The sequence below is a fragment of the Schistocerca cancellata genome, chromosome 10 (assembly GCF_023864275.1).
Source record: "Schistocerca cancellata isolate TAMUIC-IGC-003103 chromosome 10, iqSchCanc2.1, whole genome shotgun sequence".
Classification (NCBI taxonomy): Eukaryota; Metazoa; Arthropoda; class Insecta; order Orthoptera; family Acrididae; genus Schistocerca; species Schistocerca cancellata.
In genome coordinates, this window is record NC_064635.1 from 227,605,679 (window position 1) to 227,749,857 (window position 144,179).

The window sequence follows — 144,179 nt, forward strand, 5'->3', positions numbered from 1 at the left end:
TTTGTTAATCAAATCTCGCACAGTATCGCGATGTGGGAGTGTTGTCACTGTGAAAACTGAATTAAATGTTTGACGAACTGAAACTGTGTATTTACCGCCAGCTTTGAACAGTTGTTCGACTGAAAACACACGTTCTTCAATGGTTAGCATTTTAACAGTGACAAAAACGAAACAAACGAACAAAGGAACTAAACTTAAACGTTCACGTCAACACGTAACGATACACACCAACGACACTACTGACGCTGGCTGAGATAAACGAAACAGTGGAATGTTGGGAGAGTCCACTTGAAGGGAAGTAACCCAGGCAGGAGAACAATCATACGGCACGCGCGGCTAACAATCATGCGGCACTGCGGAGACTCTTATCCAACCTTCCAGTGCCCTCGTCCTAAAAGGCAGTGGTCTGTCTGTAGCTCGTTGCCTGTGCCAAAATGTTGTGTTCATAGCCAGCGGTTCATGTGAGCAAAAACAAAACTCACTGGGAGCCAATTACGGGCTGTATTGTCGATAATCAAAGACTTCCCGTCGAAAACGTCTCAGGAGCATTTTCATTTCCCCTGCAGAGTGCGAGCGAGAACTGTCATGAAGAAGAAAACCCATGACAACCACGTTATGTGGGTTGAATAGCTAGGTGGCACTTTTCTCTGGGCCTCTTTACGTGCTCACTGAGCGCTCAAAACTGAAAAGAGCGACTTGCGAGCGACGGGTATACTAGAGACACTAACATCATGTCGATAAGAAATCTTTCGAATGATCTGTGGAACATGTAACTAACTATGCACATTTTACAAAACACTTTATCCAACCTACAACTTACATTGCTCTTTACATCCACAACTCCTGTTACGGCAATTTCCACACCTTGTTTCTTGATGTACTTCATAATTTTGCGACGTAGACGAAAATGCCTGTTTATGATTACACGCATTTCCTTGTCGGAAGTAATAAGCTTCGTATCTTGCAGTCGCTCCACTTTTGAGATAATTTGTTAATGGTGTGTGGCCGGCTCGGTATATTCCAAGTTATCTGTTGTGAAGCCGTCCGTACAGTTTTCAAAACATAGTCAGAAAGCAATCAGCCGACGATACAGGTATCGGAAAGTTACTGACAGAAACTACACGACGGAGTCGGTTGCGTTCTTTAACCAACGTTCCCCGTCGTGAAGATAACGTTTGTCAGCGCATTTCAGTTTAGTACAAAGCCGGTTTTTTTTTATATATAGTGGTGCCGAAAGCGGCACTCGAACGTTATTAGCTGTGTGACCACTGGTCAGCTGCGCATTGTACGACGAAGAGCAGAAAATTGCAAAAAATAGAGAAACCCGATATATGTACGTTTCATTTCTTCCGTTGTCAGCACTGCTACAGAAGACGCGGAGATTACAGACTCATTGTTTCTGTCTGCTACGCTCGACGAGTGCCGAAGGAAAAGTTACTACTCTAGATTTGTCTTTAAGAGTGGTAAGTAGCTTGCGCAAGTTATTATTCGCGCTCTTTGTTTAATTTATTATTATCTCATAAGCTTACATAGCTAATCGAACATCGTAAATGGGAAATGATTCGACACTTAATACGAGTGTCATTTGATGAAAATTTCGTCCCAGTAAGCCAAACTTTCGAGTTACAGAACAGAAAGAAGTCACTTTGGGCCAAGTCTAGTGAATGGAGTCGATGAGGAACCAATTCAAAACCCATTCCATGCTCTTTCGCCATTGTTATCGCCGATGTGTGGGATGTTGCATTATCCTGGTGAAAGAGCACTTTTTTGCCAGCGAACCTTGGTCTTTTTCAGCCAGACCAAGTCTCAAAAATTCCAACAATGAAGAGTAATAGGATCTAGTTATGATCTTCTCATTATCTAAGTAATGTATAAGGATTATTCCTTGGGTATCCCAAAAACAGTGGTCGAATGTTACAAATGGCTTTAAGCACTATGGGACTTAACATGTGAGGTCATCAGTCCCCTAGACTTAGAACTACCTAAACCTAACTAACCTAAGGGCGTCACACACATCCATGCCCGAGGCAGAATTCGAACCTGCGACCGTAGCAGGAGCGCAGTTAACAGTGGTCACCATCTCAACAGTTGACAAAATGGTCTTTCTCTTCTTCGGTGCACTTTCACCAGTCTTTGTCCACTGATTTGACTCTGATGTGTAGTGCTGAGTCCAGCTTTCATCAACATTCACAGATCTGCGCTAAAGGTCTTGCACACTATAATTAAACTTCGCCAGACATTGTGTTGAAACGCTTTTGGTCGACTGAGGGCAATCGCGTCACTTTTCTCGCACACAGCTTTCTCACACCGAATTCTCTGTACAGGATATTATGCAGTCACTCAGTTGCGATGCCTGTTTTTATTCGGCGGTCTTGCATTACGTCGGCACGTACTTTGTTAGTGGTTTCCTTTGGGTGACCTTAACTGGGCGACGTGAGCGTGCTTCGTCTTCGATGCTTGTCCGTCCTCGCCTAAATTCGTTGAATTCAAAAGTATATGGTCTTCAGTGACGGTGCAGAGTCCGCGTTGACTTCGTCCAGTTCTGTTTTGATTTATGTGGCAGTCCAGCCCTTCAAATAAATAAGTGTGATAACAACACGAAACTCGGTCTTCCGTTTTCAATCACAGTCGATACGCCGACCAGGTGAGACTGCTGTCAAGAAGGAATTGCATGCTGTACGTTGTTGAAATTCTTTATACGATCCATGGAATAATAGAGCATACCAACCATCAAGGGCAACAAAAACGTTCCATTCTTTCATGGAAATTTAGTAGATTTGTCAAACCAACCTCGTACAAGAAACTTCCTGGCAGATTAAAACTGTGTGCCGGACCGAGACTCGAACTCGGGAACTTTGCCTCTCGCGGCCGAGTGCTCTACCAACTGAGCTACCCAAGCACGACTCACGGCCCGCCCTCACAGCTCCACTTCTGTCAGTACCTCGTTTCCTACCTTTCAAACTTCACAGAAGCTCTCCTGCGAACTTTGCAGAACTAGCACTCCTGAAAGAAAGGATATTGCGGAGACATGGATTAGCCACCGCCTGGGGGATGTATCTAGAATGAAATATTCACTCTACAGCGGAGTGTGCGCTGATATGAAGCTGTGAGGACGGGCCGTGACTCGTTTTGGGTAGCTCAGTTGGTAGAGCACTTGCCCGCGAAAGGCAAAGGTCCCGAGTTCGAGTCTCGGTCCGGCACACAGTTTTAATCTGCCAGGAAGTTTCATATCAGCGCACACTCCGCTGTAGAGTGAAAATTTCGTTCTACACCCTCGTACACTTTACTGGGAGGCCTCTTTACACTAGCTGTTGTTGCGTCTTGATTTTGATAGGAGCCCTTCTATTTGCTGTTGTTAAACAGTTTTTTGGCCTGTCAGTTTGCCGATATTCACAACAATTCTTTTGAACGCTGTAATTAAAAAGTCCACTAAAATTTCTTGATATTTTCGTGTTTTCCGTATCTTCTCATGTTGGTTCCATAGACAAATTAAAAACTGTAATTTCTCGTGTGTCGTAGGTGGTGGATGGAGTGCTCTGCGTGGTCGACCATACACGTGAAGGCAAATCTCTTGCAGGCAGGGAACAGTTTGAAGTCTGGTGTGACTGTTTTTGCGGCAGAGCAGTGTGGCGTGGTTCTCTTTATCACACTGTTAGTTCATTGATTTTTTCAAACGTCTGCGACCGTTGGACACAGGAACCTGCGCTACAGAACGTCTACACCCCTGTGTACGACGAAGACGTCTGTCCTGATGAGGTGTGTGCCCCGCTACTTTTTCATAGGTTAGCATCGTCCTTGTATCACGTGCTGCGCTCTTCTGATGATAAAACAAACGCGCCGAGACATTTTGCCATACCACGATCTCCCGCTTAAGCGAGACTCTTCAGTCAGTGTCATTCCTGAGTGGAGTGCCTCAGAATGCGTTTTGTATTTGCTTTGCGCTCTTCTATCTGAGACTGAGGGCGCTTTTTTGTGGTCATCAGTCTTCTGACTGGTTTGATCAGGCCCGCCACGAATTTCATTGCTGTGACAATCTTTTCATCTCAGGGTAGTTGAACCGTGATCTATTTTCAAAGAATATTCTTTAAAATTTATTTTATTTCCTAGCGATTCATAAAGAACATTAACACATTTAATCACACATGTAGGCATGGAAGTAGTTATCAAAGAGTAACTGATGTAATTATAACCAAATTCCTTTTAACAAATGGGAATTTGATTCACTTTAATAGTGCCTAAAAGCATTTTTAAAAGAAACAGATTTAAAATTATGATCGGAAAGCACCCTCTAAATATCAAGTTACAATTTATTCAGAGGCAGAAAGAAACAAGTTTTGACTGAATGAGCTCTCGGGCAGAGAACCTTGCCGCTCCCTTTTGACACGGCCATAGTTACGACCGCTCACAACAGCCTCTGAAAGACTACACTGGTGCAAATCTGCAACACACCAGATTACTTTAAAAGTTTTAACAATTTACACAAGCACACCAACTATGCACCCCCGTGGGAGGGATGGAAATGGCACAAAAGATTAAAAATTAAAATATTAACTTTGCCACCGAAGGTGCAACTTGATTTTAACTTCTAAGAAAAGTCTTACGGTGAAAGGGTGGCAGCTTTATATACTAAAATGATCATTTAAATAAAAGCTCATAAAATTCTACAAGGTTGGCCAAACAATAGTTAAGATACTCTACAGTACACAGATACCCCCTCTCAAGATCATAGGCAATAATATCATAGTTTCCAAAGATCAAAACATATTTCTGGTATTAGGCCGTTACACTCCAAGCAATACATTCGTTAACACACCAAATCCGACAAACATGACAGAGATTACCGAACAAACCGAACCGCAGGTTGCTCTAACCCGCCCCTACTCCACAACGGAAAAACGGACCACCCAATTTAGAAACAACCACCTTCCCGCGGATGGGCAAACGGAGAAGAATGGTGGGACGACCCCAAAGCAAAACGGCTGGTGACCTCACCAAGAAAACAAGTAAAATTTAACGAGAGTAAATCAAACAAGATATCACGAATCACTTAACTTCTAATAAACTGCGATTTCTCGAGAAGACCTGGCGCAGCACCCCCAAATCGATCTCCCGAACCGTCCGCTGCCAGCCGCTTCAACGGACGCAGGAAGGCGCGCCGAGCTCCCGTCTCACGGCGTCGCAGCTCGCCCCGGCCAGACCGATGTTGTGGGTTGACTCCTGTTACTCTCGTGTCGACCGCGAAGTCACTACCCCTCACTATACGCCGCGGCCCACTGGACTCACATGCGCCGACGCTCAAGAGGGACAAGTCGTCTTGTGTCTCAGTGGAGCCACCGACCTACCTATCGATCCAACCGCCAGTGACCAATGCCTGAGCAAACTGGCGGCCTAACGCGCAGACTCAGATGCAGGAACGAAGACCCGACCGGGCGACCACTCGCTGAGTTCTCTTAACTGGCGGAGTGGCAAGACTCTCATTCTGCCGGCTTTAAAGGTTGATCCGAACGAAAGACATACTAGCACTCCGAACGGCAGACAGACACTAACTGCCCCACAAATCCGGACGGGAGACAGACTAGCAAGCTGGGGACGAGAGACTGACCCAGACCGACTCGTTGGCGAGCTCATAGCGCACCTAAAATGCACGGGAACAAGCTACCTTTCCCCTTTCCCACCAGAGGGGAGACACCAAAGCTGCGATTGCCACAGCGGCGCCACCGCCAGAAACGGAGGGCGACTGCTTCACACTACGCGCTTCGGCGCGCTCTTCAAAACAGCAATTTTTACCATGGCTCAATAGTAACTGCAGCGTCCTCACTTACTTTCTGGATGTATTCCAATCTCTGTCTTCCCCTACAGTTTTTATCCTCTACAACTCCCTCTAGTACCGTGAAAGATATCCCCTGATGGCATAACAGATGTCCTATAATTCTGTCCCTTCGTCTTGGCGGTGTTTTTCCACGTATTATTTTCCTCGCCGATTCTACGGAAGACCACCTCATTCATTACCTCATCAGTCAACCTTATTTTCAAGATTCTTCTGTAGCCCCACATCACAAAGGCTTCGATTCTTTTCTGTTCTGGTTTCACACGCTCCCAAAAAGTGCTGTGTCCGTAACGTACATTCTCAGAACTTTCTTCCTTACGTTAAGACCAGTAGACTTCCCTTCGCCGGGAACCTCTTTTTCGTCCGTTGCTAAAGTCCGGTCCACGAACGATGGCGGTTCGCGCATGTACAGGCGCGGAGTAGGATTAGATTGTTGACGATTCCAAGCGACAGTTGCGTTACGCACATGAGCTTGCTTTCCGCTTTCAGCTTAAAGAAAGCGTTTATCCCGCGAATTATGTCTCTCCCTTGCTTGTGCGGAATGTATCACTTACCACCATCATCAGCGAAGATAACTCGCAACAAACGGAATAAAAATTCACTGAACAATTCGCCACGATCACGCTTAATGCTCATCTTAGCTACGGCATTCAGAAGACTCCTGAACGTTCATTGGCTGTCAAAGAATGCGTGACATAGGTGCACATAACGAGCCTAAACTGGACCGCCATCGTTCGTGACTCCAGCTATAGTCTGCTTTTTACGTCCTGCTTGTTCCGTCCGTCATTGGTTATTTTGCTGCCTACGTAGCAGAATTCCTTAAGTTCACCAACCGTGATGTTTATCACTGTTCTCATTTTTCCGTCTTTCTTCGATTTATTCTCAATCCATATTCTGTACTCAATAGACTGTTCATGCCGTTCAACACATTCTGCAATCCTTTTTCACTTTCACCCTGATTTATAATCCCATATTATAGACGTTTCTTTAATTTTCGTCATTGTTTCTTCGATGTAGGCCTGTAGATTGAACAGCAGGGGCGAAAGACTACATCCCTGTCGTGCACTCTTTTTAATTCGAGCACTTCGTTCTTCGTCTTCCAGCCTTATTATTCCCTCTTGGTTCTTATACATATTATATATTACCCGTCTTTCTCTATAGCTTACCCCTATTTTTCTCAGAATTTTGAACATCTTGCACCATTTTACACTGTCGAACGCTTTTTCCAGGTCGAAAATCCCATGAACGTATCTTGCATATAGCCGAGTCCAAATGGAATCTTTGTGTGGTCTACGGGTGCTGTTTGGGACTCTGGTCAGTATTTAGGGAGCAAGACCGCTGTCGGACAGGCCAAATTGTTTTCTACAATTTTGGGTGTCCTCTGCTTCAGCAGAGCAGCGCACTTCGACATCAAATCGACTAGGCCGGAATTCCTCCCTCTGGTTTTGGAGTTCATGTTGTGTGTGCAACCTTAAAAATTTGTCCACGCCACAGTAGTCAGGAGACAGCCGATATTATAGTTTGACCCATTCTGTGGACAGGTTTAGAATTGGAGCCATAAACCAAAATTTTGACAGTAAATACCGGGTGATCAAAAAGTCAGTATGAATTTGAAAACTGAATAAATCACGGAATAATGTAGATAGAGAGGTACAAATTGACACACATGCTTGGAATGGCATGGGGTTTTATTAGAACCAAAAAATACAAAAGTTCAAAGAATATCCGACAGATGGCGCTTCATCTGATCAGAATAGCAATAATTAGCATAACAAAGTAAGACAAAGCAAAGATGATGTTCTTTACAGGAAATGCTCAATATGTCCACCATCATTCCTCAACAATAGCTGTAGTCGAGAAATAATGTTGTGAACAGCACTGTAAAGCATGTCCGGAGTTACGGTGTGGCATTGGCGTCGGATGTTGTCTTTAGCATCCCTACAGATGTCGATTGATCACGATACACTTGCGACTTCAGGTAACCCCAAAGCCAATAATCGCACGGACTGAGGTCTGGGGACCTGGGAGGCCAAGCATGACGAAAGTGGCGGCTGAGCACACGATCATCACCAAAAGACGCGCGCAAGAGATCTTTCATGCGTCTAGCAATATGGGGTGGAGCGCCATCCTGCATAAACATCGTACGTTCCAGCAGGTGTTTATCAGCCAGGCTGGGGATGATGCGATTCTGTAACATGTCGGCGTACCTCTCACCCGTCACGGTGGAAGTTACAAAACCAGAATCAAGCATTTCCTCGAAGAAGAAAGGTCCGATAACGGTAGATGTGGTAAATCCAACCCATACCGTGACTTTCTCGTCGTGCAATGGAGTTTCCACAACAGTTCCAGGATTTTCGGTAGCCCAAATTCTGCAGTTGTGGGCGTTGACAGACCCTCGGAGCGTGAAATGAGCTTCGTCGGTCCACAACACGTTACTCAAACAATCGTCATCTTTCGCCATCTTTTGAAACGCCCACACCGCAAATGCGCTCCGCTTTACTAAATCGCCGGGTAACAGTTCATGATGCCGATGGATTTTGTACGGATAGCATCGGAGGGTACACCTAACAAGGGAACATCCCCATCGCACCCCCCTCAGATTTAGCTATAAGTTGGCACAGTGGATAGGCCTTGAAAAACTGAACACAGATCAATCGAGAAAACCGGAAGAAGTTGTGTGGAACTAAGAAAAAAAAAGCAAAATATACAAACTGAGTAGTCCATGTGCAACATAAGCAATACAAGGACAAGACTAGATTAGGAATGCCGTGGTCTCGTGGTTAGCGTGAACAGCTGCGGAACGAGAGGTCCTTGGTTCAAGTCTTCCCTCAAGTGAAAATTTTATTTTCTTTATTTTCGCAAAGTTATGATCTGTCCGTTCGTTCATTGACGTCTCTGTTCACTGTAATAAGTTTAGTGTCTGTGTTTTTCGACCGCACCGCAAAACCGTGCGATTACTAGACGAAAGGACGTGCCTCTCCAATGGGAACCGAAAACATTTGATCGCAAGGTCATAGGTCAACCGATTCCTCCACAGGAAAACACGTCTGATATATTATATACGACACTGGTGACGGCATGTGCGTCACATGACAGGAATATGTTGTCGACCCACCTAACTTGTACACTTGGGAAATGGGTAAAAAGATTCTTCTACCTTGCCCGATTTAGGTTTTCTTGTGGATGTGATAATCACTCCCAAAAAAGTGATCGCATCGGACGGACGGACGGACAGATAATAATTGTCTGAAAATAAAAAATTAAAACTTTTCACTCGAGGGAAGACTTGAACCAAGGACGTTTCGTTCTGCAGCTGCTCACGCTAACCACAGAACCACGGCGCTCCTAAGCTCACATTGTCCTTGATGTTGCCTATCTTCTCATGGACTACTCAGTTTGTATATTTTGCTTATTTTTTTCATAGTTCCATACAACTTCTTCCTGTTTTCTCGATTGATCTGTGTTCAGTTTTTCAAGGCCTATCCACTGTGCCAACTTATTACTAAATCTGAGGGGGGTGCGATGGGGAGGTTCCGTTGTAAGTGCCAACCAAACAGTAGTGTACGGAATGCCGATGCAACGTGCGACTGCTCGAGCGCTGACTTCCCCGTGCATAGACGAACCTGCTACGGTCTCCATTTCTTCCTGAACTGTCTCAGCAGCATTACGCCTTGTGCTCGGTCGGCGACTACGGGGTCTATCGTCTAATAAACAAACGGCTTCGAACTTCGAAATCATTCTCGCCACAGCTGCATTTGTCAACGGACATTTAGCCGTTCGAATCCCCTTCCTATGGCGATAGGATCATAACGCTGAACTAGCACATTCCCCTTTCTGATAATACAGCTTCACTAAAAGCACCTTTTCAGGTAACGTCAATATGCTGCGATTGCTGGCGCATCTGATTCTCTCTCTCATTACAGCTCCTTTTATACACGATTGTCATGCGCAGTCACTGACGTTTTGCTGTCCAGCGCCAGCTGTCAGACATTTTGTGGTGCTCTGATAGTATTGTTCACCAGTTGCAAGATGTTAGTTTCTGAATACTAGTTTGGATATGCACTCTGAGGATTTTATGAGGGGCTTTTGATAAGTAAAGCAATACATTTTTTATTCTGAAAGCAGAGTGGTTTTATTCAGGATTCAAAAACACGGTGTTACTCCCCACTCTTTTGGCTACAAAATCCTATTTTTCAACAAAATCTTCGTTGAGTCCAGCGGCCTTACACCCTACTGGGAGGGCCTGCACGGTCGCACGTTCCGGCTTTGATGCCCATCGTCGGAACCAACGTCTTGCTGCATCACTAACCTCCCCATCATTCACGTACTGCTTCCCGCAGAGTGTATCCTTCGTTGGGGCAGACAGATAGAAGGCGGAAGGTGCGAGATCCGGGCTGCAAGGTGGATGAAGGAGAAGAGTCCGGTGAACTTCTGTGAGCTCCTCTCAAGTGCACAGGCTTGTTTGAGGCTTTACCTTGCCGTGGGCAACGACACCCCGAGACTGGCTAAGTTTCACGGAAGCTCGAAATTTAGTGTGGACGTCAATGCGAGATGTTTTTAATAGTTTCCACAATGAAACATTGTCTCAAAATATGGTAGAAAACCCAAAGAGATACTGGTCCTATGTAAAGTACACCAGTGGCAAAAAGCAGTCAATACCGTCACTGCACGATAGCGATGGATATGTTACCGATGATGGTGCCACTAAAGCGGAGTTACCAAATACAGTTTTCCGTAATTCCTTCACGAAAGGAGATGAAGTAAATATTTCAGAATTCGAAACCAGAACAGCTGTTAGCATGATTGCCATGAATGTATTTATCTTAGTTGTTGCGAAACAACTCAAATCACTTAAGAAATGCAAGTCTTCCGGTCCAGATGGTATACCAGTCAGATTCCTTCCAGAGTATGCAGACAGAACAGCGCCTTTCTTCGCTATCGTATACAACCACGCACTTGACGAAAGATCTGTTCCTAAAGACTGGAAAGTAACACACGTCACACCAATATTCAAGATAGGAAATAGGAGTAAGCCATTGAATTACAGACCGATGTCACTGACCTCAATTTGCAGTAGGATTTTGGAGAGTATACTGTACTCGAACATTATGAATCACCTTGAAAAAAATGACTTATTGACACATAATGAACACGGATTCAGAGAATATCGTTCTTGTGGAACGCTCTTTATTCCCATGAAGTAATGAGTTCTGTCGACAAGGGATCTCATATCGATTCCATATTTCTAGATTTCCGAAAGGCTTTAGATACCGTGCCTCACAAGCGCCTATTAATCAAACTGCACGCATATGGAGTATCGTCTCAGTTGTGTGACTGGGTTCGTGATTTCTTCTCAGAGAGATGACAGTTCGTAGTGATGGACTGTAAATCATCGAGTAGAACGGAGGTGATATCTGGTGTTCCGCGAGGTAGTGTCATAGGCCCTCTGCTAATGCTGATTTACATAAATGGTCTACGTGATAATCTGAGCAGCCCCCTTAGATTGTTTGCAGATGACGCTGTAATTTACCGTCTCGTAAAATTATCAGACGATCAATTCCAATTACAAAATGGTCAAAAGAGAATTTCTGTATGGTGCGAAAAGTGGCAATTGAAAAGTGCGAGGTCGTCAACATGGGTACTAAAAGAAATCCGATAAATTTTGGGTATACGATAAATCGCACGATTCTAAGGGCTGTCAATTTGACTGAATACCTAGGAATTACAGTTACGAGCAACTTAAATTGGAGAGACCACATAGATAATATTGTGCGGAAGGCGAAATAAAGACTGCGCTTTGTTGGCAGAACACTTATAAGAAGATGCGACAAGCCCACTAAACAGATAGCCTACATTACACTTGTCCGTCCTCTGCTGGAATATTGCTGCGCGGTGTGGGATCCTTACCAGGTAGGATTGACGGAGGACATCGAAAAAGTGCAAAGAAGGGCAGCTCGTTTCGTGTTACCGCGCAACAGGGGTAAGAGTGTTACTGATATGATACGCGAGTTGGAGTGGCAGTCACTGAAACAAAGGCGGTTTTCTTTGCGGCGAGATCTATTTACGAAATTTCAGTCACCAACGTTTTCTTCCGAATGCGAAATTATTTTGGTGACACCCACCTACTTAGGGAGAAATGATCATCATAATAAAATAAGAGAAATCAGAGCTCGAACGGAAAGATTTAGGTGTTCCTTTTTCCCACGCGCCATTCGAGAGTGGAATGTGTGAAGACATCGTTATTTTGCGATAGATATATATTTATCTTGTTTTTTTCCGTCTGTTCATATATCTTTGATGTTGTAGCGCATTTTTCTTTTGTCCTGTAATATAGAAATATAGAGATAAAAGTTGTTTTCTAGATGTAATATGTAACTGGAAATTATTTCTTTTTTTTGTAAGTAGATAAATATGTTTAGAGTTTATTGATTGTGGAAAGCTTCAATTTTTTTTGTTTATCGTTTACTGTAATAAGTTTGGTAGAAAATAGTTGTGTAAAGATATATGTAGTTTACTTTGATGTTGTATAAACTGTGGGCGAGAGTATTGAGAGAGAGCAATATCGATAGTCGATCCAACAAAGCGGGCGTGTGTTGTTGGGTAGCTAGAGAGACGGACACATGTTTTACTGTGGGAGTCGTGACTTTTACGAGCTGGTGAAGATTGAGTTTAGTGGCAAGCGATGTACGTTTTTAATGACTGTTTTATACCAGGACGTGATATGATAATAGTGAGTGTAGAAACTGGACGAAGTAAATACTGAGACAGTGCCGTGAGACGAAGTAAATATGACAATGCAACCGAGAATGGACGGTATTGTAGCTCTGTGTCTGTGAAATGAACTGCGCTTGTATTTTGACTGTGTTTTCGTACACTCAGGTACTGTGAACGTACGTATTTATTCGCGTTTCGATGAACGACCGCACGCCTATAATCAGTAACAGTTGTTCTGAACTTCCGCGACCTGTCTATTGTGTGTGAGTGCATTCCCGCCCAAGACACTTTTTCGCGATCGCGGCTCTCATAATACGAATTGACTTTCTACAGAATTCGCGGTCGGCAAGTTTTATGAACTGTGTGTGGCATAAGTAAACTTAAATTATGTGCGCCAGAAACATTAGAACTGTGCACATACGAACATCTGTAACAACAATTACATCGACCAGCCTGTGGCCTGTAAAACGCCTCTGTAATCAGATTTATAGCTTAATGAATATCACCGCCCGCCCGATTACGAGGGAAAAAAAGGTCAGCTGCAATCACACGACCGTGGGAGCAGATCTCAGCGTTTCACCAGGACCAGCCAGCTGCCGTCGATATCGCGACCATCGTCACAACACACGAGATAAGATTTAAAAGCAGCGCTCTCCTCTCAAAGACTCAAAATTATTGCAAACAATTTTAATTTGTAATTTCTTTTCCTTTTGGCTGACATTCACATAACATTTGTCTACTTTAGAATATAAGTGTTCTCCGCGAAGTGGTGTGTTCTATGAAGACATTGTTGACTTTCATTAGCAGTAGCCATTTCCCTTTTAATTATTTCCATTTTTTTACATTTTAAATCCGCTGCCGCTGCATGTCTATTTTTTTATAACTTTTGGAAGAAATGTGTCTAAATTACAGTGCCGTAACATTTACCAGAAGTATTGTAATGCTTTGCTACTTGGACAAGGGCGTCCGCCATTAATTTCTTAAACGTCGACCAATGACAATGAAGCTCGCTTGCTATTGGTGCTAACATTCTATAGTGGGTAATTCAAAGGTTGTGATTACTTTGGATGAGAGTCGTGTAAAATTGTGGGTTCATCACTCAACTTTGGTATTCTTTTGTTTATTGATGTTAGAAGCAAATTTTTTTGTCAGTGTCCTTGAATCTTATTTAATATGGTTATTCTATGCTAAAATGGGATAAATGCACGGCCAGGATTGTGTTGGGAGGTAAAATCTGGAGAAACGTCTATTTAGATACGACTTGATTTTGACTGCATTAGTTAACACGGTATTTTCGGGTATTTTGGCGATACTTAGTGACAGGGTAGAATCGCAGTCGTCACAAATGGTAGAGTAGTAGTATGAAAATGACTCGATGAACCCTCTTCCAGGCACTTAAGTGTGAATTTTAGAGTAACCATGTAGATGTGGCATTTTTGTGGTGACGAACACGCGGAAGTCGTTCTCCAACTTCAGAGTTTATAGTTGCACCACGAGGGATGGCACGAAACAGAATAACCCTTTCAGCGACCCAGAAGAGCATCGTCATGACTTTACCCTCTGAGGGTACGGCTTTGAACTGTGTGGCAGCACTCCATGGATTGCCGTTTTGTTTCTGGTTCGAAGTGATGAACTCATATTTCATTGCCTGTGACGGTATTCGATAGAAATTGTAACGATTAGCCTCTTCGACGAGTAATCCAGCAGACACACACTTTTAAATACCCCAACTGTTGCACGAGTGTGTCAGCACTAGGCGACAGAGACATCCACTTGAGCAGTGCGGAGCTTGACTGTGATTCGTCGATCACCTTGGATGAGAGTGTCCGCACGTTCCAACATTTCAGGAGTCACAGCTGTGTGGGACCGGCCGGCACGCGGGAGGTTGGACAGGTTTGCGCAACCTCGTTGCGATAATGACACACGCCTAACACAACGAGTTTTCTTCAGCGCTAAGTCTCTGTAGGCATTCCACAAGCGCCTATGAATATCTTTGACGCTCTGGTTTTCCGCCAAAAGAAACTCAGTGACAGCTCTCTGCCTGGAACGTGAAACTTCATGGGCTGAAGCGAAGATATTCTACCATGTCCCACAACAAATTGCGCGCTTTTGCAATCGAAATAGGCAGAGAAAAAAAATGTTGTCCTCGTCACATATACCACTGAATATAGGTGCAAAATTATATCTTTGTACGACAAATAGTTCAGGATATATATATATATATATATATATATATATATATATATATATATATATTCCTGAAAATTGAAATAAGAACACTGTGAATTCATTGTCCCAGGAAGGGGAAACTTTATTGACACATGCCTGGGGTCAGATACATCACATGATCACACTGACAGAACCACAGGCACATAGACACAGGCAACAGAGCATGCACAATGCCAGCACTAGTACAGTGTATATCCACCTTTTGCAGCAATGCAGGCTGCTATTCTCCCATGGAGACGATCGTAGAGATGCTGGATGTAGTCCTGTGGAACGGCTTGCCATGCCATTTCCACCTGGCGCCTCAGTTGGACCAGCGTTTGTGCTGGACGTGCAGACCGCGTGAGACGACGCTTCATCCAGTCCCAAACATGCTCAATGGGGGACACATCCGGAGATCTTGCTGGCCAGGGTAGTTGACTTACACCTTCTAGAGCACGTTGGGTGGCACGGGATACATGCGGACGTGCATTGTCCTGTTGGAACAGCAAGTTCCCTTGCCGGTCTAGGAATGGTAGAACGATGGGTTCGATGACGGTTTGGATGTACCGTGCACTATTCAGTGTCCCCTCGACGATCACCAGTGGTGTACGGCCAGTGTAGGAGATCGCTCCCCACACCATGATGCCGGGTGTTGGCCCTGTGTGCCTCGGTCGTATGCAGTCCTGATTGTGGCGCTCACCTGCACGGCGCCAAACACGCATACGACCATCATTGGCACCAAGGCAGAAGCAACTCTCATCGCTGAAGACGACACGTCTCCATTCGTCCCTCCATTCACGCCTGTCGCAACACCACTGGAAGCGGGCTGCACGATGTTGGGTCTGTGAGCGGAAGACGGCCTAACGGTGTGCGGGACCGTAGCCCAGCTTCATGGAGACGGTTGCGAATGGTCCTCGCCGATACCCCAGGAGCAACAGTGTCCCTAATTAGCTGGGAAGTGGCGGTGCGGTCCCCTACGGCACTGCGTAGGATCCTACGGTCTTGGCGTGCATCCGTGCGTCGCTGCGGTCCGGTCCCAGGTCGACGGGCACGTGCACCTTCCGCCGACCACTGGCGACAACATCGATGTACTGTGGAGACCTCACGCCCCACGTGTTGAGCAATTCGGCGGTACGTCCACCCGGCCTCCCGCATGCCCACTATACGCCCTCGCTCAAAGTCCGTCAACTGCACATACGGTTCACGTCCACGCTGTCGCGGCATGCTACCAGTGTTAAAGACTGCGATGGAGCTCCGTATGCCACGGCAAACTGGCTGACACAGACGGCGGCGGTGCACAAATGCTGCGCAACTAGCGCCATTCGACGGCCAACACCGCGCTTCCTGGTGTGTCCGCTGTGCCGTGCGTGTGATCATTGCTTGTACAGCCCTCTTGCAGTGTCCGGAGCAAGTATGGTGGGTCTGACACACCGGTGTCAGTGTGTTCTTTTTTCCATTTCCAGGAGTGTATATATATATATATATATATATATATATATATATATATATATGACGTCATGGACACTGATATACGTAAAAACTGCTGCATCTTGCATGATGTTTAACTTTATTTTTAGTGACTCGTTGTACCGATTTAGATGAAATGTGGCAAGGAGATAGCTTGAACCCTGAAGAAGAACATGACCTACAGTACGAATTGTGTAATGCAAGATGCTTATTGATCTCTACATCTTTCTCGGGACAGTTTACTTCAATCTGCTAGTTCCATTCCTTCAGTATCTCTGTGACACACTGTCATGGATGATACAAACCTGTGACCGTACGTTCTGCCCTTCTCTGTGTAAGTTCATTATCCCCCTTTAGTCCTATTTGGTACGGGTTCCACACACTTGATTAATATTCTAGAACCGGTCACACAGGCGATTTGTAAACAATGTCCTTTGTAGACTGATTGCATTCCCCTAGCGTTCTAGCAATAAACTGAAGTCTACCCACGAATAAACCTATGTGGTCATTCCATTTCATATCCCTACAAAGTGTTACACACCGGTATTTGTATGAGTTGGCCAGTTCCATTGACAGAATTTTTTTTCGTTTTGTGAAGCTCGCAATTTTACATTTCTGTAAATTTAAAGCATGTTGTTAATCTCTGCACCACTTTGAAATCGTATCAAGATCTAACAGAACATTCATGCAGCTTCTTTTCAGAGTATTTCATCACATGTAACTGCATCATCATTATAAAGCCTGATATTACTATTAATATTTTCTACAAGGTTCTTAATATACAACATAAACAGGGAGAGTCCAAGATACTTGCCTGGGGCTCACCCAGTTACTCCTACATCTGACGATGACTCTCCATCCAAGATAACATGTTGTGTCTCCCCTACCAAAAATTCCCCAGTTCAGTCGCAAATTTCACCTGATATCCCTTATGAGCGTACTTTTATCAATAAGCGTAGGTGTGGTACTGACTCAAATGCTTTTCGTAAATCAAGAAATCTACCTGATTGCGTTGATCCAATGCTTTCAGTATGTCATGTGAGAAAAGTGCGAGCTGGGTTTCATATAATCAAAGTTTTGGAATCCATGGTCACTGGCATTGAGGAGGTCATTCTGTTTCAGATACCTCTACATGACTGAGCTCAGAATATGTTCTAAGTTTCAACAATAAATCGATGTCAAGGATATTGGACGGTAGTTTTGTGGATCACTTCTATTACTCTTCTTGTAGACAGGTGTGACCTAGGCTTTTCTCCAAGAACTAGGCGTGTATTTTTTGTTTGTTTTTTGTTTTTGAGGGATCTACCACAGATTATAGTCGAAAGAGGGACTAATTCAGCCGCAAATTCAGTATATAACCAGACAACGATTTCATCGGACGTTGGAACTTCGTTTAATTTTATCGAATTCCGCTGTTTCTCAAGAAGACTATTACGCGTAATAAGGGAAAACATTTGTCCTTTAGTAGTTACTTTCTTGAGTTACGATAAACCAGAATATCATCATCATCATTAGTTTTCTGCTATATTAGCAGGTCCTTTGCATTTTCTGCGATCTATTGCTTCCTTCTTAAGGCTGCTGTATGTTGTACCGTCCATCACGTCATCCAGTATCTGAAATCTCTTCCTTCCTCGCTTCCTTTTCCCATCTAAATAACCGTCTAAAACGATTTTTATCAGTCCTTCATTCATTCTTAATATATGCCCAATCCAATTTCTTTTTCTTTTCATTACATGTAGTAACTGTCTTTTCTTTCCCACTCTTCTCAGTACCTCTTCATTTTTTACTGCCCATACAACTTATTCTTTCCATCCTTCGCTATGTCCACATCTTACAAGCCTCCAGCCTTTCTCTCTTCCTCGAAGTCCAAGTTTCAGCGTCATACAGAACACTCCATACAAGACATTTTATGAATCTTTTCCGGAGTTCTCTGTCCAGACTGCTGCAGAAAATTCTCCTTTTCTTATAAAATGCGCCTTTATCCATAGCTATCCCTGTTTTAATTTCTGTGCTGCATTTCCAGTCGGTGCCTATTCTGATGTCAAGATACTTAAAATTTTGCACCTGTTCTAATATTTCTACATTCAGCATAATTTTTATTTCTTTAGTTCCTCCTAGAGCCAATAATTTTGTTTTCTTTGTGTTAATTTTCATTACATAATTTTTCCCTTTAGCTTCGATGGTGTCCACTAAATCCTGTAATTCTTTTCCCCCGTTACTAGAAGGACCATGCCATCAGCAAACCTCAAACACTCTACTCTTCTTCCCCCAATTTCTGCTCCTTTCTCATCTAGTGTGCATTGGTCAATCATATTTTCCAAGTAGAGATTGAAAAGGGTAGGTGATAGACAGCATCCCTGCCTTACTCCTTTTCCAGTTTGTACTTTCTCCTCTCACTTTAACTGGGGCTTTTTGATTAAGATATAATGAGTTTACAAGGCTTTTTGATTAAGATATAATGTAGGAGACGAGGTACTGGCAGAAGTAAAGCTGTGGGGACGGGACGTGAGTCGTGCTTGGGTAGCTCAGTTGGTAGAGCACTTGCCCGCAAAAGGCAAAGGTCCCGAGTTCGAGTCTCGGTCCGGCACACAGTTTTAATCTGCCGGGAAGTTTCAAGATATAATGAGGTTAGAAGTCTTCTGGATTTCCAGTCTACTATCTTTTTCCTCATTATAGTCGCCAGCTTGTCCCAAACCACGTTGTCAAGTGCCTTTTCTAGATCGATGAAGCACATATATAGGTCTCTTCCTCTTTCGATAAACCTTTCTCCCAAGATTCGGAGGAGCCCTACTGCATCTCTAGTGCCCGTATTCCGTCTAAAGCCAAACTGCTCCTCGCCAAGATTCGCCTCCATTACTTTTTCCACCAGAATAACCAGACATGAAATAATTTAGTATGCTACAGTACTTTATTTGCTACATTAGCAACCAAGGAATGAACAACAACTACTGTTCATCAAACACACAAGTTCTCTGACACTATAACGCACTAGTCCCACGTCTTTGACTGCTGTTTTGCGGCGAAATACCAACGTCGCCATACCAGCCGCATCCTCCTTTTTTTAAAGCCCGATACCCCGGGAATGTTGCTCGATTTGTCGTCTGGCCCTCGTGACAACGGCCTTCGGAGATTCTAGTGGGTTTGTAAATTATGGTAATATTCCGTATATAATTTACAAGCCCACCAGGAAGATACAGGAATACCTTAGGCCTGCCAAGGACGCTCGCAAACCATTGGAAAAATCTGGAGTGTATAGGATCCCATGCAGCTGTGGTGATGTTTATGTGGGTACCACTAAAAGAACTGTTTCTAAACGTTTGGAAGAGCACAAGGGAAATTGTAGAAGAGGAGAAACGGAACGTGTGCGTGCGCGCGCTCGCGCGCGCGTGTGTGTGTGTGTGTGTGTGTGTGAGGGTGAAACTTCAGTTTTATACACTCTAAGACAAAATAGGACGCACCACGAAAGAGTTATACAGACAGAAATCGATAGCTGTGATGTACACATACAGACAGACAAATGATTACAATTTCAGAAAAATTCGATGATTTATTCAAAAGAAAGAGCTTCACAAATAACGCATTGCTCCACCTTTGACCCTTATGCAAGCAGTTATTCAGCTCAGCATTGATTGATAGAGTTGATGGATGTCCTACAGAGAGATATCATGCCTAATTCTATCCAACTGGCGTGTCAGATCTTCAAAATCCCGAGCTTGTTGGAGAGTTCTGACCATAACTGTCCATACGTTCTCTACTACGGAGAGATCTGGCGATCTTTCTGGCCGAAGCAGGGTTTGGTAAGCATGAGGGCAAGCATTAGAAAGTCTCGCCATGTGTGTTCGGGCATTATCGTGCTGAAACGTAAGACCAGGATGGCTTGCCATGAAGGGCAACAAACCTGGACATAGAATATCATAGATGTACTGCTGTGCTCTTAGAGTGCGGTGGATGACAACCAAAGGGACCCTACTATGAAATAAAATGGTTCCCCAGACCATCACTCCTGATTGTCCACCCAGATGGCGAGTGACAGCCAGGTTGGTGTCCCACCGCTGTCTGGGGCATCTCCATACACATCTTCGTTGGTCATCAGGGTTCAGTTCGAAGCGTGTCTCATCACTGAAGACAATTTTACTCCAGTCATTGAGATTCCAGGCTGAAGATTGAGTATTGCTCATCAGTGTGGGATCCGTACCAGATCGGGTTGACGGAGGAGATAGAGAAGATTCAAAGAAGAGCGGCGCGTTTCGTCACAGGGTTATTTGGTAACCGTGATAGCGTTACGGAGATGTTTAACAAACTCAAGTGGCGGACTCTGCAAGAGAGGCGCTCTGCTTCGCGGTGTAGCTTGCTCGCCAGGTTTCGAGAGGGTGCGTTTCTGGATGAGGTATCGAATATATTGCTTCCCCCTACTTATACCTCCCGAGGAGATCACGAATGTAAAATTAGAGAGATTAGAGCGCGCACAGAGGCTTTCAGACAGTCGTTGTTCCCGCGAACCATACGCGACTGGAACAGGAAAGGGAGGTAATGACAGTGGCACGTAAAGTGCCCTCCGCCACACACCGTTGGGTGGCTTGCGGAGTATAAATGTAGATGTAGAAGATTTGTCTGGAGATGCCGTGGACAGCAGTGGGAGACCAACGTGGCTGTCGCCCAGCAAACGGCCCGACAGCGACGAGTGGTGGTCTGAGGTGCCATTTCGTTTCATAACAGGGCCCCTTTGGTGGGTCATCTGTGGCACAGCGCTACGTTCACGATACTCTATGCCCAGTTTTGATGCCCTTCATGGAAAGCCACCCCAGTATTACATTTCAGCACGATAGCATCCACCTCCACTCGGCAAGAGTTTCTACACCTTGTTTTTATGCTTGCTGAAACCTATCTAGGCAAGCTATGTTGTAAGATCATCTCCCTAGATGAGAATGTTTGGATCATTGTGGCCAGGGCCCTCCAACTCTTTAGAGATTTTGATGATCAAACGCTGCACTTGGACAGAATTAGGCACTGTGCCCATCAGGAGGACAGTCAATGGCAAGGTTAATAACTTCTTGGGTAGGGGCCAGAAGTGAACCAACACACAATGTTGAACAAATAATCCACCTTTTCTGAAACTGTAATCATTTGTTTGGCTGTAAATGCACATCATATCTACCCATTTCCATCTTATTCGGATGGCTCCTTACTGGTGCGTCATTTTCGTATTTTTTTTATTTTCGTCAGTGTATTTTATTAAACTCCTGACCGAGTTCCATCACATTCAACACAGAATGTTTTTGGAGTTACCTCCATTTTTACAGCTTTTTCCTCTATGTACAGGTAGCTCGCAGCACTACCTGCAACATGCCCTCGGTGCCCTACGCCATCCGGCAGCTGACGGTTAGGGACAGCCCACAGGTGGTGGACTTCCTGCGTCAGTTCTTCCTGAGGGACGAGCCGCTCAACGCAGCCATGGGTATCATGGCCAACGGGCGACAGTCCTGCCCAGAGCAAGAGCGCTTCCTTCTCGAGCCTCTGTCCCAAGGTACAGTGCAGCATATCAGTCCGTTTTACTCCATAACAGTTCAAATAAGTGTGAATCTGTAGGGCTGAGGTCATCGGTCCCTAGATGTACACACTAATTGAACTAACTTATGCTAAGACCAAGACACACACCCATGCCCAAGGGAGGACTCGAACATCCAGGGGGAGGGGCCGCGCAGTCCACGGCATGGCGCCTCCAACCACCTGGCCACTCCACCAGCTGTAACGGTGAATCAGCCCATATGGTTTCAGAGAAGCCGCCATACACAGGTGTTTGTTTTCCCTTGAGACAACTAAATACCCCGAAAACGACGCATCACACGAAAAAAATATTGTTCTAAGTAAAAAGCTGCCCACGCGACCGCTACCGTCGCAGGTTCGAATCCTGCCTCGGGCATGGATGTGTGTGATGTCCTTAGGTTAGTTAGGTTTAAGAAGTTCTACGTTCTGGGGGAATGATGGCCTCAGAAGTTAAATCCCATAGTGCTCAGAGCCATTTGAACCAAAAAGCTGACACTGGCTACCTCCAAACCATGCCTCGTGCATGGAGGGTCAACTTTGTATTTTAAAATGGGAACTCTCCACACATTTTATTTTACTGCATTCCACAAATATCAAGTGTGCCTGAATTCACAATTAATAACAGATACATTTGATCCTACATTTCATTTATGATGTCAATGTATACTTTTGTGTTCTAACAGTTCATGTTGTGCTGTTTAACTTGAGCTTATTAGCTCACCATGTATGTTGACAATTATAATCTCATACAATTTATATGACTTCCTTATGAAGAAGACGTCCTTAGTGGTATCGAAACCTGATCATGGTATTTACATTGAACTTATGTATCCTGTTGGGTGCATATCTTATATATTGAGTTCATATTTGTGTTCTAAATTTACTTTAGTCTTGCACATTTGACGTTATAGTACAATATGGTTACATGTTTCAATGACTTGTTAGAAATTATGTTTAGCATGATCCAGGAACAACAATGTAGATGTAACAGTTTCTTGTGGCCATCAGGATACTTGATACTGGTCAGTCCCCTTGCCTTTCACCATTTGCATGCTTGGTTTCAGTGAGTCCCCTAGCCTCTCACCACTGGGTGCTTGATTTTGGTGAGTCCCCTTGCCTGTCACCATTACGATGCTTGATTTTGGTGAGTCCCCTTGCCTCTCACCACTGGGGTACTTGATTTTGGTGAGTCCCCTTGTCTCTCTGCTTGCAGCCTTGCCATAAATTAAAATTATTTCATTCTTCTCTGCATCGGATGCAACATCAATTACGTAGCTTGCTAGAACAGCTTCCAGATAGGAGTAGTGCCAAGAAGTTCGCTGTTCATGCTTATAAACCCCCCAGCGCTGCAGTGGCATATCATGTGGTGGGGCACCGCGCATTGAGGTGAGAGTGTTTAGACAATATGTGTTGTGAGATGTCGTAGTGTGCTGACCTTCATTGCTTACATATTCCGCCCACACAATCATATTCCGCACATCAAGACGCTTCATTCGACCCAAACTCGATAAGATAAAGTCAATGTTGTATGAATTCATGTAAACGATATGCAAATAACAAATAAATCGCAAGTGCGCACCGAGGTTGAAATACTTGAGGCTGGGGTACAAACACACATTCAAGACACAACGGTCACAAAAGCTTTTAGTTCGGGAGAGGATGAGTCAACCTATCTATGTCGGCCGGCGACCACCCATAGAGCAGACAGCATTTGCCCAAGTGAAAGGGAGAACGACCCCGTGTTCAGCTTAAAAGCAAATTCCACTACATTGTGTGGGAGCACCCAGCCTATGCATTCCTTACAAACATAGCATGCAGTTTCGGATGTTTTCACAGGGAGACAGCAAACGCCGATGCTACAGATTTCCGGATTTGTTACCTGAAACGAAACTCCATTCTCCCGGTTTAGGAGAACAATGCTGATTGGCAGACGATATTCCTGGCGCCTTGAGCTGAAGGAGTAATGGAAGAGACCAAAAGATATACCCCTTCACATCTGGCATGGAGAGGGGCCATTCCGTTGTTGCTCTTGGACCGAGAACACGTAACGAGAGCGTGTGCGCTCGTACATGTACTCAAAGAGCGAGGAACAAGTCTCTCCTCAGTACTTCACTGGGAGAGCACCTCTGTCGAGAGCGAATCGGAGTGCGACTCTATATTGAGTCCTTGTGATTAAGCATTGTTCACTGTGTTGGCCGCCACACTTATTGTGCAGTGTGAACAGACGTAGTTATAGTTAAACGCCTGTGAGCGAATTTTTGAGTGCCATCGCAGTGGACTGGTTATCCGACCGGTGTACCACGCCAGTAGTTAGACTAGGGGCGAATAGGAGTCCTTGAATTCATCAAGGTGTAGAGAGAGTTTGATTGGCGAAGGGCAATCCAGATAGAACCAGAGTTATCTTATTTGTCAGCAGCGAGCGGCGCAGACAGCAGTCATCGCAGCTTATGGTATTGTGCGCTACAGCTCTTGCGAGCCCCATATTTCGTCCACAACAGTACACTTCACTGCATTGCACAAGTGACAACCTCGAGCGTACCTAGCAACATTCTAATGGATAATTATTCAAGTTGAATAGGCGCGGCTCTCAGCCATTTTGCCACGTCAATAACAATCTTAAACTTTATATAGAAATTTCATTAGTGAATCCTATCCTTAAGAGGTAGCTTCACATTCCGAAAATAACCTGGAAATATCTTTTTCAGTTCATAACTAAAAGTGCCATTGTGATTTCTCAGAATTTTTTCAAAAAAAAAAATAATTTTCGTCAGTTTCATGTTTTTTTTACACTAACTAGCACGACTCCAGTACTCTAGTATCCCACTAATTACGTAAGAAATTTTGTGAATTTTTCTGTCATTTCCTTACAGCGGACGACTCCAGAAGGTATTTATTGCTGAAAGTTTTTCAGTCATTTCTCTTTAGAACGTTAGAAGCGTCTGTCTGACTTCTGTAGTAGTGTGGGGGTGGAAATTGCATCTTGCAGGAGCCAAAGGGTAAAGGGTACATCTCAGATTAATCCGTTGCGCAGAATGACAGAATAGCACCCACACTTCGCTCACAGTGTGTTTCCACGGTGGGTGCGCCATCGCTATCGTTTATGGTTGTGGATTGCATTCCACCAGTGCGATGGTTACGGTGGTTGGATGGAGACAAACAGCGAACTTAGTGAACCTGATGGTGGATTCGAGGGTGGCTACCAAAATCAATCATTCTGATGATTTGGGGACTCACCACAATCAACCCTGTAGAGAACAGAAAACTGCGTTACCATACATTGTAAATGTAATGTAGAATCAAATACGTCGGTTGAAACACGAAAACAGGCACACTTGATATTTTTCGATTACAGCGCCATATAGTATGAATGGGCAGTGATGCTTTGAGTGAACTATACACATTTTTTGGCATAGAATCCTAATACGCAATACAAATGGGAGATCCCATATTAAATTACAAAGTTGACCTCGCCCACGCAGGAGGGGCTGGTTAGGAAGTGGCCACTTGCAGCACAGACAGATGTCCTCTTTACTGATGCTAACGCTTCACATACAACGATTTTCTGTATGGAGCATAATTTTTGAGATATTTAGTTATCTAAAGTTAAAACAAACACCCTATATATTACTAAACAGTTAAATCAGTCACACAGTCACTGATGAATCTTCCTGGTTGTATGGCCACGAGCACTGAAACCTTTCCGATTCTAACGTTTCGTCCACATCTGCGCTCGACATCTTCAGAGCTTCTCGTGGTCCCGCAGAGTCTTACCAACTGATGGTTCGCGTGCATGTTCAGCTATCTGCTCTTCCTGGGGATGAAGGACGCAAGGAAGTGTTTACCCTGGGGCATTTACTGCAACAGCAACGTGTACAACTTTCATTTATTACTTCCACGTGTTAGCGAGTCGTTTAGTCAGCGATAGTGACATGAATTGCAGGGCTGTAATAAGCTGGCCTCACTATCAGTCAAATAAGGCCACTGGCCGCCAAAATTGTTCTCTGTCGCAATTTAATCGGTCGAGTTGGTGGATGAGCCGCGAGGGGGTTCCCTTGTCTTTTTGTGCGTCCTGCAGGCATAAGGATCTCCATTACTTGAGCTGGGTCGTGCAACGGTTGTGCCAGAAACCACCGAGGTACATGAAATATGCTGCACGGTGTGACGTTCAACGTCTGCTGTAGGTAGCACTGGCGGTAGTTGGCCGCAGAGCCCCATGCCTCACACACACACAAGCATAGTCCATGATGGGCCCCACACGAGCCCAGAAGAGTGGGAGGCCACGGTCGACCGGCAGGGTGGATCCTTCATGCAGGAGCGGGCAGTGTGCGCCAAGTCGTTGCTGCACCTTGCGATCAACACTGTGTATGTGCCTTTGCCAGGTGAGCGTAGGGTCAAAGGTGACATAAAGGTATTTGGCATCATCGGTCCATGGCATAGTGTTGCAGAAGAGCTGCAGTTGTGGCTTCACTGGATGGTGGTGGTGGTGGTTAGTGTTTAACGTCCCGTCGACAACGAGGTCATTAGAGACGGAGCGCAAGCTCGGGTTAAGGGAAGGATTGGGAAGGAAATCGGCCGTGCCCTTTCAAAGGAACCATCCCGGCATTTGCCTGAAACGATTTAGGGAAATCACGGAAAACCTAAATCAGGATGGCCGGAGACAGGATTGAACCGTCGTCCTCCCGAATGCGAGTCCAGTGTGCTAACCACTGCGCCACCTCGCTCGGTTTTCATTGGACAATGTCTCTTGGCTAATAATATTGCTTGGCTCTTAGTCGCTTTGAAGCCTATCCACAGAGGCACACCGACAATCTTTCTTTCCACGAACAATAAGAGGCTGGAATAGAAGGGAGAACCGATAGAGATACTCAAGGTACCCTCCGCCACACACCGTCAGATGGCTTGCGGAGTATGGATGTAGATGTAGATGTAGATCCGATGGAGCCAGACGTTGTGCGTAAAGATATTGATAAAGGTGACGAGCAGCTCTTCCACTACCGTGAGCTTCGCCATACAGAAGAATCGGATCGGTGCGTTCTGCAAATGTGAGCTCAACCATGTTGCTCTGACATAGACACGTGAATGTCGCTCAAACGAGGTCAGAGGTAGGATGCAAGTCAAATGACTTCAGCCAATCAGACGTAAGCACTCCCCACCACGATTACCCTGTTGCAAACATACCTAGCAAACATGTTTTAAAACGGCTGTACGTTTCCAGTCATGGGTTACTATTCAAAATACAGGGTGTATCAAAGAGAATCATCCTATTTTTAAAAAATCAATTATTAGGTTATTTGAGATATGTGGGTGAACAAATTGCTATTGGAAAGAGCAAACTGTCGAGTTTTACATGCTTCCCGCTGGCTAGCAGCAGTGTGCGCCTGCTTCAGTTCTAGGTAAAATTGTGTCGGGACAACAGTGATAACTGTTCAACGTGATTTTCGTGCTAGGTACTGGATCCTCCTATTAGCACAGAGCATTAGACGATATCATGAACAATTCCGAACAGGTCGTTTGTGTAAAGGCAAATCACCAGGCCATCCCCGAGTGTCTGACACACGTCGAATGCACCCGCTGTAGTTTCACAAGGAGTGTGCAGAAATCCAGTTGTCGAGCAGCTCAACGTGCCCTCGATGTCCGTCTGGCGTGTGTTGCGTCGACGTTTACACATGAAATCGTACAAAATTCAGTTACTGCAAGCTTTAAATCAAAGGATTACTGGACGATGGATCGGTCGCACTGGAGCAAACGATTCAGCCTTACACTACTGGCCTCCAAGGTCACCGGACCTGACTGTATGTGATTATTTCTTCTAGGGGTTTATAAAAGACTCTATTCATGTGCTCCATTACGAAAAATAGTGAATTAACTGAGACATCGTTTAACAGCAGCTGTGGAAGCTGCAACTCAAGACATGCTCACTGCACTGTGGGAACAATTTGAATATTGCATTGACATATTGAATACCTATGAAAAGGTTTGAAAAAAACTTAGAGTTTCCCGTTCACCAAAAAATAAATTCATTGTATATGTTTATTAGTTTCAGAAATATAGACGTGCCAAATCGGATGATTCTTTTTGATATGCCTTGTACACAAAAGAAAAAGTTTTGTTTCACTCCGGTTCCTAGAACTCCTGGAGATAGACGTTGACTGTGGGTGTTGTATCACAGACACAGTCCCTTTGACTGTTCAGTGAGCTGGCTGGAGTGGCCGAACGGTTCTAGGCGCTACAGTCTGGAACCGCGCGACCGCTACGGTCGCAGGTTCGAATCCTGCCTCGGGCATGGATGTGTGTGATGTCCTTAGGGTAGTTAGGTTTAAATAGTTCTAAGTTCTAGTGGACTGATGACCACAGCAGTTAAGTCCCATAGTGCTCAGAGCCATTTTGAACTGTTCAGTGATGTAACTAAACCCACCCGAAGATGTAAACAACCATTCATGAGCAGTGCCTATTAGACGGAGGGTGTCAGACAGTCGATCAGTTCCAGTCATTCCACCAGGAAGGAGGTGCACGGCTCGTGTTGCCTGTAGTTCAACCGCGCCTAGACAGTCAATACCGCGGTTCGATCGCATCTGCATTGTTACTTTGTGCCAGGAAGAGCTCTTAACAATGGAAATGTCCAGGCGTCTCGGAGTGAACCAAAGCAATGTTGTTCGGACATGGAGGAGATGCAGCAACTGTCGATGGCATGCCTCGTTCAGGCCTCTCAAGGCCACTACTACTGCAGTGGATGACCGCTACCTGTGGATTATGACTCGGAGAAACCCTGACAGCAACGCCACCATGTTGAATAATGCTTTTCGTGCAGGTCATGATGCGCAACTTCACTGCCAACGTCCATGGCGAGGTCCATCTTTGCAACCACGACACCATGCAGTGCAGTACAGATGGGCCCAACAACATGCTGAATGGCCTGCTCAGGATTGGCATCAAGTTCTCCTCACCGATGAGTGTCACATATGCCTTCAACCAGACAATCGTCAGAGATGTGTTTGGAGGCAATCCGGTCTGGCTGAACACCTTAGACACACTGTCCAGCGAGTGCAGCAAGGGAGGTTTCCTGGTGTTTTGGGGTGGCATTATATGAGGCCGACATATACCGATGGTGGTCATGGAAGGCGCCATAATGGCTGAATGATACATGAATGCCATCCTCCGACCGATAGTGCAACCATATCGGCAGAATATTGGCGAAGCATTCGTCTTCATGGGCGACAATTTGCGCCCCCATCACGCCACATCTTGTGAATAACTTCCTTCAGCATAACGCCATCGCTCGACTAGAGTGGCCAGCATGTTCTCCAGACATGAACCCTATCTAACATACCTGGGATGTTTATGGACGATGTGACCGACCAACCACTCTGGGGGATCTACGCCAAATCGCCATTGAGGAGTGGAACAATCCTGACTGACAGTGCCTTGATGAACTTGTGGATAGTATGCCTCGACGAATACAGGCATGAATCAATGCAAGAGGACGTGCTACTGCGTATTAGAGGTACCGGTGTGTACAGGAATCTGGACCACCACCTCTCAAGCTCTTGCTGTATGGTGGTACAACATGAAATGTGTGATTTTCATGAGCAATAAAAAGCGCGGAATGATGTTTATGTTGACCTCTATTCTGCTTTTCTGTCCAGGTTCCGGAACTCTCGGAACCGAAGTGATACAAAACATTTTTTGATGTATGCGTTATGCACTCACTCCCCTTTACAAGTTGTAGGGTGTTTGCAATGGGAATTTCCGAACACCCTGCACAGATTAACATCCTTATATTCGGCAAAATCGGAAATACCATAGACCCCAGAATCCACTAGAACACAGGTTATGTTCTCCAGTTTTGTATTTTTTTGGATCATCTCTGTCCTTTATATCAGTTTCTAGTAATTTGATGAGGAGCTTCATCTATACAATCTTTTTTTTTGTTCAGATATCAAGCTCCTCATTTGTTGTACTATTAAATAGCCATAACTAGGACATTCGTCCACGGTTTTGACGTACACTTTTCGTAAATTCTTCTTCTCTGTTTCCGTACGTCGACACCATTTCTTTACAGTGATATTATCAGAAACCGTACTGGGTCCTATTACTTAAGAAGTCTTCGAGCCACTCACATACTTGGGAACCAATCCCATATGCTCGTACCTTAGTTAGGAGTCTGCAGTGCGGCACGGAGTCAAACGCTTTCTGAAAGGCAAGGAATATGGCATCCCTCTGATACAGTTCATCCATGGTTCGCAAGATATGTGAAAAAAGGGCGAGTTGCGTTTCGCAGAATCCTGTAATGTTTGAATACTCCATTAGTAGTGTAGCGCTTGACATAGTCACGTCGATTAAACATTTGGGCGTAACATTACAGAGCGATATGAAGTGGGACAAGCATGTAATGGCAGTTGTGGGGAACGCGGATAGTCGTCTTCGGTTCATTGGTAGAATTTTGGGAAGATTTGGTTCATCTGTAAAGGAGACCGCTTATAAAACGCTAATACGACCTATTCTTGAGTACTGCTCGAGCGTTTGGGATCACTATCAGGTCGGATTGAGGGAGGACATAGAAGCAGTTCAGAGGCGGGCTGCTAGATTTGTTACTGGTAGGTTTGATCATCACGCGAGCGTTACGGAAATGCTTCAGGAACTCGGGTGGGAGTCTCTAGAGGAAAGGAGGCGTTCTTTTCGTGAATCGCTACTGTGGAAATTTAGAGAACCAGCATTCGAGGCTGACTGCAGTACAATTTTACTGCCGCCAACTTACATTTTGCAGAAAGACCACTAAGATAAGAGAGATTAGGGCTCGTACAGAGGCATATAGGCAGTCATTTTTCCCTCGTTCTGTTTGGGAGTGGAACAGGGCTAGAAGATGCTAGTTGTGGTACGAGGTACCATTCGCCACGCACCGTATGGTGGATTGCGGAGTATGTATGTAGATGTAGATGTAATAATTGAGGCTCAGGGCAGCACATCTCAAATTTTTATTGAAATAAGCTTTAAAAGCTGCATTCCATATGCTTTCTCTTTATCTGTAATCGTCTATAAATTTGTTATTGCCCGCAAGTCGCCTTCAGGCGTAACCTCGAGATACCACAGAAGGAAACACAGTTGCGCCCATCTGCTTGTCGTCTTCTAAACAGCGCAAGAGATTTCCACTGAACCCGAGAAGCAGTAAGCTATTACACACGGCATCCATTTCCAGGAAATAACGCGTGCACGTTTGCGTAAGCGCAGTTGCGCTGTTGGGAATGTAAGCACATACGCTAAGTTGAACAGAAAAGAAGGTTCCTGTGGACGAACTACAGACGCCGTACTCGCCGAATGCTAGCGGGGATAGCCCAACTGCGGGAGCCTGCTTCAAAGGCTCACCCAGGGAAACTTGGCAATATCGCGCCGTGTCGAAAGTGACAGAAATATTCCTCTTGTAGCTCTGAAATCTGTAGCAAGAATATTACTACTGCTTACACCCGTGGTCTAGCGGAAGCGTCTTTGAGTGGTAATCAAACAATCCTTGATGACGCGTGCTATATACATCTACTCCATACTCCGCAAGCCACCTAATGGGGTGTGGCGGAGGATACTTTCAGTACGGCTATCTGATCCCTCCAATTCTGTTCCACTCGCGAACAGTGCGTAGGAAGAATGATTGTCGGTAAGCTCTAATTTCTCGAATTTTCTATCTCCTCGTCGGGGGGGAGGGAAGGAAGTAATATGTTTTTAGAATGAAATTTTCATTCTACAGCGGAGTGCGTGCTGATATGAAACTTCCTGGCAGATTAAAACTGTGTGCCGGATCGAGACTCGAACTCGGGACCTTTGCCTTTCACGGGCAAGAGGTCTACCGACTGAGCTACCCAAGCACGACTCACGCCCCGTCTACACAGCTTTAATTCCGCCAGTACCTCGTCTCCTACCTTCCAGACTTCACAGAAGCTCTCCTGCGAAACTTGCAGAACTATCACTCCTGGAAGAAAGGATAAGGCGGAGACATGGCTTAGCCACAGCTTGGACGATGTTTCCAGAATGAGATTTTCACTCTGCAGTGGAGTGTACGCTGATATGAAACTTTCTAGCAGATTTGGAAGGTAGGAGACGAGGTACTGGCGGAATTAAAGCTGTGAAGACGGGGCGTGGGTCGTGCTTGGGTAGCTCAGTCGGTAGAGCACTTGCCCAGAAAGGCAAAGGTCCTGAGTTCGAGTCTGGGTCCGGCACACAGTTTTAATCTGCTAGGAAGTTTCAAGTAATATGTTGTCCAACTCCTCCTGAAAAGTGCTGTCTCGAAATTTCAACAGTAAATCTCTCCGTGATGCACAACGCCTCTCTTGTAACGTCTGCCAGCTGAGTTCGTTTGGCATCTCCGTAACACTTTCGCGCCAGCTAAAAGAGCCCGTGACGAAACGCGCCGCTCTCCGTTGGATCTTCTCTGTCTCCTCTCTCAGTTCTAGCAGATAGGGATCCCAGACAGATGAACAATAGGTACTCAAGAAGTGGGCGAACAAACATCTTATAAGCCAGCTCTTTCGTGGTTGAGTTACATTTCATTAAGAGCCTTTCAATGAATCTGAGTCTTATGTCATCTTTTCCCACTATCTGTTTTATATGGTCATTCCACGTAAGATCGTTCTAGTTACGCCTAGATATTTTACGGCAGACGCTGCCTCCAGCTGTTTGTCATCAATAGTGTAGTTGTACAGTAGTCGATTTCTTTTTCTATGTAAGCGCAATATGTTACATTTACCTACGTTCAGGGTCAACTGCCAGTCTGCACCATTCATCAAATCTCTGCAGGTCGTTCTGCAAATTCTTACTACCTTCTGGCCTTGCTCCTTTGGTACGAACAACTGCATCAACTGCGAATAGCCTTAAAGAGCATCCAACGCGTTATACTAGATCATTTACATATATTGTAAACAGCAACGGTCCTATCACTGGTCCCGGTGGAGGTTCGAGTCCTCCCTCGGGCATGGTTGTGTGTGTTTGTCCTTAGGATAATTTAGGTTAAGTAGTGTGTAAGCTTAGGGACTGATGACCTTAGCAGTTAAGTCCCATAAGATTTCACACACATTTGAAAATTTTGGTCCTATCACACTTCCCTATGGTACTCAAGATATCACCTTTACATCTGTCGATTTTGTTACGCTAAGAGCAAAGTGTGGAGTTTTATCTGCAAGAGTCTTCAATCTAGTCGCAGGTCTGCTCCGATACTCGGTAAGCTCGAATTTTTTCATTAAACAGCAATGGGGGATTGTGTCAAATGTCTGAGTGAAATCAAGGAACACGGCATCAACCTCAGCGCTGTTGTCCACGGCACTGTGGATCTCGTGGAGTAACGGAGTGAGGAACAAATTTTCTCAGGATCTCTGTTTGTGGAATCCATGTAGAGGAAATGTTCCATTTCCGAGAACGTCATAATTCTTGAGCAGAAAACCGCTTAGGTTTCGAACAAAAATAATCAGCAGTGGCAGTCGAAGATTTCCAGCGTAAGAAGTGAGCCCTTATTCAGCCAACGGCCTTGTCAAAGAAGGCGGTGGAGCGGACAGAGGTTCAGGGCATTCTCTAGCCCTTGGGGTGGAAAACTGCCCTTAAAGGCGGAAGAATGAGCAATGATCAACGCCCTGGCACGGTAGCTGAACGTGTTCGGTCAGAGGGTTAGCTGCCCTGTGTAATAAAAAAACTGAGTGAATAGATTAACTATGAACTTCAGCTTCTTATAAGAATTTTTGTTTCTCACTAAAATGTATTACTGTCTGATTGTGAGTTGTAATGTCTGGTAATCAGGTGGTGTGCTGCATTGGAAAAGTAGTAGTTAAATTTATTAGCCACTACTGTGGGGTTGATTATTTTATTGTTGTTTTCATGAAGTTCTATATTGTGTGGGCTAATGATGTAGTACCTGTTTCTCTTTTTATGATACTCCAGGTTGCTTTAGTCTCATTCCTGGAATTTTTTATTTGTTTGTCATTTTCCATTTTCTTTGCTTTTGTTATAACTTGTCTAAGTATTTGGTTATATTGTTTAAAGTAGTTGATAAATACAGGATTTGTGGTTTGCTCTGAGTATTCATATAAGTTCCTTTTATTCTGGCATGATATTATTATTCCTATTGTGATCATTTATTTAGTTTATGTACAGAATTTATAAGTGATGTTTGTTTAGGAAAGCCTATTTCAAAAAAAATTTTTTTTTTTGTACGTGGCCATAAATTTATCAAACTTGTCATCTGTGTCATTTGAACTGTAAACATCACTCCAGATTTCTCTTCTCAAGAGAGAACAAAAGTAGTCTATGCTTGCATTATTAAACTTCCTGACAATAGCTCTAATTTTCTGGGCTTTTGTGTTTCCTCGAATAGCCATTGTTAGTATTAGGGCATTGTGATCACTGAAACCAGTGTTTCCAGTCTATGTGTTGCAGGTATGTTTATCTGTATTTGCAAACACCTGATCTATGGTTCTTGCAGAAGTAGTGGTTATACATGTTGTGTTAGTTATAGTTGGTTTTAGGTTAAAGGACTTCAGTAAATCTTTGATTTCATCTTTAAATTTACTGGGTTTGGAGAAATCAACATTTAAATCTCTACATATGATAATATTTTTTTTGAAGGTGTTGAAATCTTCAAACAGGTCTTCCATATGAGAATAAAAAACTTTATCACCATTTGGTAACCTGTATACACAGATGATTACAGAATTTATAGTTGGCAGTTCTACTATTGAGAGTTTTAGGTGTCTTTCTTTAGACAAGCTGTCAAATTTGGTTATGTTAATGAAGTCTATATCTTCTCAAACATATATGCAGCTATGCCTGAGGTACTTCTTTACAAAATGTGCCAGCTAATGTAAACTGAGGTAGGTGTGCTAGTTCTATCATGTCTTTATTTAGCCAGTGCTTAGTAAAGCATAAAACAGAAATATCACTCATATCATTTAACAAGATTTGAATTTCATTCAGCTTATTGGAAAGAGACTGAACATTCCGATGGAACAATTTAGAGTATGAAACAGGGACTATAAGTGTCTTGCTTGACCACTTACCTCTTTTTTACATCTAGTATTGTTAGCTGTAAAAAGTCCTCCTTGTTTTGAGGTGTGGGTGGTGTCTTCTTGCTAGCTGGTTCCCTGGATTCTGGACCCTGCCTTTCATGTTCTGTAGTGCTTCTTATGGTAATCCACTTGTCCAGTAGCATTTGTTTCATTTTAGGCACATGTATTGCACTGGTTTTCACTTTGTAGACTGGTCGATTCAGAGATAAATGCATCTGGTTTGTATGATTGTTAATTTTAATTAATGAAGACAGTATATTACAATCTTGCTCCTTCCCCTGTCTCTTCAAGTGGAATCCGTGATGTGTCCTGAGTGCAAAACTTACAGCCACAGATATTCGTGCACTTGTCTCAATTCGGGTGTAAAATGGAACAATGGAAACTCCAGGTTGGCATATCAACAATATAGGAAAAGATAGAACCGGCTGGTGTATCAACAATGTAGGGAAAGACAGATCGCTACTTACCATAAAGATGACATGTTATGTTGGAAACAGACACAATTAAAAGACATACACATAAGCTTTCAGCTGTAGCCTTGGTCAGAAAAGGAAAGAGAAACACACACCAGTCCTTAACACAAGCAAGCACATGTCATGCACATATGACCGCCAACTCAGGGAGCTGGCGGTCATGTGTACATTAGGTGTGCTTGCTTATGTGAATGAGTGGTGTGTGTTTCTCTTTCCTTTTCTGACACAGGTTGTGGATGAAACCTTAAGTGTGTCTTTTAATTATGCCTGTCTGCAGCTTAACAAATCATATTTATGATAAACAGCACTCTATCTTTTCCTACTTTGTTGAGTGTAAAATATGCAAGTACATACACAGCGTATGTCACTCATTTTCAGACTCTGGCTTCCACGGAAAATGGCGATACACTTGTCGTAGTCAGTGACAAGCTTTCTGCCCTGAACAAACGAGAAGAAAAACTGCTGCACATAAGTAAACATCACACTTGTAAGGACCCTGTGGCACTGAAGGAACAAAATGACATATTCAACTCTGAACTGTTGGGCTTAATGAATGAGATCTCTACAGCTAGTGAACCTTTGAGGTGTGTTGGCAGACTGGAGAGTCTACACAAGCCATACTGTCCTGTTCTCGATTGTGACGCCGCCATCACAACTGCAGAGTTCACATTCGGTTGCCCTGGCAAGATACCAAAACTAGGATGCCTACCTCTCTTTTTGCCTACACCACGATCACCCAAGTGGGGCTTCCATATGCCAATAATGTGGCCTCCTCCATCTCACATGATCACAGATCGTTAAGGTTCTATTTGCCATCTAAAACTTTTACATGTTTTGTTATGATGCTTGATACCAAACTTGGCCTATTTCATTTTTCCCACTGTCTCTGTCCACGTGTGTGCATAAACTCTGGCGTTTAGTTGCTGCAATTGCATTTACTGTTTACTTCGTTATTTGCAAGAAAACAGTAGATTCTACAGTTTTTGCCAACAAGGTAATTTCATTTTCCACATGTGCACCAACAGCGTGGATCCGGCATTGGTTCATTGTTATGACAGCAGCAGCAGCAGCAGCTTGAACAGCAGTTAGAATTGCTTTGTCAATTGGTTACATTTGCCACAGTCCTTCCGCATCATCCCACATCCCCAGCTTTTCCACCCTGCTGAGTGGCAAAGGAAGAATGGGAATTGTTTGTGTAGTATTTGCAACAGTATTACACAGTGTTTCAAGTAATGGGCCAACTGTGCAAATGTCCTTTTTTGCTAATCGAAACCAAAAAATTTCATTTGCTTCAGAAAGTAGCTCCATTAACAGATCCATGTGACATTGTCATTTTTTCAATGTGTGAGTTATCCAATGCTTACTGTCATAAACAAACCCACATTGTCGCTGCCTGTACTGAACCGAAAATGGGTCAGCCCTGTCGGGTATGGTTAGTCAACCTCCATGTTTTAAGTCAAAATTGAAATTTTACTTGTGATCATTACTACATTTGCATGCAACACATCTTCCAAAAGATGAAAACTGAATTCCGGAAACCATTTTTCACTGTCGTGCTTATATGTTAAGGTTTGAACTCTAAAGAGGATTTACTAGCCCAGTTAAATACGGCGTCTGGGAAACATCTTTTCCAATTTTTTATTTAGTCAGCACCATCGCTGCTGCACTTCACTTTATTGTCACTGGTAGACAGCTTCGTGCTGAGTCTAATATTTCTGCTTCTCCCCAGTAAGTCACTGCATCCATTTTAGCCAAATACTTTGTGAACAAGACATAACCTGCAATGCGAGCACATTTCAAAAATGATTGAATGTTTACATGGATTGTGAGTGTGGAAAACTGGCAGGTGAAACAGATCTCCAGAATCAGATTAGAGTGTTTACATGAACAACCAGAAACATTATTCTGAAATCGGTTTAGGAAATCCAGTTTTGGAAGCCCAATATAAACATAATGATAGTAAACAGTCCTATGCCGACTTTCTAATATGTAACTTCATTGTCCATTCTGCTCTGAACAGAGATGTGTTTTGGGAGGCGCTGCATTTAGAAGATCCCACAGTCGAAGTGCTCTCAGCTGGCACATGGCCGTTTACAGTGTCACAGGCTGCAACTGAACAGTTTGAAGATGTAGCAAATGTCGATCCCTGAAGAAACTAAGGATACCGTACCTAGCAATTGGAACAAAGCACACGCCATTCCCTATTCAAGACGAGCCTCAGGACAGATGCATACAATTGTAGACCTATATCTGTTGTAGAATTATGGAACATGTTTTATGCTCAAGAGTTATGATGTTTTTTGGAGAACAAAAATCTCCTCTATAAAAATCAACATGGATTCCATAAAGAGAGATCCTGTGAAACTCGGTTCACTCTGTTCCTCCTTGAGATCCATGGCTCTGTAGACAATGCTGCTCAGGCTGTTGCCTGGTTCCTTGACTTCAGGAAGCCATTTGACACCATACCGCACTGCCATTTGGTAAAAAAAGAAATCTTACTATCAGAGCAGATTGGAGACTGCATTCAAGACTTCCTTCCAGACTGAACTAAACATGCCATTCTTAATGGAACAAAAGTGACAAATGAAAAGGTAATTTCCAGAGTACCCTGCAAAAGTGTAGTAGTACTGTAATTTTTACAGTGTAGTCCTATATAAATTATCTAGTAGAAAGCATTGAATGCCCTTTAAGACTGTTTGCTGATGATGAGGTTGTCTATAACAAAGTAACAATGCCGTAAGACGGTATCGATTTGCACAATGATCTGCAGAAGATTGATGAATGGTGTAGGCTCAGGCATTTGAATGTAAATGTAAATAAATGCAACATATTGGGCGTACATAGGAAAAAAACTACAACTGTACCATCACACTATTGATGAGAAACTACTGGAAACAGTATCTTCCACAAAATATCTAGGAATAACTGTTGAGAGCGACCTTAAATGGAATCAGACAGAAAACAAATAGTAGGAAAAGTAGATGTCAGAATTAAATTCATAGGAAGAGTCTTAAGGAAATGTAACTCATAAATGAAGGAATTGGTTTATAAGGCATTTGTTCAACTGAGTCTTGAGTACTGTTAATCAATAGTGGACCCTTACCAGGTAGGACTGATAGAACAGGTAGAGAAGATCCAAAGAAGAGTGACATGTTTCATCATTGGCTCGTTTAGTCAGCATGAGAGAGCTGCTAAAGTGCTCAACAAACTGCACTGGCAGACGTTACAAGACAGGTGTTGTGCGTCATGAAGAGGTTTACTGTACATGGTGGCAGACAGTCAAGGAATATTTTATGGGATTGGTTTAAAAAATTTATTTCTAAGGCCCAGTCAAATGCCTCCCCCGAGAGGGAGGGGGAAGGAAGCCTTTTATATTCCAATATATTCTAATATGGCTACGACAGTCGGCATTTCTCTGTTGTCACCACATTCAGCCTTCTGTGCTCCTCTAGCAGCATTCGTTCTGCACCCTGTCTGTCTTTGGGCTATTCACTTATTGTAATCAGAGGTCTAATCAGTATCATGCCCTTAGACTATCCACCCATTGCAATCCCTTGTATGGAAACCTGGCTGTACCGTATATAGTCAGGGATTTGATCAGTGATGATACAACTGCAGCAACCCCCCCCCCCCCCACCTCCCTACTTTTCCTGGTGTGAGGGTTAACCACTTTACAGCACTGCTTCCCTCTACTTTTCCCTGGCATGGGAGTTAAGCAGAGCTGTTTCTCAACCAACAACACAATCATACATTCACACACTAGTAACTCCAGATATTTGCCATTGTCCTCCCACACTAACACGTCCTACTGTCGAGGCTACGTGACTTTCTTAGTCCCGGGCAATGAGATGCCCCACCTTAAAACCAGCTAGTACGAAGTTTGTGACTGATTTTACTAGATGGCTCACAAGCCACCCAAGAGGTTTCTTGAAATTCCACCACCCCTCTTCGTATAATATTAGTACGAGGGCAGTTCAATAAGTAATGCAGCACATTTTTTTTCTCGGCTAATTTTGGTTGAAAAAACCGGAAATTTATTGTGGAATATTTTCAAACATTCCCGCTTCGTCTCGTATAGTTTCATTGACTTCCGACAGGTGGCAGCACTGTACTGAGCTGTTAAAATGGCGTCTGTAACGGATGTGCGTTGCAAACAATGGGCAGTGATCGAGTTTCTTTTGGCGGAAAACCAGGGCATCTCAGATATTCATAGGCGCTTGCAGAATGTCTACGGTGACCTGGCAGTGGACAAAAGCACGGTGAGTCGTTGGGCAAAGCGTGTGTCATCATCGCTGCAAGGTCAAGCAAGACTGTCTGATCTCCCGCGTGCGGGCCGGCCGTGCACAGCTGTGACACTTGCAATGGCGGAGCGTGCGAACACACTCGTTCGAGATGATCGACATATCACCATCAAACAACTCAGTGCTCAACTTGACATCTCTGTTGGTAGTGCTGTCACAATTGTTCACCAGTTGGGATATTCAAAGGTTTGTTCCTGCTGGGTCCCTCGTTGTCTAACCGAACACCATAAAGAGCAAAGGAGAACCATCTGTGCGGAATTGCTTCCTCGTCATGTAGCTGAGGGTGACAATTTCTTGTCAAAGATTGTTACAGGTGATGAAACATGGGTTCATCACTTCGAACCTGAAACAAAACGGCAATCAATGGAGTGGCGCCACACCCACTACCCTACCAAGAAAAAGTTTAAATCCATACCCTCAGCCGGTAAAGTCATGGTTACAGTCTTCTGGGACGCTGAAGGGGTTATTCTGTTCGATGTCCTTCCCCATGGTCAAACGATCAACTCTGAAGTGTATTGTGCTACTCTTCAGAAATTGAAGAAACGACTTCAGTGTTTACATAGGCACAAAAATCTGAACGAACTTCTCCTTCTTCATGACAACGCAAGACCTCACACAAGTCTTCGCACCCGAGAGGAGCTCACAAAACTTCAGTGGACTGTTCTTCCTCATACACCCTACAGCCCCGATCTCGCACCATCGGATTTCCATATGTTTGGCCCAACGAAGGATGCAATCCGTGGGAGGCACTACGCGGGTGATGAAGAAGTTATTGATGCAGTACGACGTTGGCTCCGACATCGACCAGTGGAATGGTACCGTGCAGGCATACAGGCCCTCATTTCAAGGTGGCGTAAGGCTGTAGCATTGAATGAAGATTACGTTGAAAAATAGTGTTGTGTAGCTAAAAGATTGGGGAATAACCTGGTGTATTTCAATGCTGAATAAAACAACCCCTGTTTCAGTAAAAAATGTGTTGCATTACTTATTGAACTGCCCTCGTAATTACCTTTGCCCATCTCTCTTGCTTTAAGGACATCGCACCCCCTCCCCTCCCCAAGGTGCTACAAACTCAATTCACTGCTGGTGAACTAAGACCAGACCTGTAAAGACCGGACGGTAAATTTGGTTTAGTAGAGGTCAAATTTCTTTGACTCTGTTCCTTACTCTCCTGCTAGGCCGGTGGTAGGCAACTGATTCTGCTGTGGAAGTCCGTATGGACAGTACGCCTTACTGCCGTATCATTCGCTGCAGATATTTTTTTGCCCTCCCCATTTCTCTTACCCTACTGCCTCATCAACGTTTCTATTCTGTGTTTTTCCTTTCTGCTGTCAGGGTAGTGATGCTTGGCTATGCCTTCCAGCAGCACCACAAGAACTAATATAACCCTGTATATCAGACACACTCTTCCAGCCATTTCATAGAGATATCGCACGAAGCTACGAGATGACTTCCGGCTGTTAATCCCCAGAGGGCAGTGAGGTTTTGTTGACATGAAGTGATGTATGACGTTGTTTTATTGAGGTTATTGGTGAGCAGTCAAAAGGTCCTGTGTGTGTTGTTTTAAGTGATGTTAAATGGTCTGTTTTATTCTGCCACCCCAGAGGTCAGAGCAGAACCATTAACCATGATTCACTTTATCATACAGTGAGTTTCCAGTTGAGACAGTCTTTTTAGTTGTCTAAATTGTGGCCTATGTTTCCAGTGAAGGCTTGCTATAAGCAGAGACCACATGGCACAAACACGTGGGCTGGCACAGAGGTCGCCTTGCGATAAGCTAGTCACGCCCCTGGACGCTACCATTTCTCTCCCTATTCTCCTCCTTGTCTGCCATAATTGATTCTAATTTTCCTACAATTTATCAGTCATTTATTGCATAAGTTTAGAGTGACAATGTACGCAGAGTATTATATAGAGTATAACTTAGGAATACTTTCGAGCAACCCAGCCCTGCTACTGAACGGTAGCGGTTCACTATTTAATAGCTCTCCATGTAGTATCACTACCCAACTGAGGAAATTATCTTTATTGGTTCATCACTATGAGCAGTGTTTAGAAAAGGACATTTGGCGTGACTTTGGTCATCTCTTCCTGCTGTCCCTAAACAGCAATTTCCTGGAGAATACCATGTTATGTTCTGAAATGCAAGCAAGAGTGTTCCTTGCTGCCCCCATATGATAGTAGTTCAGTAGAAGATAGTAATGAGTAGAAAGGAATAGTAAAAAAGTAAAATACCCCCAAAAGAAAAGGCATGGCCCGCCTTTAGATGTAAGGAACTACGTATGTGTATGAAGCCCCCCCCCCCCCCCGTGATCTATTCATCGCCCCTTCCGGAACCCCCCCACTTATAGCTGCCTGTCACGGTCAGCGACCTCCGCCACTACCACCGCTAACAGCTGATTGGTGCAACCAGTGCTGCCACTCGCAGTGTCCCACACCACCACCGCACCATCTGCCATCTTCCAAATTTTGTCAAGCAAGCAAACATCACCCAATTATTGTCATTTTTTAATACAAATCTAACACAAAAACACAAATAATCAAAATGTATTGTTAAAATTATGTAAGGCCATCCTTCGCAGGAGCCCCTCTAGTAACTGTCAGTTTACCACCCCCTCCCACTCCCCCATGCTTCAATCCTGCGGAGGGGTGAAGGGTGTACAATGGGGGCCATTATTGAATGGATTTATTAGTATAAAAATTTGATTTTTATTTTTCACTTGATGTTCGTCAGTGTCTTCTGCCTGGCAGCTAGTTGCAGCATCTCAGTCACGTTGCCCAGAAACGGACAGACCCACTCTGAAACTCACGTGTTGAACCATCGGCAGCTAAATTCACATGTTGCTGATGAGGTAACGCTATCGAACTGTCCGTCTTACGATCAGGCCAACCAATAGGGAGGCTTGGAGGCAGTCAAGTGGGGGTGGAACCATGGCCAGCTGCTGGGAGTGGACACGCTGTTCGCCCTCTTCTGCCGGCAGGTTCCAAACTGATCAGACTACCACCTCTCCTGCTTTCTTGGGCAGTAGCCCGTTCAGTTCCCGCAGCTTCTCTAGGCCTGCCTGTTTATGGCAATAAACATTCATGCATATAAAAAATGTGTAATTCTTCATGGGTGCCTACAGTTTTCCCCTCCTGGCCAATCCTGACGCATTAACATTACTACATAAATTTCGAGAGTACTTTCCAGGATGAGTCAGACAACATACTACTTCCTCCCACATACATCTCCTGTAATGACCATGAAGAGATAATTTGAGAAATTAGAGCCAATACAGAGGCTTACCAATGATCATTCTTCCCACACTCCATTGTTGTTGTTGTTGTTGTGGTCTTCAGTCCTGAGACTGGTTTGATGCAGCTCTCCATGCTACTCTATCCTGTGCAAGCTGCTAGATCTCCCAGTACCTACTGCAGCCTACATCCTTCTGAATCTGCTTCATGTATTCATCTCTTGGTCTCCCTCTATGATATTTACCCTCCACACTGCCCTCCAATGCTAAATTTGTGATCCCTTGATGCCTCAGAACATGTCCTACCAACCGATCCCTTCTTCTCATCAAGTTGTGCCACAAACACCTCTTCTCCACAATTCTATTCAATACCTCCTCATTAGTTATGTGATCTACCCATCTAATCTTCAGCGTTCTTCTGTAGCACCACATTTCGAAAGCTTCTATTCTCTTCTTGTCCAAACTATTTATCGTCCATGTTTCACTTCCGTACATGGCTACACTTCATACAAATACTTTCAGAAATGACTTCCTGACACTTAAATCTACACTCGATGTTGACAAATTTCTCTTCTTCAGAAACGCTTTTCTTGCCATTGCCAGTTTACATTTTATATCCTCTCTACTTCGACAATCACCAGTTCTTTTGCTTCCCAAATAGCAAAACTCCTTTACTAATTTAAGTGTCTCATTTCCTAATCTAATTCCCTCAACATCACCCAACTTAATTCGACTACATTCCATTATCCTCGTCTTTCTTTTGTTGATTTTCATCTAATATCCTCCTTTCAAGACACTGTCCATTCCATTCAACTGCTCTTCCAAGTCCTTTGCTGTCTCTGACAGAATTACAATGTCATCAGCGAACCTCAAAGTTTTTATTTCTTCTCCATGGATTTTAATACCTACTCCGAATTTTCCTTTTGTTTCCTTTACTGCTTGCTCAATATACAGATTGAATAACATCAGGGAGGGGCTACCACCCTGTCTCACTCCCTTCCCAACCGCTGCTTCTCTTTCATGTCCCTCGACTCTTATAACTGCCATCTGGTTTCTGTACAAATTGTAAATAGCCTTTTGCTCCCTGTAATTTACCCCTGCCACCTTTAGAATTTGAAAGAGAGTATTCCAGTCAACATTGTCAAAAGCTTTCTCTAAGTCTACAAATGCTAGAAACATAGTTTTGCCTTTCCTTAATCTTTCTTCTAAGATAAGTCGTAAGGTGAGTATGGCCTCATGTGTTCCAATATTTCTACGGAATCCAAACTGATCTTCCCCGAGGTTGGCTTCTACTAGGTTTTCCATTCGTCAGTAAAGAATTCGCATTAGTATTTTGCAGCTGTGGCTAATTAAACTGATTGTTCAGTAATTTTCACATCAGTCAACACCTGCTTTCTTTGGGATTTGAATTATTATATCCTTCTTGAAGTCTGAGGGTATTTCGCCTGTCTCATACATCTTGCTCACCAGATGGTAGAGGTTTGTCAGGACTGGCTCTCCCAAGGCCGTCAGTAGTTCTACTGGAATGTTGTCTACTCCCGGGGCCTTATTTCAACTCAGGTCTTTCAGTGCTCTGTCAAACTCTTCACGCAGTATCGTATCTCCCATTTCATCTTCCTCTACATTCTCTTCCATTTCCAGAATATTGTCCTCAAGTACGTCGCCCTTGTATAGACCCTCTATATACTCCTTCCAATTTTCTGCTTTCCCTTCTTTGCTTAGAACTGGGTTTCCATCTGAGCTCTTGATATTCATACAAGTGGTTCTCTTTTCTCCAAAGTGCACTCCATTCACAACTGGAACAGGGTACCACCCAATGCGACCATTCTCAGCGAGTGTGATGGTGGCATGTGGAGAGGTCCCATTCTAGCAATGTTTTGGAGTGGCACTGGTGTTACAGTGTGTGGAGTCACCAGCTACGACTTCATGAAATGGCTGGTAGTGAATGAGGGGATTCTGATGCCAAAACCATATGTCACAGACATCCTGCATTCTCATGTGTTACATCACATGCAACAGTATTGTGGTGCCATTTTTTTGCTAGCATGATGCTCATCCATGCATGGCACGTTTCTCTCTGAACTGCCTGCATGATGTTGAGATACTCTTGTGGCAAGCTAGATTGCTAGGTCTGTCCCTGATAGAACACGTGTGAGACCAGCTTGGACATTAACTCCATCCCGGGTCCAGTATTGAGGATATCGAGGACCAGTTACATCAATTGTGAGCCAACTTCTCTCCGGACACAACAGCTTTATGGCACCCTTCCCAACCAGATCAGTGCATGCATCAAGGCTAGAGGGGGTGTGACAGGATACTGACAAGTTGTTTCATACTGCCAAGTTCTTAGTAAATTTGACTCAATTTTATAATCATTTAAATGACATCATATACCCTCCCAACCCATGAAGTTTCATTCCTTTGCCTTCCTTCCCCCTCCACCTCCTCCTCCCCCATCTGAGTGCTGCACTTTTTCAGTCAGATGATGTACCTCAACTTGACAGACAATTTTAGTGTAGTTATTTGCATGTTCTAGCCAACAGCCTTGCTGCAGTTCAAAAATGGTTCTAATGGCACTGAGCACTGTGGGACTTAACATCTGAGGTCGTCTGTCCCCTAGAACTTAGCTACTTAAACCTAACTAGTCGAAGAACATCACACACATCCATGCGTGAGGCAGGATTCGGACCTGCTACCATAGTAGTCACGCGGTTCCGGACTGAAGTGCCTAGAGCCACTCAGCCACTGTGGCTGGCCTTGCTGAAGTGATAACACCTGTTCCCATTAGATCACCAAAGTTAAGTGCTGTTGGGCTTGGCTAGCACTTGGAGGGGTGACCCCCCCAGTCTGCCAAGTGCTGTTGGCAAGCAGGCAATTTGACTGACAAGGGGGCCTCCCCTTGTTGGGATGTTGGGATCACAGACCTACTTCAAGCTTTAGTAGGCCATTAAAAAAACGTAATGTGAAAGTTGTTAGGTGCACTACTCTGGCAATTCCGAGAAAATCACAAGAGAAGTTTTACATGTCTATTATGTGCTTATGAATCTGTGCATAGGTGCTGGGTGTTAAAAACTGTGGTGGTGAGGTGATTAGTGTTTGAGCTTCATAAGATGAGAGTGTATGACACGACGGTTTGACTCCCACTTGAACTTAATTATTAATCTATTTTTTCATCACTGGTCATATTTTTTAATTTATATGACATTTGAGGGATACTATTATGAAAAGAACATGTGTATTTGCATGAACTTTCAACTTATGTTTTCTATGCCTGTATCACAAATATTATCCCGCAACATGTGATGTCGAGAGCACATCTGACAAGTAGTTGTTCATTACTCTTGTGCTCTAGCACATCGTGACTTACTATATTAATGATTGATAATAACATCATTCACATCATTATTTATCAAGGTTTGATTTGGGCTTTCCAAGTCTGTTCCTCATCCTTGAAAATTTAATTACAAGTAGTAAGTAGTCAAATAATATGGGATTCACTACAACTTCATGAAAATGCCCATGAGGTTTTTTCATTATATTACCTCTCAAATGTAAAATAAATTAAATAATGTGACCAGTGAAGAAAAAATGTAGGTTAACAAGTAAGTGTTACCAGGATTCGAACTGTCTCCTCATCCATGACCCTCATGCAGTGTGCTAAAGCTAACCACTTTTTTTAATCTCATTTTGTTCATTGTTGTTCATTGCATTTGATCAGGGTGGGTGATCCATCATGACACCTGTTCAAGAACATTGTTGATCCATTAACTCAGTTTTTCAATTATAGAAGGCAGCTAACCATCTGACCTAAGCCTCTGAGCTACTGTGCTGGCAACTACTTGACCGCAATGCCTTAGGCTCGGCACCTTCACTCAAATACATGTGTTACACGACAGACATGTAAAACTTCTGTTGCAGAACTGCACCTTATTACTTACACATTATGTTGTTTTGATGGCCTACTGAATGTGCACAAAGTTTGAAGTAAATCTATGATCCCAACGTTGTGGCATCCCCTTGTGAGGAGTAGCAATGGCGGAGAGAGAAGTGAGCTGGCGACATGCCGCTCCATATCCACATCCACAGATGTCTATCAGTTGAGGATATATGGTGGTCGGTCAGTACCGTTAAGCCTTCAGAGGCCTGAAACTTCCTGGCAAATTAAAACTGTGTGTCAGACTGAGACTCGAACTTGGGACCTTTGCCTCAAGTCTTGGTCCAGCACACAGTTTCAATCTGCCAGGAAGTTTCATATCAGTGCGCACACTCCTGCAAACTGAAAATCTCATTCTGGCTTCAGAAGCCTGTTTGGACAGAGTTTGGTTTTAATTTTTAGCTGTGCAACATAGCCCTGGGGTCTAAGGCATCTTGTAATGATTCATGTGGCTCCCCCCATCAGAAGTTCGAGTCCTCACTCGGGCATGGATGTGTGTGTTGTTCTAAGCATAAGTTAAAGTTAGATTAAGTCTTGTGTAAGCCTATTATTTTTATTGTCTGATCTCCCATGATACACAACAGGTCTGTGCTAAAATTATGTATTTTATATCTACATAAGGCAAAATGACCATCATAACAAAATAAGAGAAATCAGATCTTGTATGGGAACATTTAGGTGTTCGTATTTCCCATTTGCTAGTCAAGAGTGGAGTGACTGAAAAATAATCTGAAAGTGGTTCTATGAACCTTCTGCTAAATACTTTAGTGTGGCTTGCAGAATGACCAAGTAGATGCAGAGATGGTGCAGGACTATTTTTGTTGTGACCCAGTAACTAAAGTAAGGTACAATCTTTGTTGTATTTTATGATTTCTCACAAAGGTCAAAGGATATGACCTTTTTGCACATCACTTTACAATTGGGCATTGCATTCACCTGTTTGTGTAGTCCTTTTGTAGGTTAAGTGAGGAGAGAAGTACAGGGGGGCATTAGCATTGAGGCCTCACTAGAAAGACTATAATAGGCTCATTTAGAATTAATCTGATAAAGATGCAGAGAATAAAATCAAGATAGCTTGGCTAGGATTTAAACTGAGGTTCATCTTTTTAGACTCTGAAGAACAGAACTTACAGACTCAGAAAACAACTTATGTTGACAGGTGTTTCTTTGCAAGCAGTCGATACCATGAGTGGCAAGATTATGGGAGTCCTCATAAACCACGTGCACCAATCTGGACATGAAGGGAAGGCTGTTAGAGAGGTTGAGACTTGTCCAGATCCAGCCTTCCGTGAGATCCTGCGGTTCATCACCTCTGTTGATCTCCAGGTGAACCTACCATTTATAAATGTTCTCATATAATGTACTAGTGAACCAAGCAATGATTCACAGATGCTGATTTTCATGGGCTTTGGGTATATGTCCTAATCTCCTTTTCCTCTGTCTTTCTGTCCATCTCTTCTTCCCCCTATCTTTATCCATCTTATCCTCCTCCCCTCATCTCTGTTCATCACCTCCTCCCACCCCTTTCAGTCCATCTTCTCCTACCCCACCCCACTCCCTCTCTATCTATCTCTCTCTCTCTCTCTTCTCTCTCTCTCTATCTGCAGACTCACTGAGAAAGAACATGTAAATAGTAGTAAGGAAAAGTGGGGGAACTGTGCACACTTAAGCAAAAGTTATTATTTTGGCATATTTTTTGTAGATAATCTAATACTAACTGCATGTAAGATTACTGTAATTTCTCTACTTTCAGTACACTAAATCAAGTTAACTGTAAATAGCATAAATATGTGGTTGGTTGGTTGGTTTGGGGAAGGAGACCAGACAGCCTGGTCATTGGTCTCATCGGATTAGGGGAGGATGGGGAAGAAGGAAGTCGGCCATGCCCTTTCAGAGGAACCCTCCCAGCATTTGCCTGGAGTGATTTAGGGAAATCACGGAAAACCTAAATCAGGATGGCCGGATGTGGGATTGAATCGTCATCCTCCCAAATGCGAGTCCAGTGTCTAACCACTGCGCCACCTCGCTCGGTCACAAATATGTGATTATAAACCATTCCCCACACCAAGTGGTAATTTTCTGCTAGGTTGGGAAATTATGCTATTGAGAAGGAAGCTTATATTAACACATACATGAGTGAAAATAATTTCCACTTAATTTATCTGCTAATTTATGTTAAGAAATCAGAGTACTGAAATGTATTTAAACACTAACATGGAATGTGTAAGTACTTTCATTTTTATATTTCAAAACATTTTAGAATATTCATTTCTTGTGCAAGTAGTCATCATACACAGTTTTGGGGCGTTCCTTTTCCAGTAAATGTGGCACAATTCCAAGCAGAGCACACACACCCAGTACCAAGTTCTCCACAGCTGCAAAATAACTCATTCATTAGTTACCACATTTGGATAAGGGGTTCCAAGATCCAGTAAATTGGTTATCGTAGTCGTCATCATCAACATAATCAGAAATGCTGGGAACATCTAATACCTCTGATTACTCTGGTGTTTTCTGCATACTTCAGATTTTCTTTTTCTCCCTTCTAGCTGCTCAGTAAAGCACCCACATACACTTTTCCCATTCTTGTTATTCAAATCAGTCTGTCAATTCCTTTGATTCTTTACTGTCTTCTTCATTTCAGCTTCTTCCAACTTCTTTTTCATGGGATGCACACCTGTTCTCTTTTAGTGCACCATGACACCAGTGTGTCATTATATGGCTAGTTCTGTATGTTAAACCAATGGCACAGCAAGGCTGACTCTCTATGCTAGGAACATTTGGGTTCCATTACTGATGACTTTATTTTCAGAATTTTAGCACTGACTGGCACCAAACCCGATAGCCAAGATGTTCTGGTTACTAGTCAAGAACATTGCATCTTTTTTACTTCAGTTTTTGTTTTTTTACTTTTATTATTTATTTCTAATTTTTTATTTTATTTTATTTTTTATCTTTCAGTTTATTTTTATAATTTTATTTTTATGTTTCTTTTTACTCCTACATCAGATATACCAAGAAACAAAAAACAAATATTTTCATGTAGGATGCATTCAATGCACGTATTTCAAAAATGTATAACTTTTTATCTCTCCTACTTAATCTTGAATATTTTTTGAATCTAGTAGTTTTTTAACATTTAGTCAAATATTAATGTAACACTTTATCCGTTATGGTTATGGAACACTGTAATTGTGTTTCTTACTGAAAACCTTTAAACATTAATGTTATTGAAATGGGACCCTCTTATCATTACTTTTAATACTTCTTCTATGCACAAAATTTCACATCTGTGGCTTCTGTATTGAACTGTTCAGCTTACTGCCTTAAAAATTTAGAGGAAATGGGAGTTACTCCTACAACTCATTCTTCAATCATGCAATCCTGCTGGTATCAATATTTCCTGTACTCTGAATCAGTCATTGTTTGTGGTTTCTGTACTGTGGAGGTCTGTGAATCTGCCACTATTGGGGTAAAATTCTTCAGATCCTACTGATTTTGTGACCCTTTCATCATAAATTGAATGTTCCCTTAACCATCCACACCAAAAAAATAAAAGCAACACTATTATATCTGCCTGAATCAGTCTGCATGAGTCACTTGATGCATTCACTTCATAATGGAAGCTGCAAGTCATTGCCATAAGTGTGAACCTCAGGTGGCTGTAAGCAGCAAAATCTTTAAGCTTTGGCAAGTGAGGCTAAGGTCTATTTGAACCTCATTTCATAAATATGAATTTTTGTGTGAATTTTATGAAACTGTGAAAGACTAAATGGCATTATGTGCCTCATCCATTTTGGTTTCATGAGTTTTTGTGTGCCATGCATATCCACAATCATTGGCAAGCAGAGAATAGCACTTTCCACTTCCAGGTGAGCAAAGCTATCACTGACTAAACTGGCCAATGTATAATGTAGGCAGAAACTATAGTGCTGAGGAAATAATACAAGTTGTATGAGATTTTATTGTTTCGCATTTGTGTAAACAAAAGGAACTATGAATACATGGAATAATCTCTTGTAACTGTGATGGTATATGTGGAATTTTCCCCAGGAAAGCACAAAACAAGTGCCTAATAATGGCACACTTGCAGATAAAATCCTCTTTACTACTTACAGTGGTGCAAACTGATGCATGACTGTACATGCACTAAGCTCTGAGTACACTGCTTTCCTCTCAAGACATTCCACTCACAGCCCTCCTGTGATGATCAGAGAGTCATATCTCCTCATATCACTGGTGAATTCTGCACATGTTTCTGCTGGACACTTTATTACTCAAGAGGTTTTTCACCTGAGGGCAATTGGAATGACAGCAAGCAGAGAACAGACTACAGGTAACTCTTTACAACTATTTTGAGGTTGCCTGTGAAAGCAGTTTATGGGCTCTTGTTGCATAGGCAGACCAAAGCATAGCAGTCACTGTTTGACAATTAGTCTGGACTTTTACTCCACAAAATGAAATAACTGACACATGTTTTGTACAATCATTTTATCTGACCATTCATTAGGCTTTCACTAGGTGGTGACACTTGGGTTAACTGTATTCCAGTGTACTCTAGTGAGACATAAACAAACTTATCATATCTTTATTACAGTGGGCAGAATATCGGACATCAGAAACAAAACTGTTTCTTTGACACTATCAAAACATTGAGATTAAACATTACTTGAAACTTCCTGGCAGATTAAAACTGTGTGCCAGACCGAGACTCGAACTTGGGACCTTTGCCTTTCGCGGGCAAGTGCTCTACCATCTGAGCTACCGAAGCACGACTCACGCCCGGTGCTCACAGCTTTACTTCTGCCAGTATCTCGTCTCCTACCTTCCAAACTTTACAGAAACTCTCCTGCGAACCCTGCAGAACTAGCACTCCTGAAAGAAAGGATATTGCGGAGACATGCCTCAGCCACAGCCTGGGGGATGTTTCCAGAATGAGATTTTCACTGAGTGCTTGGGGAGCTCAGTTGCTAGAGCACTTGCCCATGAAAGGCAAAGGTCCGGAGTTCGAGTTTCAGTCTGGCACACAGTTTTAATCTGCCAGGAAGTTTCATATCAGCGCACTCTCCACTGCAGAGTGAAAATCTCATTCTGTAAACATTACTTAATGGTGGTTCAGAACATAATAGATACAGAGACAGAAATTGGAGAGTGGAAGTCCAGACACTCTGTTTACTTCCATTCCTTGTACACAGCAGAAGTGGGGGTGATGTAACTCCATTAGGCTAAGCTAGGTCAAGCTTTACAAGCTCATACGAGCTGGCCTCAGTACAAGCCCGGACCATATGCCTCTTCTACATGGAGGTTATCAGAATAATCATGGCGAGGGGTTCAACTGTTCAGAAAATGTCACTCACCATTAACAGCTGGACCCTCTCAATCCATGAACTTCCATTACATTTCCTCCTCAGCTTCTGTGTACTTCACATACTTGGCAGGCAGTGTGTATTAGTTACCTGTGGAGTCTGGTACATATGTAATGTGTTTTTCAGGTGTCTGAGAAATTGCGTGACCTGTTCCCTGACGTACACCTTCACCGGTTGGAGATGGTAGCTGGGTCTGTTGACCCAGCTGCCAGGAATTGTGGAATTGGCATTGCCCTCGTCGAGCACACCAAGTCAGTATCTAACATCTCCATCAACATCATGTGCTAAAATTTACTATCAGATTAGAGGGTAAAGACTGAAAATTGTTGGAGTTATGCTGTGTGCCATTTTGAAAAATTGTATTCTGAGTAAATTGTTTTGAGATGTGTTATAGACATGAACAAAAGGAGAAAATTCTATTTTTAGAAGACCCTTACCATTAATCTGCTATCCCAGGAGTGGTCTGTCATAGTTTTGTAATTGTGATTGAAATCATATCCATTCATTTATCATACAATGATTGAAATATTGGTTGCGGCGATTCTATGAATGTACAAGACTTTACAGTCCTGTTTAGACCGACTCCAAACAGGCACATTATTAGGATGATTCAATGACTGATATCATATGCATTCCATATAAACTTACTACTTAGTATAACAACTGCTGTGCAGTTTGAAAAAGAAATTATTATTGTGAAGCCTAAGTCTCCAGGACTTTGTTCTTGCAATGTGATGTCTACATTGCATGTTTCACATTTCATGTGTTGAGAAATAACAGAGAAAATGCCAGGAAAATTTATAATCCTACAGCTTCGATCCATATTTCACATCAAAGTCCTGGCCACTGTTATTCAGTTTCTCTGCAAAGTCAGTGACTCCTTTGAACTGCTTTCAGCCTCATATCTGTTCTTTGGTCACCTTTGACACCACATCGGATATGATATTTTTATACCCTTCTTACCTGATTACACTTTCATATCATTCATTCTTACATAAAAGACAAAGCTGTGTATTATAAGCTCACAAATAAACTATCAAAAGTCACACTGCAAACAAAAATCGAGATTCAAAGCAAAAGAATTGTCTTCTTTGTGCACATACTGACGTTTGCTGATGCTAAGCTAATATACTGTTTTCTGTGAAATGCATCTAGCTATACCCAAACACTACAGGGGGTACTGAGTTGGTCCAGGTAGGCCATTTCAGGTCATCCAAGGCACTAAAGGGGTAGTTCAGAATTCCATAGAACAAATTTTTTTCAGGGTTTAGAGTTTTTGCCTCTTATTTTAGAAGGTTCAAAGCATCTTTTAAGCCATTAGAAAATGATTTTTTGTTCTAGTTACCTATAAGGGCTTTGTGCTGGACCAGGACTCAAATGCAGAAAAGCAAAGCTGTACCGGATGAACCACCCAGCATAAGTCACAATATACCCTCTCAGCCTTACCTCTGCTATCACCTCTTGTATGCAGTAGAATTTGGGAATTAGTGCATTCTTAGCAAAGCAATGTTCTGCACAGCACACAGTTTTGATCTGTTAGGAAGTTTTGTACATTTAAGTATATTTAAGCATATCAGAAAAAAAAACAGCTTCACTGATACAGGCCAGTGTTTCTGCCCTTCTACTCCAAATGATCATGTTCAATATTCTGCACAAACATCTTTTAGTTGTCAGATTGGCAAACCCAAGAGCTGCTTAATACAAAGTTATGTGCAAATTATTCTCCTTCTTCTTTCTGCACATATAAGGGATTGGTCTGCTGTGCCTTCTTGAGTGAAATTTTTGGTCTTTACACCTTTCCCTTGGTCTTTGTGAAGATCTTCGGTACAGGGGGTAATAATTCACAATTACTTCATGTATTCTGCAGTCTTCCATTTTTCTGACATTGTTCTTCTAGTTGTTGCTGTATTCCTTAAACTCCTTATTTATAGTTTAATTTGCCAGTACTTTTCCAATGCCAGCATTCCTCCTCCTGTTGGATAGTATGCATCCATCTCCTCTTCTTAGGCATAGAATCTCTGATGCTTGTAATCTTTGTTAATTTCTTTTTGTTCCAGTCCATGACTCACACTCATACTGACATTTTTTGTACAAATTCTAACCTCCAATCAAAAAACTATAAACCATCAGAAAAGATCATTATTATTGCAAACATTGTAATTAAATGTAATAAGATAGACCAAAAAATCTGCTCACCAAGTGGTGGCAGTAGAAAACACATAAAAAAAAGATATTACTTATGCTCCTTCTTTCATGCAGCAGGGTTGAAGAGGGAGGAGGAGGGGTGAAAGAAAAGGACTGGAAAGGTTTAGGAAAAGGGATAGAGTTCAGAAAAGTCACCCAGAACCCCAGGTCAGGTGAGACTCACCAAATAGGATGAGAAGGAAAGACTGATTTTTGGGAACTGCACTGGATGAAATTTGAAAACCTGAGAGCTTAAAGGTGGAAGATAGGGTATTATGCAAGACTGAGAATACTCCTAAAACATCATATGTGAGTTAATAACAATGAAAAGCTAAGTGCATTATATGTGATAGAGGTGGGAAAAAATAGACAGGTCAGAAAATGAAAGATGTAGAAAAATAAAACAGAGTGAGGAAAAAATGTTTGCTATGAAGAAATGCTGAGATGAAAGAAATTAATGTAAATTAAAGCCAGGTGGGTGGTGAGACCCAAGGACATGTTGTAGCACCAGTTTCCACCTGCGGAGTTCTGAGAAAGTGGTGTCTGGGAGAAGAATCCAGATGGTGCGTGTGGTGAAACAGGCACCAAGTTAACAGATTTCGTGTTGTAGAGCATGCTCTGTGACAGGATATTGCGTGTTGCCAGAATACACCCTCTGCCTACCTTATAATTTGGTGGTAGTCATGCCAATTTAAAAGGCCAGACAGTGTTTATATAACAGCTAGTATATGACATTTGTCATTTCACGAGTGGCTCTCCCTTTCATAGTATACATTTTGCCAGTTGCAGGGCTGATTTAGATGGTGGTAGGAGGGTGCACAGGGGAAGTCTTGCAGTGGGGGCAGTCACAGAGGTAGGAGCCACATGCTAGGGAGATGGGTGCAGAAGGAGTGTAGGGCCTTTATAATCAGCAAATTCAACAAGGACATGACTTCCTAAAATCATGTCCTGAAATGAGCTCCATTCTGTCTGAGATTTTGTCCACGACACCTGTAATGACTTTCCATCATCCTCCCAATCTCCACAATACCCTTCTAAGACGCTATGCTCCTTCTGCACCCATCTCCCAACTCTATAGATTCTACTCCTGTGACTGTCTGCACTGCAAGATTTACCCTATGCACCCACCTACTACCACCCACACCAGCTCCACAACTGGCAGAATACATACTATCAAAGGGAAAGTCATTTGAGAAATGACATGTCATATACCACGTGTTACAAAAACACTGTTTGGCCTTTTACATCAGTATGGCTACCACCAAATTATCAGTTAGGATTGATGGGCTTAGGCAGAGGGTGTATAGTGCAACACACTATATGCTATTGATTGGCGACTCCATGTTGTCTTGTGCACTACGACCAGGTAACAGGTATACTTGAAAAAAGAGACAGCATTGGTCGTATATTTTTTCTATTGCAAAATCGATTTTCTGTCACTGAGTGACCATCTTCAGTGCTAGAAGTTAAAATTTTTTCACATTACGATCAGAGAGTACAACATAGAAAATCACAATTACATCTGCATATGAACATAACACTTGTTAAAACAAACCTATATTGTATAACAAATTGGGATGCACTGTTGTCACTAAGCTCACGGCAATCACATAGACTGAGGTCGCTGTTTACCTGCACAGTAGCTAAAAAGATCGTATACTACTATAGATATGTAGACGACACGCTATTGCTTATTAATGGTAGTCAATCTGATATTGACGAAGTCGTCAGTACATTTAATAGCTTACACAACAAAATTGCTTTCACAGTTGAAAAAGAACAGAATGGAGTCATTAATTTTTTAGACCTAACCATTGGAAGGGAAAATGGAAAACATACATTTGACATTTACAGAAAATCAACATTCACAGATATCATCTTAGATTATCGTTCACAACACCCAGACCAACACAAAAAAGCATTCTTCCACTTTGCATTTCATCGTATGTTCCGATTACCATTATCTAAGGAAAACCATGAGAAAGAGTTAAACATAGTTAAACAAATTGCAAGAAATAATAATTACCCGATGAAATATGTCATGAACATTTATGAGATGACATCCAAAAAATATAGTAAAGACAATTTAAGGCGGAATGAGACAAGCGAAACTAAAAATCAAAAATTTATCACATTGCCTTTCTATGGTCCCATTAGCAATAAAATTGCCAGTGTATTCAAGAAGAGAAATATTAATGTAGGTTTCTCGACGGCGAACAGACTGGGCGTGCTTTTAAGGAATAACATTCATGAACGCAAAGTCTTACATGAATCAGGTGTTTACAAACTTGTGTGTGCCACGTGTAATGCAAGTTACATAGGGCAAACAGGACGAAAATTAGAAACAAGGTTCCGTGAGCACGTTGCACTTGAGAGGAAAGATATTGCTGAAAAATCGAATTTCGCAGCCCATCTGGTAGCAACTGGTCATACAACTCCAGATTTGCCATCGCAATTTAAATTGTTGCACAAGGGTAAAAAAGGTCGTCTTCTCGACCTTATGGAAGAGATGGAGATCTTTTTTTATAATAAAGCTCCAGATATCACGCTGCTCAACGAGCAAACGATATCGAGAAGCACACATTTTTGGGAATGCTTTTCCGATTTACTATGAAATAAATTCAACTTGTGGTCATTCATCACAATTTGCAATTCATAGTCAGCTGCTTGTTACCCGTTATATAACACGCCTCAGTCATAGTCGCTACGAGAACACGTATAATGGCCGCTATTTCAACTATCTCAACACATTGACACACATGTTTTCAGTTTGTTTTAATAACATTACTAATTTCGGTTTTTTAAATGATGCTTCTTTCTTTTTTGTTCTGTAATTTACAGAACTTATGGACGCCGACTGAAGATAATTTTACGACAGTCGACATCTCGTAGGCGTTGACACAAAGTAATACAAACCGGTTATCACTTTACGTAATTATTTTTAATGTATGTTAACAATTCTTTTGCTATTTGAATAAGTGCTGGATATCGTGCATAGTCTATGTTTAATTTCTCTAAGTACAATGTAAATTTTGGTGTAAGTGACACTATTACTTGTCCTTCCTCATGATGGTTTCTCGATGATTGATGTATACTACTTGTTCGCACCTTACATTTGCACAGCATTTTAATTATTAAGTAACGGCAGTTTCGTACTGTGATTATTTTTTATATATTTGACTCCTTGGTATTAACGTTATTATTTTTTATATTTTCACTCCTTAGTATTAACGTTTGTTACATAAATTACGAACGTTGTACTTTTGACTTCCCACGCCAGATGGTGGGTGTTACGTTTTTTAAGAAAGACCTGTGTTACGCCTCTTTTTATGTTGTTCATTTATTATTCTTTGGCATTATCTTTTGCTTTGTACATGTTCTGCACTCTAACAACTTATCATCGATCTATTTTATGTTTTATAGTTTATAAAAAACAATATGCCAATGTATTTTAGATGTTCTCCTGCGTCTGCTATGTGTTGTACGCACATTTTAAATTTGAATTACTACACCATTCACAAAAGTACAAGATTTATTTAGTGTTAATAATTCGCAAAACCAATAACACTACGTCTTCACGTGACACATGTCACATAGAGGGCGTGTCAAGCCCTGTCACACCGAGGTCTGCTGAACAAGTGCAGGTAAACAGCGACCTCAGTCTATGTGATTGCCGTAAGCTTAGTGACAACAGTGCATCCCAATTTGTTATACAATATAGGTTTGTTTTAACAAGTGTTGTGTTCATATGCAGATGTAATTGTGATTTTCTATGTTGTACTCTCTGATCGTAATGTGAAAAAATTTTGACTTCTAGCACTGAAGATGGTCACTCAGTGACAGAAAATCGATTTTGCAATAGAAAAAATATACGACCAATGCTGTCTCTTTTTTCAAAAAAAAAAAAAAACACTATATGCTGTTACACAGCACATTCTAACCAATGGCCTCGCCGCAGTGGCAACACCGGTTTCCATCGTATCACTGAAGTTAGGCACTGTCAGGCTGGCCTGGCACTTGGAGACTGCCCGGTCTGCCAAGCACTGCTGGCAAGTATGGCACTCTGTCCTTGTGAGGCAAACTGAGGAGCTAAGTGATTGTGACACAGTGGCTCAGGTCTCATAAACTGACATATGGCCAGGAGAGCGGTGTGCTGACCACGTGCTCCTCTACATCCGCATCGAGTGACGCCTGTAGGCTGAGGATGAGACAGGGACCGTCAGTACCATTGAGCCTTCGTGGTGGGTTCAGGCAGAGTTCAGTTTGTAGAGTATGCTCTACAACATGACAGTCGTGATCTCGGTGCCTGTTTCTCAACACATGCCATTTGGGTACTTCTCCCAGGCAGTAGTTTCTCAGAACTCTGCAGATGGGAATCGATGCTACAACATGTCCTTGCGTCTCACCAACCACCTGGCTTTAATTTAATTTAATTTCTTTCAACTTTATACTTCTTCACAGTAAATATATTTTCCTCATTCCATTTAACTTTTCTCCATCTTTCATTTTCTGACCTATCTATTTTTTCCCACCTCTATCACATACAATCCACTTAGTTTTTCAGTCTTATTAACTCATGCTTGATGTTTTAGGAGTAATCTGTCTTGCATATTACCCTATAATCCACCTTTAAGCTCTCCGGTTTTCAAATCTCGTCCGTTGCAATCCCCGACTTCAGTCTTTCCACATTACCCTGTCCAGTAAGTCTCACCTGACTCAGCATTCTGGGCAACTTTTACAAACTGTACCCATTTTCCTGAACCTCTCCAATCCTCTTCCTTCACCTCTCTTCCTTCCCCTTCATCCCTTCTGCCATAAGTAGAAGTCACAGGCTCAAAATGCTTGCATAAGTAATACCATTTCTTATACACTGAAGCACCAAAGAAACTGGTATAGACATGCATATTCAAATACAGAGATAAGTAAACAGGCAGAATATGGCACTGCAGTTGGCAATGCCTATATAAGACAACAAGTGTCTGGCACAGTTGTTAGATAAGTTACTGCTATTACAATGGCAGATTATCAAGATTGAAGTGAGTTTGAACATGGTGTTATTGTCGGCACACGAGCGATGAGACACAGCATCTCTGAGATAGCGATGAAGTGGGAATTTCTTGTATGACCATTTCACAAGTGCAGCATGAATATCAGGATTTCAGTAAAACATCAAATCTCCAACTTTGCTGTTGCTGGAAAAAGATCCTGCAGGAACGAGACCAAAGATGACTGAAGAGAATCGTTCAGCATGACAGAAGTACAAACCTTCAGCAAATTGCTGCAGATTTCAATGCTGGGCCATCAACAAATGTCAGCATGTGAACCATTCGATGAAACGTCATCAATATGGGCTTTCAGAGCTGAAGGCTCACTCGTGTACCCTTGATGACTGCACGACACGAACATGCATGTCAAGCTGGTGGAGGCTCTGTAATAGTGTGAGGCATGTGCAGTTGGTGTGATATGGCTCAAATGGTTCAAATGGCTCTGAGCACTATGGGACTTAACTGCTGAGGTCATCAGTCTCCTAGAACTTAGAACTACTTAAACCTAACTAACCTAAGGACATCACACACATCCATGCCCGAGGCAGGATTCGAACCTGCGACCGTAGACGTCGCGCGGTTCCAGACTGTAGCGCCTAGAACCGCTCGGCCACCCCGGCCGGCTGGTGTGATATGGGACCCCTCATCCATCTAGATATGGCTCTGACAGGTGAAATGTATGTAAGCATCCTGTCTGATCACCTGCATGCATTCATATCCATTGTGCATTCTGACAGACTTGGGCAACTCCAGCAGGACAGTGGTACACCTCACACATCTGGAATTGCTACAGAGTGGCTCCAGGAACACTCTTCTGATTTTAAACACTTCCCCTAGCCACCAAACTGCCCAGACATGAACATTACTGAGCATGTCTGGGATGCCTTGCATCATGCTGTTCAGGAGAGATCCACCCCCTCATACTCTTACGGATTTATGGACAGCCCTGCAAGATTCGTGGTGGAAATTCCCTGCAGCACTATTTCAGTCTTTTAAGCTTCAAAAGAAAGCTGTAAGAGTAATAAGTGTAGTTGCTTACAGAGCATCATGTAGAGGTGTCTTTAAGGAATTAAAAATCATGACCTTACCATATATACACTCCTGGAAATGGAAAAAAGAACACATTGACACCGGTGTGTCAGACCCACCATACTTGCTCCGGACACTGCGAGAGGGCTGTACAAGCAATGATCACATGCACGGCACAGCGGACACACCAGGAACCGCGGTGTTGGCCGTCGAATGGCGCTAGCTGCGCAGCATTTGTGCACCGCCGCCGTCAGTGTCAGCCAGTTTGCCGTGGCATACGGAGCTCCATCGCAGTCTTTAACACTGGTAGCATGCCGCGACAGCGTGGACGTGAACCGTATGTGCAGTTGACGGACTTTGAGCGAGGGCGCATAGTGGGCATGCGGGAGGCCGGGTGGACGTACCGCCGAATTGCTCAACACGTGGGGCGTGAGGTCTCCACAGTACATCGATGTTGTCGCCAGTGGTCGGCGGAAGGTGCACGTGCCCGTCGACCTGGGACCGGACCGCAGCGACGCACGGATGCACGCCAAGACCGTAGGATCCTGCGCAGTGCCGTAGGGGACCGCACCGCCACTTCCCAGCAAATTAGGGACACTGTTGCTCCTGGGGTATCGGCGAGGACCATTCGCAACCGTCTCCATGAAGCTGGGCTACGGTCCCGCACACCGTTAGGCCGTCTTCCGCTCACGCCCCAACATCGTGCAGCCCGCCTCCAGTGGTGTCGCGACAGGCGTGAATGGAGGGACGAATGGAGACGTGTCGTCTTCAGCGATGAGAGTCGCTTCTGCCTTGGTGCCAGTGATGGTCGTATGCGTGTTTGGCGCCGTGCAGGTGAGCGCCACAATCAGGACTGCATATGACCGAGGCACACAGGGCCGACACCCGGCATCATGGTGTGGGGAGCGATCTCCTACACTGGCCGTACACCACTGGTGATCGTCGAGGGGACACTGAATAGTGCACGGTACATCCAAACCGTCATCGAACCCATCGTTCTACCATTCCTAGACCGGCAAGGGAAGTTGCTGTTCCAACAGGAGAATGCACGTCCGCATGTATCCCGTGCCACCCAAAGTGCTCTAGAAGGTGTAAGTCAACTACCCTGGCCAGCAAGATCTCCGGATCTGTCACCCATTGAGCATGTTTGGGACTGGATGAAGCGTCGTCTCACGCGGTCTGCACGTCCAGCACGAACGCTGGTCCAACTGAGGCGCCAGGTGGAAATGGCATGGCAAGCCGTTCCACAGGACTACATCCAGCATCTCTACGATCGTCTCCATGGGAGAATAGCAGCCTGCATTGCTGCGAAAGGTGGATATACACTGTACTAGTGCCGACATTGTGCATGCTCTGTTGCCTGTGTCTATGTGCCTGTGGTTCTGTCAGTGTGATCATGTGATGTATCTGACCCCAGGAATGTGTCAATAAAGTTTCCCCTTCCTGGGACAATGAATTCACGGTGTTCTTATTTCAATTTCCAGGAGTGTATATATGAATATAATAGAGGGAAACATTCCAATTGGGAAAAATATATCTAAAAGAAAGATGATGAGACTTACCAAACAAAAGCAGTGGCAGGTCTATAGACACACAAACAAACACAAACATACACACATAATTCAAGCTTTCGCAACCAATGGTTGCCTCATCAGGAAAGAGGGAAGGAGAGGGAAAGACGAAAGGGTTTGGGTTTTGAGGGAGAGGGTAAGGAGTCATTCCAGTCCCGGTAGCGGAAAGACAGAGATTCTGCCAAAACTCTTTGCCTTTACAAATGTCTGCTTGTGTCTGTGTATATATATATATAAAAACAAAGATGATGTGACTTACCAAATGAAAGTGCTGGCAGATCGAAAGACACACAAACGAACACAAACATACACACAAAATTCAAGCTTTCGCAACAAACTGTTGCCTCATCAGGAAAGAGGGAAGGAGAGGGAAAGACGAAAGGATGTGTGTTTTAAATGAGAGGGTAAGGAGTCATTCCAGTCCCGGGATCGGAAAGACTTACCTTAGGGGGAAAAAAGGATGGGTATACACTCACACACACACACATATTCATCCACACATATACAGACACAAGCAGACATATTTAAAGACAAAGAGTTTGGGCAGAGATGTCACTCGAGGCAGAAGTGCAGAGGCAAAGATGTTGTTGAATGACAGGTGAGGTATGAGTGGCGGCAACTTGAAATTAGCGGAGATTGAGGCCTGGTGGATAACGGGAAGAGAGGATATATTGAAGAGCAAGTTCCCATCTCCGGAGTTCGGATAGGTTGGTGTTAGTGGGAAGTATCCAGATAACCCGGATGGTGTAACACTGCGCCAAGATGTGCTGGCTGTGCACCAAGGCATGTTTAGCCACAGGGTGATCCTCATTACCAACAAACACTGCCTGCCTGTGTCCATTCATGCGAATGGACAGTTTGTTGCTGGTCATTCCTACATAGAATGCATCACAGTGTAGGCAGGTCAGTTTGTAGATCACGTGGGTGCTTTCACACGTGGCTCTGCCTTTGATCGTGTACACCTTCCGGGTTACAGGACTGGAGTAGGTGGTGGTGGGAGGGTGCATGGGACAGGTTTTACACCGGGGGCGGTTACAAGGGTAGGAGCCAGAGGGTAGGGAAGGTGGTTTGGGGATTTCATAGGGATGAACTAAGAGGTTACGAAGGTTAGGTGGATGGCGGAAAGACACTCTTGGTGGAGTGGGGAGGATTTCATGAAGGAAGGATCTCATTTCAGGGCAGGATTTGAGGAAGTCGTATCCCTGCTGGAGAGCCACATTCAGAATCTGATCCAGTCCCGGAAAGTATCCTGTCACAAGTGGGGCACTTTTGTGGTTCTTCTGTGGGAGGTTCTGGGTTTGAGAGGATGAGGAAGTGGCTCTGGTTATTTGCTTCTGTACCAGGTCGGGAGGGTAGTTGTGGGATGCGAAAGCTGTTGTCAGGTTGTTGGTATAATGCTTCAGGGATTCCGGACTGGAGCAGATTCGTTTGCCACGAAGACCTAGGCTGTAGGGAAGGGACCGTTTGATGTGGAATGGGTGGCAGCTGTCGTAATGGAGGTACTGTTGCTTGTTGGTGGGTTTGATGTGGATGGACGTGTGAAGCTGGCCATTGGACCGGTGGAGGTCAACATCAAGGAAAGTGGCATGGGATTTGGAGTAGGACCAGGTGAATCTGATGGAACCAAAGGAGTTGAGGTTGTAGAGGAAATTCTAGAGTCCTTCTTCACTGTGAGTCCAGATCATGAAGATGTCATCAATAAATCTGTACCAAACTTTGGGTTGGCAGGCCTGGGTAACCAAGAAGGCTTCCTCTAAGTGACCCATGAATAGGTTGGCGTACGAAGGAGCCATCCTGGTACCCATTGCTGTTCCCTTTAATTGTTGGTATGTCTGGTCTTCAAAAGTGAAGAAGTTGTGGGTCAGGATGAAGCTGGCTAAGGTAATGAGGAAAGAGGTTTTAGGTAGGGTGGCAGGTGATCGGCGTGAAAGGAAGTGCTCCATCGCAGCGAGGCCCTGGACGTGCGGGATATTTGTGTATAAGGAAGTGGCATCAATAGTTACAAGGATGGTTTCTGGGGGTAACGGATTGGGTAAGGATTCCAGGCGTTTGAGAAAGTGGTTGGTGTCTTTGATGAAGGATGGGAGACTGCATGTACTGGGTTGAAGGTGTTGATCTATGTAGGCAGAGATACGTTCTATGGGGGCTTGTTAACCAACTACAATGGGGCGGCCAGGATGATTGGGTTTGTGAATTTTAGGGAGAAGGTTGATGGAGTCAGGTGAAAGGTTTTGTAGGGGGCCTAAGGTTCTGAGGATTCCTTGGAGCTCTGCCTGGACATCAGGAATGGGATTACCTTGGCAAACTTTGTATGTGGTGTTGTCTGAAAGCTGACGCAGTCCCTCAGCCACATACTCCCGACGATCAAGTACCACGGTCGTGGAACCCTTGTCCGCCGGAAGAATGACGATGGACCGGTCAGCCTTCAGATCACGGATAGCCTGGGCTTCAGCAGTGGTGATGTTGGGAGTAGGATTAAGGTTTTTTAAGAAGGATTGAGAGGCAAGGCTGGAAGTCAGAAATTCCTGGAAGGTTTGGAGAGGGTGATTTTGAGGAAGAGGAGGTGGGTCCCGCTGTGACGGAGGACGGAACTGTTCCAGGCAGGGTTCAATTTGGATAGTGTCTTGGGGAGTTGGATCATTAGGGGTAGGATTAGGATCATTTTTCTTCGTGGCAAAGTGATACTTCCAGCAGAGAGTATGAGTGTAGGACAGTAAATCTTTGACGAGTTTGGTTGAATCTGGTAGTGGGGCTGTAGGTGAGGCCTTTGGATGGGACAGAGGTTTCGGATTGGGAGAGAGGTTTGGAGGAAAGGTTAACTACTGAATTAGGGTGTTGTGGTACCAGATTGTGTTGATTGGAATTTCGAGGTTTTGGAGGGAGTAGAGCTGGAAGTGGGAGATTGAGTAGATGGGAGAGACTGGGTTTGTGTCCAATGAGAGGTGGTTGAGGTTTGCTGGAAAGGTTGTGAAGGGTGAGTGAGTTGCCTTTCCAGAGGTGGGAAACCAGGAGATTGGATAGTTTTTTGAGGTGAAGGGTGGCATGCTGTTCTAATTTGCGGTTGGCCTGTAGGAGGATGCTCTGAATAGCCGGTGTGGATGTGGGAGAGGAAAGATTGAGGACTTTTATTAAGGATAGGAGTTGACGGGTGTGTTCATTGGCTGAGTTGATGTGTAGGTGAAGGATTAGGTGGGTGAGGGCAATGGATTGTTCAGTTTGGAACTGGTATAGGGACTGATGGAAAGAAGGGTTGCAGCCAGAGATGGGAACTTTAAGTGTGAGGCCTTTGGGGTTTATGCCAAATGTCAAACAAGCCTGAGAAAATAAAATATGCGAGCGTAATCTGGCTAGGGTGAAGGCATGTTTGCGTAGGGAATGTAAATAAAACTTAATGGGGTCGTTGTGGGGGTGTTGTGAGGGTGACATGGTATTAGAAGGTGGAAAGTTTAACATGAGGTTGAAATGAAAATGAAAGATAGAAATATATGGGGAGAGATAAAGGTGAACTAGAAAGCAACTGGAGATCTGGTATGAAAAAAGGCGAAAAAGTGTTGGTTAAGTTGATCCTGTGGTGAACTTGGGTTGGTAGATAGCGAAGTGCATAAAGGTTAGGTGGTTGTGTTGCCGCTAAAACACGTTAAAGGGCGGAGAAATTCGGGAAAATTTCGAAAAAACGTATTAAAAGGAGTGGTGTTGTGGTGAAAGATTACGAAAATGGGGCTAACAATTGTCTGACGAAGAAATAATGACGTTAAAACCTGTGGGGAGCGGCTAAAATGATCAGTGATGTGCGGAAAACGGAAGTGGAAATAAAGTGAAAGTTATTAGAACTAGCCGAAATGGTTGTTTAATACGTGAAAGCAGCTGTTATTGAACTCGATATATATATGAATACCTGGAATTTTGCTCAAATTTATAGGTCTGCTTCATAACTCTCTAAACAAAAATTCATAACTATGAACCATTCCTAAATAAAACTAAACTTCTTTCATCCATCTATGTATCTAATTAGGCACCTAGCTTTGGTGCTGTATGTTACTATGCCTAGTGAACTAAAGTATTGGTATTTAATAGCAACCAAGGGGTTTCGCTAGCTTTCATTCTATCTGTATGTATGTGTGTAATTTTATAATATAGTTAAGCAGAATAATGTTTTTGTCATAAAGTTGTGTTGATACCAATGATAAGAATTTGTACATGATGTAAATATGTAATATTTTATAGTGTTCTGTACTTTGACAAGTCCAATATCATGAATGTGATAATACAGATGCTAAATAAATAAATAAATATTCACTACAAACTGACCAGTTACATGTGTTTGCTCTTTGAAAAAAATAAGCTTTTACTCTCTCAATGTTTTGTCACAAACTCAATCATCTCAGATAAAACACATGTCATCATCAATAACTTCATAACGCTTCTGTCGACAGACATCTTCCAACTATTTGCACCGTAACTATGCTAATAGTACTGCTACTCTGTGACTCACTAATACACAAAAATCAACAACTGCAAAGATAAAAGAGGTCACAGTTCAGAGATCATAGAGTACTTTATCTTTTACATCCAAAGTGTTTCTTTCATAACTAAATACTTCTTTCACAATTTTTTTTTCCAAATAAATCATACTATTATGAATAATAACAATAATTTTAAATTATAATTACAATTTCAAATTAACTTGGAAATAAATATTGTATTATTTTTATTCATTAGCTCTATTTATTAATAAGCATAATTCAGGGCTATATGTGAGAGAGATAGAAGCACTAACTAGTTCCATTACACTCTTCATTAGATTTTCCTTTCATACTTTAGTTTTGATGGTTCTATAGATTGTTAAGTTAGTTATTATAGTTTGTTTCTGTCTTTTGTATGTCCATTTCTGTCTGTCTCTGAGGACATTAATGGATTATATAAATTAGCTATTCTGGACAAAATATGAGCAGCTGTTTGGAGTGTGTTCTTGCTGTCAGCAATCACAATTTGATCAACAGAAGGAGTCTGTCAGAATAATTACCTTCTTTGAAGGCAAAAGTATAAAACCTAATTTACTTACCAACTATCTGAGAATGTCATCAGTATGATTATTAAGAAGAATCACAGATAAACTACGTCCTTGCCTTACTCAAAAATTTTCCTGTCTTATATTTTCGAATATTTGCATTGGTGATTTCTGATACTTGGTGTATGCTTTCTGCTGTCATTATTATTTGCAGAGGGATACCTATTTTGCTCATGATCTCCCTTAGCTTTCCTCTTTATACTTTATTAAAAGCTTTCACATACTCAATCAATAGTAATTTCAGTAAAATGTGCAGAATTAACATCGCAGAATTCAGTATTCTGAAAAACTGCAGGAATGGATAGTAAAATACACAGTCTTTTAGTCTGAATATTCATGAATTTTCAGTTTCCTGTGAGCTGTCAGCTAGTAACCATTAACACAATTTTATTCATAATCAAAAACCCGTCTCTGAACCCCAGATTGGGATGCATAGTTTATATGGAAATTATTTCTACATCTAGTATTTTGGTTGTGAATTGCTGAGTCTATCCAAAATTGGGATGTAGTAATTGAATGTTATTATCAATTCAGCCCAAACATCCACAGCAGTATAACATGTGTTTATACTACATTTATTTAAAATGGATGGCAGTTTGCGCACTAGTATTACCAATTAAACATTTGTTTGGCAGGGTGGCAGCAGAAAATAAATTTGTTAACAGTATAAGAAATAACAGATAACCTGTATTAGCAGTTTTGTTAGGAAATTTAATTGTTAGAAACTTTACTTAAGTTTCATTAACAGTTTGATGCATGACACCTGATGTTGTATACCTTATACAGTTATGTTTAAATGACTTGTCTTTGGCAGTCTCTGATATTGTCGTTATGACTGAAAGTAATGATGCAGACATTTGTTTTACTTTATCTAGTTCTCCATAAAGAGCGACTGTTAGGTTGTAATGGTTATCTACTGGATGGAACTGGTGGCACTGTGCTCTGTAGCGTGATGAAGGAACTATACTTTGCGAGCCGTAGGCACTGACATGTAATGTCTGATTGCACAACTGGAACTGGATGAATGTCTACAGTGCCTCATCTTCTCTGTCTGTCAGTGGAAGGATTTTTACCTCCACCAGTACTAGGGGGAAGCAATGTAGTCCCAAGTTGACAGTGGTCTCTTTTGTGGATGGTGGCACTATTGGCAGATGAATGCCATGTTCCAAAGGATGCAGAAACAGAAGCAGACATTGGCCCTTTACAAACTAGTCACAAATGTTGTTTGATACCCTGTGTAATTGCAATTTTATAATGAAAGCTGGTGTAGGACCAAATCAAAATAGACTTCACATACATGATTCTTTTGATCTGTGGTATTTAGGATGCGTGTGCATTTTATGATACTTTCATGTCCATATTTGAGATGTGTTTTCCAAAAAAACTGACAACAATTAGTGTCATGCCAAGAAACAGTAGCCAGTGGATAACACTTGCTATCAGAGTATCCAGTCAAAAGATAAAACTTCTCAATCAACTGGGAAAAGACAACCATACTTGCAGAATATGTTAAGAAAGTAATTACAACAGCCAAGACAATGCACAACGACAAAGTAATCATAGGGACAGCAAACAAGTCAAAAGCAATATGGAATATAGTAAAAAAGGAAACAAAACAAAAGTGTTAAAAAGCAAGATGACATATTAAAAGATGATTGTGGTGTGTTACTCAGTAATGGTACTCTAGCAAATTACATAAATGACTTTTTCATAAACACTCCAGTCAATCTGAGTAAAAATTTTGCTAGTAATAGTAGTAGCACAGTTCAAAGAGAGCAAAGTGGTAATTCAATATTGAAATGTCCCACAAATGAATTAGAAGTTCTTAAGACAGTAAAGACACTGAAGAATAAAATGTCCTCTGAAACTGACGAGGTACCAGGTACAGTCATAATTAAATGTGATAGTGTCATAGCAGAACCACTCACCACATCATAAACCTATCATTAACAGAAGGGGCATTCCCACAGAGATTAAGAATTTCAAAAATAAAACCACTGTATAAAAAGGGTAATACTGGGTGATCAAAAAGTCAGTATAAATTTGAAAACTGAATAAATCACAGAATAATGTAGATAGAGAGGTACAAATTGACACACATGCTTGGAATGACATGAGGTTTTATTAGAACCAAAAAAATACAAAAGTTCAAAAAATGTACGACAGATGGCGCTTCATCTGATCAGAATAGCAATAATTAGTATAACAAAGTAAGACAAAAGCAAAGATGATGTTCTTTACAGGAAATGCTCAATATGTCCACCATCATTCCTCAACAATAGCTGTAGTTGAGGAATAATGTTGTGAACAGCACTGTAAAGCATGTCCGGAATTATGGTGAGGCATTGGCGTTGGATGTTGTCTTTCAGCATCCCTAGATATGTCGGTCGATCACGATACACTTGCGTCTTCAGGTAACCCCAAAGCCAATAATCGCACGGACTGAGGTCTGGAGACCTGGGAGGCCAAGCATGATGAAACTGGTGGCTGGGCACGTGATCATCACTGAACGATGCACACAAGTGATCTTTCATGCGTCTAGCAATATGGGGTGGTTCTAATAAAACCCCATGTCATTCTAAGCATGTGTGTCAATTTTTACCTCTCTAACTACATTATTCCATGGTTTATTAAGTTTTCAAATTTATACTGACTTTTTGATCACCCGGTATATATGAAGTAGGAAACTATAGACCAGTAGCTTTGTTACTTGTTTTTTCAAAAATAGTAGAGACTGTCATGAAAAATATAATTACAAATTACCTCGAAAAATTCAATCTCTTGTCTGTAAACCAACATGGTTTTCGCAAAGGCATGAGTACAGAAACAGCAATTACCCAATTCATCAGAAACATTGTAATAGGACTTGACAGAAATAACAGTACAGTAGGAATAAACTTGCACTTATCGAAGGCATTTGGTACTGTTGATCGTGATATCTTGCTAGACAAACTAGAAGCTATAGGTATATGAGGAGTTGCATTGAAATGGTTTCAGTCACATCTCCACAATAGAAAACAAGGAGTAGAAATTACCTCAGCAAACAATAAAAACGAAAGCATTGTGTACAAATCGGACATGCAGACTGTACCAATCGTAGCACCTCAGGGCAGCTTTCTAGGACCTCTCTTATTTCTTTTAATGATATCAGGAGCCCAAACAGTGATACACACATAACTTTGTTCACTGATGACACAAATATTGTTGTAACAGACATAGAGTATTGCCAACATCTGCAACCATGGTTTTGGAATACATACAAAACTGGTTTGAGCAGAAGAGGCTAACCTTAAATATTTCAAAAACTAATTAAATACATTACAGGAAAAGAAAGTCTTCATCATGATGAGAATCTCAAAATTCAAAATAAACAAATTGAAAGAGTAGCTGCCACAAAATTCTTAGGTGTGTACCAAATTGATGAAAATTTAGACTGGAAAGCCCACATTCTCTACCTCACTAACAAGTTGAGTTCTGTTTGTTTTGCATTATGGATAATTAGTACTGTGTGTAGCAGAGAGTGCAGCAGAACTTTCTACTTTGCTTACATCCATTCTGCTATCAACTATGGCTTAACCCTCTGTGGTCATAATAAGGCAAACATGAAAACCATCTTCACCTTACAAAAACGAGCTGTTAGAATAATTTCAAACAGTAAAAGGCTAACACATACCAAACAGTTTTCAAACACCTAATTATTTTACCCTTACCATGCCTCTATATAAAAAAAAGTGTTGTTGATATAAAAATGCACATTGATAATTACAAAACCAACTCAGATCTTAACTTGTACAATACAAAAAGGTGCAATCACATCCACATAAAAAGAGTAAACAAGGCTTTAACACAAAACAAACCAACATTCAGGGTACTATTTTGTACAACAAACTTCCAACTCAGCTAAAAGAAATAAAAACATTAGCTACATTCAAGGAAGCAATATTTAAATTCTTAATGACCATTGCTGTTATAGTGTAAATGAATATCTGCAGTAACCTTGTAGCAAGTAACTACATTCATTTGCTATACGTTAATAGTACCATAAATTAAATGCTTGCCACAGCCTCAATGTTAATTTTTCTGAACAAAAGAGTTAAATTAATTATTTACTTGTAATGTATTTCATGTAAAAGGCCCCAAACGAAAGTGTTATATCAATTATTTACTTGTAATGTATTTCATGTAAATCATCCTTCTCATACTTTTATATTATTACAGTAATCAAAGTTGTATTGCCCAAAACTATTGAAATGGGTACAATGAACGATTGTATTATGTAGGAAACTGTACACCCTTACCTTACTATGTTCTTTCACAAAATCGATACAGTGTACATTGTCTACTACTACTACTACTACTACTACTACTATTGTAGTTGGATTATACACGACACATTTTTGGAATCCCTGCTGGTTGACATGGAGTGACATGAATGAGACCATTCTGTTTAGAGATACTGCATTGTGTTAGGACACAGAACATATTCTTGGGTTCCACAACATGTGGGTGTCAGGGAGACTTGACAGTAGTTTCACGGATCACTTCTGTTATCCTTCTGGTAGATGGGTCCTGTACTTTTTAAGGCCAAATTTTTTTCAAGGGATCTACAGTATATTATGGTGAAAAGGATATAAATCGTTTACAAATTTGCTATAGAATATCACTGGAATTAATTTTAATGATATAGCTGTTTTGCCAATATGATCTATATCACATCTTTTCTGTGGTGCAAGAAGTAAACAGACTCTCCTTCAATGAAGGAACATTTGAAAATGATGTTCAGTATTTCTGCTATTACACTTGCTACTCTCTTTCTCAGCTCCTATGACTTGCGTGCCTGGACGGCAACATTGGTACCACTAACAGCCTTTATATATAAGTGGTATTTCTTTGGGTTTTGTGAGAGCTTATCCAATAATGTTCTGTTATGTTAGTCAATGAAGGTTTCACATTTTTCCCTCATGACGACTAAATGTGTTACATTCAGCATCTTTCCATTTATACGCCTACGCTTCTTTATACACCTGTTATGCATTAGTCACTATTTGTTTAGACAGTATGCCATGGAGGGGTCCCTCCCATCATGAACTGTTGAGTAGGTAAATAGCCATCCAGTGCGTGTTCAGCTATTCTTTTAAATCTAAGTCACAGTTCTACATTTTTACTATGTTAGGTAAATGTTTTGAGATCTTTCTTGAGAAGTGATATGACTTCTTCTTTGTCTAACTTATTAAATGCACAAATCTTCTTATTTATTTTAGCCGCTCTTAATCCTGTAGTAATTATTGTTGTTACAGATACCTTATTGTCAAAGCTACCAGTTTGAATAAGAGCTTCCACAAAGATGTTAGGTCTGTTTGTTGCTGTTAGGTCTAGCATATTTCCATCATGAGTTGCCTTCCAAACAATCTCCTCCAACAACCACAATATGATTATTAAATTAGCAAACTGAGGGTTTCTCTAAATTTTGCAGTAACTTTTGGGGGTGGATCTGATGGCTGATAGAAAGATACAATCACAGTTTTACAATTATCCTTGACAGTCTTGTCTAAACTATCTTGCATAGGGCTTCAATTTCTACCTTGCCAGTATTAGTTTCTTATCTACTGCAACTAGTATATCATCTTATTTTACCATTAACCTATCCTTTCGCTATACAATCAGTTTATTTCAGTTTTTACATATCATTTTTTTAACTAGTATTATGTAAGATTTACTGCTTTTTGGTAGTACTTCAAACTCTGGTATTTTTCTAGGAATCCTACATTACTTGAGTAACAGAATTTTAGTCCTTTCGTCTGTGGGGATCATGTCTCCAAATCTTACACTAATACTTGGTGTGCCCTACATCTCTCATTATTTGGCGTCGCTAGAGAGATGCTGAATCCCAAAAACTCATTATTTGGCATGGCTAGAGAGATGCTGAATCCCAACCAAAAAAAAAACCCTTGTGTGCAACCCCACATGCAGTTAGCTACCTGGGTAGCAGCCTCTGACATGTACTGCACCCCTGACCCATTCAGGCAGACTCTACAATTCTCAACTCCATAGCCAAGTCCACGAAGTCATCCAGGAAGTCACAGAACAGTTATCCACAGAATCTTGGATGTCTTTCCTGGAAGCCTTCTACTTGGCTCAGACAAAAGGACCTCAAACTTCCCAGGACAAGCCACTATTCTCTTTGGTCATGGGATCTTTTGCAGAACTCCATATTATCCACATTGACCTACTTTGACTCAAATCTTACTATGCACTCCCAAGCATGACAGCACTTAGTTATTATCTCTACTGATGCCATTCATGATACAGACATTGCACTTCTAAAGTATTTTGTTTAGCTGCCCCATAAAGCAGTATGAAGGCAATTAATAAATGTAGAACTATATTTTGAGGGAGTGAATAAGTTGTTGTAATGTGACTCAAGGAGCGAAGTAGATCCACAAACCCTGTCTTGTGGCTAATCCAAGGATCATGTGTCACATTGTCACGTAGAAGATAGTGTAATTAGATGAATGATGAACATTAATTTCACATAATGAAGATTTATTCAGCACTTCCATATACACTCCTGGAAATGGAAAAAAGAACCCATTGACACCGGTGTGTCAGACCCACCATACTTGCTCCGGACACTGCGAGAGGGCTGTACAAGCAATGATCACACGCACGGCACAGCGGTCACACCAGGAACCGCGGTGTTGGCCGTCGAATGGCGCTAGCTGCGCAGCATTTGTGCACCGCCGCCTTCAGTGTCAGCCAGTTTGCCGTGGCATACGGAGCTCCATCGCAGTCTTTAACACTGGTAGCATGCCGCGACAGCGTGGACGTGAACCGTATGTGCAGTTGACGGACTTTGAGCGAGGGTGTATAGTGGGCATGCGGGAGGCCGGGTGGACGTACCGCTGAATTGCTCAACACGTGGGGCGTGAGGTCTCCACAGTACATCGATGTTGTCGCCAGTGGTCGGCGGAAGGTGCACGTGCCCGTCGACCTGGGACCGGACCGCAGCGACGCACGGATGCACGCCAAGACCGTAGGATCCTGCGCAGTGCCGTATGGGACCGCACCGCCACTTCCCAGCAAATTAGGGACACTGTTGCTCCTGGGGTATCGGCGAGGACCATTCGCAACCGTCTCCATGAAGCTGGGCTACGGTTCCGCACACCGTTAGGCCGTCTTCCGCTCACGCCCCAACATCGTGCAGCCCGCCTCCAGTGGTGTCGCGACAGGCGTGAATGGAGGGACGAATGGAGACGTGTCGTCTTCAGCGATGAGAGTCGCTTCTGCCTTGGTGCCAATGATGGTCGTATGCGTGTTTGGCGCCGTGCAGGTGAGCGCCACAATCAGGACTGCATACGACCGAGGCACACAGGGCCAACACCCGGCATCATGGTGTGGGGAGCGATCTCCTACACTGGCCGTACACCACTGGTGATCGTCGAGGGGACACTGAATAGTGCACGGTACATCCAAACCGTCATCGAACCCATCGTTCTACCATTCCTAGACCGGCAAGGGAAGTTGCTGTTCCAACAGGAGAATGCACGTCCGCATGTATCCCGTGCCACCCAACGTGCTCTAGAAGGTGTAAGTCAACTACCCTGGCCAGCAAGATCTCCGGATCTGTCCCCCATTGAGCATGTTTGGGACTGGATGAAGCATCGTCTCACGCGGTCTGCAAGTCCAGTACGAACGCTGGTCCAACTGAGGCGCCAGGTGGAAATGGCATGGCAAGCCGTTCCACAGGACTACATCCAGCATCTCTACGATCGTCTCCATGGGAGAATAGCAGCCTGCATTGCTGCGAAAGGTGGATATACACTGTACTAGTGCCAACATTGTGGATGCTCTGTTGCCTGCGTCTATGTGCCTGTGGTTCTGTCAGTGTGATCATGTGATGTATCTGACCCCAGGAATGTGTCAATAAAGTTTCCCCTTCCTGGGACAATGAATTCACGGTGTTCTTATTTCAATTTCCAGGAGTGTACAAGAGCGCAGAGTGATCTGCCTCCAGCCAGACCACATACAGCATAATTATAGGTACAGAACATTCCAGTACAATGATGCTTGACATTTGCATATACTTCTGGAATGTACTCAAACTGACTAGAGAAATTAAAATTGTACAGTACAGGTGAGTTTTGAATGCACGACCCTCCATGCAACAGTTTAGCATTATAACCACTACACCACGGTGCTTCTCAGCTTCTTCTCTGACAATATTCTGTTGTGGTAAGAAATTAACAAGTATGTGCACAGGATTCAATCTTGATTAAAAATGTTCCAGACACGTTCTTAAGAGTGATAGTACTAACTGAGCTAAGACAGTCTTGTCATTCTATGGGCACATGCAGCATCTGCTTCAGGAGTGTTTGAGCATTGTCTGTTGAACCACATAAATGGGACAATTTTATAGGTTCATACAGTTTCTCAGTACTAACAGTGATATCAATGATTATTGCTCTCTTCTAGCCTGGAAACCTCACACACCCCATTATCTTACACTAGGTAAATATGAGACACCAATGGTTGTCAAAACTGCACTAAAATCTTGTGAAAATAAAACAAGTTTTAGACAGGTTGATAAATGTTCTCTACACCAGGAAGACAAAAAGACTGAGAAGTAAATGCTGAGGAATAGACACTTTATTATTATGCCATTGGTAGACTGGCAATTTGTGATCTTGCTGTCAAAGTAACATATACAGCCTATGCAGTGTTGTGGTTCATTCAAAATTAAAATCAAAACTGCACATAAACCTCCTTCATATTAGTTGTCTTCAATTTATTTAGTAGTAGTTCATTTTTAAATTAGTCTAACACCTAAACACATCTGCTATTTTGATAGAATCATTTCATAAGTATGTGTCTTGTCATTCTGTTGTTTTTCCAAAGAGGCATTCAAATATAGAAGTATTACTCTTCACTAGGAGCGTCTTGCATCTCTGCATGATACACGTGAGATGTATCGTGCATGCACCAGGCAGTCTGATTCGTGTGAGCCAATCAGGTGTGTAGCTCAGGATTTTCAGTTGACTTGTAGACTGATTTTGTTTGGAAGGCACTCTGAGGTGAATCTTGCACTGTTTGGACATAGAAACTTGTTGCTATGTTCATCATGCATTTCATATTCATTGGGTGAGATCACTACATGCTCTTGGCTTAAGCAACACTTTACACAAGTGTTCTACTACATTCCCATAAGGCATGTTTGTTATCCAAAGACATGGTTTGGTTAGGTAAATTCTTGTACTTGTTCCTTTTTCCAATTGAAATGGAATTTAGCTTTTCTTTGTGATCAGTTCGGAATTGAATGTCTATGTGGCTAGCAATATCTACTTGTACTTTACACATCCATGAGCATTCATGCTGTTCAGCCCCCTCTCTCTCAACAACACAAGAGCAAATTGCTTTAGTAATTTTGTGAATATAGTAAAAATGTGGTATATTTTGACCCTTTATGTAATGCCTGACATTGTTTGGAGATGCCTACACACAGCTGCCTATTCTGCACTTAAATTCATGTACATTAGATGACCTCTAAAAAAATAATCTGTGTTTGTCTTCCTGTTATGTTGAGATTTTCTTTGTTAGCACTAGGAACCTTGTGGCTATGAACACCAACGTCCTGCACTCATCATATCACAAATCCTTGTCCTGTATAACAGCTTTGCTTTAAACAAATGATGCACTCATGTTGTCATAACAAAGCATATTATCCTTGTATTTTACATAATACTTAAGCTTTTCAACAAGAATTTGCATCATGATGAATGCAGTTCTCACAGAAGCTCTATTTTCAGGTCATTTCTCTTAATATGTTTCTTAAAGAAGTATCACTAGAATTCAGAGGTGAATATTTTTAGGTGTTTAATTCAAATTTCAGTGCTATTTCAACTTGCATAGACTGCATAGACATATGCATTGCATGAGTGTTTGTCTGTATGTTGAACCTCTTTACACTAACAGTCTATTAGTTTTGCAGATTTCCTAGATGTTCTTAACTCTGTTTCCTCTTGAATCACGTGAACAAATTTTACATTGCGTTTGCAAAAGTTAACCCTTTTCACCGAGCATTTTGGAGCAAGATTGTATTGTCACATGGACTTGCCTGAAAATTGGCTGTAAATCAGTTAAATAGTTGTTAAAGAACTTTAGTTGAACATTCAAGTTAAAGTTTGAAGACATCAGTTAGTGTTAACAGTCTGAGATATTGAGAAATATGCTGTCTGCCTGCATACTTTAGCTAAAATGTTATATGCTGGATAAAGAAATTCATTGGCTACAGTAGTTGCTGCTCCTAAAACCATGATATGTCAGAATTGTAGTATATTAATAATTTATTTCCATTGTGAGACAAACATACAGATCACTGATGTCTGCAGATCCTACCCCAATGCTCATTTCACTTGGAGGGCACTGACTTTTTTTATAATGTTGATCACAAAACATACTCTCTGTAAAAATGTGACCTGCAGCTTATTTGTTGTTTACCTATTTTTGTTCCAGGCAACTGGCGAAGGATCTAGGTATACCACTGGTGAGAGTTGACTGCTCCAGTGTGTTCTCTGCAAAGGGCATTGAACGTTGTGGATTCCACAAGATCTTTTCCATCAGATATGACTCTTATAAATGTGATGGGAAAATACTTTTCCCTCCTACAAAGGAGTCTGGTGATGAGTACATTACCTATGTCAAAAGGATAACTCCTAGGCCACATGTTATCCCATTACATGCAGCTGCTAACATGCAGTGCCATATTTGAATGATACACAGGCGTTTAACTTATCTCTTTAGAGGCCACATACTGAGCTGACTTTCTTTTTGTTATTGGGATTTACTTGGCTCCAATGAAAAAGTAAAAAAAATCACATTTGCTAATTCAATTGTCATCAGATCTCTAGATTGCCAAGGCAGGTCAGGCAGTAACTCATGTATGATGATTTTTGTAAAGTAAATTTGTTTGAGTAGTAGGTTTTACGTAGACAGATAATCTATTGAATAGTTGTATCCCAAGTGATAACATTAGGACAGTGTATAAGTTCATAGCATTTTTCCATAAGTTTACTAAACACAACAGATGCTTGTATCAGAGACTTGTCATCAATAATATATCCTCCTACACTATTTACAACAATCTGCCAATGCTAGGGTACATTTTTGCTTCCACAACTTCAGAAATCATATGGTATTGAGGCAAAGAACACATCAAATCATGTTTGGAGCACATTTGCATCTGGAAAGGAAATTGCTTGAAGGTTGTTTGATAGAGAGCAAGAAGGGTGAGGGCACAAGAGTGGGTGAATAAGATGGCTGCAAAATGACTTACCAACCCAACTCTTGTATAGCATTTGCTGCCAGTCTAGCAGAATGCAAGCAGGCATCATAGTGGAGTAACATCACTTCACGCAGTCTTCATGGTTGTCATTCTTGGACTATATCTGCAAGACATTGAAATTGTTGACAATAAACATTAATAATAAAGGTTACACCTCGGGGAAGCAATTCATAGTACACCACACCATTGCTGTTCCACTTTATCTTTTGTAGACGTGCACAGGTCTTTGTACAGGGAGTTCTTGCTTCATTGGGGCTCCACCTTTCCCTTCCTTTCTTTTCCTTATGTTAGCATAAAGACACATTTCTCATCACAGAAATGATACATGGTAGGAATAGTCAGTGTTGTTCATGAGCCAATTGTGATGAAGAGGCAGAGATGCACATATGGCCAGATGCTGGTTTTTGTGACTTTGGATTAGAGCATGTGGTACCTCTACAGGAGATTTTTGAAACTTTCCCACCGCATGCAAGTGTCGCACAATGATGGAATGATCAGTTATTCACATTTGCCACTTCTTGAGTACACTGATGTGGGTCATTGAGGATTAATGCATTTAAATGATCTTCAGCAAACCCTAAAGGTCTTCCTGAATGCGCAGAGTCTACATCTACATCTACATCCATACTCCGCAAGCCACTTGATGGTGTGTGGCGGAGGGTACCTTGAGTACCTCTATTGGTTCTCCCATATATTCCAGTCTCGTATCGTTCACCTCTGTGTGGGCTCTAATCTCTCTGATTTTATCCTCATGGTCTCTTCACTAGATATACGTAGGAGGAAGCAATATACTGCTCGGTGAAGGTATGTTCTCGAAACTTCAACAAAACATCCACTGGAGTTTATCTATCATCTCTGTAACACTTTTGCGATTACTAAATGATCCTGTAATGAAGCGCACTGCTCTCTGTTGGATCTTCTCTATCTCTTCTATCAACCCTATCTGGTATGGATCCCATACTGGTGAGCAACATTCAAGCAGAGGGCGAACAAGTGTACTGTAACCTACCTCCTTTGTTTTTGGACCGCATTTCTTTAGGATTCTTCCAATGAATCTCAGTCTGGCATCTGCTTTACCGCCAATCAACTTTATATGATCATTCCATTTTAAATCACTCCTAATGCGTACTCCCAGATAATTTATGGAATTAACTGCTTCCAGTTGCTTACCTGCTATATTGTAGCTAAACGATGAAGGATCTTTCTTTCTATGTATTCACAGCACATTACAATTGTCTACATTGAGATTCAGTTGCCATTCCTTGCACCTTGCGAAATTTGCTGCAAATCCTCCTGCATTTCAGTACAATTTTCCATTGTTACAATCTCTTGACATACCACAGCATCATCCACAAAAAGCCTCAGTGAACTTCCGATGTCATCCACAAGGTCATTTATATATATTGTGAATAGCAACGGTCCTACAACACTCCCCTGCGACACACCTGAAATCACTCTTACTTTGGAAGACTTCTCTCCATTGAGAATGACATGCTGCGTTCTGTTATCTAGGAACTCTTCAATCCAATCACACAGTTGGTCTGATAGTCCATATGCTCTTACTTTGTTCATTAAACGACTGTGGGGAACTGTATCGAACCCCTTGCAGAAGTCAAGAAACATGGCATCTACCTGGGAACCCGTCTCTATGGCCCTCTGAGCCTCATGGACGAATAGCACGAGCTGGATTTCACATGATCGTCTTTTTCAAAACCCATGCTGATTCCTACAGAGTAGATTTCTACTCACCAGAAAAGGCATTATACTTGAACATAATACGTGTTCCAAAATTCTACAACTGATCGACGTTAGAGATATAGGTCTATAGTTCTGCACATCTGTTCGACGTCCCTTCTTGAAAACAGGGATGACCTGTGCCCTTTTCCAATCCTTTAGAATGCTACGTTCTTCTAGATACCTACGGTACACCGCTGCAAGAAGGGGGGCAAGTTCCTTCGCATACTCTGTGTAAAATCGAACTGGTATCCCATCAGGTCCAACGGCCTTTCCTCTTTTTAGCGATTTTAATTGTTTCTCTATCCCTCTGTTGTCTATTTCAATATCTACCATTTTGCCATATGTGCGACAGTCTAGAGAAGGAACTACAGTGCAGTCTTCCTCTGTGAAACTGCTTTGGAAAAGACATTTAGTATTTCAGCCTTTAGTGTGTCATCCTCTGTTTCAGTATCATTTTGGTCACAGAGTGTCTGGACATTTTGTTTTGATCCACCTACTGCTTTGACATAAGGCCAAAATTTCTTACGATTTTCTGCTAAGTCAGTGCATAGAACTTTACTTTCGAATTCATTGAACGCCTCTCGCATAGCCCTCCTCACACTACATTTCGCTTCACGTAATTTTTGTTTGTCTGCAAGGCTTTGGCTATATTTATGTTTGCTGTGAAGTTCCCTTTGCTTCTGCAGCAGTTTTCTAACTCGGTTGTTGTACCACGGTGGCTCTTTTCCAGCTCTTACGATCTTGCTTGGCACATACTCATCTAACACATATTGTACGATGGTTTTGAACTTTGTTCACTGATCCTCAACACTATCTGTACTTGAGATAAAACTTTTGTGTTGAGCCATCAGGTACTCTGAAATCTGATTTTTGTCACTTTTGCTAAACAGAAAAATCCTTTTTTAATATTTCTATTTACGGCGCAATCATCGATGCAGTAACCACTTTATGATCGCTGATTCCTGTTCTGCGTTAATTGTTTCAAATAGTTCGGGTCTGTTTGTCACCAGAAAGTCTAATATGTTATCACCACGAGTCAGTTCTCTGTTTAACTGCTCAAGGTAGTTTTCAGATAAAGCACTTAAAAAATTTTCACTGGATTCTTTGTCCCTGCCACCCATTACGAATGTTTAAGTCTCCCAGTCCATATCCGCCAAATTAAAATCTCCATCCAGAACTATAACATGGTGGGGAAATCTACTCGAAATATTTTCCAAATTATCCTTCAGGTGCTCAGTCACAACAGCTGCTGAACCAGGGGGCCTATAGAGACATCCAATTACCATGTCTGAGCCTGCTTTAACCATGACCTACACCCAAATTATTTCACATTTCAGATCTCCATCAATTTCCTTCGATACTATTGCACTTTTTATCACTATAAACATGCCTCTCCCTTCACTGTCCAGCCGTCTCTGCAGTATACATTCCAATCTGAGTTTAGGATTTCAGTACTGTTTACATCTGGTTTCAGCCAACTTTCTGTCCCTAGTACTATGTGGGCATTGTGACCATTTATTAATGAGAGCAGTTCTGGGACCTTTCTATTGATGCTCCTGTAGTTTACTATTAGCAGATTAATATTGTTATTCCCTGTTGCATTTTGCCTGCTCCTACCTTGCCGCATCTCAGGAGGCATCTTGTCGGGCCTAGGGAGGGAATTCTCTAACCTAAAAAACCCACATGTGCACTCCACACATACTCCACTACCCTTGTAGCCACTTCTTGCATGTAGTGCACGCCTGACCTATTCAGGGGGACCCTACATTACTCCACCCGATAGCGGAGGTCGAGAAATTAGCACCCCAGATCTCCGCAGAATCAGGTTTAAGCCTTCCACTTGGCTCCAAGCCAGAGGACCACAATCGGTTCTGGGAATGATACTACAAATAGTTAGCTCAGATTCCACCCTGTGAGTGAGAATTTCCACCTTCACCAACTCTGCCAACCATCTGTATGACCTGAGGATGACCTCTGAACCCAGACGGCAGGAGTTATTGGTGCTGACATGAGCAACAATTTGCAGTCGGGTGCACCCAGTGCTCTCTATCACCGCCGGCAGGGCCTCCTCCACATCTCGGATGCGATCCCCCGGCAAGCAGACAGAGTGAACACTGGCCTTCTTCCCTGATCTCTCCGCTATTTCCCTAAGGGGCTCCATCGCCTGCCTAATGTTGGAGCTCCCAATAACTAATAAACCCCTCCCCCCATGTGCCTGCTCGGATCTTGCTGAAGGAGTGGCCACATGTCCACTGACAGGCAGAGCGGGCGATGCCACGTGGCCAGCCTCCACATTGACCCTCCACCTCATGCACTGCGAATGCCGCTGAACCCGCCACCCCCCTTTGGGGAGAGGGTGGCCCAACCACGCCCGGTACCCGCAAAGATGTCTCAACAGCAGGGACAGCATGTAACACCTGGGGTGTACCATGCGACGCACCAGATTCACCACTGCCGCTACACTCCGAGGCAGCAGCCTGAAGACGGCTGACCATGGCCATCAACATGTTCAGCTGTTCGTGAACAGTGGCCAGCTCCTCCTGCATCTGTACACAGCAGTCACACATCCTATCCATCCAAAGAAATAAATTTACTGTAGAGAGTTAATTAACTTTTAACTAGACTGCTAATTCACTAAAAGCAGCTGATAGTTGACTAAACTGTGGTTACTAGACACTTCTTCTGGAAATCAATGAAAATAGCACTACCTGCCTCTGGACTGTATTCAATCTAATGTATCAATGATCCTTCTTAAAATGAGAAAACTATTTTCTTACCATGGTCTGTCCAATGGCATTATCCACATACATGGCGCAAATGTTTCTGGTTCCTTTGCTGTTACCATTTTACTGATCTTCGACAGAAGCATATGTTGGAAATGTTCTGATTTCACCATTTGGCATTTCATTTTCTAGTGTGTACAGCTCCACTCACTATCTCAAAATGACAAATTGACAATATGTAAACTCAAACAGCAACAGTGAACAAGAAAGAAAAAATAATGGCTGGTAAATAAACTCATAGCAACTGAATTACTAATGTGCAAAACAAAAACACTATGAACTTATTCGCAGAATACTTTTTTGTATATATTTGTATTGAAATGTCACCATTTACCCTTGTACTTTAACCACACAGACTTTTATTTTGAATAATAAATTTTCTTTTCAAGTTGTTTAGTTTTTGGTATGTATAACTACTTCTCCCTTGGAAATTACCTTGCCCTGAGGAAAATTTCCCAATAATAAGACATATAACTAAGTACAGACTGTATGTGAGAGACGTGCTCAGTGCTTACAGTTACGACATTTGTAAAGTCATACAAAGCTTTCTGGGGCAACCAACTTTTGATAATTCTGAATTTATGAATGTGATTTCAAATGGTTTTGAATAATAATACCAAGAAATTTGATTTCAGTATTGGTCTCTATCCACGCATGCTAGTTTTCCACACATTTATTCAACTGTGTGTGGATGATGATGGAGATCTTTTTGTAACAAGATCACCTTTACTTTGTTCCTGGTAAATTAGTCAGAATTATGTATTTTATAAGTGATACATGCAGTGAGAAAAGTATTGTCACCTTATTTTCCTATTAGATAACTGTGTCAAGTCATCAGCACAAACATTAGGGATTGCCTCAGGTCAGTCAGTATTATTTTAAAGTCTACTGGTGTCCAGTATTCATCAGATCAAGTTCTGTTTCAGTTTGTATTACAGATGATCAATTGCTTAAAGTCAGTCCTTTATTAGCATTCAGTAAACAAGGTTCTATGTCAGTCACTCCGTACTCAGCATTCATTATCGAAAGTGCAGGTTGCACACAATTTGATCATCATGATGTATGACAAACAATGTTGAAATGTTGATAAACACACATAAATGCAAAAATGAATTCCCTCAATGTTTCATGCAATTAATTTGGAAAATAAAAAGAATGAACTTTCCAAACATGATTTGTAGGTCCATGAGCTTACAACTATTTCTAAAAATTTTCACATTAACAGAGTACTAGGAGCTTTCAGAAACAAATACAGGACGCAAATACCAAAAATGAAGCAGACTAACTGTAGAAAAGCAGTTTGCTTTGTGGGAATGTGATCTGCAGCATACATGTGGACTCCATGTCTTTGTCCCAGGCAACTGGGAAAGGACAAGGTACACCACTGCTGAGAGTTGGTTCATCTATCATATTTTATGCAAAGGCTGCCAAACATTGTCTTATGAAAAAAATCTTTTTCCTTCAATATCACTCATAGAAACATTATGGGAAAGTCATTTTTGCTCCTTTAAAAGTGTCTGATGACTTCAGAATCTATGTCAAAAGTTCAATTTCTAAGGCTCAAGTTTACTCCATCAGCATAATCTAGCTCCTAGAATGGAGCATATGCAAAATGAATTTAAGGTGAATCATGTTACAATTCAGTGACTCATTGTCCTTTGACATGCTGCTGTTTAATTTATATTGTCAAAAGGCCACAAACTAAGGAGTATTTCCAGTTTTTCTAAATTCTTAATTTGCTCTATTTATTCTTTCTGCTTTTTTTCTTGATATATATCTCTTGCCTTCATGGGGTTGACATGTTCATTTGGATTACCAATGTTAGTCCCCCATATGACAGAATTTGTGTACCCCATCCATTTGTCTAGTATTAGTTATGTGGAAGTATGAGAACATTTGCAAAATGTTTGTGATGAATGAAACACACACAACACTGGTGTAATATTCTACAATATTTATTATTTGCTATACAAAATGTTTTTTGGCTGTTATGCCATCATGGTGTTGGTGGATAGGCTGAAAATCGGTTTGTGTAATAAATAATAAATATTGCAGAATATTACACCACTGTTGTGTGTGTTACACTAATAATGTATTAAATATTGTACCAATAACCAACTGAAGTCAGATGTCAACTTGATTAGCTGAAACCATACACATAAACCATATACATACATAAATGATATAGAGCAACCTTTAAACTCCCAATTGGTAATCTATGCAGACGATACTTCACTGTTATTTCTTGGTAAAGAAAATGATGAGGTAACGTTGGTAGCGCTGAAGGACTACGTCAAATAACTACTTATTTCCGAGATCAAGGTTTGAAAGTTAATATCAGTAAATCTCAGTTATTGCCATTTAAACTTACAAACTCACTTCAAACCTCTATCAGTAACATAGGTGGAATTGAAGTAGTGGACACAGAAGGCTACAGATTTCTAGGTATTCACCTAGATGAAAATCTAAGATGGGTAAACCATATCAAATTTTTATGCAATAAAATCAGCAGTTCATTACATCTAATCAGCCAGTTATCAAAAGTAGTCCCACATCAGACATTAAAAACAATTTATTATGGAACCATTTTTGCACAGATTAATTACAGGATAGAGATATGGGGTTGTGCTGCCGACATACATATGAACAGAATAGTAACCCTACAGGAAAGAGCAATCAGAATTATCCATGGATTAGGGTATAGAGATTCATGCAGGGAAATCTTTGTTCATCATAAATACCTCACAGTCTACTCACTGTATCTTTACAAATTATTTATATTTTTTGTGACACATCAAAACAAAGCAACAAAGTGCTCTGATATGCATGCCTATAATACAAGAAATAAAGACTGCTACTACAGACAAAAAACAAAATTAAAAACAACAGACCATAGTCCATGCATTAGTGGTCAAATATGGTACAACAGATACCAAGCTCTATAACGTGCCACAAAGGGAACTTATTCAAAGTGAAACTGAAATATTTCTTGATTGACAAGGGTTTATATTCTTTAAGTGAATATTAATATTAAACTAAAATAAATTATTGTATATATATACACTCCTGGAAATTGAAATAAGAACACCGTGAATTCATTGTCCCAGGAAGGGGAAACTTTATTGACACATTCCTGGGGTCAGATACATCACATGATCACACTGACAGAACCACAGGCACATAGACACAGGCAACAGAGCATGCACAATGTCGGCACTAGTACAGTGTATATCCACCTTTCGCAGCAATGCAGGCTGCTATTCTCCCATGGAGACGATCGTAGAGATGCTGGATGTAGTCCTGTGGAACGGCTTGCCATGCCATTTCCACCTGGCGCCTCAGTTGGACCAGCGTTCGTGCTGGACGTGCAGACCGCGTGAGACGACGCTTCATCCAGTCCCAAACATGCTCAATGGGTGACAGATCCGGAGATCTTGCTGGCCAGGGTAGTTGACTTACACCTTCTAGAGCACTTTGGGTGGCACGGGATACATGCGGACGTGCATTCTCCTGTTGGAACAGCAAGTTCCCTTGCCGGTCTAGGAATGGTAGAACGATGGGTTCGATGACGGTTTGGATGTACCGTGCACTATTCAGTGTCCCCTCGACGATCACCAGTGGTGTACGGCCAGTGTAGGAGATCGCTCCCCACACCATGATGCCGGGTGTTGGCCCTGTGTGCCTCGGTCGTATGCAGTCCTGATTGTGGCGCTCACCTGCACGGCGCCAAACACGCATACGACCATCATTGGCACCAAGGCAGAAGCGACTCTCATCGCTGAAGACGACACGTCTCCATTCGTCCCTCCATTCACACCTGTCGCGACACCACTGGAGGCGGGCTGCACGATGTTGGGGCGTGAGCGGAAGACGGCCTAACGGTGTGCGGGACCGTAGCCCAGCTTCATGGAGACGGTTGCGAATGGTCCTCGCCGATACCCCAGGAGCAACAGTGTCCCTAATTTGCTGGGAAGTGGCGGTGCGGTCCCCTACGGCACTGCGTAGGATACTACGGTCTTGGCGTGCATCCGTGCGTCGCTGCAGTCCGGTCCCAGGTCGACGGGCACGTGCACCTTCCGCCGACCACTTGCGACAACATCGATGTACTGTGGAGACCTCACGCCCCACGTGTTGAGCAATTCGGCGGTACGTCCACCCGGCCTCCCGCATGCCCACTATACGCCCTCGCTCAAAGTCCGTCAACTGCACATACGGTTCACGTGCACGCTGTCGCGGCATGCTACCAGTGTTAAAGACTGCGATGGAGCTCCGTATGCCACGACAAACTGGCTGACACTGACGGCGGCGGTGCACAAATGCTGCGCAGCTAGCGCCATTCGACGGCCAACACCGCGGTTCCTGGTGTGTCCGCTGTGCCGTGCGTGTGATCATTGCTTGTACAGCCCTCTCGCAGTGTCCGGAGCAAGTATGGTGGGTCTGACACACCGGTGTCAATGGGTTCTTTTTTCCATTTCCAGGAGTGTAGTTGAGTAAAATCTGAATATTTGTAATAGGTATGATGTAACACCCAATATTGTGCTTTATTAGGTACAATGGTACATTTGTATCGTGTATACGTAATCACATAGGTGTACATGGCTGTACTAAACTTGTAAAAAATGCTATGACGTTTGCAAAAGACAGCAGTTGGTGTATCCATGAAAAAAAATACAGTAAATAAATAAATAAATAAACATCCATGAAAAATAAAATTTCACATTTCACTTTTAAACTTACATTTAGCATCAAATATCTGTCCTAACAACTTGGGTCAGTTACTAACGTATGAGATCTTCTCTTCGTGCAGACAGATCTATATGCGACAAGACAATACTCAGAAATGTCTACCATTGTGAGACCTTAACTTTTCCCAGCGAATCGAATGTTCAAATAACTTATAGAAGTTTGCTGCCAGGTGATGTCGTCGATGACGTCACCTGGCAGCAAACCCGTAAGTTATTTTAACATGTCTACCATTCTTCTTATGTAATGGCAGTGTAAAATATCGTTCTCCCTGGTAGAAAATAAAGTGAGGAAAAAAGTTACTAGGTCTACAACTTTGGTTCTGCCATTTTTTTCTCAAAGTTCGGAGCTTTATTGTGAAAAACGTACCAAAAATTATGATTCATAGTATCGCCCATCGCTGGTGACTACATTCTATCACCTATAGGATAGCAAACGAATCCTGTGGCAGGAGAACAGGGCGTCTTTTGTGGGGATTCATGAATCAATTCAATTTTGTACTTATTCATATGATCAGAAGTGCTGGTCAGCCAGATTATATGCCACTGATCGAAAAAGGTAGTAGTCTGAGAGAGCAACGTATGGAGAATACAGCAGGAGGGATAGGACTTCTCATTTCAACGTTTCCACGTATATTTTAAGGGGTTTTGCAACATGGGGTTGTGCACTGACCTGCTGCGAAAAATTACCTTTACGTGTCTATCACTGTATTGTGGCTGTTTGTGTTTCAGTGCTGAGCTTGAATTCATCAATTGCTTTTGATAATGACATCCTGTGACTGTCTTCGTCCATTTCAGTAGCTAAGAAAACGTTCTGTCTTCCCTCGCCATGTCAGTCTTCGACATCAAAATCATCATTCTTAAGGTGTTGAAAACATTCTCTGTGTGTTCTTCCACTAATAGTTCCCTCACCATTGATCTTACCCAGAATTTTAAGAACCACAGCCAGAAATTTCTTCATGTTAAAACAGAAAATTAAAACTTCCCGCAAATGGCGAGAAATGGGCATGTAAGTTGATGTACTTAATCAAGAATAACCTTATGATGCAATCACAAATCGACTAATATTTTATGGCATTATGATTGCAGATGCCTAAGCTTATTGTATTACAACTATGACCAACTACTTGAATCCCACTTGCCGCTACTGCCGTCTATTGCAAAACGGCGGAAGCAAAGTTGTAGACCTAATTCTACCTACAAATAATGTGTGCACAATTCTTGAGACAACTTAAAACTCTTAAATAAAATTAATACATCATTACTAAAAGGATTCTACAATGAATGAAGACAAACTTATTGTCAATATGGCAATTATTTTTCATTGACATAAATTACAGAACCCAATCACACATACTTCCTCTAGGTTCATAAGCAATATATGAAGTGAATTATTAGAAGAAAATGGCACTGCTTCTGAATATTTTGTTTTAAAAAAAATTGAATGAAGTTTACAGATTTTTTTAACATTTCTTGCATACACTGCTTCTGAATTACAACCAATATTCATTCTCAACACTTTTATATTATACACATATTTTATAACATGCCTCTCTTACAGATTAATTATTTCATCAGAATTATTTTAAAAATTAGAAATAATGCATCTTTTACAAGACATGTTTCAATTGCCCACTTTCTTTCCCTGTTTGTCACTGTATTATGTATTATATGATTTTAAACTTACACGTCGGGTGGAATCCTTGCAGTAAATATGTTATACATTAGATGAGGGACAAAAAAATGGGGACTGATGATCTAGCAGTTTGGTCCCTCCCCACTCTTTTAAAACAAACCAACCAACAAAAAGTATGTTGGCAGTTTTGCTTTTAACATAAATATAAGAATGAATTTTATAGAAGTGATTATTTTATAGAAACTAATTATAAACATACACTGTAGATTTGTGTGACATTTACACAGTATCACAAACACAACTCTGTGAAAGAACCTAAAAAAAATTCTGCAGCATTCTGAGGATGGTTTCCAAATAAATTTATTATAGAAGTAGATTGCATACACCTAGATGTTTGTACAAATGTTTTTATCTTGCACAAGGCATTATCCAGATCTGTCTGTTTAGCTTAATACTGTAATCATGACTACTTTTACTGTCAATAAAAAATGTTTCATTTCACAGAATAATTCGTTTTCCACATGCATAACTCCTGCCATATAAATGCGTGCAAGTGCAAGTCATTGGACTGACATTGTTTTCCTTTATTTACTGTTTGTTAAATTTCTGTTACCTGCAAAAATTGAAAGTCTTATAATTATTTTACTTGTTCCATGAAATTACTTTGCTTTAAGAAGAATCACCCCAGCACATGCTTCCTTTATTCAGTACAGGCAGTATGTATGCAAAGTATACAGTTATGACTGTTTCACCACCTCTTTACCTGAAATGGGAACTTGCTCATCATCACACTCACACTTTGCCATCATCCCAGACTCAATTTATAGTAGCCTAAACTTTCAACTTCCATACTCAATTTAAAACTTTTTCTCATGTATTCATTTTTATACATTAAAACCAATTTTAATGGTCCTCCTCTATGTTTTATCTACTTGCTACACTGTTGTGACACACAATATAAGTAAAAGTATGGTACAACAGTCAATCAGCATACTTCACAGCAAAAAGTTCAATACAAACTTTCACAGGTGAAATGAACAGTTCTAAAAAGCAAATTGACAGATTAAACAATGGAAAATCCAGGATGGTATGTAACAATATTAGAGAAGGAAAGTTACTACTCACCATATAGAGGAGATGCTGAGTCGTGATAGGAAGGAACATGAGCAGCATGCACAGCTCCACCTCAAAAAGCTCTCCACCCTGCTCACTTCCTATTCCCTCCTTGGAGTACCACACTCCACCACCTCTACATCAACCTCCAACCCTCCCCCATGTCCCCGCATAGCTGACAAACCCTGTTTCACAGACCTACTACACTTATACACAGGACCTAGGGGAGGGTGACAGCAACTGTGAGGAGGTGGCGTGAAAGACGAGATGAGCGCCTATTAACTGGATCTGGGCCCTGGTGGCAGCAGGCAGGAGGAGGTGACGCAGTGGCTGATGTGAGTGTTTATTGCCAGAACCTGGGCCTGGGTGAAATGAGGTGTGGGGAGGTGGCGTGGTGGCAGATGTGAGAGTCAATTGCCAGGGTCTGGGGCACAGTGGCAGCAGCTGTGGGAGTTGGCGCAGTGCCCAAAGTGAGCGTTTGTTACCATTACCTGAGACAGGGTGGCAGCAGTCATGACTAGGTGGAGCGGTGGCTAATGTGAGTGTCTATTGCCATGACCTGGGCCAGGAAGGCAGCAGTAGAAAGGAGCTGGAGCAGTGGCAGATGTGACCTGCAGCAGTGTGGCATCAGATGCTCAGAGGAGGTGCTGGTGCCAATGTGAGCTTCTATCACCATGACCTGGGCCAGATTGTCAGCAGGTGGGAGGAGGTGGCCCAGTGGCCGATGTGAGCATCTATGGCAGGGACCTGGTCCAGTGTGGCAGCAGGAGCGAGAAAGTGACACAGTATCTGATGTGAGCATCTAATGCCAGGACCTGGGCCAGTGTAGCAGCAGGGGCAACAAGGTGGAGTGGTGGACTATCTAAGTGTTGATTGCCAGGACCTGGGCCAGGGTGTCAGCAGGCATGACGAGGTGTTGTGGTGGGTGATGTGACCATTTATTGCCAGGATCTGGGCCAGACTGGCAACAGGCCGGTGGAAGTGGCACAGTGGCCGATGTGAATGTTTATTGCCAGTCCCTGGGCCCTAGTGGAAGCTGGTGCGGGGGGGGGGGGGGGGGGTGGGGGGGTGGCATGGTGGCTGATGGGAGCATCTATTGCCAGGACTCGGGGCCAGATGACAATAGGCACCACGAGTTAGAGTGGTGGCTGATATGAGCGTCTACTGCCAAGATCTGGGCCAAGATCACAACAGCCGCGAGGAGGTGGAGTGGAGGCCACTGTGAGCGTCTATTTCCGGACCTGGGCAAGAGTGGCAGCAGGGGTGACATGGTGGAGCATGGCCGATGTGAGCATCTACTGCCAGGACCTGGGCCTGGGTGGAAGCAAGTGTGGGGAGGTGGCATAGTAGCAGATGTGAGCAACTAATCCAAGGACCTGGGCCAGGATGAGGTGGTCCTTGGCCAGGGTTGCAGCAGGCATGAAAAGGTGGCGCGGTGGCCGATGCGAGCATATATTGCCAGGATCTGAGCCAGGGTGGCAGCAGTAGCCAGGAGGTGGAGCAGTGGCTGATGTAACTGTCTATTGCCAGGACCTGAGGACCTGCACCGAGTAGCTGCTGGTGTGAGGAGGTGGCATAGTAGCAGATGTGAGCAACTAATCCAAGGACCTGGGCCAGGATGAGGTGGTCCTTGGCCAGGGTTTCAGCAGGCATGAAAAGGTGGCGCGATGGCCGATGCGAGCATATATTGCCAGGATCTGGGCCAGGGTGGCAGCAGTAGCCAGGAGGTGGAGCAGTGGCTGATATAACTGTCTATTGCCAGGACCTGAGGACCTGCACCGAGAAGCCACCGGTGTGAGGAGGTGGAGCGGTGGCCAATGTGAACGTCTGTTGACAGGACCGGGGCCAGGGTAGCAGAATGAATGAGGAGGTGGAGCAATGCTTATGTGAGTATCTATTTCCGGGCTTAGGTAGGATTTTCTTGGAAATAAATGATGAGGTAAGATAGTGGAAAATAAATCACGAGGTAAGAAATATGTGAACATATAAATACAGAAATCATGCTTTAATAGGATTTTTTTTTGTGTGAACAAATATTGAAATAATAGTAAAGATCTACAGAATGAAGTTTTGGTTTGGACTGCAGTACCAAATGTTACACTGAAAAGAAACCCTGTCCTTTCCTTTTGTGTTATTCGGCTATGTGTTTGTGTACCCTTCTGTATTTTTGTCTTTCCTGTCTGTATGTGTTTAGCTAACAAGATTAATGTTGTAGAATTTTTCTAATACTAAGCTACATTCACTATGATGAGGAACACTGTTATCCACAAATATAAATTAATAATATGTTATTTCCTTTCTAAAGTTGGTTAGACATTGTTTTCTAAAGCTATTCTGATATTTTATGTAATTACTTATGTCATAATTCCTGTAACACTGATTTATTTATTTATTTATTTATTTACATGTCAGGTTCTGTAGGAGCAAATTGAGGAGCAAATCTCCAAGGTCATGGAATGTGTCAGTACATGAACTTACAACATAAAAGTAATAACAGATAAAAATAAATGTTCATGAACCCAAAAAAAAGTCAGTCCATAAGTTTAGCAATAAAGTTCAGCAATGCAATAAGAATCAGCTTAATTTTTCAAGGAACTCCTCGACAGAATAGAAAGGGTGACCCATTAGGAAACTCTTCAGTTTTGATTTGAAAGCACATGGATTACTGCTAAGATTTTTGAATTCGAGTGGCGGCTTATTGAAAATGGATGCAGCAGTATACTGCACACGTTTTTCCACAAGAGTTAAGGAAGTCCAACCCAAATGGAGATTTGATTTCTGCTGAGTATTAACCAAGTGAAAGCTGCTTATTCTTGGAAATAAACAAATATTGGTAACAATAAACGATGATAAGGAATATACATATTGAGAGGCCAATGTCAAAATACCCAGACTCGTGAACAGAGGTCGACAAGAGGTTCGTGAACTCACACCACTTATTGCCCAAACCACTCGTTTCTGAGCCAAAAATATCCTTCTAGAATGGGAAGAGTTACCACAAAACATAACACCATACAATGAATGAAAATAAGCAAAGTAGACTAATTTATGTGTTGAAGAATCACTCACTTTTCATACCGTTCGAATAGTGAAAATGGCAGTATTAAGTCTTTGAACAAGATCCTGAGTGTGGGCCTTCCATGACAGCTTACTACCTATATGAACACCTAGAAATTTGAACTGTTCAGTTTCACTAATCATATGCCCATTCTGTGAGATTAAAATGTCAGGTTTTGTTGAATTGTGTGTTAGAAACTGTAAAAACTGAGTCTTACTGTGATATAATGTTAGTTTATTTTCTATAAGCCATGAACTGAGGTCATCTACTGCACTACTTGAAACCAAGTCATTGTTGCACACAACATCCTTTACTACCAAGCTAGTGTCATCAGCAAACAGAAATATTTTTGAGTTGCCCATAATACCAGAGGGCATATCATTTATATAAATAAGGAACAGGAGTGGCCCCAACACTGATCCCTGGGGCACCCCCCACTTGACAGTACCCCACTCAGATCCCACATCACAGCTGTTATCAACATTGTGAATAATATGACCTTTTGCTGACTGTTGCTAAAGTAAGAGGAGAATCAATTGTGAGCTACTCCACTTATTCCGTAATGGTCCAACTTTTGGAGCAATATTGTGAGATCAACACAGTCAAATGCCTTTGTTAAATCAAAAAATACGCCAAGCGTTCGAAACTTTTTGCTTAGGCCATCCAGAACCTCACAGAGAAAAGAGAGTATAGCATTTTCAGTTGTCAAACAACTTCTAAAGCCGAACTGTACATTTGAAAGCAAATCGTGTGATATAAAATGATCAATTTATCTTACATACACGGCCTTTTCAATAACTTTTGCAGACACTGATGGCATAGAAATAGGTCTAAAATTATCTACATTATCCCTTTCTCCCTTTTTATAAAGTGGCTTTACTACTGAGTACTTTAATTGCTCAGGAAACTGACCATTCCTAAAGGAAAAATTACAAATATGGCTAAATACAGGGCTAACATGTGCAGCACAGTATTTTAATATTCTGCTAGACACTCCATCATAACCATGAGAGTCCTTAGTCTTCAGTGATTTAATTATTGACTCAATCTCCCTCCTGTCTGTATCACAGAGGAGTATTTCAGACATCAATCTCGGAAAGGCATTTGCTAAGAAATTTATATGATTTCCTGTAGAAACTAAATTTTTATTTAATTCACCAGCAATGCTCAGAAAATGATTGTTAAATACTGCACATATATCTGATTTATCAGTAACAGAAGCATTATTAATGAGAACTAACTTTATATCATTGACCTTGTGCTGCTGACCAGACACTTCCTTCACAACTGACCATATGGCTTTAATTTTATCCTGTGAATTATCTATTATATTTGCATACCACATACTTTTTGCCTTGCTAATAACATTTTAAGCACCTTACAATACTGTTTGTAATGGGATACTATAGCTTGATTGTGATTACTTCTAACATTTTGATATAATTCCTGTGTTGTTCTACATGATATCCTTATCCCACTAGTCAGCCAACTGGGCTGTCCATTACTGCTAGTACCCTGTTTAGAATGTTCTAATGGAAAGCAACTCTCAAAGTGCATGAGAAATATGTTATGGAAAGCATTGTATTTATCATCTATATTATCGGCACTATAAACATCTTGCCACTCTTGTTCCTTGACAAGTTTTGAAAAACTCTCTATTGCTATTGGATTAACTTTCCTACATAATTTGTAATTAAATATGACATTGGTTTGAGTACAAAAACCTTTTAGTGTTAAAATTTATGCATCATGGTCTGAAAGGCCATTCACCCTTTTACTAACAGAATGCCCATCTAGTAATAAAGAATGAATAAAAATATTGTCTATGACTGTGCTACTGTTCCCCTGCACCCTAGTTGAAAAAAAAAAAAAAACACAGTTTGCATCAGATCATATGAATTTAGGAGATCTACCAATGTCCTTTTTCTTGCACCATCATATACAAAATTATACTGAAGTCACCACATGTAACTACTTTCTGGTATTTCCTACAAAGTGAATCAAGAACCCTCTCTAGCTTAAGCAAAAATGCTCTGAAGTCAGAATTAGGGGACCTATAAACAACAGTAATTAGAAGTTTAGTTTTGATAAATTCAACAAATGCTGCACAATTTTCAAATATCTGTTCAGTGCAGTGTCATGATATGTCTATGGACTCAAATGTTTTTTACGTACAGAGCCACTCCCCCACCTCACAAGGAACTCCTTGAGAAACAGCCAGCTAATCTGTAGTCTGGTAAAGGAAGCCTCTGAATTATCAAATTATTTTAAGTGGTGCTCTGATATACCAATAATTTCAGAGTTAACATCTACTAACAGTTCACTAGCTTTATCTCTAATACCTCTTATATTTTGATGAAATATGCTAATTCCTTCTCCACTTGGAAACATTACATCCTCTGGAGGTGAGCCCTTAGTTGGAGGTACTTCCTTTAAGCAGGTATACCTGTCAGCTGACTTCAGTCTAAAAAAGGTGCAGTTCTAACACCAACTACTACAGGAATTTTTCCATTAGTGACACCACTACCACCACCACCACCCACTACCTATAAGCTTAGCCAGCTTCCCCTTCCCATACCTGTTGAGGTGTAGGCCATTCCTAGTGAAACCCCATCTACTGATAGACCCAACTGGCCCCACTGAGATGTGATCCATGCCCTCCGCCATCAATGCCCTCCCCAGCCCCACATTAACGCACGTAACAGCCGCATTAAGGTGAGGCTGATCATGACGCTGAAACAGTTGCATGAAATACACATTAGTGCCACCAGTTTGAGTAGCTATCTTAACCAAGTCACCACTGACATCATATTCCCCTTCCCTATCAAGACTGTTCCCTGCTTCACCCACTATCACTACCTGATCCTCCTTTGTAAAATTCTTACATAACTCCCCTAAGCTTTCAGTCACCTGAGCCAACCCTGCACTAGGCTTCACAATGCTGGTGACCTGGTACTCACTCCCCAACACTTCCTGCAACTGCTGGCCCATACCTCTACCGTTTATTTATATTCTTTTGTAAAGCCTGTATTACTACAAATGTTATCTGTATTATTATGTTTTAATGATATTTTCTGTACCTTTGTAATTGTATCCTCATGTTAAAAAATTGTAATTGAGACCAGTTCATCAAATTAAGTAATTTCTAAGCATTCATTTCAGTGCACACATTTCTGTTTGTCATAGTATATGCACAATATGTGAGAAGTTGGGCCTGTTAGTGTTTGCACATGTGTTAATAATTCAGCAAGGGACTGGTTAACAGCATTGCTGGTTCTAAGGACAATTCCACAAACTTTGTGAGTGCATAAGTAGTCGTTTATGGTCTTGCTATATTGTCCGCAAGACTCTTCGCTGGTGATTGTGCACATGCACAGCCGCGACAGATGCCTGCTGGCCATCTTTACAAGGCCTGCAGTGGGTCTGCACCATTGATGGCCCACCAATACCATACTCTCTACCAGGACTACAGTGGGCCTGCTCTGTGATGATGTTGTTGTTGTTGTTGTTGTCTTCAGTCCTGAGACTGGTTTGATGCAGCTCTCCATGCTACTCTATCCTGTGCAAGCTTCTTCATCTCCCAGTACTTACTGCAACCTACATCGTTCTGAATCTGCTTAGTGTATTCATCTCTTGGTCTCCCTCTACGATTTTTACCCTCCACACTGCCCTCCAATGCTAAATTTGTGATCCCTTGATGCCTCAGAACATGTCCTACCAACTGGTCCCTTCTACTTGTCAAGTTGTGCCACAAACTCCTCTTCTCCCCAATTCTGTTCAATACCTCCTCATTAGTTACATGATCTACCCATCTAATCTTCAGCATTCTACTGTAGCACCTCATTTCAGAAGCTTCTATTCTCTTCTTGTCCAAACTATTTATTGTCCATGTTTCACTTCCATACATGGCTACACTCCATACAAATACTTTCAGAAACGACTTCCTGACACTTAAATCTATACTCGATGTTAACAAATTTCTCTTCTTCAGAAACGCTTTCCTTGCCATTGCCAGTCTACATTTTATATCCTCTCTACTACGACCATCATCAGTTATTTTGCTACCCAAACAGCAAAACTCCTTTGCTACTTTAAGTGTCTCATTTCTTAATCTAATTCCCTCAGCATCGCCCAACTTAATTCGACTACATTCCATTATCCTCATTTTGATATTGTTGATGTTCATCTTATATCCTCCTTTCAAGACACTGGCCATTCCGTTCAACTGCTCTTCCAAATCCTTTGCGGTCTCTGACAGAATTACAATGTCATCAGCGAACCTCAAAGTTTTTATTTCTTCTCCATGGATTTTAATATCTACTCCGAATTTTTCTTTTATTTCCTTCTCTGCTTGCTCAATATACAGATTGAATAACATCGAGGACAGGCTACAACCCTGTCTCACTCCATTCCCAACCGCTGCTTCCCTTTCATGCCCCTTGACTCTTATAACTGCCATCTGGTTTCTGTACAAATTGTAAATTGCTTTTTGCTCTCTGTAGTTTACCCCTGCCATCTTTAGAATTTGAAAGAGAGTATTCCAGTCAATATTGTCAAAAGCTTTCTCTAATCCTACAAATGCTAGAAATGTAGGTTTGCCTTTCCTTAATCTATTTTCTAAGATAAGTCGTAGGGTCAGTATCGCCTCATGTGTTCCAACATTTCTGCGGAATCCAAACTGATCTTCCCCAAGGTCGGCTTCTACCCGTTTTTCCATTCGTCTGTAAAGAATTCACGTTAGTATTTTGCAGCAGTGACTTATTAAACTGATAGTTCGGTAATTTTCACATCTGTCAACACCTGCTTTCTTTGGGATTGGTATTATTATATTCTTCTTGAAGTCTGAGGGTATTTCGCCTGTCTCATGCATCTTGCTCACCAGATGGTAGAGTTTTGTCAGGACTGGCTCTCCCAAGGCCATCAGTAGTTCCAATGGATTGTTGTCTACTCTCGGGGCCTTGTTTCGACTTAGGTCTTTCAGTGCTCTGTCAAACTCTTCACGCAGTATGGTATCTCCCATTTCATCTTCATCTACATTCTCTTCCATTTCCATAATATTGTCCTCAAGTACATCGCCCTTGTATAGACCCTCTATATACTCCATCCACCTTTCTGCTTTCCCTTGTTTGCTTACAACTGGATTTCCATCTGAGCTCTTGATATTCGTACAAGTTGCTCTCTTTTCTCCAAAGGTCTCTTTAATTTTCCTGTAGGCAGTATCTATCTTACCCCTAGTGAGATAATCCTCTACATCCTTATATTTGTCCTCTAGCCACCCCTGCTTAGCCATTTTGCACTTCCTGTCAATCTCATTTTTGAGACATTTTTATTCCTTTTTGCCTGCTTCATTTACTGTATTTTTATATTTACTCCTTTCATCAATTAAATTCAATATTTCTTCTGTTACCCAAAGATTTCTACTAGCCCTTGCCTTTTTACCTACTTGATGCTCTGCCGCCTTCACTACTTCATCCCTCATAGCTACCCATTCTTCTTCTACTGTATTTCTTTCCCCCATTCCTGTCAATTGTTCCCTTGTGCTCTCCCTGAAACACTGTACAACCTCTGGCTTAGTCAGTTTACCCAAGTCCCATCTCCTTACATTCCCACCTTTTTGCAGTTTCTTCAGTTTTAATCTACAGTTCATAACCAGTAGATTGTGGTCAGAGTCCACATCTGCTCCTGGAAATGTCTTACAATTTAAAACCTGGTTCCTAAATCTCTGTCTTACCATTACATAATCTATCTGATACCTTTTAGTATCTCCAGGATTCTTCCATGTATACAACCTTCTTTTGTGATTCTTGAACCAAGTGTTAGCTATGATTAAGTTATGCTCAGTGCAAAGTTCTACCAGACAGCTTCCTCTTTCATTTCTCTCCCCCAATCCATATTCACCCACTATGTTTCCTTCTCTCCCTTTTTGTACTGTCGAATTCCAATCACCCATGACTATTAAATTTTCGTCTCCCTTCACTACCTGTATAATTTCTTTTATCTCATCATACATTTCATCAATTTCTTCATCATCTGCAGAGCCAGTTGGCATATAAACTTGTACTACTGTAGTAGGCATGGGCTTCGTGTCTATCTTGGCCACAATAATGTGTTCACTATGCTGTTTGTAGTAGCTTACCCGCACTCCTGTTTTTTTATTCATTATTAAACCTACTCCTGCATTACCCCTATTTGATTTTGTATTTATAACCCTGTATTCACCTGACCAAAAGTCTTGTTCCTCCTGCCACCGAAGTTCACTAATTCCCACTAAATCTAACTTTAACCTATCCATTTCCCTTTTTAAATTTTCTAACCTACCTGCCCGATTAAGGGATCTGACATCCATGCTCCGATCCGTAGAACGCCAGTTTTCTTTCTCCTGATAACGACGTCTTCCTGAGTAGTCCCCGCCCCAGAGATCCAAATGGGGGACTATTTTACCTCTGGAATATTTTACCCAAGAGGACGCCATCATCATTTAACCATACTGTAAAGCTGCATGCCCTCGGGAAAAGTTACGGCCATAGTTTCCCCTTGCTTTCAGCCGTTCACAGTAACAGCAGAGCAAGGCCGTTTTGGTTAGTGTTACAAGGCCAGATCAGTCAATCATCCAGACTGTTGCCCCTGCAACTATTGGAAAGGCTGCTGCCCTCATCAGGAACCACATGTTTGTCTGATGATGACATACCTACAAAAATTCGAATGACACTGTTGTGGGTTTGCTCTGTTGTGTCCCATTACCTGTCTGCATGTCAAGAGTCAGTACTGTCTTTCCGTTGGAAGGGCAACACTACTTCTTCAAGACTGCAAGACTGTATGGAAATCCACTACTTCCATGTGCATTTTCTTTTACTGCTCAGACTTTCAAAGGAAAAAAAAAAAAAAGAATTATTCATCACTATTGTGATGAATGATGAGGACAGTCTTTGTGAGGAGAATTTTAGCTTTTGACCAACATTGCATCAATAAGTGTGGGCATTTGATATCTTTGTTATTGTAATTATGAAAAATTTTATCAAATCATTATTGGCCACTGCCCAAAAAAATTTGTAAATTTTTTTGTGGGGAGCGTGGGGGCTTTGTAAGCAGGCTGTTTAGGTTTTTATGTTGGTAACGCCACGTAGCGTTCTGTATGAAAATCACTGACTGTGCTGTGTGCAGCCTGTGGCTGGTTGTATTGTTGGAATATTTGCTATTGTAGTGTTGGGCATTGGAATCTGAACAGTGCATAGTGTTGCACAGTTGGAGGTGAGCCATCACTAGTGGTGGATGTGAGGAGAGAGATGGCAGATTTTTCAACAGCGGACAATCTGGACATGTGTCTGCCAGAATGAGTAAATTTGTAATACTGTATATCATGAAGTGATATATATATTATGAATTTTGAACATTATTAAGGTAAATACATTGATTGTTGCATATCAAAATCTTTCATTTGCTGGCTATGCCCACAGTTGTTTGTGCCTTCAGTAGCTAGAACTTTTTATTTAGCTTGGAGTAGTGGTGCTCACTGTGTTGCAGTAGCTGGAGTAACGAAGATTTTTGTGAGATAAGTTATTCATGAGAGGTATAGGTTATTGTTAGTCAGGGCCATTCTTTTGTAGGGATTTTTGAAAGTCAGATTACATTGTGCTAAAAATACTGTGTATCAGTTTAGTCTTGATCAGAATAAGTAAAGAGAGTTTTCTCAGCTGTTGGAAAATCAAATAACGTAGAGGTTTATCAGCACGATAATTCATTAATTTCTCAAAGGGTATGTTGCAAGTTGTATGGAGGTGGCACAATGGCCAATGTGAGTGTCTATTGGCAGGACTCTGGGCCAGGATGGCAGCCGGTGTGGGGATGTGGCATGATGGCAGATATGAGCGACAAATGCCAGGGCCTGGGCCGGGTGGAAGCAAGGGTGGGGAGGTGGCGTGATGGCAGATGTGAGTGTTAATTGCCAGGGCCTGGGCCAGGGTAACAGAAGGCACGAGGAGGTGGAGCAATGGCTTATGCGAGCGTCTATAACCAGGACCACAGCCAGGGTGGCAGCAGGTGCGAGGAGGTTGCGTGATTGCCGATGTGAGCGTCTATATCGAGGTCCTCTACAAGGATGGCAGCAGGTGCGAGGAGGTGGCATGGTAGCCAATGTGAGCATCTATTGCCAGGACCTGCGTTAGGGTGGCAGCTTCCACAAGCAGGTGGAACAGTGGTCAATGTGAGCATCTATTGCGAGGACCTGGGCAGGGTGGCTGGAGTTGTATGGAGGTGATACGGTGGCTGATGAGAGTGTCTGTTGCCAGGACTCGGTGCCAGGTTCACAGCAGGCACAACAAGGTGGAGTGGTGGCTGATGTGAGCATTTACAGCCAGGATCAGGGCAAAGAAGGTAGACTGGATGCTGATATGAGCGTCTACTGCCCGGAACTGTTCCAGTATCACAGCAAGGCTGTGTCTGATGTGAGTGTTTATTGCGAGGATCTGGCAGCAGGCACAAGGAAGTTGCGTGGTGCTGATGTGAGCGACTATCACCAGGTACTTGGCCAGGGTGGCAGCAGGCAAGAGGAGGTTGCCCGGTGGCCGATGTCGGGACCTGGTCCAGGGCGGCAGCAGGAGCGAGGAGGTGTAGCGTGGCTGATGTGTCTATTGCCAGGACCTGGGCCTGCACGGAAGAAATGACGCAGTGGCCAATGTGAGGGGCTATTGCTAGTACTCAGGGCCAGGTTGGAAGTGGGCACGATGAGATTGAGCAGTGGCTGATGTGACTGTATGTTGCCAGGATGTGGGCCAGGATGGCGTCAGGCACAAAGAGGTGGAGCAGTGGCCAATGTGAGCGTCTATTGCCAGGACCTAGTCTAGGGTAGCAACAGGCGTGAGCAATTGGAGCAGTGGCCAATGTGAGCGTCTATTGCAAGGACCTGGGTACAGATGCAGCAGTTGTGTGTAGGTGGCCTGGTGGTGGATGTGAGCGTCTATTGGCAAGACTCGGGACCAGGATGGCAGCAGGCACACCGAGATGATGGAGTGGTGGCTATTGTGAGCGTCTACTGCCAGGAGCTTGGCCAGTGTGGCAGCAGGGGCGACGAGTTGGAGCTGTTGCTGATATGAGTGTTTAATGCCAAGACCTGAACCTCGGTGGAAGCAGGTGTGATGAGGTAATGTGGCGGCAGATGTGAGCATCATTTGCCAGGGCCTGGGCCAGGGTGGCAGTAGGTGTGGGGAGGTAGATCGGTGGCCAATGTGAGCGTCTATTCCCAGGTCCTGGGCCAGGGTGGCAGCAGCCATGATGAGGTGGTGTGGTGGCTAATGTGAGCATTTATTGGTAGAACTTGGGCCAGGGTGGCAACTAGCGCATGGAGGTTGCATGGTTACCGATGTGTGTGTATTTTTCCAGGTCATGGGTGAGGGTGGCAGCAGGCGTGACGAGGTTACGTGGTTGCCGATAGGAGCGTCTATTGCAACGACGTGGGCCTAGGTGGAGGCAGGTGTGGGCAGGTGGCATGGTTGCAGATGTGAGCATCAATTGCCAGGGCCTGGGCCAGATTGGCAGCAGGTGTGGGGAGGTAGAGCAGTGGCCAATGTGAGTGTCTATTGCCAGGACCTGGACCAAGGTGGCAGCAGGCATGAGGAAGTTGCAGTAAGTTATCGGTCATTCTGCCTACAAATAATGTGTGCACAACTCTTGAGACAACGTAATACTCTTAAACAAAATTAATACATCATTACTAAAAGGATTCTACAATGAATGAAGACAAACTTATTGTCAATATGGCAATTATTATACATTGACATAAATTACAGAACACAATCACACATACTTCCTCTAGGTTCATAAGCAATATATCAAGCGAGATTTTAGAAGAAAATGGCACTGCTTCTGAATATTTTATTTTTCAAATAATTGATGAAGTTTACAGATTTTTTTAATATTACTTGTATACACTGTCTCTGAATTACAACCAATATTCTTTCACAACACTTTGTATTATACACACATTTTATAACATGCTCCTCTGACAGATTAATTATTTCATCATAATCATTTAAAAAAATTAGTAATAATGCATCTTTTACCAGATATGTTTCAACTGCCCACTTTCTTTCCCTGCTTGTCAGTGTACTATGTATTATATGATCTTAAACTTACACGTTGGATGGAATCCTTGCAGTAAATATGTTATACATTAGATGAGGGACAAAAAGAATGGGGACTGATGATCAAGCAGTTTGGTCCCTCCCCCCTTTTTTAAAACAAACCAACCAACAAAAAGTATGTTGGCAGTTTTGCTTTTAACATAAATATAAGAATGAATTTTATAGAAGTGATTATTTTATAGAAACTAATTATAAACATACACTGTAGATTTGTGTGACATTTACACAGTATCACAAGCACAACTCTGTGAAAGAACCTAAAAAATTCTGCAGCATTCTGAGGATGGTTTTCAAATAAATTTATTGTAGAAGTAGATTTCATACACCTAGATGTTTGTGCAACTGTTTTTTATCTTGCACAAGGCAATATCCAGATGTGCCTGTTTAGCTTAATACTGTAATCATGACTACTTTTACTATCAATAAAAAAAATGTTTCATTTCACAGAATAATTCATTTTCCACATGCATAACTCCTGCCATATATATGCGTGTAAGTGCAAGTGGTTGGACTGACATTGTTTTCCTTTATTTACTGTTTGTTAAATTTCTGTTACCTGCAAAAATTGAAAGTCTTATAATTATTTTACTTGTTCCATAAAAATTACTTTGCTTTAAGACGAATCACCCCAGTGCATGCTTCCTTTATTCAGTACAGGCAGTATGTAAGCAAAGTATACAGTTGTGACTATTTCACCACCACTTTACCTGAAATGGGAACTTGCTCACCATCACACTCACACTTTGCCATTTTCCCAGATTCTATTTATAGTAGCCTAAACTTTCAACTTCCATACTCAACTTAGAACTTTTTCTCATGGATTCATTTTTATACATTAAAACCAATTTTAATGGTCCGCCTCTGTGTTTTATCTACTTGTTACACTATTGTGATATGCAACATAAATAAAAGTATGGTACAACAGTCAATCAATGTACTTCACAGCAAAAAGTACAATAGAAACTTTCACAGGTGAAATGAACAGTTCTAAAAACCAAATTGACAGATTAAACAATGGAAAATCCAGGACGGAATGTAACAATATTAGAGAAGGAAAGTTACTACTCATCATATAGAGGAGATGCTGACTTCTGATACTTGTTCTGATAGGCACGAACGTGAGAAACATGCACAACTCCACCTGAAAAAGCTCTCCACCCTGCTCACTTCCTATTCCCTCCTTGGAGTACCACTGTCCATCACCTCTAAATCAACCTCCAACCCTCCCCCACGTCCCCTCATAGCTGACAAACCCTGTCTCACAGACCTACTACATTTATCCCACCCTCCTCCCACCACCACACAGAACCCAGAACCTAAACAGACTTGTAAAACAGTCATGAACATTTCCTCCAGAAGCCCTAGTCCCACAGAAATATCAGTCCTTTCCAAAGGCCTCACCATTTGCACCACTCCCAAATTCAATAATGCAGGACTTGTTAAAGACCTTCTCTCCTTCTCCTGGTCCCTACAGTGGAAACACTTTTTTGCCACCAACCTGATCAGCTAGACTCAACCAAAGACCAATATTGAACCTTGCCTAACTCAGTTCACTCCTCTATCCAACTATGATCCACCCCCATTGCCTCCAAACCATCCCTTGTTAACTTTTAGAATTTTTTAACCTGAAACCTTGCCTCAACATCATTCCCCAGATCCCTCAACATGCAAACTAACCTTATATATGCAGAGAGCACCACAGTCTGCCATCTAAAAACTGATCCTGACCTTGTAATCCTAACTGCAGACAAAGGCTCCATTACTGTTGTTTTGAACTGCAAGGATTACCTGGTAGAAAGTCTCCATCAACTGTCAGATACTTCCACGTACAAATCTTGGCACAGTGACCCCATTCCAGTAATCCAGCAGGATCTCCAACCACTACTCAAATCCTTAGGCCCATCCCAGAACCTCTCCCAGAGTCCATCTCTCTACTTACCCCTACCAGTACCTGCACCCCCACCTTCTAAAAGCTTCCTAAAGTCCATAAACCCAACCACCTAGAACGATCCATTGTGGCTGGTTACTGTGCCCCTACCCAGAGAATCTCTGCTTTCATAGACCAACACCTTCAAGCTATTACTTGGAACCTATCCTCCTATATAAAAAATAGGAACCATTTCTTCGACCGACTCTCCACAGTTCCTGTCACTTTACCACATGGTGACCTGCTCATCACTGTTGATGCCACCTTCCTGTAGACTAACATTTCTAATGCCCATGGCCTTACTACTATTGAACACTACCTTTCCAGATGCCCTACGGATTCCAAACCAACAACCTTCTTCCTAGTCGCAATGACCAACTACACTCCTGGAAATTGAAATAAGAACACCGTGAATTCATTGTCCCAGGAAGGGGAAACTTTATTGACACATTCCTGGGGTCAGATACATCACATGATCACACTGACAGAACCACAGGCACATAGACGCAGGCAACAGAGCATGCACAATGTTGGCACTAGTACAGTGTATATCCACCTTTCGCAGCAATGCAGGCTGCTATTCTCCCATGGAGACAATCGTAGAGATGCTGGATGTAGTCCTGTGGAACGGCTTGCCATGCCATTTCCACCTGGCGCCTCAGTTGGACCAGCGTTCGTGCTGGACGTGCAGACCGCGTGAGACGACGCTTCATCCAGTCCCAAACATGCTCAATGGGGGACAGATCCGGAGATCTTGCTGGCCAGGGTAGTTGACTTACACCTTCTAGAGCACGTTGGGTGGCACGGGATACATGCGGACGTGCATTCTCCTGTTGGAACAGCAAGTTCCCTTGCCGGCCTAGGAATGGTAGAACGATGCGTTCGATGACGGTTTGGATGTACCGTGCACTATACAGTGTCCCCTCGACGATCACCAGTGGTGTACGGCCAGTGTAGGAGATCGCTCCCCACACCATGATGCCGGGTGTTGGCCCTGTGTGCCTCGGTCGTATTCAGTCCTGATTGTGGCGCTCACCTGCACGGCGCCAAACATGCATACGACCATCATTGGCACCAAGGCAGAAGCGACTCTCATCGCTGAAGACGACACGTCTCCATTCGTCCCTCCATTCACGCCTGTCGCGACACCACTGGAGGCGGGCTGCACGATGTTGGGGCGTGAGCGGAAGACGGCCTAACGGTGTTCGGGACCATAGCCCAGCTTCATGGAGACGGTTGCGAATGGTCCTCGCCGATACCCCAGGAGCAACAGTGTCCCTAATTTGCTGGGAAGTGGCGGTGCGGTCCCCTACGGCACTGCGTAGGATACTACGGTCTTGGCGTGCATCCGTGCGTCGCTGCGGTCCGGTCCCAGGTCGACGGGCACGTGCACCTTCCGCCGACCACTGGCGACAACATCGATGTACTGTGGAGACCTCACGCCCCACGTGTTGAGCAATTCGGCGGTACGTCCACCCGGCCTCCCGCATGCCCACTATACGCCCTCGCTCAAAGTCCGTCAACTGCACATACGGTTCACGTCCACGCTGTCGCGGCATGCTACCAGTGTTAAAGACTGCGATGGAGCTCCGTATGCCACGGCAAACTGGCTGACACTGACGGCGGCGGTGCACAAATGCTGCGCAGCTAGCGCCATTCGACGGCTAACACCGCGGTTCCTGGTGTGTCCGCTGTGCCGTGCGTGTGATCATTGCTTGTACAGCCCTCTCGCAGTGTCCGGAGCAAGTATGGTGGGTCTGACACACCGGTGTCAATGTGTTCTTTTTTCCATTTCCAGGAGTGTATATCCTCACCCACAATTACTTCTCTTTTGAAGGCATTTCCTACAAACAAATCCAGGGTACAGCTATGGGCACCCACATGGAACAATCCAATGTGAACCTATTCATAGGCCGTCTAAAGGAATCCTTCCTAAAAACCCGGAAGCCTAAATCCCTCACCTGGTTCAGATTCATTGATGACATCTTTGCTATCTGGGTTGAAGGTGAGTACACCCTATCCAGATTCCTCCAGAACCTCAAAAACTTCTCCCCCATTTGTTTCACCTGGTCCAACTCAACCCAACAAGCCACCTTCCTAGATGTTGAAGTCCACCTCAGAGATGGCTACATCAGTACCTCCATCCATATTAAACCTACTAACCAACAGAAATACCTCCACTTCGACAGCTGCCACCCATTCCATACCAAGAAGTCCCTTCTGTACAGCCTTGCCACCTGTGGTCATTGCATCTGTAGTGATGAGCAGTCCCTCTCAAAATAAACCAAAGGTCTCACTGAAGCCTTCACTGACCGTAATTATCCTCCCATCCTTGTACAAAAACAAATCTCCCGTGCCTTATCTTTCCAGTCTCCCACCACCTCCCAAAGTCCCACAGTTCGGCCACAGAGGAGCATTCCCCTCGTAACTCAGTACCATCCAGGACTGGAGCAACTGAATCACATTCTCTGCCAGGGTTTCAGTTACCTCTTGTCGTGCCCTGAAATGAGAAATGTTCTGCCCACTATCCTCCCCACCCCTCCTACCGTAGTATTTCACCGTCCACCAAACCTACACAATATACTCGTCAATCCCTACACAACCCCTCCTCCCAATCCCTTACCTCATGGCTCATATTCCTGTAAAAGACCTAGATGCAAGACCTGTCCTTTACATCCTCCTACCACCACCTACTCCAGTCCGGTCACTAACATCACCTATTCCATCAAAGGCAAGGCTACCTGTGAAACCAGTCATGTGATTTACAAGCTAAGTTGCAACCACTGTGCTGCCTTCTATGAAGGCATGACAACCAACAAGCTGTCTATCACATGAATGGCCACTGAGAAGTGGACCACCATGTTGATGAACACGCTGCGAGACATGATATCCCTCATCTCAATGACTGCTTCACAACCTGTGCCATATGGATCCTTCCCACCACACAGCCATCATTTAATCACCACACCCAGTCCTCTACTTTCTTTTTATTTCTCTCCTTTCCGCTACTTCCTCCCCACCCTCCCCACCTTCTCTCCTGCCCTCTGTCTAAACTGCAGCACTTCACTGTCCACCATCCCCACCATACAATCCTTCCCTCTCCCTGCCCCAGCCTCCTCCTTACACCCACCCAGTTGCCACTCCCATCATGCACTGGTACTACTGCTTGCAGTGTGGTTTTAGACTGCAGACGTGCCTCTGTGTGTGTGTGTGTGTGTGTGTGTGTGTGTGTGTGTGTGTGTGGGTGGAAAGGCCTTAATGGCTGAAAGCTATAATTGTGTGAATCTTTTTGTTGTGCCTATCGTGCATCTCCGCTATACGGTGAGCCTCTCTAAAATTGACAGATTAATCAGAATAAGCCTGAAAAACTTTGCGAGTAACTTTGTATGTAGAGACATTAGGTAAACTGTATACTGTTGCGTGAAGGAGGGCTTGAGCAGCTCATGACATCAGTATAAGAAAGACAGCTGTAGACAACTGCCTCAGTGGTGAATTTAGCTTTGATTAGAATCAACTGTTTGTACCTCACTAGGCAGCAACCTGTTGGTTCAAGTGTCAATGCACCTAGTTGTATGTAATTATGAAAGTTCAGCAAGGGAGTTCATGCTCCAGTACTGAGCTGCAGTTGGATCTCTATTGCACATAGCAAGAATAATGAACAATTTATTCAGTCTACTATTTCAGGTTGAGAAATGGATGTGATAACATTAATATCCATTGGTTCCCGCCAACAGACTCATTGGTATGAGCAGGTTCGTAGTGATATGTCCTTCTTTATTTTATTTGTCTCAATTTGCTCATCTGTCTGGGCAATCATTCTGGGAATACTTGTTGAAACAGTCCTGGAAAGATGATTCTGTATGCAAATCTAAGAAGTGAAACTTTTCCATTGTTTGAAAGGCTGGGCTAGAGTGCAGCAACTTTGACATTTGACTACAGCCACTTCTGTCTTGTCAGCTAAGCTGTATGATTTTCCTGGTTTGGATATGTCTGCAACCATATCTGCCCAAAACTCTAAATGTCAACTGACCACATGGGAAACTGAGTCAATATCAAAACCACCTCCAAAATTGGATCATCGAATTGTAAGGCCTTTTGACATACTTCCTTGTCTGGAACTGACAAATAATATTATCAGAAATCATAACCTTGTATGATCATTTATTTTTGGATGTACTGAAACACCTCTACTGAGCCCTTCTAAGTCAGCCACCCAGGCACAGTATGAATGGTTGGACTATATTTGACATTGATAGAATTCCACTCAAGATGATATAACAGCACAATGTTAGTGGAAATAAGCATTTAAGAGAGCACACATTTCATCAGTGTAAGCTGGGCTGGTTCAGTTAGAGTGGAAAGCCTACAAAACAACCTGGATATTTGGGGCTGAAACCAAGACAGGGGAGATATTTAATAATTTCAGGGTCTATTATACTGAATGCAGCAAAACGCTGACAGAGCCAATTCTCATATAAAATTCAGTCACTTCGTCACATTGTATGCCAGAAATGGTGGTTGATGCTTTGCTGTTTGTTTTGATAGTAATTTGGCCAAGAAGACCCCCTCATGCCTCTGTCCTTCTGACTGCTGTTTCACGAAATGTCAAAAGATAAACAAAATAAATGTCATGTGACTAGGGCCTCCTGTGAGGTAGACTGTTCGCCAGGTGCAAGTCTTTTGATTTGACACCACTTTGGTGACTTGCACATCAATATGTCAAAAGATGACCTCTGTGGACAAGACAGGTGTCGTTGACACTGCACTGGGTCCTTGTTTACATGATGTACCACTAGTTTTGACACTATCATTAAGATTTACATTGTGACACACAACATAAATAAAAGTATGGCACAACAGATGACAGGTATATTTCACAGCACAAAATACAGTACAAACTTTCACAGGTGTAACAAACAGTTCCAAAGAGCAAAATGACAAGTAATCCACAATAACAGCTTGAGTAGCTTCATATGCAGATAAAGTAGATAGACCACAAGTGAATAAGTTATTGAGCAGCACACTAAATCAATATAGATACACACAGTTCAGCCCAGTGATGGTAGCACTAGTGGGGTTCTGGAGCAAGCATCATGGATAACAGATTAGCACTGATGAAGTGGTGCTGCTCTCTGGTGGCTGGGCACTGTAACAATCATCCCTGTGTGAGTGGTGATTCTCATGGAGTGCCATGCTGAGAGTCCTGTATCTGGTGCCAAGAAGATGCGGTGTGGGGCGTCCCGTGTATGCAGGGGCGGAGAGCAGATCAGTTGTAACAGCAATTGGAAACAGAGGAGGAGGCACTGGCAGTTTGCAATGCCTGCTGAAACGTGTTGTAGCCCAGTGGGTTAGCACACTTTATTATTTGAATGTGTAGTAACTGTTCATTTGGAACACAGAGTCTGCAGCTGTGATTCATATTATGTAAATTGAAAGTGGAAAGGAGAGAGAGGAAGTGCAACGGAAGGAACTAATGATATCAGCTGCATTGGAACTTTGTGTGGAATCAGCAGCAGTGAGTGAAAATGTGTGCTGGATGGAGTCTCCTACATAGGATGCAGTTGCGTTAACCGCTGCTCCATCCAGACACAGTGTTTATAGCAATTGCATGAACACTCTCAGCATGCCTCTTCACTGACTGAGATGACCAAAAGAACAGACACGGTGCATTTCTGTAACTGATTTACCTCGATGGGCAACAAATCCGACACCTTCAGTGTGGATGCACAATTACATTCAACCTCCTGCAGGAATCTCAAAGTAATGAGCACAGAGGATGTGGATTGTGACTGTGGATAGGTGGTGCAGTGTAGGAGCACGACCAACTCCATAGTAAGCAGGAGATCGCAGGTTTGTCCCAGTTTGGCACACATTTTTCACTCACTGCTGCCGATTCTGCACAAAGTTCCGATGCAGCTGATATCCTTAGTTCCTTCTATTTCCTTTTCTTTTTCCCCTATCCACCTTCAGTTTACATAATATCATAGATCTCTTTTCTTCTACACTGCTGGCCATTAAGACTGAAACAGCAGTAATCATATCCAATAAAATTTTTTGTACAGAAAATCTGGGCTGGAATGTAAACAATATGAATTTGATTAGATTGCTACTCAATGCAAAGAGGAAAGATTGAATGGCAGGCAGGCACATTTAAAAGTAGACAAAGGTGCTGGACAAAGTCCCCCAGATTATGAAAATACACACATTTATATACAAAAAACTTACATAGCCACTATCCTCACTAGGTCCTGAGGAAGTTTGGAGTGGGTAGCAATAGCAGAGCGGTGGGCAGTGTGGGCACAGAAGAGGCGTGTGGCGGTGAGGGTAAAGAATAGCAGGGTTGTTGTTGTTGTGGTCTTCAGTCCAGAGACTGGTTTGATGCAGCTCTCCATGCTACTCTATCCTGTGCAAGCTTCTTCATCCCCCAGTACCTACTGCAGCCTACATCCTTCTGAATCTGCTTAGTGTATTCATCTCTTGGTCTCCCTCTACAATTTTTACCCTCCACACTGCCCTCCAATGCTAAATTTGTGATCCCTTGATGCCTCAGAACAAGTCCTACCAACCAATCCCTTCTTCTTGTCAAGTTGTGCCACAAACTCCTCTTCTCCCCAATTCTGTTCAATATTTCCTCATTAGTTATGTGATCTACCCATCTAATCTTCAGCATTCTTCTGCAGCTCCACAATTCTATTCTTTTCTTGTCCAAACTATTTATCGTCCATGATTCACTTCCATACATGGCTACACTCCATACAAATACTTTCAGAAACGACTTCCTGACACTCAACAAATTTCTCTTCTTCAGAAACGCTTTCTTTGCCATTGCCAGTCTACATTTTATATCCTCTCTACTTCGACCATCATCAGTTAGTTTGCTCCCTAAATAGCAAAACACCTTTACTACTTTATGTGTCTCATTTCCTTATCTAATTCCCTCAGCATCACCCGACTTAATTCGACTACATTCCATTACCCTCGTTTTGCTTTTGTTGATGTTCATCTTATATCCTCCTTTCAAGACACTGTCCATTCTGTTCAACTACTCTTCCAAGACCTTTGCGGTCTCTGACAGAATTACAATGTCATCGGCGAACCTCAACATTTTTATTTCTTCTCCATGGATTTTAATACCTACTCCGAATTTTTCTTTTGTTTCCTTTACTGCTTGCTCAATATACAGATTGAATAACTTTGAGGACAGGCTACAACCCTGTCTCACTCCCTTCCCAACCGCTGCTCCCCTTTCATGCCCCTCGACTCTAATAACTGCCATCTGGTTTCTGTACAAATTGTAAATAGCCTTTCGCTCCTTGTATTTTACCCCTGCCATCTTTGGAATTTGAAAGAGAGTATTCCAGTCAACATTGTCGAAAGCTTTCTGTAAGTCTACATATGCTAGAAATGTAGGTTTGCCTTTCCTTAATCTTTCTTCTAAGATAGGTCGTAAGGTCAGTATTGCCTCACGTGTTCCAGTATTTCTACGGAATCCAAACTGATCATCCCGAGGTCGGCTTCTACCAGTTTTTCCATTCGTCTGTAAAGAATTCGCGTTAGTATTTTGGAGCTGTGACTTATTAAACTGATTGTTCGGTAATTTTCACATCTGTCAACACCTGCTTTCTTTGCGATTGGAATTATTATATTCTTCTTGAAATCTGAGGGTATTTCGCCTGTCTCATACATCTTGCTCACCAAATGGTAGAGTTTTGTCAGGACTGGCTCTCCCAAGGCCGTCAGTAGTTCCAATGGAATGTTGTCTACTCCGGGGGCTTTGTTTCGACTCACGTCTTTCAGTGCTCTGTCAAACTCTTCACGCAGTATCGTATCTCCCATTCATCGTCATCTACATCCTCTTCCATTTCAATAATATTGTCCTCAAGTACATCGCCCTTGTATAGACCCTCTATATACTCCTTCCACCTTTCTGCTTTCCCTTCTTTGCTTAGAACTTGGTTTCCATCTGAGCTCTTGATGTTCATACAAGTATTAAATGAAACAACAAGTTCACTGTTACCAGTCACCGTTTTATTTATTTCCACGACGCGTTTCGAAGGTTTAAACCTCCATCATCGGGTGGATTTACATTAGTAAGTATTACATTTGTGTGTGTGTTGTGTTACGATTTTTGGAGGAACTTGTGGCACTGCCTAGTGGAGAAACGAAACGCTATTTCAGAATATGGTTTAGGATTAATTTTGACGAAAAATTAAACTGATATCTAATGGTAAACATTAAATAAGTAAACTGCAGTACCTTCAGTGATCACAGGTTCCTTTTGCTGTCGTAACACATCACATGTATACTGCCACATTTGTAAACAAATATGGCGTCTGGAATCAGCTGGGTGCAAGGTTCGTATAGCAGAAGTGAAGACATAATCGCAAAGTGCAAAGAATATACATCATAACAATATTATTACAGAATAATTGCTTTAAGCATTTAGCGGTGTTTGTTTATGTGTGTGTGTACTTCAGGTGGTATATAAATCCAATTCTGACAAGTTAAAACAGCAAACATTCGTACTCGTTTGTACAATCACGTGAAATGTTAAAATGGCTTCAACTTCATACTTATTGATAACAATTAGGTGAAATGTTACAGACTATAATTACAATGATCATATTGGCTACAACAGTAAAATCATACATACATTACATTCTTTGATTGGGGTTAATAAACAGATGTGAAGTGAGGGGATGGAGTCAGAAGGAGAGGTAGAGAGAGAGAAAAAGTGTGTGTGTGTGTGTGTGTGTGTGTGTGTGTGAGTGAAAGGGAGAGGGAGAGAGGGAGAGGGGGAGAGGGAGAGAGAGAGAGAGAGAGAGAGAGAGAGAGAGAGAGAGGGAGGGAGAGAGGAAAGAGTGATTATATGGGAGGAAACATTTACATGGCAAGGAGTCTTAAGATTGCATGTTGCATATATTACCTGCCTAAAGGTTGGGGTAATACATTGGTTAATGCTATAAACTATGCAGATAGATATACATTTGTGCCAGTAGTTGATGTACATACAGTTTTAAGCTGACAAGGGGCACAAGCTGTTGGTGTGATGAATTATCTGTGAGTGAGATCAATCTCTTGTAGTCTTGGCAGCTGTCAATATTTATGGTAAATATTAGGTGTGTGTGTGTGTGTGTGTGTGTGTGTGTGTGTGTGTGTGTGCATTTTATGAGTGTAGGCAGTTGCTGAAAACAGAGATGATACTATTGTAAATATTGTCATTTTTGTCATTTAAGATAGATTCTGGTTGTTCCATTTGATGTTTGTATATTTGGAGTGTTTCAAGGATGTCTAGTTTTCTGCCTTTTGGTTGGATGTGTAAGATGCTAATACTTGTGTTGTTAATATGGTGTTTTGTTTCATGCAGGTGGGTAGCTATTGCTGATGTGTGATATTTTTTGTTTTTTAGTGCTGCCATGTGTTCCTTGAACCTAATCTCAGATGATCTGCCTGTCTGGCCTATGTAGAAGCAGTCACAGTACAAACATTCAATTTTGTACACACCTGTGTGATGAAGTGGGTGTCGTGTGCCGATGTTGTGGGGTAACTTCTGTCCAATCTTGTTATCTGTTGTAAAGGATATGCTTATGCCTTTCCGTTTGAAGACATTGCCAATCTGGTATGAAATGTTACCCAGAAAGGGGATTGTATGGAAGATGCTATTTTCTTTTTGTTTTTTGTGTTGTGATTCCTTTGCCGTTATTGAGTGTTTTAGGGTGTCTACTATGGAGCTGTTATAACCATTTTCAATAGCTGCTTGTTTTATTATTTCAATTTCTTGATCACATTTATCTTCTGAGAGTGGTAGTTGGATAGCTCTATTAATCATGTACCGGAATGCTGCCATTTTGTGTGCTGCGGGGTGGCAAGAGGAGTTGTGGATTGTGGTATGTGTTGTGGTAGGCTTCCGATAAATTTCAAACTGATGTCTGTTATTCTTTATTCTAATGGTAAGGTCTAGGAAATTTATACTGTCGCCTTTTTGGTGTTCAACTGTGAATTTTATGTTTTCATGGGAGTTGTTGAAAAACTGATTCAACTCACTGATGTCATCTTTAGTGCCTTTGATTAAAATGATGGTATCATCTACATATCTGTAGTAGTAGATGATATTTTTGAGGAGGTGGTGCTTGGAATTCAGGATTTTGTCTTCTAGGTTGCTTATAAATATTTCTGCTAGCAATCCGGAAAGATTTGAGCCCATTGCCAGACCATCTGTTTGTTGGTAGATTTTATTGTTAAATTTAAAATAGTTGTGTGAAAGTGTGAATTCAAGCAGGTCCATTAGTTCATTGATGTGAGTTGAAGGGATATTTTTGTGTTTATGTAGGTTGGCATTAATTATCTGTAGTGTGGGATCTATTGGCACAGAGGAATATAGGTTTTGTATGTCAATTGAGACAAGTGTGGCTCCATCAGGTACTTGTATGTTTTTGACATATTGTGTAAATTCTGTTGTGTTTTTAAGTGTTCTCTCATTATTGAATGTGTATGCTTATTTGAGAATTCTGAAGAGTATTTTATTGAGCTTGAATGTTGGGCTGTTCCTACAGTTCACTATGGGCCTGATGGGGGTCCCGCTTTTGTGGATCTTTGGTTGTGACCTAATGCAAGGTGCTTGTGGGCTCATTGTTACAATGTTTCTTGCTTATTGGATGGTAAGTAGGAAGTTAATGTTGTTTGAAATGTGTTTAATCTCCTTTTGTATTCTGGCTGTTGGATCTTTATGTATTTCAGTTATGTTGCTGGTTTGGAAGAAGTCTAAAGTTTTTTCTATGTATGTTGTTCTGTCCATTACAACAGTTGTGTTGCCCTTGTCAGCTTTTACAATTATTGCATTATTAACGTTTAATTTAGTCTTAATGGTACGTGTAAGGGCTTCTTCTCTTTTCTTGTATGCTGGGAAAGGTTTTGCAATTTCCTTTTCAATGATTTCGTTAATTTTGTGGCAGGCTGATATTCTGTCAGTTTGCTTCTTAAAGGCGATGGTCGAGATCTGTGTTGCACAAGTGATGAGCTTTTCTTGGTTCTTTTGATCCAGCGGAGCTTGAACGTTGTGTTTTAAGCCTTTGCAGAGTAGTGCCTCTTCTTCTGCAGTGAATGTTATGTTCATGTTATTGAGGAAGGGTGTGTAGAATGTGTGTTTCTTTTGGCTGTTTTGGTTCGGTTTGGGAGGTAATTGTTGCTTTATAAGATTCGCTAGTTTTCTCTTCTGTGTAGTTTTCGTTTTCTGTACGATGAACTCGGTGTACTCTTTGACTTTCTTGGTTATGGAATCATATTCTAATCTATGAAGCAACTTTCCCAACTGTAATTCTGCATTATAAAGCTGTGTATTGAACATTTGTTTTTTAATATAAAGTTCTTTCAGTTAATTTTTCACCCAGAGTTTCCGAGCGATTTCCAGTGTTTTCTTCGCAGTAGTTGTGTTTGTTTTGATGTCAATCTTGACATAATTTGGGATGACGTTATTCTTGAGACAATTCCTATTGAAGTATATGTATTGTGTCGTCATTGCGACCTTTTGCGCACTGTTTTTATACTCGAAAATAGCCTTGATTGCCTGACTGGGCAGATTAACTTTAAATGCGAACAGTTTTAGGTTAGGCTTTACCGTGACTGTTACTGACATTAAATGAAACAACAAGTTCACTGTTACCAGTCACCGTTTTATTTATTTCCACGACGCGTTTCGAAGGTTTAAACCTCCATCATCGGCTGGATTTACATTAGTAAGTATTACATTTGTGTGTGTGTGTGTTGTGTTACGATTTTTGGAGGAACTTGTGGCACTGCCTAGTGGAGCAACGAAACGCTATTTCAGAATATGGTTTAGGATTAATTTTGACAAAAATTAAACTGATATCTAATGGTAAACATTAAATAAGTAAACTAACAAAACTTTTTGCCTGCTTCAGTTACTGCATTTTTATATTTTCTCCTTTCATCAATTAAATTCAATATTTCTTCTGTTACCCTCGTCTTTTTACCTACTTGATCCTCTTCTGCCTTCACTACTTCATCCCTCAAAGCTACCCATTCTTCTTCTACTGTATTTCTTTCCCCCATTCCTGTCATGTGTTCCCTTAGGCTCTCCCTGAATACAAAATACAAAATACAAAAGGCAAAATGCTGACTCAAGTAAAGGGAGACGCTATTCATAGAGTCTGTATTTTGTGCCTTTCCTGTGTGACCGGTATTAGATTCCGATGCACCACTGCAGGTTTACTGTATCCCTTGGACCTTCACATTGACGATGAAACACAGAAATTGCATCGGTATTAAATACAAAAGGCACAATTCCGACTTAAGTACAAGAAGAGTGACTCTTCTTAAGAGTCTGTGCTTTGAGCCTTTACTGTGAGACCAGTATTATATTCCTATGCAGCACTGCAGGTTTAATGGATCCCTTGGACCTTCGCATTGACGATGAAACACAGCAATTGCATCGGAATTAAATTCAAAAGCATGGGTTTCGAAAAAGACGGTCGTGTGAAACCCAGCCCGCGCTATTCGTCCACGAGACTCAGAGGGCCATAGACACGGGTTCTCTGGTAGATGTCGTGTTTCTTGACTTCCGCAAGGCGTTCGATACAGTTCCCCACAGTCGTTTAATGAACAAAGTAAGAGCATATGGACTATCAGACCAATTGTGTGATTGGATTGCGGAGTTCCTAGATAACAGAACTCAGCATGCCATTCTCAATTGAGACAAGTCTTCCGAAGTAAGAGTGATTTCAGGTGTGCCGCAGCGGAGTGTCATAGGACCGTTGCTATTCACAATATACATAAATGACCTGGTTGATGACATCGGAAGTTCACTGAGGCATTTGCAGATGATGCTGTGGTGTATCGAGAGCTTATAACAATGGAAAATTGTACTGAAATGCAGGAGGATCTGCAGCGAATTGACGCATGGTGCAGGGAATGGCAATTGAATCTCAATGTAGACAAGTGTAATGTGCTGCGAATACATTGAAAGAAAGATCCTTATCATTTAGCTACAATATAGCAGGTCAGCAGCTGGAAGCAGTTAATTCCACAAATTATCTCGGAGTACGCATTAGGAGTGATTTAAAAAGGAATGATCATATAAAGTTGATCGTCGGTAAAGCAGATGCCAAACTGAGATTCATTGGAAGAATCCTAAGGAAATGCAATCCGAAAACAAAGGAAGTAGGTTACAGTACGCTTGTTCGCCCACTACCTGAATACTGCTCAGCAGTGTGGGATCCGTACCAGACAGGGTTAATAGAAGAGATAGAAGAGATCCAACGGAGAGCAGCGCGCTTCGTTACAGGATCATTTAGTAATCGCGAAAGCGTTACTGAGATGAAACTTCCTGGCAGATTAAAACTGTGTGCCCGACCGAGACTCGAACTCGGGACCTTTGCCTTTCGCGGGCAAGTGCTCTACCAACTGAGCTACCGAAGCACGACTCACGCCCGGTCTCACAGCTTCACTTCTGCCAGTATCTCGTCTCCTACCTTCCAAACTTTACAGAAGCTCTCCTGCGAAACTTGCAGAACTAGCACTCCTGAAAGAAAGGATACTGTGGAGACATGGCTTAGCCACAGCCTGGGGGATGTTTCCAGAATGAGATTTTCACTCTGCAGCGGAGTGTGCGCTGATATGAAACTTCCTGGCAGATTAAAACTGTGTGCCCGACCGAGACTCGAACTCGGGACCTTTGCCTTTCGCGGGCAAGTGCTCTACCAACTGAGCTACCGAACATTCCGGCTTTCGCTGTCGCCGCGGTCGGACGTGCTAGCTGGTTGCTCCGCGTCGTCGGTGTCGTTGCCAGTGTTTACTGTTTGCCGTTGTGTGTTTCTGTGTTCCGAGTGATTCACGTGCATTGTACTTTTTTTTTTTTTTTTTTTTTTTTTTTTTGTGGTCGTCCTTTTCGTCAGCAACTTGCTGATCTTGTACGGGATTCGGACTTGACCGGATTTCATACAGCTGCAGCGCCATGTCTACCACCATCCGGAAAAACACCCTGGTTTTCGGATTTGACAAGGATACCCGCCGAGTGCAACCGACCACCCTCGAGATTCATGACTGGCTAACCGAGGTAATAGGCATCACTTCTGATTCTGTGCACACCACCCAGCTAGATTCTGATCGTTATTGCGTGTTTGTCAAGTTTCTCAGTCCAGTAGCAGTTGATCGACTTATTGAAAAAATCGGCAAACGAGTCCCTTTTGTTCATCGCGACGGCACCACTAGTATGGTTACTGTAACACGTGCCGAGACCTCGATTCAGACAGTTCGAGTACTTAACTTGCCCATAGAGATTGACAATGCTAAAATTAAAGATGCACTTTCTAAGTTTGGTGAGGTTAAAGAAATTGTCAACGAAAAGTGGTCGTCTCGCTACAAATTACATAGTTTCAATGGGATTAGATCTGTGGACATGGAAGTAAAAATGAACATTCCTTCTCACATTACGGTTGATGGTTATAAGGCTCACATTATATATTCTGGTCAAGCCCCCACCTGCCATATCTGCAATGAACTAGGCCATCTTCGCCAGGACTGCCCCCGCCGAGTTTTTGTCTTAAAAAATAATCTCCAGCCGCGGCGTAGATTAACACTTAACGAGGTAATGGCAGTAGATACTTCTGGTTCTTCTGCACACCCTGATGTTGATGCTCCCCAGGCAACTACCTCCGAGACCCCGCCCATAACCGCTGATGCGTTTCCACCACTCGTAGGACGGCAAACTGCTGCGCCAGTTTGTCTTGAAAGTGAATCTCAGCAAAAGAAAAGGCCGCTGGAACGTAGTGATGAGCATTCAGATGAGGAAGTATCTCCCGCGACTCCTGCAGCCCGGAAACCGAAACCATCAACCGCGGAGGATTTAGTACCAGATGATGTTATGCGGGTCGATTTTGAAGCCAGTGCGGATGGACTTGAGGGGATGCCGAATTCTGAGACGCCGGGTCATGAACAGGAACCTCCAATTTTGAGTGCCGCGCCCGAAGGACAACAGCCGCTACAACGCGCACACAGTGAGGAAGTGTTTGTCAACAACGCGCTACAACTGACGCCCGACAACAAGTTTCGGGCGGAAGTAAACAAGTGCAAGTGTTTACCAACCTGCCAGCTGCCGGCGGCAGTGCTGCGACAACGACACGACCGCGTCTCAAAGAATCCACAAAAACTTCGGGACCTCAAAACGCCCCACGACGAAGGCTCAATCCACAGCCAAATCTCTCCGCTCCTCGCAACAAGGGAAATTCCACTTCCTCGCAAGCGGATGTAGTACCCCGAAATATTAGTTATGAAATTGTGAGGGAACGATCCGGTGATGACAACAGCAAAGAACTCGGCGAAGCCCATCCTCCACAGTAGTAATTCCGTTGGTACAAGGCTCGTTCCATGCTGTCGCCTACGGTTGCAAAGCTTCTTTGTGTTTTTTTCTGTCCTTTTCTCCGGTTATGGTTCACAGCATTCACGGTGTCGTTTTTGCTACAACCGGCTTATGATTCGTAGTGTATCACTTGTTATCGTTTTTATTTCGCTTCTTGATCCAATAATCCTCTCATGGCTGCTCACATTATACCTTTTTTAATTCTGCAGCCGGCACTCTTGAGCTCGATGCCATCGTTTTGTTATACTTTTACATCTCATTATCCATATGCTACAGGCCTATACTATCACCTCCCTTAATATCAATAGGATTACGTCAGAGTTAAAACTTGCTTTATTAAAACAATTTTTGTTTGACTCTGGTACAGATATTGCCCTTTTACAAGAGGTTGCAACATGGCAACTTAACATTCCCGCCTATGTTGCAATAATCAATTTCGCTCCTGAATTCAGTGCTGGCACAGCGATTTTAGTTAGGGAAGGAATACCTATAACCGATGTCGAAAAGTTAGACTCTGGACGGGGCATAGGCGTGAATATCATGGGCGTCAGTGTAATCAATCTGTATGCACCATCTGGATGTACACGGCGCGCTGACAGATCGAAGTTTTTTGAGGAGGATATCATTTACTTACTGCGGAGAGACTTGCCAAACTTGATCATTGCCGGCGATTTTAATTGTGTATTGCACCATAAAGATCAATCCCCCAATTTTAATTATTCCCCTGAATTAAACTTTCTTGTTTCCCAAATGAAACTGAGGGACGCGTGGGAAGTTAAGTATCCCACGCTTGTGAAATACACGCACATTTCACATAATTCCAGTAGCAGGATTGATAGAATCTATATGTCAAGTCACATAGTGAGGAATTTGCTACAAGTGGAAATCACTCCAGTCAGCTTCTCTGATCACTGTAGTGTGAGTGCCTGCATAAACTTAGACCGGCAACCAACTCACTGGTTTAGGAATCAGTGGAGCATGAATGTCGGCCTTTTAACAGACGACGAGCTCGAGGTCGAATTAAAGACAGCTTGGGAATTTTGCTTGCGCTCCGTACACAACTTTCCGAGTGTTTTGGAGTGGTGGACCCGCAAGGCGAAGCCCAAATTATGAAAAGTAATTATATCTTATAGTATAGAGAGATCTCGGGCAGTTCACCGTACAATGGAATTTTACTACATGGTCTTAAGGGATTTGTATGATCAGGCAGATGGCTCAGACAGGCGCCTGTCCGACATCAAGAAAATTAAAGCGACATTATTAAGCTTAAAGAGAAAACAACTGGAGGGTCTTAAACTTAAGTCAAAAGCCAGATCCGTTAGCGAGGACGAAACGGCTGCGTTATATCATCTGATTAAACATCGCAAGAACCGACGACGGATATTCATGGACGAACTTAAATTAGAAAACGGTACTGTCCTCACTGTGCAAAACGAGATAATCAGAGAAATCCACAGGTATTACAGTGCCCTGTATGAGGCAGAAGTAACGCAAGAGGACGATTTGGATGAGTTATTTGCGTTTACAACCTCCACAATTACTGCCGACGACAACGCCAGCTTATTTTCAGCTTTTAGTCCAGATGAAGTCCTTGAAATAATTCGCGGCTCCCCTAAAAGTAAATCGCCGGGCCCTGATGGCCTTCCGGTCGAATTCTATCAACGATATTGGAGTATCATAGGTGATAAGTTGACACAAGCCGTTAACGACGTACTGCGGGTAAAGTTTGTACCATCAGAACTTAAAGAATGTAAAATCGTGTTGATTCCTAAAAATAAGGGATGTAAAAAGATTAACAACTTCCGGCCGATTTCTCTTCTTAATTCAGATTATAAGATTATTGCGAGAGCTTTAAACAATCGAATGATGCCGTTGACCGCAAACATAATTGGGCAACAGCAAACTTGTGCTTATAGGCGATCAATATTTCAGACTACAGCACAATATAGAGATATCGTCGCTCTGTCGTCTGCCAGCACCATTAATTGCGGCCTCCTTTTTGTCGACTTTTATAAAGCGTTTGATAGTGTCAGCCATAAATACCTCTTCGAAACGATGCGGAGGATGGGCTTCGGGCATGACTCCATCGCTGTCGTGCGCAATATGATCACTGGTCTGGCCGCCACGATCTCCGTCAACTGCCAGCTCACAAGACCCATTACCATCGCAAGGGGTGTCCCCCAAGGAAGCCCCCTTTCCATGTTGCTCTTTGTCATCTCCCTAGAACCATTGCTGCGGCTAGTACATGAGCACATGACGGGCATAACGATCGCCGGGAAGAAAACTGCAGTTGGGGCATATGCTGATGATGTCGGCATCGTCGTGAGGAACAGGGATGATGTGATTGAACTGGAGGCAGACCTTAGGCGCTATTGTTCCGCTTCTGGCGCAAAAATGAATGACACTAAAAGCAAATTTCTATGTATAAGGGGACTTGACGATGTCGGTCTAGAATGGGCTACCCATGTTACGGAACACAAATCTCTTGGGACGATACTGACGGTCCCTCCAAAAAGGATGATAACGGCAAATTGGCGGGATGTCTTGTTCAAAGTCAAGGGTGCTTTAATAGATAACGTTTATCGCAGTATGGACCAAATTCAGAGGGTTAAATTTATAAATACATGTATCCTGTCGCGAGCATATTATGTGGCACAGGTCTTTCCAATCCCCACTGTCATAGCCAAACAGATAATGAGCAAGTTGACCAATTTTCTGTGGCGGGGGGAAATATTTCGAGTTGACGTGAAGACTGTGACCCTCGACCCTCTGCATGGCGGTCTGGGTCTGACCGATCTGAACGCCAAAGCAATGGCTTTGTACATTAAACGGATGACATCCTTAATCCAAAACTACTCTGACACCCTTACGGCAAAGTTGTTTGAGGCAGTCGCGCCGAAAAGCGTAGAACCGCCCATCAATGTGCAGACGATCGACTACCAGCTCTCCCACATCCGCACATATTATCTGGAAAAGAGCTACTTGAGCGAGGTCCTTCTCCAACATCGACCTTTAACTGCCAAGGACATTCTGGAGCACAGGAAACAATATGAGGGCAAGAACAAAATCGAACAAAAGCACACTGGAGTCAATTGGGACGTCCTGTGGGCGAACATCAGCAGCAGTGTACTTCCGTCCTTGGTCAGGTCGACATGGTACAAAACGGTTAACAACATTATCAGCACAAATGAGCGCCTGCATGCGATTGGGCTAAGCGACACAGCCCATTGTCCAGATTGTCACCAAGTGGATACTGTTCCCCACAGATATACTTGCAGTCACCGCATGCGCAATTGGCAATGGGTTCGTCAAAAAGTCGCCCTTATAACTCGGACTTCTGAAAATAACATCGACACGAACTTACTGCACAGACCAGACGTCAAATATTTTCCGCCAACTAAAAATAATGCTGTCATGTGGCTATTGGGCCAATATACAAGTCATGTCTTCAATCGGCTGACGGGCGAAGATTACAGCGAGTTTCAGTTACACATGGAAACGGAATATACTAAAATTAGAAACTTCGCGGATCACCGTCGCAAGTACGGTAATATGCTTCATATTGCATTCAATAGAACAGGTATTGGATAGCTGTTCGAGCTCTGAAACCTTCACCCGTTTATGTATCAACCGAATGATCTGGCTCCAGTCCCATATTGATGCTTAATACATAAATAAAAAATAAAAAAAGAAGCACGACTCACGCCCGGTCTCACAGCTTCACTTCTGCCAGTATCTCGTCTCCTACCTTCCAAACTTTACAGAAGCTCTCCTGCGAAACTTGCAGAACTAGCACTCCTGAAAGAAAGGATACTGTGGAGACATGGCTTAGCCACAGCCTGGGGGATGTTTCCAGAATGAGATTTTCACTCTGCAGCGGAGTGTGCGCTGATATGAAACTTCCTGGCAGATTAAAACTGTGTGCCCGACCGAGACTCGAACTCGGGACCTTTGCCTTTCGCGGGCAAGTGCTCTACCAACTGAGCTACCGAAGCACGACTCACGCCCGGTCTCACAGCTTCACTTCTGCCAGTATCTCGTCTCCTACCTTCCAAACTTTACAGAAGCTCTCCTGCGAAACTTGCAGAACTAGCACTCCTGAAAGAAAGGATACTGTGGAGACATGGCTTAGCCACAGCCTGGGGGATGTTTCCAGAATGAGATTTTCACTCTGCAGCGGAGTGTGCGCTGATATGAAACTTCCTGGCAGATTAAAACTGTGTGCCCGACCGAGACTCGAACTCGGGACCTTTGCCTTTCGCGGGCAAGTGCTCTACCAACTGAGCTACCGAAGCACGACTCACGCCCGGTCTCACAGCTTCAGTTACTGAGATGATAGATAAACTCCAGTGGAAGACTCTGCAGGAGAGACGCTCAGTAGCTCGGTACGGGCTTTTGTTAAAGTTTCGAGAACATACCTTCACCGAGGAGTCAAGCAGTATATTGTTCCCTCCTATGTATATCTCGAGAAGAGACCATGAGGATAAAATCAGAGATTAGAGCCCACACAGAAGCATACCGACAATCCTTCTTTCCACGAACAATACGAGACTGGAATAGAAGGGCGAACCGATAGAGGCACTCAGAGTACCCACCGCCACACACTGTCAGGGGGCTTGCGGAGTATGGATGTAGATGTAGATGTAGATGGACGGTCACCAGCGATTTTCCTTCCCACGAACCATTCGACTGCGACAATAAAAGGAGGAAATTCACCGGTACATATAGTACCCTCAGCCACACACTGCTAAGATGACTCGCAGGGTGTAGTTGTGGCTGTAGATGTAGAAAAGGTATGTGTAGGATATCTTTAAATCAAAGAAAATAAATGATATTAAAAATTTTGATTTATTGAAGTCAAACATTACAATAATAAAACATTACATCACCCTGAACTTGACAATCGTTACCTAAAGAACCTCCAAATTTACACCATACATAAACATGTTCAGAACTCTCAATTTTACGACATAAACGGCTCCTTAAAACTAATGGTTCATCACTTGAAAGATAACATCCTCCGTATGCACTATTCGACTGATGAATAACATTAAAAGTCTTCCAAGCAATAACATCTCTGGTTGGAAATGAATCCAAAGAACTCCTCTTCGCATCACTAGTACGTACAAACGCAATAGTAATCCAACAGTTACCAGTTCCCTGTACAGTCATACTCAAAGAAAATCTGGCAACAAAACCCATCCATCTGTGCGCTCCTACAAATAAAGAAGGTGAAACACAGAAGGAGCATCGGAATTAAATACAAAAGGCACAATGCCGAACTAAGTACAACGGGAGTGACTCTTCTTAGAATCTATGATTTGAGCCTTTCCTGTGAGGCCAGATTTAGTTTCCGATGCACCACTGCTGGTTCAATTTATCCCTTGGACATTCAAAATAGCGATGAAACAAAGAAATTGCATTAAAATTAAATACAAAACGGACAATGCCAACTAAAGTACAAGAACAGAGAATCTTCTTGGAGACTGTGCTTTGAGCCTTTCCTGTGAGACCAGTATGTGCTTTGAGCCATTTCGTGAGACCAGTATTACAATCCGATGCTCCACTGCACGTTCAATTTATCCCTTGGACATTCACACTGGCGATGAAACACAGAAATTGCATTAGAATTAAATACAAAACGGACAAAACCGACTTAAGTACAAGAACAGAGACTCTTCTTGGAGACTGTGCTTTGAGCCTTTCCTGTGAGACCAGTATTAGATACCGATGCACCACTGCAGGTTTAATGTATCCCTGGGACCTTCACATTGACGATAAACACAGCAATTGCATCGGAATTAAGTACAAAAGGCAGAATGCCGACTTAAGTACAAGAAGAGTGACTCTTCTTAGGCTCTGTGCTTTGAGCCATTTCTGTAAAACCAGTATAACAATCCGATCCACCACTGCACGTTCAATTTATCCCTTGGACATTCACATTGGCGATGAAACACAGAAATTGCATTAGAATTTAATACAAAACGGACAATGCCAGAGTTAAGTACAAAAACAGAGACTTCTTGGAGACTGTGCTTTGAGCCTTTCCTGTGAGACCAGTATTAGAATCCGATGCACCACTGCAGGTTTAATGGATCCCTCGGACCTTCACATTGACGATGAAACACAGCATTTGCATCGAAATTAAATACAATAGGCACAATGCCGACTTAAGTACAAGAAGGATGACTCTTCTTGGAGACTGTGCTTTGAGCCTTTCCTATGAGACCTGTGTTAGATACCGATGCACCACTGCAGGTTTAATGTATCCTTGGGACCTTCACATTGACGATAAACACAGCAATTGCATCGGAATTAGGGGGCTCCGGAAAGGCTCAAAATCATGAAAAGTACAATTTTTACTTTTTTGCATTTTCTGAATCTGCAGACTATTACCTTTTAATAGATATATAATTTATTCAATTCAGAAGACTACAACTATTTTTAAATTTTTTGAAATGTTTTCTACATGGGCGTGACCCACTGTGGCGCTGTTAAACTGCTGTCAAATGGTGTTATTATTAACGTCCGTGTTCATCAGGTACATTTTAGTGATGTGAGATAAAGTATGTGTTGTGGCTAACCTGTGATGGTTCAATATATATCGCTGGTGTGATTGTCGATTGTTTCATGTTTATTTACTGTGTCGTTATCTCGAAAATATTCGTAATTAATTCTGTTTCTTGAGTCTGTATTTTGTTGAAGTATAATAATGAGTAAAAGTAAAGTTGCTGTTGCGACTTTCAATGATGGCAGCATTGTAAGGTGCAAGGTATTTAGAAATATGGGAATGAAGATAGGTTCTAACATGGTACGATCGATGCTTGCTTTAGACAAGGAACGCCTTTGGGCTGCAGACAGGGCTGTACAGAGTCTAGAAATACGAGCAAGAGTAAACAGGAGGATGAACAAGAGGAAGCTGGAGGAGGAGTTTGCAGAGGATGAAGATAATCCATCCTATGGACCTGGAATGCACTAAAAAGTTAATCCAATCTTTGTCGCTCGATTCCCAAAACTTTTATTTTCTCATACTAATTACATGTCTTCTAAGGATCATCCAAACATATTTGTTTCCAACTTTCAGTAAATGTTACACAGTACCTTCTGCATAAAACTGTATATTTTTGAATATATAAATAAAAAATTGCAAAAAAATGGTGTGAATTTTAATTACAAATGAAAAAAAATCATCTTTAATAACTGAACTAAAATTTTGCAAAATCCCTGTGTTAAGTTGTAGCCCATATCCCAATAAATAATCTGTAAAAAGAAGAACTTCCTACCTCAAATACTTTGTGAGGAAAGATGTAATTTATAAGCGTTATTTTAACATTGCAAATATAGGGCGTTCTGGAGCCCCTTTAGTAGAAAAGGCACAATGCCGACTTAAGTAGAAGAAAAGTGACTCTTCTTAGGCTCTATGCTTTTAGCCATTTCTGTGAGACCCGTATTACAATCCCAAGCACCACTGCAGGCTTAATGTATCCCTCGGACCTTCACATTGACGATGAAACACAGCAATTGAATCGGAATTAAGTAAAAAAGGCACAATGCCGACTTAAGTACAAGAAGAGTGACTCTTCTTAGAGTCTGTGCTTTGAGCCTTTTCTGTAAGACCTGTATTAGATTCCGATGCACCACTGCACGTTCAATTTATCCCTTGGACATTCACACTGGCGATGAAACACAGAAATTGCATTAGAATTAAATACAAAACGGACAAAACCGACTTAAGTAAGAGAACAGAGACTCTTCTTGGAGACTGTGCTTTGAGCCTTTCCTGTGAGACCAGTATTAGATACCGATGCACCACTGCAGGTTTAATGTATCCCTGGGACATTCACATTGACGATAAACACAGCAATTGCATCGGAATTAAGTACAAAAGGCAGAATGCCGACTTAAGTACAAGAAGAGTGACTCTTCTTAGAGTCTGTGCTTTGAGCCTTTTCTGTAAGACCAGTATTAGATTCCGATGCATCACTGAACGTTCAATTTATCCCTTGGACATTGACATTGGCGATGAAACACAGAAATTGCATTCGAATTAAAAAAAAAACGGACAATGCCGACTTAAGTACAAGAACAGAGACTCTTCTTGGAGACTGTGCTTTGAGCCTTTCCTGTGAAACCAGTATTACATACCGATGCACCTCTGCAGGTTTAATGTATCCCTGGGACCTTCACATTGACGATGAAACACAGCATTTGAATCGGAATTAAATACAAAATACACAATGCCGCCTTAAGTAGAACAAGAGAGACTCTTCTTAGAGTCTGTGCTTTGAGCCTTTTCTGTGAGACCAGTATTAGAATCCGATGCACCACTGCAGGTTTAATGGATCCCTCGGACCTTCACATTGACGATGAAACACAGCAATTGCATCGGAATCAAATACAAAAGGCACAATGCCGACATAAGTACAAGAACAGAGACTCTTCTTGGAGACTGTGCTTTGAGCCTTTTCTGTGAGACCAGTATTAGATATCGATGCACCACTGCAGGTTTAATGTATCCCTGGGACCTTCACATTGACGATGAAACACAGCAATTGCATCGGAATTAAATACAAAAGGCACAATGCCGCCTTAAGTAGAAGAAGAGTGAAGCTTCTCAGAGACTGTGCTTTGACCCTTTTCTGTGAGACCAGTATTAGAATCCGATGCACCACTGCACGTTCAATTTATCCTTTGGACATTCACATTGGCGATGAAACACAGAATTTACATTAGAATTAAATACAAAACGGACTATGCCAACTAAAGTACAGGAACAGAGACTCTTCTTGGAGACTGTGCTTTGAGCCTTTTCTGTGAGACCAGTATTAGATATCGTTACCCCACTGCAGGTTTAATGTATCCCTGGGACCCTCAAATTTACGATGAAACACAGCAATTGAATCGGAATTAAGTACAAAAGGCACAATGCCGACTTAAGTACAAGAAGAGTAACTCTTCTTAGGGTCTGTGCTTTGAGCCATTTCTGTGAGACCAGTATGTGCTTTGAGCCATTTCTGTGAGACCAGAATTACAATTAGATGCACCACTGCACGTTCAATTTATCCCTTGGACATTCACATTGGCGATGAAACACAGAATTTGCATTAGAATTAAATACAAAACGGACTATGCCAACTAAAGTACAGGAACAGAGACTCTTCTTGGAGACTGTGCTTTGAGCCTTTTCTGTGAGACCAGTATTCGATATCGTTGCACCACTGCAGGTTTAATGTATCCCTGGGACCCTCAAATTTACGATGAAACACAGCAATTGAATCGGAATTAAGTACAACAGGCACAATGCCGACTTAAGTACAAGAAGAGTGACTCTTCTTAGGGTCTGTGCTTTGAGCCATTTCTGTGAAACCAGTATAACAATCCATTCCACCACTGCACATTCAATTTATCTCTTCGACATTCACATTGGCGATGAAACACAGAAATTGCACTAGAATTTAATACAAAACGGAGAATGCCGAATTAAGAACAAAAACAGAGACTCTTCTTGGAGACTGTGCTTTGAGCCTTTCCTGTGAGACCAGTAATAGATACCGATGCACCACTGCAGGTTTAATGGATCCCTGGGACCTTAACATTGACCATAAACACAGCAATTGCATCGGAATTAAGTACAAAAGGCACAATGCCGACTTAAGCACAAGAAGAGTGACTCTTCTTAGGGTCTGTGCTTTAAGCCATTTCTGTGAGACCAGTATTAGAATCCGATGCACCACTGCACGTTCAATTTATCCCTTGGACATTCATATTGACGATGAAACACAGAAATTGCATTAGAATTAAATACAAAACGGACAATGCTGACATAAGTACACGGATAGAGACCCTTCTTGGAGACTGTGCTTTGAGCCTTTTCTGTGAGACCAATATTAGAATTCGATGCACCACTGCACGTTCAATTTATCCCTTGGACATTCACATTGGCGATGAAACACAGAAATTGCATTAGAATTAAATACGAAACTGACAATGCCAACTAAAATACAGGAACAGAGACTCTTCTTGGAGAGTGTGCTTTGAGCCTTTCCTGTGAGACCAGTATTACATACTGATACACCACTGCAGGTTAAATGTATCCCTGGGACCTTCACATTGACGAAGAAACACAGCAATTGAATCGGAATTAAGTACAAAAGGCACAATGCCGACTTAAGTACAAGAAGAGTGACTCCCTTTAAGCTCTGTGCTTTGAGCCATTTCTGTGAGACCAGTATTACAATCCGATGCACCACTGCAGGTTCAATGTATCCCTCGGACCTTCACATTGACGTTGAAACACAGGAATTGAATCGGAATTAAGTACAAAAGGCACAATGCCGACTTAAGTACAAGAAGTTTGACACTTTTTAGGCACTGTGCTTTGAGCCATTTCTGTGAGACCAGTATTACAATCCGATGCACCACTGCAGGTTTAATGTATCCTTCGGACCTTCACATTGACGATGAAACACAGCAATTGAATCGGAATTAAGTACAAAAGGCACAATGCCGGCTTAAGTACAAGAAGAGTAACTCTACTTAGGGTCTGTGCTTTGAGCCATTTCTGTGAGACCAGTATGTGCTTTGATCCATTTCTGTGAGACCAGTATTACAATTCGATGAACCACTGCACGTTCAATTTATCCCTTGGCCATTCACATTGGCGATGAAACACAGAAATTGCATTAGAATTTAATACATAACGGACAATGCCGAGTTAAGTTCAAAAACAGAGACTCTTCTTGGAGACTGTGCTTTGAGCCTTTCCTGTGAGACCAGTATTAGATACCAATGCACCACTGCAAGTTTAATGTATCGATGGGACCTTCACATTGACGATAAACACAGCAATTGCATCGGAATTAAGTACAAAAGGCAGAATGCCGACTTAAGTACAAGAAGAGTGACTCTTCTTAGGGTCTGTGCTTTGAGCCATTTCTGTGAAACCAGTATAACAATCCGATCCACCACTGCACGTTCAATTTATCCCTTGGACATTAACATTGGCGATGAAATACAGAAATTGCATTAGAATTTAATACAAAACGGACAATGCCGAGTTAAGTTTAAAAACAGAGACTCTTCTTGGAGACTGTGCTTTGAGCCTGTCCTGTGAGACCAGTATTAGATACCGTTGCACCACTGCAGGTTTAATGGATCCCTGGGACCTTAACATTGACGACAAACACAGCAATTGCATCGAAATTAAGTACAAAAGGCACAATGCCGACTTAAGCACAAGATGAGTGACTCCTCTTAGGGTCTGTGCTTTGAGCCATTTCTGTGAGACCAGTATTAGAATCCGATGCACCACTGCACGTTCAATTTATCCCTTAGACATTCATATTGGCGATTAAACACAGAAATTGCATTAGAATTAAATACAAAACGGACAATGCCGACTTAAGTACACGGACAGAGACCCTTCTTGGAGACTGTGCTTTGAGCCTTTTCTGTGAGACCAGTATTACAATCCGATGCAATACTACAGGTTTAATGGATCCCTCGGACCTTCACATTGACAATGAAACACAGCAATTGCATCGGAAATAAATACAAAAGTCACAATGCCGACTTAAGTACGAAAAGACTGACACTTCTTAGAGTCTGTGGTTTGAGCCTTATCTGTGAGACCAGTATTAGAATCCGATGCACCACTGCACGTTCAATTTATCCCTTGGACATTCACATTGGCGATGAAACACAGAAATTGCATTAGAATTAAATACAAAACGGACAATGCCAACAAAAATACAGGAACAGAGACTCTTCTTGGAGAGTGTGCTTTGAGACTTTCCTGTGAGACCAGTATTAGATACCGATGCAACACTGCAGGTTTAATGTATCCTTGGGACCTTCAGATTGACGTTAAACACAGCAATTGCATCGGAATTATGTACAAAAGGCACAATGCCGACTTACGTACAAGAAGAGTGACTCTTCTTAGGCTCTGTGCTTTGAGCCTTTTCTGTGAGACCCGTATTACAATCCGATGCACCACTGCAGGTTTAATGTTTTCTTTGGAGCTTCACATTGACAATGAAACACAGCAATTGAATCGGAATTTAGTACAAAAGGCACAATGCCGATTTAAGTACAAGAAGACTGACTCTTCTTAGAGTCTGGCCTTTGAGCCTTTTCTGTGAGACCAGTATTAGAATCCGATGCACCACTGCAGGTTTAATGGATACCTCGGACCTTCACATTGACGATGAAACACAGCAATTGCATCGGAATTAAATACAAAAGGCACAATGCCGCCTTAAGTAGAAGAAGAGGGACACTTCTTAGAGTCTGTGCTTTGAGCCTTTTCTGTGAGACCAGTATTAGAATCCGATGCACCACTGCAGGTTTAATGGATCCCTTGGACCTTCACATTGACGATGAAACACAGCAATTGCATTGGAATCAAATACAAAAGGCACAATGCCGACTTAAGTACAAGAACAGAGACTCTTCTTGGAGACTGTGCTTTGAGCCTTTTCTGTGAGACCAGTATTAGATACCGATGCACCACTGCAGGTTTAATGTTTCCCTGGGACCTTCACATTGACGATGAAACACAGAAATTGCATCGGAATTAAATACAAAAGGCACAATGCCGCCTTAAGTAGAAGAAGAGGGACACTTCTTAGAGTCTGTGCTTTGAGCCTTTTCTGTGAGACCAGTATTAGAATCCGATGCACCACTGCAGGTTTAATGGATCCCTTGGACCTTCACATTGACGATGAAACACAGCAATTGCATTGGAATCAAATACAAAAGGCACAATGCCGACTTAAGTACAAGAACAGAGACTCTTCTTGGAGACTGTGCTTTGAGCCTTTTCTCTGAGACCAGTATTAGATACCGATGCACCACTGCAGGTTTAATGTTTCCCTGGGACCTTCACATTGACGATGAAACACAGCAATTGCATCGGAATTAAATACAAAAGGCACAATGCTGCCTTAAGTAGAAGAAGAGTGACGCTTCTTAGAGTCTGTGCTTTGAACCTTTTCTGTGAGACCAGTATTAGAATCCGATGCACCACTGCACGTTCAATTAGTCCTTTGGACATTCACATTGGCGTTGAAACACAGAAATTGCATTAGAATTAAATACAAAACGGACAATGCCAACTAAAGTACAGGAACAGAGACTCTTCTTGGAGAGTGTGCTTTGAGCCTTTCCTGTGAGACCAGTATTACATACTGATACACCACTGCAGGTTAAATGTATCCCTGGGACCTTCACATTGACGAAGAAACACAGCAGTTGAATCGGAATTAAGTACAAAAGGCACAATGCCGAATTAAGTACAAGAAGAGTGACTCCCTTTAAGCTCTGTGCTTTAAGCCATTTCTGTGAGACCAGTATTACAATCCGATGCACCACTGCAGGTTTAATGTATCCCTCGGACCTTCACATTGACGATGAAACACAGCAATTGCATCGTAATTAAATACAAATGGTACAATGCCGCCTGAAGTACAAGAAGTGTGACTCTACTTTGAGTCTGCGCTTTAGGCCTTTTCTGTGAGACCAGTATTTGAATCCGATGCACCACTGCACGTTCTTTTTATCCTTCGGACATTCACATTGGCGATGAAACACAGAAATTGCTTTAAAATTAAATACAAAACGGACAATGCCGACTTAAAAACAAGAACACAGACTCTTCTTGGAGACTGTGGTTTGAGCCTTTCCTGCGAGACCAGTATTAGATACCGATGCACCACTGCAGGTTTAATGTATACCTGGGACCTACACATTGACGATAAACACAGCAATTGTTTCGAAATTAAATACAAAAGGCACAATGCCGCCTTAAGTAGAAGAAGCGTGACTCTTCTTAGAGTGTGTGCTTTGAGCCTTTCCAGTGAGACCAGTGTTAGATACCGATGCTCCACTGCAGGTTTAATGTATTCCTGGGATCTTCACATTGACGATGAATCACAGCAATTGCATCGGAATTAAATTCAAAAGGCACAATGCCGCCTTAAGTACTAGTATAGTGACTCTTCTTAGAGTCTGCGATTTGAGCCTCTTCTGTGGGACCAGTATAAGATTCCGATTTTAGATTAGATTAGATTTACTTTCATTCCAATTGATCCGTAGTGAGGAGGTCCTCCTGGATGTGGAACATGTCAGAAAAACAACAATACATGACAAATATTTACAACTAAAACAAATAAGCTAATGTACCATTCCACAGGTCCCAAGTGGAATGATCGTCATTTCTTAATGAACACTAAGAGTCATTTTACAAATACTAATGCACTGAATTTAAAATAAAAAAGTTTTTATTTATTTGTAAGGTAATAAACATGTAATACAACTACTGTAATACTTTTTTACAATGAACACATTACTGCACTGAAATGGTGCAGAAGTTAGATTATACTCACACATTCACACACACACACACACACACACACACACACACACACACAAATTTTCAGTGAACACATTACTGCACTGAAATTGTACAGAAGTTATGTTGTACTTATATACAAATCAGTTGGTTTTACTAAGAAATTCATCAATGGAGTAGAAGGAGTTGGCCACCAATAAATCCTTTAGGCTTCTCTTAAACTGAATTTCATTGGTTGTTAAGCTTTTTATGGCTGCTGGCAAGTTATTGAAAATGTGTGTTCCTGAATAATGCACACCTTTTTGTACAAGACTAAGTGACTTTAAATCCTTGTGAAGATTATTCTTATTTCTAGTATTGATTCCATGAATTGAGCTGTTGGTTTGAAAAAATGATATATTTTTAATGACAAATTTCATTAAGGAATAAATATATTGGGAAGCTGTAGTTAGTATCCCGATGCACCACTACAGGTTTAATGGATCCCTCGGACATTCACAATGACGATGAAACACTGCAATTGCATCGGAATTAAATACAAAATGCACAATGCCGACTTAAGTACTAGACCAGAGACTCTTCTTGGAGACTGTGATTGAGCCTTTCCTGCGAGACCAGTATTAGTTACCGATGCACCACTGCAGATTTAATGTGTACCTGGGACCTTCACATCGACGATAAACACAGCAATTGTTTCGGAATTAAATACAAAAGGCATAATGCCGCCTTAAGTAGTAGAAGAGTGACTCTTCTTAGAGTCTGAGCTTTGAGCCTTTGAGACCAGTATTAGAATCCGATGCACCACTGCAGGTTTAATGGATCTCTCGGACCTTCACATTGACGACGAAACACAGCAATAGCATCGGAAATAAATATTAAAGGCACAATGCAGATTTAAGTACAAGAACAGAGACTCTTCTTGGAGACTGTGCTTTGAGCCTTTCCTGTGAGACCAGTATTAGAATCCGATGCACCACTGCAGGTTTAATGGATCCCTCGGACCTTCACATTGACGATGAAACACAGCAATTGCATCGGAATTAAATACAAAAGGCACAATGCCGCCTTAAGTAGAAGAAGAGTGACTCTTCTTAGAGTCTGTACTTTAAGCCTTTTCTGTGAGTCTAGTATCAGAATTCAATGCACCGCTCCAAGTTTAATAGATCCCTGGGACCTTAACATTGACGATGAAACATAGCAATTCCATCGGAATTAAATACACAAGGCACAATGCCGCCTTAAGTAGAAGAAGAGTGACTCTTCTTAGAGCCTCTGCTTTGAGCCTTTTCTGTGAGACCAGTATTAGAATCCGATGCACCACTGCAGGTTTAATGGATCCCTCGGACCTTCACATTGACGATGAAGCACAGCAATTGCATTAGAATTAAATACAAATGGCACAATGCCGCCTTAAGTACAAGAAGAGTGACACTTCTTAGATTCTGTGCTTTGAGCCTTTTCTGTGAGACCAGTATTAGAATCCGATTCACCACTGCAGGTTTAATAGATCCCTCGGACCTTCACATTGACGATGAAACACAGCAATTGCATCGGAATTAAATACAAAAGGCACAATGCCGCCTTAAGTAGAAGAAGAGTGACTCTTCTTAGAGTCTGTACTTTAAGCCTTTTCTGTGAGACCAGTAATAGAATCCGATGCACCACTGCAGGTTTAATGGATCCCTCGGGCCTTCACATAGACGATGAAACACAGCAATTGCATCGGAATTAAATACAAAAGGCACAATGCCGCCTTAAGTACAAGAAGAGATACTCTTCCTAGATTCTGTGCTTTGAGCCTTTATTGTAAGACCAGTATTAGAATCCGATGCACCAGTGCACGTTCAATTTATCCCTTGGACATTTACTTTGGCGATGAAACACATAAATTGCATTAGAATTAAATACAAAACGGACAATGCCGACTTAAGTACAAGAACAGAGACTCTTCTAGGAGACTGTGCTTGGAGTCTTTCCTGTGAGACCAGTATTAGATACCGATGCACCACTGCAGGTATTATATATCCCTGAGATTTTCACATTAACGATAAACACAGCAATTGCATCGGAATTACATACAAAAGCCACAATGCCGCCGTAAGTAGAAGAAGAGTGACTCTCCTTAGAGTCTGTACTTTACGCCTTTTCTGTGAGACCAGTATTAGAATCCGATGCATCACTGCAGGTTTAATGGATTCCTCGGACCTTCACATTGACGCCGAAACACAGCAACTGCATCGGAATTAAATACAAAAGGCACAATGACGACTTAAGTACAAGAACAGTAACTCTTCTTAGAGTCTGTGCTTTGAGCCTTTTCTGTGAGACCACTATTAGAATCTGATGCATCACTGCAGGTTTAATGGATCCCTCGGTCATTCACATTGATGATGAAACTCAGCAATTGCATCGGAATAAAATACAAAAGGGACAATGCCGACATAAGTACAAGAACAGAGACTCATCTTGGAGACTGCGCTTTGAGCCTTTCCTGTGAGACCAGTATTAGATACCGAAGCACCACTGCAGGTTTAATGTATTCTTGGGACCTTCACATTGACGATGAAACACAGCAATTGCATCGGAACTAAATACAAAAGGCACATTGCCGCTTTTACAAGAAGAAGAGTGACTCTTCTTAGAATTTGTGCTTTGAGCCTTTTCTGTGAGACCACTATTAGAAACCGATGCGCCACTGCAGGTTAAATGGATCACTCGGTCCTTCACATTGACGATGAAACACAGCAATTGCATCGCAATTAAATTCAGAAGGCACAATGACGACTTAAGTACAAGAACAGTAACTCTTCTTAGAGTCTGTGCTTCGGGCCTTTTCTGTGAGACCAGTATTAGAATCCGATGCACCACTGCAGGTTTAATGGATCCCTTGGACCTTCACATTGACGATGAAAAACAGCAATTGCATCGGAATTAAATACAAAAGGCACAATGCCGATATAAGTACAAGAAGAGTGACACTTCTTAGAGCCTGTGCTTTGAGCCTTTGCTGTGAGACCAGTATTAGAATCCGCTGCACTACTGCACTTTCGATTTATCCCTTGGACATTCACATTGGCGATGAAACACAGAAATTACATTAGAATTAAATACAAAACGGACAATGCCTACTTAAGTACAAGAACAGAAACTTTTCTTGGAGACTGTGCTTTGAGTCCTTCCAGTGAGACCAGTATTAGATACCGATGCACCACTGCAGGTTTAATGTATCCCTGGGACCTTCACATTGACGATGAAACACAGCAATTGCATCGGAACTAAATACAAAAGGCACATTGCCGCCTTAACTAGAAGAAGAGTGACTCTTCTTAAAATCTGTGTTTTTAGAATTTTCGGTGAGGCCAGTATTAGAATCCGATGCACGACCGCAGGTTTAATGGATGCCTCGGTCTTTCACATTGACGATAAAACGTAGCAATTGCATTAGAATTAAATACAAAAGGCACAATGCCGCCTTAAGTACAAGAAGAGTGATTCCACTTAGAATCTGGGCTTTGAGCCTTCTCTTTGAGACCAGTATTTGAATCCGATGCACCACTACACGTTCAATTTATCCCTTGGACTTACACATTGTCGATGAAACACAGAAATTGCATTGGAGTTAAAAAAACCGGACAATGCCGACTTAAGTACAAGAACAGAATCTCTTCTTGGAGACTGTGCTTTGAGTCTTTCCTGCTAGACCAATATTAGATACCGATGCACCACTGCAGGTTTAATGTATCCCTGGGACTTTCACATTGACGATGTAACACAGCAATTGCATCGGAATTAAATACAAATGGCACAATGCCGCCTTAAGTACAAGAAGAGCGACTCTACTTAGAGTCTGCGCTTTGTGCCTTTTCTGTGAGACCAGTGTTAGAATCCGATCTACCACTGCACGTACAGTTTTTCCCTTGGACACTCACATTGGCGATGAAACACAGAAATTGCATTAGAATTAAATACAAAACGGACAATGCAGACTTAAGTACAAGAACGGAGACTCTTCTTGAGGACTGTGCTTTGAGCCTTTCCTGTGAGACCAGTATTAGTTACCGATCCCCCACTGCAGGTTTTATGTATCCCTGGATCTTCACATTGACGATGAAAAACAGAAATTGCATCGAAATTGAATACAAAAGGCACAATGCCGCCATAAGTAGAAGAGGAATGACTCTTCTTAGAGTCTGTGCTTTGAACTTCTTCTGTAAGAGCAGTATTAGAATCCGATGCTCCACTGCAGGATTAATGGAACCATCGGACTTTCACATAGACGATGAAACACAGCAATTGCATCGGAATTAAATACAAAAAGCACAATACCGTCATAAGTACAATGCCGCCTTAAGTAGAAGAAGAGAACTCTTCTTAGAGTCTCTACTTTGAGCCTTTTCTGTGAGACCAGTATTAGAATCCGACGCACCACTGCAGTTTTAATGGATCCCTCGGACCTTCAAATTGACGATGAAACACAGCATTGGCATCGGAAAGTAATATAAAATGCACAATGCCGACTTAAGTAAAAGGAGAGTGACACTTCTCAGATTCTATGATTTAAGCTTTTTCTGTGAGACCAGTATTAGAATCCGATGCACCACTGCAGGTTTAATGGATCCCTCGGTCCTTCGTATGGTCGATGAAACACAGTAATTGCATCGGAATGAAATACAAAAGGCACAATGCCGCCTTAAGTACAAGAAGAGTGACTCTTCTTAGAGTCTGTGCTTTGAGCCTTTTCTGTGAGACCAGTATTAGTATCCGATGCACCACTGCAGGTTTAATGGATCCCTCGACCCTTCGTATGGACGATGAAACACAGCAATTGCATCGGAATGAAATACAAAAGGCACAATGCCGAGTTAAGTACAAGAAGAGTGACTCTTCTTAGAGTCTGTACTTTATGCCTTTTCTGTGAGACCAGTATTAGAACACGATGCACCACTGCAGGTTTAATGGATCCCTGGGACCTTAACATGAAACACAGCAATTGCATCGGAATTAGATACAAAAGGCACAATGTCGACTTAAGTACAAGAAGAGTGACACTTCTTAGAGTCTGTGCTTTGAGCCTCTTCTGTGAGACCAGTATTAGATACCGATGCACCACAGCAAGTTTAATGTATCCCTGGGATCTTCACATTGACGATGAAACACAGCAATTGCATCGGAATTAAATACAAAAGGCACAATGCCGCCTTAAGTAGAAGAAGAGTGATTCTTCTTAGAGTCTGTATTTTAAGTCTTTTCTGAGAGACCAGAATTTGAATCCGATGCACCACTGCAGGTTTAATGGATCCCTCGGACCTTCACATTGACGATGAAACACAGCAATTGCACCGTAATTAAATACAAAAGGCACAATGCCGCCTTAAGTACAAGAAGAGTGACACTTCTTAGAGTCTGTGGTTTGAGCCTTTTCTGTGAGACCACTTTTAGAATCTGATGCACCACTTCAAATTTAATGGATTACTCGGTCTTTCAGATTGTCGATGAAAACAACAATTCCATCGGAATTAAATACAAAAGGGACTATGGCGACATAAGTACAAGAACAGAGACTCTTCATGGAGACTGTGCTTTGAGCCTTTCCTGTGTGTCCAGTAGTAGATACTGATGCTCCACTGCAGGTTTAATGTTTCCCTGGGACCTTCACATTGGCGATGAAACCCAGAAATTGCATTAAAATTAAATACAAAACGGACAAAGCCGACTTAAGTACAAGAAAAGAGACTCTTCTTGGAGACTGTGCATTGAGACTTTCCTGTGAGACCAGTATTAGATACCGATGCACCACTGCAGGTTTAATGGATTCCTCGGACCTTCACATTGACGATGAAACACCGCAATTCCATCGGAATTAAATACAAAAGGCACAATGCCGCCTTAAGTACAAGAAGAGTGACTCTTCTTAGAGTCTGTGCTTAGAGCTATTTCTGTGAGACCATTATAAGAATCCGATGCACCACTGCAGGTTTAATGGATCCCTTGGACCTTCACATTGACGATGAAACACAGCAATTGCATTAGAATGAACTACAAAAGGCACAATGCTGCCTTAAGTACAAGAACAATGACTCTTCTTAGAGTCTGTGCTTTGAGCCATTTCTGTGAGACCAGTAATAGATTCCGACGCACCACTGGAGGTTTATTGGATCCCTCGGACCTTCACATTGGCGATGAAACACAGCAATTCCATCGGAATTAAATACAAAAGGCGCAATGCCGCCTTAAGTAGAAGAAGAGTGACTCTTCTTAGAGTCTCTACTTTGAGCCTTTTCTGTGAGACCAGTATTAGAATCCGATGACCACTGCAGGTTTAATGGATTCCTAAGACCTTCACATTGACGACGAAACACAGCAATTGCATCGGAATTAATTACAAAAGGCACAATGTCGACTTAAGTGCAAGAAGAGTGACTCTTCTTAGAATCTGTGCTTTGAGCCTCTTCTGTGAGGCCAGTATTAGAATCCGACGCACCACTGCAGTTTTAATGGAACCCTCGGACCTTCAAATTGACGATGAAACACAGCATTTGCATCGGAAAGTAATATAAAATGCACAATGCCGACTTAACTAAAAGGAGAGTGACACTGCTTAGATTCTGTGCTTTGAGCCTTTTCTGTGAGACCAGTATTAGAATCCGATGCACCACTGCAGGTTTAATGGATCCCTCGGACCTTCACATTGACGATGGAACCCAGCAAATGCATCAGAATTAAATAGAAAAGGCACAATGCCGATATAAGTACAAGAAGAGTGACTCCTCTTAGAGTCTGTACTTTATGCCTTTTCTGTGAGACCAGTATTAGAACCCGATGCACCACTGCAGGTTTATTGGATCCCTGGGACCTTAACATTGACGATGAAGCACAACAATTGCGTTAGAATTAAATACAAAAGGCACAATGCCGCCTTAAGTAGAAGAAGAATGACTCTTCTTAGAGTCTCTGCCTTGAGCTTTTTCTGTGAGACCAGTATTAGAATCCGATGCACCACTGCAGGTTTAATGGATCCCTCCGACCTTCACATGGACGATGAAACACAGCAATTGCATTAGAATTAAATGCAAATCTCACAATCCCGCCTTAAGTACAAGAAGAGTGACTCTTCTTTGAGTCTGTACTTTAAGCATTTTCTGTGAGACCAGTATTAGAGTCCGATGCACCACTGCAGGTTTAATGTGTCCCTCGAACCTTCGTATGGACGATGAAACACAGCAATTGCATCGGAATTAAATACAAAAGGCACAATGCAGACTTAAGTACAAGAAGAATGTTTCTTCTTAGAGTCTGTGCTTTCAGCCTTATCTGTGAGACCTGTATTAGATTGCTATGCACCACTGGAGGTTTAATGGATCCCTCGGATCTTCACATTGACGATGAAACACAGCAATTCCATCGGAATGAAATACAAAAGGCACAATGCCGACATAAGTACAAGACAAAGACTCTTCTTGGAGACTGTGCATTGAGCCGTTTCTGTGAGACCAGTATTAGAATCCGATGCACTACTGCAAGTTTAATGGATTCCTCGGACCTTCACATTGACGATGAAACACAGCAATTGCATCGGAATTGAATACATAAGGCACAATGCCGACATAAGTACAAGATAAAGACTCTTCTTGGAGACTGTGCATTGAGCCTTTTCTGTGAGACCAGTATTAGATTCCGATGCATCACTGCAGGTTTAATGGATCCCTCGGACCTTCACATTGACGATGAAACACAGCCATTGCAACAGAATTAAATACATAAGGCACAATGCCGACTTAAGTACAAGAAGAGTGACACTTCTTAGAGGCTGTGCTTTGAGCCTCTTCTGTGAGACCATTATTAGAATCCGATGCACCACTGCACGTTCAATTTATCCTATGAACATTGACATTGGCGATGAAACACAGAAATTACGTTAGAATTAAATGCAAAACAGACAATGCCGACATAAGTACAAGACAAAGACTCTTCTTGGAGACTGTGCATTGAGCCTTTTCTGTGAGACCAGTATTAGAATCTGATGCACTACTGCAAGTTTAATGGATTCCTCGGTCTTTCAGATTGTCGATGAAAACAGCAATTGCATCGGAATTAAATACAAAAGGGACAATGCCGTCTTATGTAGAAGAAGAGTGACTCTTCTTAGAGTCTGTGATTTGAGACTTTTCTGTGAGACTAGTATTAGAATCCGATGCACCACTGCAGGTTTTATGGATCCCTCGGACCTTCACATTGACGATGAAACACAGCCATTGCAACGGAATTAAATACACAAGGCACAATGCCAACTTAAGTACAAGAAGAGTGACACTTCTTAGAGGCTGTGCTTTGAGCCTCTTCTGTGAGACCATTATTAGAATCCGATTCACCACTGCACGTTCAATTATTCCTATGAACATTCACATTGGCGATGAAACACAGATGTAACGTTAGAATTAAATACAAAACGGACAATGCCGACATAAGGACAAGAACAGAGACTCTTCTTGGAGATTCTGCTTTGAGCATTTCCTGTGAGAACAGTATTAGTTACCGATGCACCACTGCAGATTTAATTTGTACCTAGGACCTTCACATTGACGATAAACACAGCAATTGTTTCGGAATTAAATACAAAAGGCACAATGCCGCTTTAAGTAGAAGAAGAGTGACTCTTCTTAGAGTCTGTACTTTAAGCCTTTCCTGTGAGACTAGTATTAGATACCGATGCACCACTGCAGGTTTAATGGATCCCTGGGACCTTAACATTGACGATAAATCTCAGAAATTGCATCGGAATTAAATAGAAAAGGCGCAATGCCGCCTTAAGTAGAAGAAGAGTAACTCTTCTTAGAGTCTCTGCTTTGAGCCTTTTCTGTGAGACCAGTATAAGAATCCGATGCACCACTTCTAATGAATTCTTTTACAGCTTTGGTTTTGATGAAAGTCTATGTGTGTGTGTTAATGCAGCTAGCCGCTAACTTGGTGTAATGGTTTGTCTGTACA

The 144,179-nt window shown here is 42.4% G+C and overlaps 1 protein-coding gene and 2 non-coding genes across 3 annotated transcripts; 2 read left to right on the top strand and 1 right to left on the bottom strand.

The window, feature by feature from the left end:
- The first annotated feature begins 18,729 nt into the window (after positions 1 to 18,729).
- Trnal-caa (transfer RNA leucine (anticodon CAA)) lies at positions 18,730 to 18,804 on the top strand. The gene has a single exon. It is a non-coding gene; the product is annotated as a tRNA-Leu (tRNA).
- Positions 18,805 to 21,559: 2,755 nt separating this feature from the next.
- On the top strand, positions 21,560 to 83,247 carry LOC126106778 (arylalkylamine N-acetyltransferase 1-like). Its single transcript, XM_049913156.1, has 4 exons — positions 21,560 to 21,740; positions 47,895 to 48,061; positions 52,228 to 52,352; positions 77,508 to 83,247. The coding sequence occupies exons 1-4, from the start codon at positions 21,560 to 21,562 to the stop codon at positions 77,761 to 77,763; spliced, it is 729 nt and encodes a 242-aa protein (XP_049769113.1). The 3' UTR covers positions 77,764 to 83,247.
- A 35,881-nt stretch (positions 83,248 to 119,128) lies between these two features.
- Positions 119,129 to 119,202, bottom strand: Trnas-cga (transfer RNA serine (anticodon CGA)). The gene has a single exon. It is a non-coding gene; the product is annotated as a tRNA-Ser (tRNA).
- Positions 119,203 to 144,179: the final 24,977 nt, after the last annotated feature.

What these genes read in the sequence shown, in the direction of transcription:
- LOC126106778 (XM_049913156.1), top strand. Translation starts at nt 21,560, where the DNA reads ATGCCCTCGGTGCCCTACGCCATCCGGCAGCTGACGGTTAGGGACAGC. An exon ending in TCTCGAGCCTCTGTCCCAAG is followed by an intron (nt 21,741 to 47,894) that starts GTACAGTGCAGC and finishes TTATGTTGACAG; the next exon opens with GTGTTTCTTTGCAAGCAGTC. An exon ending in TCACCTCTGTTGATCTCCAG is followed by an intron (nt 48,062 to 52,227) that starts GTGAACCTACCA and finishes TGTGTTTTTCAG; the next exon opens with GTGTCTGAGAAATTGCGTGA.